The following is a 144,179-nucleotide window of genomic DNA, read 5'->3' as shown; positions in this document are numbered from 1 at the left end:
GGTCTTCATTTTTGATCTCCTCTCCGATCATACCTAAAAGGAACGCTTCAGGTTTTTTGGGGAAGGTGTATTTCAGTATTCTTTTTAATTCATCGTAAATTTGTCCCCAAAATCTTTTCACTTCGTCACAGGTCCACCACATGTGAAAGAAATTACCCTCTTTAGTTTTACATTTCCAGCATGTGCTGTCTCCGGTCTTATACATCTTCCCCAGTTTTGCCGGGGTGATGTACCAACGATACATCATTTTCTCCATGTTTTCTCGGAGAGCAGCACATGCTGTGAACTTCATACCTTTCTTCCAAAGTTTTACCCATCTGTCAAACTCCAGATTATATCCAAGGTCTCTGGCCCATTTGACCATGACTCCTTTCACCTCTTCATCTTTAGTATCCCAGTCTAACAGTTGGTTATACATTTTGGATAAAAGTTTAGTATTACTTTCTAAGATTTCCACCTGGTACCTGGACTTTTTTTCACTCATTCCTATTTTTTTATGATCGTACCATAACGCATTAATTTGGTGAAATTGTATCCATCCAGTTAATTTATCCTTTAGCTCTTCGTACGGTCTAATTTTCCACCCTCTTTCTGATTTAACTAGGAGATCTTCGTATGTCCATCTTTCACATTCCAGATTTAACTTTTTTATTGTTAAGATATCAATTGGTGAAAGCCACCAAGGGGTGTCTCTTTCAATCAGCTTTTTGTTCCTGTTCCAAACTTCTAATAACGAGCCTCTAGTGATATGATTAGAGAAGCCTCTATGGATCTTTCCTTTATCATGCCACAAATAAGCATGCCAGCCGAATCTAATGTCAAATCCCTCTAGATCCAACAAATCCGTGTTTTTTAAAATGGCCCATTCTTTTATCCAACAAAGACAAGCGGCCTCATAATAAAGTTTTAAGTTCGGAACTGCAAAACCCCCTCTTTCTCTTAGATCCGTGAGGAGTTTGAATTTAATTCTTGCCCTTTTCCCTTGCCATATAAATTTAGCTAAAGTTCTTTGCCAATTCTTAAAACATGCCGTACCTCTAATTACCGGGATATTCTGGAATAAAAACAGTAGTCTCGGAAGAATGCTCATCTTAATCGCGGCCATCCTTCCTGTCCAGGACAATTTTAACCTATTCCAAGTATCTAAGTCTTTCTTAATTTCTCTCCAGACCTTAGTGTAGTTATCCTCCACTAAATTTATATTTTTCGGGGAGATCCATATTCCCAGGTATTTTACCTTTTTCACCACTTTAATACCTGTTTTTAGTTCTAGCTGGTTTTTTACATCTTCGGCCAAATTTTTTGTTAAGATCTTAGTTTTTATTTTATTTAACTTAAACCCAGACAATTTACCGAATTCCTCTAATAACTCCAGGGCATTACTGGCACTTTCTATTGGGTCCTCTAAAGACAATACCAAATCATCGGCGTAAGCCTTTAATTTATATTCTTTTTCTCCAATTCTTATACCTCTTATTTTTGGTGTTTTCCTTATTTTATTTGCGATTATTTCCAAAACCATAATAAATAGAAGGGGAGACAACGGGCACCCCTGTCTCGTGCCCTTTGCAATTGTAAAAGAATTAGTGAGATTATTGTTAATTATCAGTTTGGCCCTTTGGCTTGAGTATATTGCTTTAATACCTTCCAAAAATGGTCCTTCTATTCCTACTGTTTTCATACATTGTATTAAAAACCTCCAAGAAACATTATCGAAAGCCTTTTCGGCATCGATAAAAATCATCGCCGCAGGAATGTCGGTCCTAAGATCCAAATACTCAATAATGTCCAGTATATGCCGAACATTATCTTTTAATTGCCTGTTAGGGAGGAATCCCGCTTGATCTTTATGAATAGATTTTGTTAAGTATTTCCTGAGTCTGTTCGCCAAAATATCTGCGAAGATTTTGTAATCGCAGTTAAGTAACGATATCGGCCTATAGTTACTTACGTCCATCTTTTCAGCATCCGCTTTTGGTATTAATGTGATGTGTGCCTCCCTCCATGAATCTGGAATCTTCCCTCCTTGTAGAACATCATTAATCACTTCACTAAGCACCGGAGCAAGATATTCCCTTAAAACCTTATAATACTTTGCTGACAGTCCATCCGGTCCGGGTGCTTTTCCGGGTTTCATCTTCTTAATAGCCTCGTTAATCTCTTCCATTGTAATCTTCTTGTTTAATTGAGCTCTTTCTTCATCAGTTAAATATTCCCCTCTATACTCTTCCAAGTATTTTCCTATTTCTACATTATCTTCCTCTCCTTTTTCATACAACTTTTCATAGAATTGGAGAAACTTTTTTTTTATTTCATCTGGATCTTCTATTATCATATCTCCCGATTTTATTCTATTAATCACATTTTGCTTTTTGCTTTTTCTTAATTGCCACGCCAGTAATCTCCCCGTTTTATTTGCTGATTCAAAATATTTTTGCTTCATGGATTTAATTCTCCATTCTACTTCTTGGTTTAGTAATGCTGAATATTGTGATTGTAGCACTTTAACTATTTGTTTAGTCCTTTCATCTCCCGAGTTTATTGTTAATTTTTTCTCACAGTCTCTCAGTTGGGTAATAATTTCTTCTTTCTTTTGTTCTCTAAGTTTCCTTCTGTAATTGTTTTGTTGTATTAAAAAACCCCTTAACACTGCCTTACTCGCATCCCAAACTATATTAATTGGGGTTTCTTTATTCAGATTTAAGTCAAAATAATTTTTCAGAGTACTTTTAGCCTTTTCGTTCACCTCGTCAATTTCGAATAGATATTCATTCATTCTCCACCTGTACACTCCCGATATTTCACGTTTTATTTCCAAGACTATTGGACAATGATCAGAAAGGGTTCTAGGCTGGATCTCACATTTTGTTATTCTTGCCGATAATGCACGTGACACCCAAATCTGATCAATTCTACCCCAACTCTGGTGGGGTTCTGAAAAATGTGTGAACTGCTTCGTTATTGGGTTTTTATGCCTCCATATATCTATTAAATCTAAATTTTCCTCAAGATTACTAAATGATCTTGGGAGCTTCCCTTGATTCGATTTCCCCTTTTTTCCACTTCTGTCAAGTTCTGGTATTGGTACACCGTTCATGTCTCCAAGTAGAATTAATTTGTAATTTTCCAAATCTAGTAATATTTGTTCCAATTTTTCAAAAAACTCTGCTTTGTTTGTATTTGGGGCATAAACTGTTACCACATTGATTTTTTCCCCTTGATGATTAAGTTGTATTCCCAGTATTCTTCCCTCATCGTCTTTACAAGTTAATACGGGGTCCCATTTTTCCTTAACGTAAACAACTACTCCTCTTTTTTTATTTACGTCTGAGTTAATAAATTCCACCCCCAACCTTTTATTTATCAAAATATGTTTATGTTTTTTGGCTACACAGGTGGTCAATATGAAGACGCAGGTGGTCAATATGTTCTTGAAGCACCGTTTAACTCACATCGACGGTCGTTTAAGAAAGTTTTCGATTTGCAGAAAAGCAAGTGAAGAGGCGAAAGGATGGCTGACAGAGCAGATAATACTATGTTTTTTTAAAAGGCCCAATCACCCAGTGCATGGGAAAGATCTGGGTATCTGGACTGGATCCTAAACACACCGTAAAACTCCAAGCATTTGCTACAAAAAGGGTTTCGGTTTTCTTGGTTAAATAAAGCCTCTGGGGTTAGGGTTTCTTCTTAATCCCGTTTTTGTTTATCTTTGGCAATTGAGTTTTCTGGGAAGGCAACAGCCCAGGCAGCAATATGTCGACCAACTTTGACAAAAGCTTTGGGTTTGTTTAAGGATGGAGATAAAAAATCCCAAGAGACAGCAGTCCAGGGCTCACTTTCTTCCTCTTCTTTATAACAACCCGTCTAACCTACAATGATGTGCAGAAATGGCACTGTTGCAAGTTGCACATCTTCAAGCGCCAGGCAAAAACATTCCTCTTCTCCCTGGATTTTGGCTAATTAAACAATTGATGACCTTTTAAACGGGGGGGGGGGCAGTATTGTTATTACCTGTTACCAGGGTATGTATTTTTGCTATTTTCTATTGTAAACTGCCCTGTGCTCCTCAGCTGAAGCGCCGTATAGAAATTTAGTAAATAACAGCATAAAGAATAGAACTCGTTCCATATTTCTAGCACAGCAACAGCACCCGCACTGTGGAACTCCCTGCCTATTGACAGCAGGCACATGCCTTCACTGTACTCTTTTCGGCTAAAAGCATTTTTGTTCAGAGAAGCCTATCTGGGCATGCAAAATGTTGACATGTGTTTTTCTTTGGCTTTTTGCATATTGACACAGTAATGTGTCAACCTTACGTTGATTTAGTTTAATGCAAGGTTGACACATTACTGTCAAAAAGGCAGATCTCCCCCCCCCCCCAACACACACACCATGAAGCATTTATCCTGAGCTGTAATCTCCATCCCGCTTCTCCAGAGGGAGATTTGGGTCCCCCTCAAGGCAGATCTGGCACCTGCTAATGGTCTACGGGCGCAATTAGCTGCTAATCGGCACATTCACCCTAATTGTTTCCTTGGAGCTTAATTACATGATTCCTGAAAGAGCCCATTTGCTGCCTCTCTGGTTACAGTTAAGATGAAACTGTCCCTCCTGAGGAAGCCTCATAATGGGGCACAAAGGCAGCGCATTATGCCCAGGTGGGAGCGCACTGGCCCGCCCACCAGCACACCAGGACTGCAAACATTTGGGGGGAAACATGCATTCATGCTGTTCAGTAATTGCCAGCCCAATTCTAATAATTGGTGTGGTAGTTGTACGTGCAAACATCCCCAGGAGTGTTGTTAAATCAGTGACTGAGTATTCAAGGCCCATATCTGAACATGGTAACCTTAGTTCTGCTGGTGGGATTAGGGATTGCTAGAAAAGCCTTTTCCCGCCTTGCGGTACAATTCAGGAGAATCTAAACAATACATAGCATCCAATGCGCTCATTCCATTAATGCAAGGAGTCAGACTTGCCCTGCTCTGCTTCCCACATGCTCTCCCCAAATCTGCTCAGGATAAGTGGGGGAAAGCCCAGAACAGTTTGCGCAAGCATAAATCCTTGCATTGATGGAAGAATTTACCTAGTGCTACATTGGTTTCAGCAGTCACAAAATTAAAAGACACCGCTGACCAAGGTCCATATAGTTAAAGCTATGGTTTTCCCAGTAGTGATGTATGGAAGTGAGAGCCGGAACATCAAGAAGGCTGATCGCCGAAGAATGGATGCTTTTGAATTATGGTGCTGGAGGAGACTCTAGAGAGTCCCATGGACTGCAAGAAGATCCAACCTATCCATTCTGAAGGAAATCAGCCCTGAGTGCTCACTGGAAGGACAGATCCTGAAGCTGAGGTGCCAATACTTTGGCCACCTCATGAGAAGAGAAGACTCCCTGGAAAAGACCCTGATGTTGGGAAAGATGGAGGGCACAAGGAGAAGGGGACGACAGAGGACGAGATGGTTGGACAGTGTTCTCGAAGCTACAAACATGAGTCTGACCAAACTGCGGGAGGCAGTGGAAGACAGGAGTGCCTGGCGTGCTCTGGTCCAAGGGGTCACGAAGAGTCGGACACGACTAAACGAGTAAACAACATTGGTTTCAACCAAACAATAATAATTCATCTTTTATATAGAATAGTGCCATTGGTGTATTTAATAAGCTAGGCTTAATGCGTTATCCACACATATTCTGAAACATCAGTTTAAGCCACGTGTTCCAAATCCTAGCTTGGAAACAAATCAAGTTGTCAGCTTCTTTAGCATTTAATCCTTTGAGAGCATCCGATCCCTGCTCTTCCTGCCTCAGTTGTCCACTGTCCTCTTCACCCTTTCCCCTCTCTGATTCAGTGTAGCAAGCAGGGTTTGATTGAGAAAAATGTTGGGTTGCTGGATTAGATCAAAGGCGCTAGACATTTAGAGAGCAGTATTATACCACTTTAAACAGCTTCCCCTGAAGAATTCTGGGAAGTGCAGTTTGTTAAAGGTGCGGGGAGCTGTTAGGAGACCCCCCAACCCCTCTCACAGCTACAATTTCTAAAGTGGTTTAACAATAAATTCCACTTTACATGGCACTCTGAGAACTGTAACTCTGTGGAAGGAATAGGGGCGTGAATGTGTAAGAGATAAAAACACTGGTTCCTAAGACTTAAAGTCCCAGGATCCTTTTAAATAAGTTATGGGCAAAATTGGTGAAGTAGCAGAAGTTTATTGAAAGGAAAACAACATTGCAAGATGGGTGATTAATGCAGACACTCCTGGTTCAGGAAATCACAAGCAATTTACCCATTCTCCGAGCGCAAAAGTCCCTGCTCTACACGCCCACAAGGAAGGGGCCTGCAAAGTTTACAGCGTATCGCGTCCGCCTTATTAACATGCATAAAAAGTTTACAATACCAGCATAGATCTGCTCTTAAGGCAAAATAGTCACCTTTAGGATTTTGCCACAGTGACTCAGTTCTCCCAGATCTCTGGTATATTCCTCCCCTGCCTTTAGAGGCAGATACTGGAAGTACACTGGTACCTCGGGTTACATACGCTTCAGGTTACATACGCTTCAGGTTACAGACTCTGCTAACCCAGAAATTGTACCTCGGGTTAAGAACTTTGCTTCAGGACGAGAACAGAAATCATGCAGCGGCGGCGCAGTGGCAGCAGGAGGCCCCATTAGCTAAAGTCGTGTTTCAGGTGAAGAACAGTTTCAGGTTAAGAACGGACCTCTGGAACAAATTAAGTTCTTAACCCGAGGTACCACTGTACCATTCACTGTAGAGACCTCAGGTGCAAGCCTGATGTCCTTGCTCTGTAGAGCAGAGAACCATGGTGATAACTTTCCCCCCATGCAATCCTCCTTGGTATAATGTCATTATCCATCTCTTTTCTGAGCCTTCTCTGGTCCACCTGGCCAGTGGTGCATATATAACCATTGCTCTTGTTCAAACTCAGAGCCATACAGATGTGCTCTATGTTATGTATTAAGATTAAGTTGCAGTTCTCACTCAGGGCCACGGGTATGTAAATGAAGGATTGAAAACTGTCGCTCCTGATTGGTTAGCTAGTTGTGAGTAGATACTGTTTCAAGTTACTTAGTATTATATAAAGGCTGCAGTCAGTCTGATTCCAGGAGCAGTTCTAACTGCTGCAATAAAGAGCTGGGAATCCTACACAGCTCTGTCCTTCGTCCATTTCTTCCACTATTCAGCACTCTAAATGCATTGTCATGAGTTTGGGGTGTTAGGCTTTATGCTAAGACCCTTCCACTCCCTGGATCCAGCAACTGTTAAGGAAGGGGCTGTGTGAAAGAGCCCCTTGGTAAATGGGTTGGAGCCCCTCAACTCCAGCTAGCTGGAAGGACACAGCAAGAGCCGAGAGCAGAGCGTTTGCCGTGATCTGAGCTAAACGGGGAAAGCACCAAGCTGGACAGAGAGTCAGAGCAATGTTTGGTTTTCTTTTTGAATCCAAGGCTGCAGCTATGGGAGACACAAGACTCCTTTGGGGTGTTAATGCTGTGAACCCCTCCAATCGTAGGCTCAGGTTGCATATAGGTGTAAAGATAAAGGTCCAGTCATGGCTGACTCTGGGGTTGCGGCGCTCATCTCGCTTTATTGGCTGAAGGAGCCAATAAATGTCATGTGGCCAGCATGACTAAGCCACTTCTGGCGAACCAGAGCAGCGCACGGAAACACCATTTGCCTTCCCGCTGGAGTGGTACCTATTTATCTACTTGCATTTTGACGTGCTTTCGAACTGCTAGGTTGGCAGGAGCAGGGAATGAGCAATGGGAGCGCACCCCGTCGTGGGGATTCGAACCACCGATCTTCTGATCGGCAAGTCCTAGGCTCTGTGGTTTAACCCACAGCGCCACCCCCGTCCCTCTGCATATAGGTATGAGTAACCTTATATCTTAAAGCAGGCATAAACAAACTCCAGCCCTCCAGAGGTTTGTGACTATAATTCCCATCATCCCTGACCACTGGTCCTGTTAGCTAGGGATGACGGGAATTGTAGTCCCAAACATCTGGAGAGCCGGAGTTTGCCTATGACTGTCTTAAAGACACCACAGTCTCTGCTATGCCTCATTCAGAAAAGCAAAGGCGGACCTTAAATAAGCCTCAGGAACCCCTGGAATTTTGCTAATGCTTTCTAGGCATGGGACAAGCTCTTACGCTACCAGGAGCAGAGATCTGTGTTAGGAGCCTTGGCTGAGCAAAAGGGAGCAACCTCAACGTGACTTTCAGATCAGAACTCTTTAGAAATTTCTGCAGCCTCCTCCAATTCCTTTCTTCCTTAGGTTAAAGCGTTGCTCGAAGGCAGACCTAGACTTGGCTCGCTGGTAATTAAAAACACCTCCAGCCTCTCAAGCAGGCCTGGGATTGGACAGAATCAATATAGAAAGGGCCGGCCTGTCAACCCCAGATCAGGTTGTTTCCATTTAATTTCCTCTCCGCCCGCCGATCACGTGCGCCTGTCACGGAAGGCTGATGTATGTTTGGCAACAGGCCACATTAAGAAAACCTGACACCTGAGGCCCAGGGGATATAAAAGTATAATTAAACAATTATTTGTTCACATCAGAGCAGGTGGCTAGACGGCTCTCTGAGCAATGGGGTGTGCGACTGTGACAGACACTTAAAAGTAATTTTTTTTTTAAGACAGTAAGTAAAGGTGCCCAGATATAATGAGTCATCGCTTCATTTTAGAATTCTTGAGGGTTTCCAGGTTTCAACCCAGGTATTTGGCTTGCGCCTTTAAATCAGGACTCAAGATTTCCCATGTCTTAGAATCATAGGGCTGGAAGGGACCCCGAGGTTCATCTAGTCCAACCCCCTGCAATACAGCAATCTCAACACGCGGTCTCCCATCCAATCTGAAACCGTACCAGACCCTGCTTAGCTTTGCAAATGTGTTAGCAGTTTTCTGCACCACCACCCCAAAGAAAATTTAACCTGCTCCTTCCACTGTCTGTAGCAAACAGGATTTTTTTGGGGGGGTGTGTCCATACAAGTAAGTAGTAGATTTAAAGATAAAAGGGAAATCCCTGGTTGCAATATGGGAAGAGTATTCCCCCTGCAATCTATAGGGCTGAGGAACCTGTAGAATGCCAGACGTTCCTAAACTACAACTCCCATCATCCGTGAACATTGGCCCTGTTACCTGGGGCTGATGGGAGTTCAAGTCCAGCAATAGTCGGAGAGCCCTGCTCTAAACTTGGCTGGAATGGAGGCCTCTCTTTATTTTTTGCCTTCATTCTTGGCTGCTGCCTGTTTTAGGCAAAACCTATTCTTTCTCGAGACGTTTTCTTAGCAGCAAACCAAAGTGATAAATAGGGGAACAGATGAGGGCAGAACCTAAATAGGCCCCTGCATACAGTTCGAATGGCTCCTGGGGGAATATTCATTCTGACAACTTACTACTCTGACCGAAGCACCGGGCCTTGGGGGAAAACTAAAGTTTCATTTAATGCGACTCTGTGCAAGCTTTTTTTAAAAAAAGTTTTTAAATGATGCTCTTGGTCAGTTATTTGCCTCTCCACCCCCAGATGCTGGGTGCATTCGGCCCATGAGCAATCATGGGGTTGGCGGGTCTTGAGAAACCTCTGAGGGAAAATAGAGGTTATTCTGACTCCTTAAGCCAGACCGTTTTACCTCAGACCGAGTGCAGTTGTCTTGAGTGGCAGGGCTGGCCGTAGCATTAGACAGAGCGAGGCTGTCGCCTCAGGAAAATGTTTTGACGTGTCACGACAGGGCAGCAAATTGTTAGCTATTCAATTTATTTTTTATTGTGTTTTTACTGCCGGGGAGACAGAAAGGCCCATGAGGGATTCTCTGCCACAGGTGACAAAATAAACTCAACCAGCCTTGGGTGTTATATGCACCCTGACTGTGGAGAGGCTGTGAGGGATGGGAACATCTGTGGATCTGACTTAAGGGAGCAAAATGTCTTGGGCCAACCCTGGCCAAGAGATCTAGCTGGATCACTTTGGAAAGCCTCTCTACATCCACCTGTGTGTTGTGGATTCCACCGTGCCCATGTGTCAAAGTCACTGAAGTTTTACTGCGGTTTTCTAAATTGTTGGAAGCTGCCCAGAGTGGCTGGGGCAACCCAGAAATATCAACAGCAGCAGCACAATTCAAGCACCACTGTCAGGTCTTTCTTGCCATCCTTTTTTTCCTTTTTGCAGCCGTAGAAAGATGAGGTGCTGTTCTCGAGTAAGGCAGAGGTTCCCTCCCAGATCACAGTTAGCTTTTCGTATCTCCACGGAAGATCTGTTCTGTTCTTATAGCTTACAGAGTCTTTTCCTTGGGAAGAAAAATTCAGGATAGACTCAGTTTTGATCTCTACATTGCCTCTGATCAGACTCTTCCCGCTTTCAAATGCAAACAGTCTCTGTGTGTGTGTGTGTGCAGAGAGAGGTGTTTCTCCCGGGCTGCCTTTGCCGAACATGTCCAATTAAACCAACCGAACTCTTGCTAGGCAGGGTTAAGTTCTCCCAGATGGCAGAGCCATCATTAATTCAGGGCATGCTGAGATAAGACCGCTCGGCTGCTAGCGATCTCACCTATGAATCGTGCTAAGCTTTCTGTGCAAATACAGATTTTTCCTTTTTGAAAGAAAGAAATTTGCTCCCCGTCATCATTGCCGTTTGTTCTGTGGATGTTGATGCGGGCAGGAATTTTGCAATGATGCAACTGATTTCTTGCTCTCCTTTCCTTTCTCCCTTGACCCCTGGTGGAAGGAGGCATTGCAAACCCCTCTTAGAGCTAGAGTAGCAGGTAAAAATCATAGTCCGATTACCGGCACTTAGGGGCATATTTTATTTAAAATGTTTCTTGCCTTCTCTTCACAGCGCAGCAATTTCAGAGTGGGTTATAATTAAAAGAGCTGTAAACCCACAGTAAAGTTACTGGAAGCAAAGCAGCCAAGTCACCAACAGTGAAACCGACAACATCCATACTGGCATCAGATTCCACTCTAAGGCTGGGCAAGAGACACTGTCTTTAGCCGGTGCCTAAAACTTTAAAGAGCAGGTGCCATAGCTGTCAACTTACAGATTTGAAAATAAGGGACCAGCAGCCTTGAAAATAAGGGACCAGCAGCCAAAATAAGGGACCTGCAGCCTCACCTGTTCCAGGCACTCCAGTCTTCCTGTCCTCCTGCTGTCTGGTCAAACTCATGCTGGTAGCTTCGAGAACACTGTCCAACCAACTTTGTAACCAGAGGTTCAACTGACTAGAATCTGAATCACATGCACCACAAGGCCTATGCAGCCTCAACTTAAGATGGCTCCCCGGCCTGGCTTTGCACTGCAAAGTGTGCAGCACCACGTGCAACAAAATGGCGTCCAGCATTCAAAAACCCCCTCAGCTTGCATTAACTAGCCACACACAAGGCATGCAAGCTCCACCCCCCAGTCGTTCTTAGACTTCTTATTGGGTGAGCAACACAGCCAAGCAACAGTTGGAGCCTCCCTCCTCCCTGGCCGGCAGGGAGGGAGGGAGAGGAGCTGCTTCCTTTGAAATTTAAGGGACATCATTTAAGGGACATCCATCAATAAGGGACAGCAGCGGGACATGGCGCTGGAATAAGGGACTGTCCCTTCAAATAAGGGACACTTGACAGCTATGGCAGGTGCCAGCCATTGAGGGAGTTCCACAACTGGAGTGCCACCACCAAGGAGGCTTTTCCCAGCCCAAAAAAGGATAGTCAAATCTATCATAGAATCTTAGAGTTGGAAGGGACCCGAGGGTCATCTAGTCCAACCCCCTGCAATGCAGGGATCTCAGCTAAAGCATCCATGACAGGCAGCCATCCAACCTGTTTAAAAACCTCCAAGGAAGGAGAGTCCACCACCTCTTGTGGGAGTCTGTTCCACGGCTGAACACCTCTTACTGTCAGAAAGTTTTCTGAATGTTTAGTTGGAATCTCCTTTCTTGCAATTTGAAGCCATGGGTTCGAGTCCTGCCCTCCAGAGCAAGAGAACCCTTTAAGATTTTCCTAATGTAAATTCATTATCATTTTAACGTGAATTTCTCTGAATATAAACATCTTTGTGAGTCATTTTTCTGAACATACTGCATATTTGTGGGTTATTTTCACCAACAGATGCATTTTCAAATTTTGCCTAATATAATACATTTCATAAGCATTTTTTTTATATACTAGTATATGCGCTTTTTTTGGACACATTACTTGGGAGTTTGAATTTCAAAGGATAGCTGTGTCTCAGTTCACATATTGTTTTGGGAAGCACAGATTGTGGGGGATTCACCTTTGAATGCAAACTGAACAGAATTTATCCTCAACTGCCTACAGTCAAGAGCACCGCCCTGGCAGATATTGACGACTGGACAGGTCTATGGAGGAGGTCGAGTTCTGGGGTGGGGAGTCTGCCTCCAGATTGCATATGGCTTTGTAAATCACATGCAGCTTGAAGCAGCAGCAGCAAGATAGAATTTTATCTAGATTTATCTAGCTGCTGAAGATCACCAGTGGTCAAAAATCACCCACTCATTTCAGCCTTCAGACAGTGCATGGATTGATTTTATCCCATGTAACAATAGCAAATTTGTTCCCTGAGTGTGGGTCTTAATGTAAACCAGAATGGCACTAATAATAATAATAATAATAATAATAATAATAATAATAATAATAATTTCTACCCCGCCCTCCCCAGCCAAAGCTAACACCGATAAAATCACAGTAAAAACATAAGAGAGGGGAAAGGGTGGGGGGGAGAGGAAAAAAAACCAATTTAAAATACAGGTTAAAATGCAATTTAAAATGCAGCCTCATTTTAAAGTAGCTGATAAATCAAGACCATAAGGAGAGGGAAACATAAGGGTCAGACCGAGTCCAAACCAAAGGCCAGGCGGAACAGCCCTAGTCTCTTGTGATAGGGCGTTCTACCACGTCGGGGCCAGTGCTGGAAAGGCCCTGGCCGTAGTTGAAACCAATCTAACCTCCTTGAGGCTCGGGACATCCAAAGTGTTGTTGTTTGTGGACCTTAAGGTCCTCTGCGGGGCATACCAGGAGAGGCGGTCCTGTAGGTATGGGGTCCTAGGCCGCAAGAGCCTTGGCACCGGCCCACAACTCGCAGTTGGGGAGGGAATCTTCTATATACTCACTGAGCAGGCCTTGCAATGCAAGCAAGGCAGGGAGCTCAAAGCCTCTTTTTGTGCTGAGTCCTCTTGGCACACAAAAAAGCTCATCCTTGTTGTGTGTGGGGGGGGGGGTGTCGCATTCAGTGCACCAGCTCTGGAAAACTAGGGGCTAGTAGATCTCACTACTAGCCACAAGGTGTATGATCTCCCTCTGCAGTCAGTAGCATCAACGCTTCTGAGCATCAGTTGCTGGAAACCGCTGGGGGTTGTGTTCGAATCCTGCTTGCAGGCTTCCCACAGGCTTCTGGCTGGCCACTGTAAGAAGAGGATGCTGGGCTAGGTGGGCCATTGGCCTGATCCAACCCTGACGGCCCCTCAAGGGACACCTCTGCATTTGAGTCAAGGGCCCCTGCTTGCTCCTCAGGGTCCCTGACCTGTGGGGTGGCTGGTTCGTCTTCTATGAACTCCATCCCTGGTTCAAGGTCCTGACTAAGCACGATGTACGTCAGTTGGAACGCGTGCAAAAGAGGGCGACCAAGATGATCAAGGATCTGGAAACCAAGCCTTATGAGGAATGGTTGAAGGAGCTGGGTGTGTTTAGCCTGGAAAAGAGGAGATTTGGAGAAGATATGAGAGTCATAGAACCCTAGAATCGTAAAGTCGGAAGGGACCCTGAGGGCTACAGTGGTACCTCGGGTTACATACGCTTCAGGTTACAGACTCCGCTAACCCAGAAATAGTACCTCGGGTTAAGAACTTTGCTTCAGGATGAGAACAGAAATCATGCTCCGGCGGCGCAACGGCAGCAGGAGGCCCCATTAGCTAAAGTGGTGCTTCAGGTTAAGAACAGTTTCAGGTTAAGAACGGACCTCCAGAACGAATTAAGTACTTAACCCAAGGTACCATTGTAGTTAGCCCAAAGCCCTGCCCACAGCCATCCCTAGGTGGGCTCGAACCAACAAACTTCTGGTTAACAGCCAGACGCACTGACCCAATGTGCCACTGGAGGAAACAGCTATTAAATTAAAGAGGGATCCTATAGCCATCTTCAAATATCTCAAGGGCTGTCACATGGAAGAAGAAGAGTTTGGATTTGATATCCCCCTTTATCACTCTCCTAAGGAGTCTCAAAGCGGCTAACATTCTCCTTTCCCTTCCTCTCCCACAACAAACACTCTGTGAGGTGAGTGGGGCTGAGAGACTCCAGAGAAGTGTGGCTGGCCCAAGGTCACCCAGCAGCTGAAATGGAAACAACAGGAAATACCGACTGTGGAAGAATGGAGAATGAAGCTGTTAGACTATGCGGAGCTGGATAAATTGACAGGAAAGATCAGATACTTAAGAGACCAAAAGTTCATCGAGGACTGGGGGAAATTTGTGGAATATCTGGAATATATAAGTGAGGGACAGATAACGCTAATGGGACTTAAAGAAGCACTGTGAAAAATTAAGAAATATTGTCTAAAGGGAATAGAAAGAAAGATATAAATAATGTCAATATAAAACTAAGAAATGCACAATTTAAATAATAACTATGGATGATTTACGGAAAAGCTGAAGGAAGTCCTGAAAAGGAATAAGTTGTGAAAAATTTGATGTGAAACTAATATGTTTTTTCTTTTTTGATGTAAATTAATAAAAATTCATTTTTTAAAAAAAAGGTCACCCAGCAGCTGCATGTGGAGGAGCAGAGACGCGAACCCGGTTCCCCCAGATTACGAGTCTACCGCTCTTAACCACTACACCACACTGGCTCTCAACCACACTGGAGGAGGGAGCATGCTTGTTTTCTCTTGCTCTGGAGGGCAGGACTCGAACCCATGGCTTCAAGTTACAAGAAAGGAGATTCTGACTAAACATTCAGAAAAGCTTTCTGACGGCAAGAGCTGTTCAGCAGTGGAACGGTCTCCCTCGGAAGCTGGTGGACTCCCCTTCCTTGGAGGTTTTTAAGCAGAGGTTGGATGGACATCTTCCTGGGTGCTTAAGCTGAGATTCCTGCATTGCAGCGGGTTGGACTAGATGACCCCTGAGGTCCTTTGCAACTCTACAGTTTTATGATTTGTCATTAAGTTCCCAGCGTGGGGCAGGGGGCCTGCCATTGGCACTGCAGACTGGAAGGAGGGGAGATATAAGCTTTTCCTCCCCAGGCAGGACCAAGGGAGCTTAGTTTCTTTTTTTTCCTGATGCTAATTGCTGCACCAGCATCTTAAAAAGCAGAGACATCACCTTGCCAACAAAGGTTGATATAGTTAAAGCTATGGTTTTCCCAGTAGTGATGTATGGAAGTGAGAGCTGGACCATAAAGAAGGCTGATTGCCGAAGAATGGGTGCTTTTGAATTCTGGTGCTGGAGGAGACTCTTGAGAGTCCCATGGACTGCAAGAAGATCAAACCGATCCATTCTGAAGGAAATCAGCCCTGAGTGCTCACTGGAAGGACAGATCGTGAAGCTGAGGCTCCAATACTTTGGCCACCTCATGAGAAGAGAAGACTCCCTGGAAAAGACCCTGATGTTGGGAAAGATGGAGGGCACAAGGAGAGGGGGACGACAGAGGACGAGATGGTGGGACAGTGTTCTCGAAGCTATGAACATGAGTTTGACCAAACTGCGAGAGGCAGTGGAAGACAGGAGTGCCTGGCGTGCTCTGGTCCAGGGGGTCACGAAGAGTCGGACACGACTAAACGACTAAACAACAACAACAACAATTGCTTCACGGAATTCACTGGGCAGGCTCAAGATGATGGTGCTTGTGAAATCTCGGCTAGGGAGATATAGCTTTAACCTCCCCTCCCTGAACGCCAATTACAATTCCCCCGTCGGTTTTTAATTTTTAAAAACCCAGAACAGCATTGCTATTCATGCGTCGTTAGGCCCTGATTTGGCAGCGGGGGGAGAGATCTGGGAGGACGAGAGAGGGCATGGGAGCCGACCGTCCTCTGCATAGCCGAGGCCCAGGCAGAAAGATGCTCACAGCCGCGACTATGGCAGCCCCCCAGCCCCGCTGCCCCCAATTTTCCATAACTGCTGAGCACCTGCAGTTCCTCAGCAACTTAATCAGGCCCTTGGCTCCAGCACATCGCAAGCCACAGCTGGATCCAGCCACCGCCTGGAACTATTATGGGATTTCCAGAAGAGATAACTGTGTAGTGTTATTGCCGCTGGGAGGGGTGGAAATCACGTTTGCTGTAAAAACAATGCCTTGCCGGGGCTTCAGGAAAGATGAACCACATTGTGCTCCTCCCTCCCTCCCCCCCCCCCCCCCGTTTGCTATTTTCCCATCGGACAAAACGACAAAAACACCCACTTCCTTCCACCACCACATTTTTAAAAATCTGTATAAATGGATGGAAAACAAAACACATTCCTGACTGCTTGGGCTACTCTCATTAACCCTTTGCTTTGGCAGTAAATATTGGGATGTGGAGGGGGAGGGGCACATCATGAATGTGTAAGATTATGTTGTGTGGTATAGGGCAAGTGGATGGAAGGAGTTCTTCGCCCTCTTATATTCTAGGACTAGAGGACTAGATGACCCTAGTTGGACTAGGTGAGACCCTTGGGGTCCCTGCCAACTCTACAATTATAAGTTTCTATGATTCTTGGTCTGGGACACCAGTGGCGCTTTGGGTTAAACCACAGAGACTCTTGGGCTTGCCGATCAGAAGGTCGGCGGTTCGAATCCCCGCGATGGGGTGAGCTCCCGTTGCTCAGTCCCAGCTCCTGCCAACCTAGCAGTTCGAAAGCACGTCAAAGTGCAAGTAGATAAATAGGTACCGCTCCAGCGGGAAGGTTAGCGGTGTTTCCGTGTACTGCTCTGGTTCGCCAGAAGCGGCTTAGTCATTCTGGCCACATGACCCGGAAGCTGTACGTCGGCTCCCTCGGCCAATAAAGCGAGATGAGCACCGCAACCCCAGAGTCGGCCACGACTGGACCTAATGGTCAGGGGTCCCTTTACCTTTATGATTCTTGGTGGACCACAAGCTTAACGTGAGTCCACAGCGTGATGCAGCAGCAAAAAAGGCTTACGCAATTCTAGGCTTCATCAACAGAGGTATAATTCTGCCTTGGTCAGACCACACCTGGAATACTGTGTCCAATTCTGGGCACCACGATTTAAGAAAGATGTTGACAAGCTGGAAGGTGTGTGCAGAGGAGGGAAACCAAGATGATACCAGGGTCTGGAAACCAAGCCTTATGAGGAATGGTTGAAGGAGCTAGGTATGTTTAGCCTGGAAAAGAGGAGACTGAAAGGAGTCATGATAGCTATCTCCAAATATCTTAAGGGCTGTCACATAGAAGAGGGAACATGCTTGTTTTCTCCTGCTCTGGAGGGTAGGACTCAAACCCATGGCTTCAGGTTGCAAGAAAGGAGATTCCGCCTAAACATCAGGAAAAACTTTCTGACAATAAGAATTGGTGCCAAAGAAAGATAGAAATTTCTTTATGTACGCAACAACAGCAGCAAGAATTCTCATCGCAAAGTATTGGAAGACACAAGAGCTACCCACCCTGGAAGAATGGCAGATGAAGCTGATAGACTATATGGAATTGGCGGAAATGACTGACAGAATCCGAGACCTGGGAGAAGAGTTGGTGGAAGAAGACTGGAAGAAATTCAAAGACTATCTTCAGAAATATTATAAAATTAATGAGTGTTAAAAATGTGCTTGGATGGGTAATAAGTGGTAATTAGTGATAAAAGTTATTAAGATTATGCAAAAAAGGTATTGATAATTGGTTGAAAAATAGGGATATAGTATATGTTATGGTACAAAGTTTAAACATTTGATAAAGGGTAAGAATTTGCTGAATTAAATATCTGAATGGGAATACAAAAAGGGGAAGGTGCGAGGAGGTCAAGAACATAAGCATATGAAATTGAGGTTATTGGAAAAATGGAATGGTTTTATTTTTTCTTTGTTTAAATGTAATTTTTCTTAATTAGTTGTGTTTTTCTTTCTGTATTTTTTTTTCTCTTTTGTGTGTTTCTTTTTTCTGTAATTTATGGTTTTTTATTCTGTGAATTTCTATTTGTCTTTTTTGTAAAACTTTAATAAAAATCTTATTAAAAAAAAAAAAAGAACTGTTTGGCAGTGGAACAGACTCCCATGTGAGGTTGTGGGCTCTCCTTCCCTGGAGGTTTATAAGCAGAGGTTGGATGATCATCTGTCATGGATGCCTTAGCTGAGATTCCTGCATCGCAGGGGGTTGGACTAGATGACCCTTGGTGTCACTCTATGATTCTATGACTCAGGGAAATCCAACATGGGACTCTGGACAGACAAAACTAAGTATTTCTTCACAGAGTGCCTAGTTAAATTATGACATTCATTGCAGAGGAGAAAAACCATGGTGCATCTGCAGCAGCACAACCGGATGTCTTCCTCTGCCGCAGCTGCAACAAAACATGTCTCTCCTGTATCCGTCTCTACAGCCACAGCAGCTGCTGTGGTTTGACTTCACCCCCAAAGGAACACTCCTCCATTGTCTCCCGAGATAGACGGATGCCAACAACCACCAAGTAATCAGGGCCAGATTTAAGCATAGCTGTCAACTTTTCCCTTTTCTTGTGAGGAATCCTATTTGGAATAAGGGAATTACCCTTTAAAAAAAGGGAAACGTTAACAGCTATGGATTTAGGTTTGATGAAGCCCTCAGCTGCTGAAGGTCATGGGGCCCTTTATATGTCCAGCTGTCCTTTGTCAACAACAAATTGTCACTGTTTTTGGTGTTGAATATATGCTGTATGGTCATTTATGGACCTAACAGGTATCTAAAGCCATTTGCACATAACAAAATATGTATGTTATCAAAGTAATTGTTACAACCAGTCCATGCAGAATGTAAGCACCCTATATATATATAGAAATAAGCAAACCAGTGATATTTGAGGGAGCAGGCTAGCAGGAGGGGCCCATGACTTATATCATAGAAGCCTACACAACACTAAACACTGTTGCTGTATGTAGGTTTTATTTTATTGGTTTTTGTGTCTTATACAGTGGACGCTTGGGTTGTGAACACGATCCGTGCGGGATGCACGTTCGCAACCTGCAGCATTTGCAACCCGCCTCTGTGTGTCTGCGCGGGTTGCAATTTAGCGCTTCTGCACATGTGCAAAGCGCGATTTAGTGCTTCTGCGCATGCGTAACTGCCAAAACCCGGAAGTAACCTGTTCCGGTACTTCTGGGTTTCGGCAGTCCGCAACCCGAAAAAACGCAACCTGAAGCAGCTGTAACCTGAGGTATGACTGTATTTTGGAAGTGTACATCCAGTGGGGTTTTTTTCCTTTTGCCCCCCCCCCCAAGAGAGTGGGGCCCTAAGCTATAGCTTGTTTAGCTTATACGTAAATCTGGCACTGCAAGTAATCAAAAGAATATAAAATAGCAAATAACCAAATATACAGCAATGGGGATGGAGAAATCTGCCCATTTTGTTGCTTTTAATTCTTCCAATGGGGCAATATCAGGGGAAGGAAATGGCAAAGGTTTAAAATAAATAAAAGTGTCGGCTGGTAACACCAAAAGTCCTGCCTCCCCCCCCCCCCCCATGCAAGCCCCTCTTTTCATTTCCATGGCAATTGCACATGGCGGAGAGAAGGGAAAACTTCCTTGCGCCTCTGGCCAGCTGTAAGTAATGCGCAAGGCAAGTGTGGCGCTCTCTCAAACACCGGGAGGAGCATCCCCGGAGGAAGCCTTCGCAGCTGGGTGCAAAGTCAGGCTCATCTGGCAAAAAGAACAGTTCAGCCACAGAGAGCACATTAGCTCCGGAAAGTCGCGTCTCATTAATCCTCTTGCCTGGGAAAGAGCATTCCTGTTACGGTTTCGCTGGCCGGAGGCCCAGCGCCACCAACAGCCAGAGGCTAGTATTCTGCCACTCGTTTAGCAGCACAACCACATGCTGCCAAAAGGGGAACGGGAGGCCATCGCTGGTCCTACGAAACCTGGCAAGCTTTCACCTCGTAGGGACGACAAAACGAAAAGATCACATGGGGAACTTTGGAGAGACTTTGGAGAGAGTGAAATATGTTTGCTATGCTGTATGCGTTAAGGATCTTTTTGGAACTCACCGGGACTGTTTCCAAGATTGGTGGAACAACCAAGCTTCTTTGGCGATCACTCGTAGCTGAGTAAGATTGTCTTCCATAAACACGGTTTTAACAGTGAGTCTGTAAGTGACTGTGGAGGCCAGTTCTGGATCCATACCTCCTTCCACAGTGGGGACATGGGTTCCTGGGTGGGAGGTGATCATGGTGTGGATTTGCCAAGCGTGCCTTCCTCTTAGCACGTTTCTCCCTTATGTCCTGAGTTCAAGTGTCTTCAAAGCCCATGACACCTTTGGTAAAGGCTGTTCTCCAAATGGAACGCTCGCAGGCCAGTGTTTCCCAGTTGTCAGTGTTTATACTACATTTTTTTAGATTTTCCTTGAGACAGTCTTTAAACCTCTTTTGTTGACCACCAGCATTACGCTTTCCATTTTAAAGTTTGGAATAGAGTAGTTGCTTTGGAAGATGATGATCAGGCATCCGCACAACATGACCAGTCCAATGAAGTTGATGTTGAAGAATCATTGCTTCAACACTAAGGAACAACCAATAAAACGCATTGAACAAAATACAAATTATTCTTTTCTTTTAAAAAAATCTATGTATTTTTTTTAAATAGCAGCACTGCTACTGAGCTGGGAGCTGCACTGAAGGGAGTATTAACTTGCCCTTGATAAAAATGACACACGCACACCCAAATCCACACACTATAGACTTTATACATGTCATACATTTGAAGCACATCCACAGACACCCAAAAATAATCTTTGGAACTGTAGTTTAGCTCTCTAAGAGCTACAATTCCCAGCACCCTTAATAAACTACGGTTCCCAGGATTCTGGGAATAAAATGTGCTTTAAGTGTACGGGGTGCACACAGCTTTATGCTAAAACAGGTGGGATAATATGCAAGGGTAAGAATCGTGGAATGGTAAAGTTGGAAGGGACCCCAAGGGTCATCTAGACCAACCCCTTGCAATGCAGGAATCTCAGCTAAAGGATCCATGACAGATGGCCATCCAACCTCTGCATGAAAACCTCCAGGGAAGGAGGGAGACTGTTTCACTGTCAAACAGCTCTTACGGTTAGAAAGTTCTTCCTGATGTTCTGTCAGAATCTCCTCTTGACTTGAATCCACTGGTTTGGGCTGATTGTTGTGTAAGCCGCTTTGTAACTGTCTAGGGTGAAAAGCAGTCTATAAGTATTGGATATAAAATAAATAAATAGTGTTACAGTAAACCCTGAAGCAATTGCTGCTCTTGAATAATTGCTTTAAGTGCCTGGGTTCATCATCAAGCAGGAATGGAGGAATCTGCCAATTTTGGTTTCTCCCAGTTTCTCATCTCGCTGGTCTCAAGTTCAGTTTTGCATCAGTTTGTGGTGTGTGTGTGTGAGAGAGAGAGAGAGAGGGAGAGGGAGAGGGAGAGGGAGAGGGAGAGGGAGGGAGAGAGAGGAAGAGTCCTCATGAAAATTCATCACCATTTGAATGGTGCATTTCTCTTAAAAATACATTTTTGTACACAGTTTTCCTGGCCTATATACTTTTGCAAGCATTTTTCCTCTGTGCAATGCATTTAAAATGTTACTTTCAATGATATATGCATCGGTTGCATGCTTACCCCTAACATAAAACATTCTTGGAAACATGGTTGGGGTGGAGAACTATGCCACAAAATTCAGAGGCACGCAAAAGGATAGCTGTGTTTGCTTCTTGTTGTGGAAAGTATTGAAACCTGGGCTGAATTCTCTCCTCCGCCCCTCATCTCCATCATCAAATGAAGGCATGCTCAACATGAAATGCGGAAAACGATATAAATAGCATAAAGAGCCCGAAATTTTTGTCTCCCTCCATAAATCCAGCTGCAGCACAAAAACCAAATTACTGCTCTCTTTGGAGAAAAGGTGAGCTGGGAAATGAGAAGTAGGGTGTCCATGTGTCCTACTTTGCAGAGAAGATCTGAAAGCATCCTGTGTTTGAAGGCCTGCCAGGTCCAAATGTGCTTTAAAGATAAGGAGCCTGCGCTGTCTAAGCTGCTCACAATTAGCTTAGAATCCTACCATGGCGCTGAATGGTTACTCCAGCCCTAACAGCCGGAATTGTTCAGAGAGGTCACGAAAAGCATAGCACACATTCCACACCTATTTGAAAGGCTGTCAGATACCTGCTCACTGTTTGAAGGTGTCCTCTGTTTGCTGGGCGGCCTGATCCAAGTCCAGGTTAAAGGAAGAACTTTCTGGTGGTAAAACAGTGGAAAGCAATGGACTCCCTTAGAAAGCAATGGACTCTCCTTCCTTGGAAGCTTCCTCAACCTCGGCCCTCCAGATGTTTTGAGACTACAATTCCCATCATCCCTGACCACTGGTCCTGCTAGCTAGGGATCATGGAGGGCGGAGGTTGGGGAAGCCTGTTTAAAGCAGAGGTTGGGTGGCCACCTGTCCTGGGTGCTTTAGTTGAGATTCCTGCATTGCAGGGGGTTGGACTAGATTACCCTCAGGGTCCCTCCTAATGTGACAGTTCTATAATTCTATGCAACTCAATGTCATAGACTGGCTGGATGCAGAGGACTTGTGGGAGACATCAGTTGGGGAACCCCCAAGGGAAGAAGGCTCAGAGCCAGGGGGATTGGTGGTGGGATGATGTTGTGTGGTCACAGAGAAAAGAGGGAGGAGGCGTTGGAAGCTGAAGAGGCAACAGAGCTTAGTGAGCTGGGAGAGTCTGTGGCAGAGAGCAGTCCAGAATCAGAGGCAGAATCAGAGGCTGGTGAGGAGTGGGGCCAAGAGGCAGCTGCTGAAGAACCCAGGGAGTCTACCCCTCCTGCTGCAACTAGCTCCCTTCCGCCCTGATCTCCCAGAACAGGTAGAGAAATGAAGAAGTTGGAACAAAGAGAGATGAGACAAAGGAGCCTTAGGCTGCTGGGGAAGGAGAAGCCTTAGAGAGTGATGGAGAGGCAGGGAGGGACCTTCTCCCAACTGCCTCATGGGACAAAGCCTACTGGGAGGAGTTGCTCTGATCACTAGGACTGAGCTGCTTTGGTTCCTTTGAATAAAGACACTGGGGCCTTTTATAATAATAATAATAATAATTTTTATTATTTATACCCCGCCCTTCCCGGTTCAGAAAACCGGGCTCAGAGTGGCTAACAACAAATTTCAAACACTCAATTGATGCAACAAAAAGCAGCATAAAATACAGTATAAAACGTGAATAACAATAAATTCAGAATTCAAAAATCAATTTAGGGGGGAAATCCATCCAATAAACATTAGATGATCACCAGGGCTAGCTGGCTAAATTAGTCCTAATTGGGCTGAACAGCTTGGTAGGTTTCTGGAGGAAACATCAGCTTTAGATCCATTTTACTGCTGACCTGGGATGCGGGTGGCACTGTGGGTTAAACCACAGAGCCTAGGACTTGCCGATCAGAAGGTCGGCGGTTCAAATCCCCGCAACGGGGTGAGCTCCCGTTGCTTGGTCCCTGCTCCTGCCAACCTAGCAGTCGTCAAAGTGCAAGTAGAAAAATAGGTACCATTCCAGCGGGAAGGTAAATGGCGTTTCCGTGCGCTGCTCTGGTTCGCCAGAAGCGGCTTAGGCATGCTGGCCACATGACCCGGAAGCTGTACGCCGGCTCCCTCGGCCAATAAAGCGAGATGAGCGCCGCAACCCCAGAGTTGGTCATGACTGGACCTAACGGTCAGGGGTCCCTTTACCTTTACCTTACTGCTGACCTGCCACGACTCTGGCTCCTGACACCCAAGAACAGAGACCTTCAGAGGCCCATCAATGGTGAGCACCTTGACAGCAGATTGAGCAGGTGCACACACACCTGGTCACAGACTTCCTCACTACAGAGAGATGCCCTTTCCCATTTAAATTACAGTCCCTGTCTCTAACTTTGCATCAGTGCGGTATATTAGTATATGCAAATTTGCGCCCTCTTTTTTGGCAATGCGTAAGTGCCTATCCTAAGTGGGAAACTCTCTCCCGCAACCTGCTGTCTACACCTGGATCCTGACCGCTTCTCATTCCCCCTTGGAAATGTTCCTTTATTACCCACATTACTCTCCATCCGGAAACACAAACAGTAATGCTATATTCTGGGTACAATTTTTTTTGGGGGGGGGGAGGCTCTTGCTTGCCTAAATACTTTATTATTCACATTAGATAGCTTTTAGGGTGCTTTCCATCTCTTTGTCTTCCCTCCCTTGGAGGAAGAGAAATCTATAGCTGTTCCTCCACTCCGACGGGCTTGATTTCCATTCATGCTTGTATGAACAGGAAAAGCAAGGGATAAGTTACAGCTCTCAGCAGTTTGCTTCACGCAGAGCCAAAGAGGTGGCAATGACACCGCCACCTTCCGAGAGGAAAATTGCTGATTTACTGGATTGCATTAAAGGGGCTGCACGCTAGTTCACAGTTCCGAAAGGCAGAAGGTAAGAATTTATGGCAGTCCCATCTTGCACTTCCTCCAGGGAGCTCAGAGAAGAGCGAGTGTTCTGCGAGCCACCAGACTTCTTATCTTTGCAACTGCCTTGTGAGGTGAGCCGGGCATGAATCACCAGACCATGGGCTGGATGTGGCCCCCTAGGGACTCCCCCAGCAGACCCCAGTGTCTCTGCTAAAGACCCTCGTACCTACGGGACCGCCTCTCCCGGTATGCCCCACAGAGGACTTTAAGGTCCATAAACAGCAACACCCTAGAGGTCCCGGGCCCTAAGGAAGTCAGATTAGCCTCAACCAGGGCAGGGCCTTTTCAACACTGGCCCCGGCCTGGTGGAACGCTCTGTCTCATGAGACCAGGGCCCTGCGGGATCTGATTTCTTTCCGTAGGGCCTGTAAGACAGAGTTGTTCCGCCTGGCCTTTGGCTTGGAATCAATTTGATTCCCTCCCCCCCCCTTTCTTTATTTTTTCCTTTCTCCTTCTGTGATGGAACTCCTATTTGGGGACTTCCCTGGCTTTTTTCTGGCCCATGTAGGACCAGTCTGGATAGTTAGCCTTGGTGAAGACTTGCCGTTTTTATCCCCCCAAAAGTTTTTGATTGAGTTTCCACTGAAATGAGGCTGCATTTTAATGTTTTAATGTTGTATTTTAATCTTGTTTTTTAAGCTGTTTTTATATTTGGTGTTAGCCGCCCTGAGTCCAGTCTTGGCTGGCGAGGGTGGGGTATAAATAGAATTTATTATTATTATTATTATTATTATTATTATTATTATTATTAATTATTATTATTAATTATTAATATTATTATTATTATACATGGGAAAATAAGATGACTAGATGACCCCCTGGGTCCCTTTCAACTCTACAATTGTATGATTCTATGGATCTGCTGGGTGGCCCATCTAGGCCGGCATCCCATGGTCACAAGGGCTAACCAGATGCCCCAGTGGAAAGCCTGCAAGCTGGACCGTGGAGGCAGAGATAGCCATTGATAGCCCTCTGTGTAGTTGTCTAATCCATTTGACTTGGCCATCACTGCCTCTTGCACGAGGGAGTTCCACAGTTTAACTATGCGCTGTGTGAAGATGGCTGGCATCCATCGATAGCCCTCTCCCCCATGAATTTGCATTAACCTTCTTTTAAAGCCCTCTAGATCGGTGGCCATTACTGCCTGGTTGGGAACCAGTGTGGTGTAGTGGTTAAGAGCGGTAGTCTCGTAATCTGGTGAACCGGGTTCACTTCCCTGCTCTGCTCCTCCGCATGCAGCTGCTGGGTGACCTTGGGCTGGTCACACTTCTCTGAAGTCTCTCAGCCCCACTCACCTCACAGAGTGTTTGTTGTGGGGGAGGAAGGGAAAGGAGATTGTTAGCCGCTTTGAGACTCCTTTTTGTTGTTGTTGTTTAGTCGTTTAGTTGTGTCCGACTCTTCGTGACCCCATGGACCAGAGCACGCCAGGCACTTCTGTCTTCCACTGCCTCTCGCAGTTTGGTCAAACTCATGCTGGTAGCTTCGAGAACACTATCCAACCATCTCGTCCTCTGTCGTCCCCTTCTCCTTGTGCCCTCCATTTTTCCCAACATCAGGGTCTTTTCCAGGGAGTCTTCTCTTCTCATGAGGTGGCCAAAGTATTGGAGCCTCAGCTTCAGGATCTGTCCTTCCAATGAGCACTCAGGGCTGATTTCCTTCAGAATGAGACTCCTTAGGGAAGTGATAAAGCGGGATATCAAATCCAAACTCTTCTTCTTCTTCTTCCTATAAAAAGTGGCAGCCCTAAACAGATCTGCGGTCCAGTACCAAAACAATTATTTCATACATCACCGTTCCAAATTTCACACATGGATTTTGCTTCGCATGTGAGGAATTCCTCCTCCCCGTGGAAAATGTTAATTTACGTTCAGTTACTCCTTAACTGAACTCGGGAGCAAGCCACCGTTTGCCCTATAAATGGCTTCCCCTGCTGGTGAGACCCCAGCATTTTTGAAAAAGGAATAAATCATGGAGCCTCATTCTATTAACAGTGCTAATGGACATCAATTGAATGTGGACACATCATAGCAGGAGTAACTGCATGGCACCCATTGTCCCTGTTACATCTGAGGACTGATGCAAATTTAACCGTTCCTCATGAGAGATGTAGGTGCTCTGCGTTTTACGTTGCAATATTCACCTAGAGGCCCTGTGCACACCACGGATGTGTGTATTATCGTCTCGTCTACGGACAATCGTGTTATTTATTTTGGCACTGAATACTCCCTTCTCCTCCCCCCCCCCCCATGCGCACGCATTTACCCGATTGGCTGGCCCGGATCCCGCTTGGCATAATAATGAGTGTGCGGCTGCAATTCAGCCCTTCTGAAAGGAGGGCATGTGGTGGCCACAGGAATTGTAACTGAGTTTATCAATACCGGCACGCACACAATGGAAATCAAATTAACGCAGAACAATGGGGCAGCTCAAATGGAGCCAGCTGCCACCATCCCGTCGAACTGCATCGTAATTTGTCTGAGGGAAAATTGGACACACAGCCTCTTATGAGGCAGACGGCCTATTTTTAGGGAAAGGCCGGAAAGGACTTGGCCGGGCGGGATAGGGCAGTGTGTTCCTTTGTGCAATGTTTACGGCATGTTTCAGAGGCAGCCAAATTTCGTGTTCCGGGTTTTGGAAATGGGAGGTGCTGGGAATTTAGGAATCTCTCAATCTGAGGCCCCCTGCGCAGTATAGGGATAATATTGACCCATCTTACAGGGTTGTTTTAATATTTGTGATGAGTCAACGGACATCAAGGAGCTTGAACACAAAGTGCTCAGAGATAGAATGGGGTTGTGTGTCACGGACTGGTGGGAGGCACCAGCTGGGGAACCCCCAAGGGCACTGGTGACCAGTGGTCAAAGGGAGAAGAGGGAGCAGACCAGAAGGAGGTGTGTTGGAAGCCGAGGAGGTGACAGGGCTTAGTGAGCAGGAAGAGCCTGTGGCAGAGAGCAGTCCAGACTCAGAAGCAGAAGAAGAGAGGGGCCAGGAGACAGGGACAAGGCATGTGGTATACCTGAAGGAGCGTCTCCACCCCCATTGTTCAGCCCGGACACTGAGGTCCAGCTCCGAGGGCCTTCTGGTGGTTCCCTCACTAAGAGAAGGGAGGTTACAGGGAACCAATCAGAGGCCTTCTCGGTAGTGGCGCCCGCCCTGTGGAACGCCCTCCCATCAGATGTCAAGGAAATAAACAACTGACTTTTAGAAGACATCTGAAGGCAGCCCTGTTTAGGGAAGTTTTTAATGTCTGATGTTTTATTGTATTTTTAAATATTTTGTTGGAAGCTGACCAGAGTGGCTGGGGAAACTCAGCCAGATGGACAGGGTATGTATGTATGTATGTATGTATAAATAAATAAATAAATAAATAAAATTATTATTATTATTATTATTATTATTATTATTATTATTATTATTATTATTCTGCTGTTGCTGTTGTTGCTGAAGAAGCCAGGGAGTCTCCCCCTCCTGTTACAACCAGCTCCCCTCCACCCTGATCTCCCATAACACGGAGAGAAAGGAAGAGGGCACAGCATAGAGAAACAAGACAAAGGAGCCTTAGGTTGTTGGGGGAGGAGGAGCCTTAAAAGAGCGATGGGAAGGCAGGGACCTTCCTCCCTCACAACTGCCTCTTCCCCTCGGTCTCCCAGAACCAGAAAAGGCATGAAGAGGGTGGAGCAAAGACAGGCAAGACAGTTGAGCCTCAGATCACTTGGGAAGAAATTGGGGGAGAAGGAGGCTTAGGGAGCTGTGGGAGGCAGGGACCTTCAGGCCTTGCAACTGCCTCATTGGGGCAAGACCTTCTTGGAAGACTTGCTGTTCTCACATGGCCTGGCCTCCTGAGCTGAGTGTTTCTTCAAATAAAGAGTTAACTTCACGGTAACCGTGTGAGTTATTGCTGGCCTGCTCCTGGCACCCGCCCTGGAAATGTGAAGGGGTGAGGACCCTCAGACGCTGGAGCTGAATGCGGCCCTTCAAGCCTCTCCATCTGGCCCTTGGAAGTCTGCCCAGACCACACCTCTCACTTGGCCTTGTCTGGCTGGAATGTGTCCTTGACCTCTGATAATATCCTTGGCTTGCCTGCATGGAGGATACAGAATCATTGAATCTTAGAGCTGGCAGGGACCCAAGGGTTTTGTAGTCCAACTAGTCAACATTGCGGGGGGCGATGCAGGAATCTCGGCTAGAGCATTCATGACAGATGAAAGGTGTGTACAGAAAGCAGCCCACCATACAAAGCTAAAATGTACACGTTGCTGCACCCATTTTGCTTCTGGCCTCGTCCACTACTGCCAGGTGGCCCTCGGAAGATTGCCCAGAATTGAACGTGGCCCCTGGGAAGAAAGTCTGCCCACTACATTATTTGCCTCACTGTCCTGTGTGGCAAAATTATATAACTTACATGATGACATGGTCATTATGCTATTCTACCTCATTTCTTTCAAGGAAATGCAATGCGTTTGGGTTACCTAATGCAATTACCTAACGTTTTATGGGCTGAAAGGTACACCAGCGGCCAGCGCCAATCATGTTCGCAGGACCAGTTTGCATTGTGGAGATGTGACAATTAAGCAAACACTGGCAATTTCCACTCACTTCCACTTCCAGTGAAATTCTCTGGCATTCCCAGTTGTAGTCCAGGTGAACTTTGATAACCTTGGACTAAACACAATCGTTTTCTGCAGGCTCATATTTAGTTCCCTGCCGGCAGGGCTGGATTTAGGTTTGATGAGGCCCTAAGCTACTGAAGGTAATGGGGCCCTTTCTATGTGCAGCTGTTCTTTGTCAACAACAAATTGTCACTGTTAGAAATGAGCAAACCAGTGATATTTGAGGGAGCAGGCTAGCAGGCGGGGCCCATGACTTACATCATGGGAGCCTACACAACACAAAACACCGTTGCTGTATGTAGGTTTTATTATCTTATACAGTGGTACTTCGGGTTACATACGCTTCAGGTTACAGACTCCGCTAACCCAGAAATAGCACCTCGGGTTAAGAACTTTGCTTCAGGATGAGAATAGAAATTGTGCTCCTGCGGCGCAGCAGCAGTGGGAGGCCCCATTAGCTAAAGTGGTGCTTCAGGTTAAGAACAGTTTCAGGTTAAGAACGGACCTCCAGAACGCATTAAGTACTTAACCCGAGGTACCACTGTATTTTGGAAATGCACATCCAGTTTTTTCCTTTATTTTTTTGGGGTGGGGCCAAGAGAGTGGAGCCCTAAACTATAGCTTGTTTAACTTATACATAAATCCAGCACTGCCTGCCGGGGAGCTGTAAATAATCATAGAACTATAGAGTTAGAAGGGGTCCAGGGGTCATCTAGTCCAAACCTCTGCAATGCAGGAATCTCAACTACTAAATAATGCTACTACAGTCATACCTTGGGTTACAGATGCTTCAGGTTGTGTTTTTTCGGGTTGCGGACCACTGAAACCCAGAAGTACTGGAATGGGTTACTTCCAGGTTTCAGCGGTCATGCATGCGCAGATGTGCCAAATTGCAACCCGTGCGTGAGCAGATGCACTGCTACAGGTTGCGGATGCTGCGGGTTGCGGACGTGCATCATGCACAGATCACATTCGCAAACTGAGTGTCCACTGTAAATAACTTTATTAGCAACACCACTAAGAAATGAGTGGTCAGGGGTTCAGACAAACACACAGTGTGGAATCCATGGGGTAAAATGGACCACACAGACCCATTTGTGCTCCACTGGTACTCCAGTTAGTACATTAGATGTGGCACATGGACTCTGACTGTAAATAGTTTTTTCTTTCTCAAAAGCCAGGACGCACCAGATGCCTCTGAGCCTGAGGTTGCAAACCTGCCCATTAGGACCGTCCCAAAGGTAAGGGCATTACTTAAGCGGTTGGTCGGTTGGTTCCCAATTTGCCCAGAACCCTACACTTAGCAAAACGATTCTTCCAGCCCTACCAAACCACTATTATTGAGACAGGTCGCAGAAAGTGCAAAATAAACCCCCCGTTTACAGGCCCTCACAGAGAAGGGGGCAACCTCCTCCTGAGCAAAACCATCTGTGCACTTCTAATGAGACGACGAGGAACGGAACACATCTCTCTCTGCAGCGCCACCACCCTGCGGATACAGATGGTTTTGTGCAACAACCTGTGTGCCTGAAATGCAAACTTTGGTTTCCTCCGAAAAGGGCAGGACGGGCGAGATACGCTTTATGTCTCCCGGAGGAGGCAAAGGGCAGCATCTCCCACACGGTGCGGTTCTGCACCCGTGAATTTCACAGTTCAGGAGGAGGCAGAGAAATGCAAGCTGCCACAACCGCGCCGTTAATGATTACGTCGGTGTCGGGCGCATTAACAACCAGGCCTATTGAGGCAGGTTACGAGGGCTTTCGAACCAGGCCTTGTGCCTGGAAACGGTGCCAAGTCAACTGTTCTGAATTCAAATGCGCGTTGCTGTGGCAACGGGGATAACACCCCTCTGTATGCTCCGGGCCCCACACAAAAGCTGCCTCTTTGGCTCAGCAAAGCAGTTTAATCCAAAGCATACACATACTTTATAAAAAATACTAGAAACTCTTGGTGGGCCTGGAGGAGGAGGGTCCCTGCTGACCTCTCGCCATGGAGGACAAGAAATCAACGGGCGCAAAGGATGCACAGGGCTTTGAAGCTTACCCCCCCAAAAGTAGAAAGATCGGGGGCAAGTTTAAACTACAGGGCAGGCAAGAGAGATGAACCCCAATTCAGCCCCAGAACCTACTTGTTAAGGACATCTTTTGCTGGCCTGGCTGCATGACTACAAGTAACTAATTGTATGGCTCAAAGACGGCTCAGAGAGAAAGATCTCAAATTCCCCAAAGTACTATAGTGGATATAATTATAGGGGAATTATAGGGACAGAACGACCTACACTGTATAGAAACTTATTCACGTATGCTACTACAGCGGCAAGAATGTTACTTGCCCCAAAATGGAAAGAAGCAGAAGTCCCAGCAAAGGAAGCATGGATACCAAAACTTACCGGAAGAGTAAGAAATCAAGACAACAAACTGCTTATAAAAGAATGGAAATGGTTTGTTGAACATTTACAGATAAACTGTAAACAGATAAGAACATTGGCAGGATTATTTTAAGTAATAACCTGCAGTTTTATAAGAGTATATATTTAAAGTAGATGAATAAATGAGCAAATTAAGTTAATTTGGATATGCAGAAGATATTAAAAATAAATTCAAGGAACCGCAGAAAGAGGGAGGGGGAAGGAAGTCAAGCTTTGAAATGTTAAAATGAAGTTGGTGAAATGTATAAACCTGAAAAGTATAAGTAATTTTTCCCCCCCAGAGAGACAGATAGATCTTAGTAGAAGGGGGGGGGGGGCAGTAGGTGAGGCAAGTTTTCTTCTTGGCCGCACTGGGTGTTAGATCCCCCTTCCTTTCTAGGGAATCGGTATTTTCCCATTCCTCTTAAAAACTGTAGGCTTTTTCGCACCTTACACTGAGCACAGGTGCAAGGTGCCTTGTTGTTGTTTAGTCGTGTCCGACTCTTCGTGACCCCATGGACCAGAGCACGCCAGGCACTCCTGTCACGCCAGGCACTCCTGTTCTGGCCTGTGAATAAACAAGAGCTGTTTGAAGAATCGCTGTGTCGTCTGATGTGTTCACCCACAACTTAACAAGAAGGAACCCTGGAGAGCAATCCCTTTTTACCTGCTGCATTTCAGGACATATTTGGGAGAAGAAAAGACTAAGGAGTAAACCCTACATAAATCCAGAATGAAGTCCCAGCAACTCCTGCAGCCAAGATGGTGCCAAACACATTGCTCTGCTTTCTTTGGTCCACATCAGCAAGACTGAGAAGGGGGTCTTGTCATCTGGGCAGCCCAGGACCTCCAGACACACTGCCCAGGCTTGCGCTCTGGGAAGCTCACTTCGGTACTGCAAACACTGTGTTCAGAACAGTAGTGGACCTTGGGAATTTGAGCGGATCCCTGTGTAATGCCAAAATTCGGCAGCCCCGCCTCTCGCCTTCCATTCTACAGGGGCACCCTTTGCAGCACCCCCAAGGCTCTGCACCCAGTGCAACCAAACTGATTGTTGTTGTTTAGTCATTTAGTTGTGTTCGACTCTTTGTGACCCCATGGACCAGAGCACGCCAGGCACTCCTGTCTTCCACTGCCTCCCGCAGTTTGGTCAAACTCATGTTGGTAGCTTTGAGAACACTGTCCGACCATCTTGTCCTCTGTCGTCCCCTTCTCCTTGTGCCCTCCATCTTTCCCAACATCAGGGTCTTTTCCAGGGAGTCTTCTCTTCTCCTGAGGTGGCCAAAGTATTGGAGCCTCAGCTTCAGGATCTGTCCTTCCAGTGAGCACTCAGGGCTGATTTCCTTCAGAATGGATACGTTTGATCTTCTTGCAATCACAAGGTGCCTTAACTGTTCCCAAAACACGAGGAGTAAATTAAGATTCCTACACATATGTTGCAAGCATGATGTGGTGTGAGAGTATATGGGCTTGATTTGTGCAGCCCTGCTATTTACACCCACTGAACATTACACACGAGTAGCTGCACAGGAGCAGTGCTATCTGTGTAGACATATCCTACACTCGTTGAATGTATTGTGTGAGCACCCTCTTTGGGTTAAAGCAAGGCCTGACTAGTCCTGCTCCCACGCCTCCAGGTATTGAATACTACATGGGATAGCATGTGCACAGGACTGGGGGCAATCTGGGGGGCAGGAGGCCCGAGGTGGGGCAAGCTGGCACAGCCCCACACATGCATTAAATAAATGTAAATTATTGTTTTTGCCAAGCATTTATTATATTCTGCTTTTGCGGCAAAATATGTAATGCTCAGGGTATCCAACAATAAAATTTAATGACTATATTGTTATCCCAAGGATCTCAAGGCAGTGAAAGAGCATTTTCTGTAATAAGTAGAGGTTTTTCCCCCCCGAATGAGAGGAAGATGTATCCTCCCTCCCTTCAAGTTCAAACTTACCTCGCAGGGCTGTTGCAGGGATTAAATTAGGAAAACAGCATAGGTGAGGGGGAGAGAAAGGTGAGATTTGGCATGTTTCCTTTTTCTATCACACTGTTAGTCCTCTTCCCAATTCCTGATGTCACAACTTTACTGCAGCAATATGGGCAAAGGAAGTGGGGTGCCGTTTGCTATAACTGCTGTCCTGGACTTTTGGACATTGGAACCCTCAAGTGTATAGAGAGGAGGAGGAGGAGGAGGAGGAGGAGTTTGGATTTGATATCCCGCCTTTCACTCCCTTTAAGGAGTCTCAGAGCGGCTAACATTCTCCTTTCCCTTCCTCCCCCACAACAAACACTCTGTGAGGTGAGTGGGGCTGAGAGACTTCAGAGAAGTGTGACTGGCCCAAGGTCGCCCAGCAGCTGCATGTGGAGGAGCAGGGAATCGAACCCGGTTCACCAGATTACGAGTCTACCGCTCTTAACCACTACACCACACTGGGATGAGAGAAGAGGGTGCTGCAACGTCATATTGTCAAATTGCACCCTAGAAATTATTAGGAAACGGATTTAAAAAACGAAGCTGCCGATATCATGTCTCTGCCGCATGCCTATGGATTAGGGGTTGAAGATAGAAGACAACGCACCCATCGCATTTAATATCCATGGCGGTTTTCAATTGTATTTTAATTGCTTCTTTTATATCTTATGTTGTTATGCTACCCTGTAATAATTTGGAATGCATTATATAAGAACGTCTATCGGAAATAAAAGAAGCAATAAAAATGCAGTTAGAAATCATACAGTATCTAGCGCAGCCTATTTATTGCAGCCGCTACAACAGGCAGAAAACTCATTAAGTCGCTAAGACCCTCAGCCATTTTCAAGTGTGTGTTAAGTTTGGGAAGGACTGCTCTGCACAAATGTCACAACTTGTAATACTGTGTTCTGTTCTGGCTCCCTCACCTCAAAAGGGCTACCCTAGAGCCGGAAAAGGTCCAAGTGATCAGCAGGATGGAGAAACTGCCTTATGAGGAAAGGTTACAATATGTTTAAGTGGGATTAGTTTGTGGGGGAAATGTGGTCTGTGTTGTGTAGAGAAGAGAAAGTGGTGATAATTTTTTCTTCTCCCTCCCTCAAAAAAACTTAAGACCCACAGGAGAGGCAGAAGCAAGTCTTTTTCACGCAGCTGAACTACGGAATTTGCAATCGCAAGTCATGGTGCTTGCTGTTGGGTTAGATCAGGGTTTTCTAAACTTGGGTCTCCAGCTGTTTTTCGACTATTATTATTATAATTATTAATTAAATTTGTTTACCGCCCTATACCCGCAGGTCTCAGGGCAGTTCGCAGGATAAAATCACAATATAAAAACACAAAATACATAATCAAAATAAAAACAAGAACAACCTAATAACACACACACATTCTAAAAGGGCACTGAATGTCAGTCAGCCCAAAGCCTGGTTAAAGAGGAGCGTTTCCACCTGGCACCTAATGGTGTATAATGAAGGTGCCAGGTGAACCTCTCTGGGGAGAGCATTCCATGAATGGGGAGCCAATGCAGAGAAGGCCCCGTTCTCGTGTTGCCACCCTCTGGACCTCTTGTGAAGGAGAATACAGTTCCCATCAGCCTTGACCGCTGGTCCTGCGAGCTAGAGATGATGGGAGTTGTAGTCCAAAAACAGCTAGAGACCCAGGTTTGGGCAACCCTGGGTTAGATGGCTTTAGAAGAGGATTAAACACATGGAGGATAAAACTACATCCATCTGACTTCAAGTCATGAAGGCTGCAAATAGCCAGCACGACTCGGAACAGCAGCAGCTGAAGAAACACAGAGAGGGCTGTTGCATTCATGTCCTGTTTGGCCAGTCCAGATTTCGGCATCTGGCTGGCCACTGGGGAAAAGAAGATGCTGAACTAAATAGGCCCTTTGGCTGATCCAGCAGAGCTGCTCCCGACGTTGTCATGGCATCAGCTTAACCAAGGTTCACTGCAAGTTTATTTGTGTGTTGAATAAACAATCACTTGTGTCGAGGGCTGACTTTCCATAGATCGCCGCAAGGGAGCCGCTCTGCTACGTACGAAACCTTGACCCAGAATCAGGTCATCTACAAATGGGTTCCCCGCGAACCTGTGGTGCTCTCTGCACTCATCCATGGTTGAAGGCAGCAATGCTTCTGAATCGCAGCTGCTGGGAGCCACAAGAGGAGGGAGTTGTCTCGTGCTCAGATCCTGCTTGATGGATTCCCACAGGCATGTGGTTTGCTCTTCTAGATGGTCCACTGACCTGATCCAGAAGGGCTGTCTCCTGATGTTCTTATGCACACTGCGACTTAGCTGATGCCAACTTCCTCCAGGAAATCCCAGACTGGTTGAACGCAGAGGAAAGGTGGGAGGAACCAGCTGGGGAACCACCGAGGGAAGAAGGCCCAGAGCCAAGGGATTGGTGGTGGGACAGTGATGAGTGGTCAGAGGGAGAAGATTTGAGAAGAGGAGGTGTCAGAAGCCGAAGAGGTTTAATGGGCAGGGAGAGTCTGGCAGAGACTCCAGAATTGGATGCAGAAGCTAAAGCAGGAGAGGAGGGAGGCCAAGAGGCAGAGATGAGTCAGACTGGTGAAGAAGCAGAGGTGTCTTGCCTTCTAAGCTCCCCTCCCCCTAGTCTCCCAAGATCAGGAGAGGTATGAAGTGATAGGAGCAAAGGCAGGCACACTGGCAGAGTCTCAGGTGGCTTGGGAAAGTTCCAGGAGGTAACAGGGCTGAGTGAGCATGGGAAGTCTGTGGTTAAAAAGAGAAGTCCAGATTCAGGAGCAGAAGCAGAAGCTGGAGAGGAGGTCAAGTGTGTGGATGTTTCACCCCTCCCATTGCAAGAATCTCCCGACAATGTTTTCAGAAAGGAGGGGGCGGAATCTGCTCATCGCTTTTTCTGCTCCAGCCTGACTCTGTGGGAGTCTTGAGTGTTATCTGTGTAGAGATAAGATGATGGCTAAAGCAACTGTAACACTCATGCAGGCCGGTAGCTTCCGATAGTCTTTAGTTTCCAGTTTGCATTTTAGTTTTGCAGTAGCTGTAAAAGAATAAAGAAGTTGTGCTTCAGAGCCGTCGTTTGTGTAGTTCATACTCTGCTGTGCTCTGCTGACTTTGGCACTGAGTTTGGTGCTCACAGCTCAAAGTTGTGAGTCCATTACACTTAGACCTGCTTCCCTGCAGTGGAAGTGCTTTCCCAGTCGGGGCTGAAGAGGTTGAGCCCAGTCGTTGGTGCCGCCGGCTCAAAGGCGAAGCTGATAAAGTGACAGAGATGAGTCCAACTGGGGAAGAGGCCCAGGTGTCTCCCCCTCCTGCTAGAACAAGCTCCCCTCCCCCTGGTTTCCCAGAACCAGCAGAGGAGTGAACAAGGCAGAGGTGAAGTTAGCTTCACATAGGTGCAGTCTCAGATTGCTTGGGGAAACCCTGGAGAGGGGGGGACTTAGGCAGCTGTGGGGAGGTCCCAGCAACTGCTTCATGGGGGCAAGACCTGCCAGAAATGGGTTGTTGTGCTCATTAGGCCTGACACTCCTGTACAGATCGTGTTTTTGCCAATACAGGGTTAACTCCAACTTGGGCAGTGTGATTTATTGCTGGCTCACTCGAGTCACAAATCAAACATGCAACGCTACAGTGTGAGTAATAAGCATCCCTTTATTCGCCGACACCATTACAAAAACTGATTACATTAGCAACCAAAAAAAGGGGGGCAGGGGAGAGAAGGGGAGGGGAGGAGTGTTTAATTGAAGGTGGAAGTCAGAGGCCGCTACTCCCCGAAATGTATCTAAGTAAAACAGTGTAGACTGTCAGTATTAAAACGTTACTGTTTACTGCTGCTGTTACCACGTCAGGTGGGTGTGTCTGAACAAGTTTTACCGAGCGTAGTAAAGACAAGAGGTTATACGTTCACTGTAGGCTCCAGGAATGTAAAGCTCTAATTTATCCAAACTGTTTTGTTTATTTATTTATTTATTATAAAACTAAACTCTGGAGGTGTCTGCAGAGTCTTCTTCTTCATCATCTTGTTTAAATCAGTAGTCTAACAAGGAGTAGAAAAGACAAAACTCTGTTCAGTGTTTGACGAAGTAGAAAGGGTTGTGAACACATAAATAAGGCTTTAATTTGGCAAAATATAAAATACAGTGCCTTCTGCTACCCCCAAATTAACGGTCTCCCCATGATTTCATTCTGCAAAAGAAGAAGAAACAAAAGAAAAGAAAGGTAAGGTAAGGTAAGGTAAGCCTGGGGGGTTCATGAGAAAGTAGCTATTGCAAAATACTTTTTTAAAAATTGTTTTTATACACTGAAAAAGGAGTCCTACAACTTTAGGGTAAAGTAGGGTTACATCTAATTCCTCCAGATAGAAGAAAAATAAAGCAGGAAATGGCAGTCCAGGCTTTCACTGTGCCAGTTCCTAAACAGTGGAACTCCTTCCCCAAAGAGGGGCACCCAAACATCTTCACTGTACAGCTTTCGTCATATTATTTCATTTATTTATTAAATTTATATTCCCACCCTTTCGCCCAAAGGAACCCAGGGCAGCAAGCACACAAACCATAAAGTACCTAACAAACCAAAAAAAAATCTGCAATGCAGATGGGGACCTTGAAAAGGTCTCTACTTAAAAAGGCTTCACGGAAGAGGAAGGTCTTTAGTGGGCACTGAAAAGTCAACAGAGGCAACACTATATTCTAAAGGAACGACTCCTTATTGCAGCAGAGCTATTTAATTTTGTGGGCCCTACCGCTTTGGTTGAATATATACTGCTCTGTTCCATTTGGAATGGTTTTACTTGTTTCATATATTGTTAATGATTGTATCTGCCTATTATCATGGTATATGGTACCGTTGTAACCCGGCCTGGAATCTTATGGTGAAGGGCAAAAAACTCTTATTTATAAATAAATAAAGAAATATCCAGAAGCCATTGAAGTTTTAAAAAATAGGAATCAGGATTTTTTAAATAGGGGAGGGAAAAGGCACAATAAGCTCAAATTCAAAACCCGCTGAATATTCAGAGCTGACACATATTGAAAGTCAAAAGTGGCGTTTCAAAATTAAAACTTTTCTAAACACACTTTACTGTGTTTATAATATTTTGCTGGGAGCCACCCAGAGTGGCTGGGGAAACCCAGTCAGATGGGCTGCATATTATTATTATTATTTTATTCTGCTGCCTGGTCTCCCAAAGCTCTTCTTTTTACCAGGGCCAGCCTGTCCTGTTTTGCCGCCTGAGGCGAAGTCGAAGACGACTTCCGGCAAGATCTTGTTACCGTATTTTTCGCTCCATAAGACACACTTTTTCCCTCCTAAAAAGTAAGGGGAAATGCTGTGTGCGTCTTATGGAGCGAATGCAGGCGGGAGAAGTCCCCAAGAGCTGCACACACGCTCCGCGGGGCTTTTGCGGGAGGTGGGGGAAGGGACAGAGGGCAGCCCCTCAGTCCCTTCCCCCACCTCTCAGAAAAGCCCCGAAGAGCCGCACTTCCTTTCACGAGCCGCATGAAGCGTGTGTGCGGCTCTTGGGGGCTTTTCCCCCAAGGAGGGAGAATGGTCAGTGATGGGCTGCCCTTCTCCCTCCTGGGGAAAAGCCTGCAAGCGCCACACACACGCTCCACGCGGCTCATGAAAGGGAGCGCTGAGCAGAGCCTTTAAAAATATTTTTTTTCTTGCATTCCCCTTCTAAAAACTAGGTGCGTCTTATGGTCAGGTGTGTCTTATGGAGCGAAAAACATGGTATATCTCGCAAGAGTTCCATGAAATCTCGCATAATCTCGCTGGAAGCTACCACCGCCACAAAACCTCAGCAGCAACTGTGGCAGGCGGGGTACCTGTGTCAATACCACCCTGTTGTATTCCACCGCCCGAGGCAGCTGCTTCGCTCCGCCTCATGGGTGGGCCGGCCCTGCTTTTTGCCCACCCCCAGGAAGTGCAGCAGGTGACCCTCCCTGGAACTCTCCTACCTAGTAGCTGGTAGTGTTCTTTTCCTTTCGCAAGCAGTTGGCTGACTGACGCAAGCAGTTTCTTGAGATGGGCAACGTCCTGGCTCATGGCTACGTTGAGGCTTTTATCGGGCCCTGCCTAGAGGGGAAAGGAGGGGACAGAAAGAAGTTAGCAAAGAGGAGTTGCGGCGGAAGGAACAGCTTGAGAGTGGGCAGGTGGGGAGATTTAACTGAATTTTAGAGTGCAGGGTAGGCAATCAGCCAAAGGCCGAAGGGGCTTGCCATGCCCAAGGCTGCACCACTTAGACATCTCGAACGAAAGGGTAAAGCCCCTCCTTTGGAACAGAACGAAGAGCAAGGCAGGCTGCTGGTCTCCCTTCTGTTCCCCAAGTGATCCCCAGGACACAGCAGGGCAAGGACGCTCTTAGGTCTACTGCACAAAAAATAAAATGAAAATAAAAAATCCCTCTGCGCCGAGAACTAGCACGCCAGGGGAGAAGGATGGGATAGAACCGCTCTCCCCTGGCATGCTACTATTCTGTGTGCGTGGATTGGTTTATTTTTAATGGAGGGTCATTCGCTCCTGTAACCACCACCACCACCCCTGCAATCTGAAGTGGAACACCCCAGGCGCAGCAAGAAGTAGGCCTTGATGCAGAAGCCCCAGGGCAAAATGCCCCTAGGGTCCTTCATATTAGGTTCCAGCTTGGTATAATTTGCAACCGGGAGGGGAAAATAAATAATAGTAATAATAATAATAATAATAATAATAATAATAATAATAATACCTTTATTGCCATTGTACAACCTGTGTACAATGAAATTAAATGAGCCTCCCCCCCGCCAACACTCAATCTCTTATCAAACAACACACCACCTCGCAAGTCAATTTCGCTATGTTATTTTTCGTTCAACAGCCTAACAGCCCATGGATAGAAGCTATTTTTTAGCCTGTTGGTACGGCTGATTATACTACTGTATCTCCTGCCCGAGGGTAGAAGATTAAAGAGGTGATGGCCGGGGTGTGAGTGATCCCTGAGAATTTTTCTCGCTCTCCTAAGGCAACGATCCCTTGTGATTTCATCTAGTGGACTCAAGGGACAGCCCATGATATCATGTGCTGTATTCACTACCCTCTGTTGAGACTTTCTGTCCGTGGCTGTCAGGCCAGCATAGCACACTGTGATACAATATGAAAGGACACTTTATATTGTGGACTGGTAAAAGGAGTTCATCAGTTGCTGTTTAATATTTTTCTTTCGCAAGACCCTGAGGAAATGGAGTCTCTGTTGGGCCTTTCTGGCCACCTGAGTTATGATGATTTTCCAAGTTAGGTCCTCACTAAGGTGAACTCCCAGTAATTTAAAGGAGGAGACCCTCTCCACGCAGCCCCCCCCCCCCCCGATATACAACGGGGCAGGTTCCCCTCTCTTCCTTCAGAAGTCCAACACCATCTCCTTTGTCTTACTAACATTTAGGTGCAAATTATTCTCTAAGCACCATGTAGATACTTTTTGAACCCCTCCCCCTGCACGCTGCTTCATCTCTGGCTGCAATTAGGCCCATTATGGTAGTATCATCTGCAAACTTAATAATTACTGTGGATGGATCAGATGATTTGCAGTCGTATGTGTACAATGCGTACAGGTAGGGACTTAGCACACATCCCTGTGCTAAGCTTCAGGGAGGTAGATATAACAGTCCCAATCCTCACTGTTTGTGTCCGATCCCCTCAAAAAGTCTTTAATCCAGTCACAGATGGTAGAAGAAAGGTGCAGATCCGTCAGCTTTTTAATAAAAATGTCATTTCTACCTTTGGTTGGAAATGAGTTGGGCCTCCAATACACAGCCGCCCTGCCACCTGCTGGTGGGACAGAGCAGCACTGGGCCTTCACTCCATTCATCCAGGGTTGCAAACCACACACACACACAAATACAAGGGGGGTGGGGAACACAACAGTGCTGCGTGACATCTTCAGATGTATAAAAGTGGCCCTCCAACCACCACGGGCCTCAACAGCCTGACACAAACACACTGGGAGCCACCGTGGTGTAGTGGTTAAGCGCGGTGGACTCGTAATCTGGTGAACCGGGTTCACTTCCCCGCTCCTCCACATGCAGCTGCTGGGTGACCTTGGGCTAGTCACACTTCTCTGAAGTCTCTCAGCCCCACTCACCTCACAGAGTGTTTGTTGTGGGGGAGGGAGGGAAAAGAGATTGTTAGCCACTTTGAGACTCCTTAGGGTAGTGATAAAGCGGGATATCAAATCCAAACTCTTGTACTGTGCTGGGCCACCCAGTCGTAAAGTGATGTGGAAAACACGGGCGATGTCTAGGCTGAGAGGAGTGCGAAGAGGCGCTCTGAGCCCATGGGTAATTGGCTCTGCCCTTTTGCTTATCTGCTTAACGAATATTATGTCTTCCAGGATCTCTGCAAAAGTCCCATGCAAGCAGGACCATGCAGAGCCGGATTAAGCAACAATTCATTCCGGCTGGTAGCCAAATACAGCCATTTGGCCACAAACACATATATACACACACACATCAGCGAAGCTGCTGCTGAAGGATTCTGGTAATGCCTGCACATCATATGGCGTTTTATGTGCCCAAGGTAACACTCACCGTCTGTGAGGAGACGTCACTGTTCTCAATCACATTGGTGTCCCCTGCGGCTTTTCCTATTTCCCTTTCTAGAGTAACAAGCGATTCCTGGGCCTTAAGGGAGAAGCAGCAGAGGAAATACTTTGAGTATTATTGTGCGTTTCAATTAGGAATTGCTTCCTGTTGTTAGGCGCCCCAAAGTGATTAACAATATAATGAAAGCATCTAAAAAACAGATACACATATAAAAGCAGGCAAAACAATTGCATGTATAAACACTGTGTGTGTGTGTGTGTGTGTGTGTGTGTGTGTCTGTAGACAAGAACAGCACATACATAAAATCAACTCAATTCAACACGGACACCAACTGCGATAAAGACCTCCATGCGGAAGGCTTGTTGAAATAGTAAAAGGTAAAGGGACCCCAGACCGTTAGATCCAGTCGTGGTCGACTGTGGGGTTGTGGCACTCATCTCACTTTACTGGCTGAGGTACAGTTTCCGGATCATGTGGCCAGCATGACTAAGCTGCTTCTGGTGAACCAGAGCAGTGCACGGAAATGTCATTTACCTTCCCGCCAGAGTGGTACCTATTTATCTACTTGCACTTTGACGTGCTTTCGAACTGCAGGAGCAGGGACCGAGCAATGGGAGCTCACCCCGTCGTGGGGATTCGAACCGCCAACCTTCTGATCGGCAAGTCCTAGGCTCAGTGGTTTAGACCACAGCGCCACCCACATCCCTGTTGAAATAGTAAAACACCAGATATCACTGTGAGCTACTAAGGTTGGGAAACAGAGAATGTCCAGGTCAGGATAAAAAACCCAGAATGCTGAGGACTGTTTTTGTGGGGTGGGGCCTTGTAATGCAGTATTTGAAAATACGAAGCATGGATGCAACAGCTGTGCTTCCAGACACTGGCGTCACGTGGGCTCACTTAAATCAGGAATCCAGGAGTAGCTATGACTCCCTCTTGAGCATCCCTGGACAGGCACTTTCTGTGAGACACAATCTCACGAGCTGCAGAAATACAGGGCGATGCAAGTGTCCATCTGGGCATCTGAAAGTGATGTGCTGTAGGCGATGCTTTCACCCTTCTTCACAAATGCTCTCGAGGCAGCCAAAGAAGTAAGCAAAATGGCATCACAAGCAGCCTAAGATCACAGCAGCCAGATAAACCCATAAATAGCCAGAGATTAAAAAGTCTTTGCCTGGTGCTGGAAAGACAGAGGCGGTGGCTCCACAACACAGTCTTACAGTCACACCCTGCCTAATTTCTGAAAGGGGGACGTACACCAGATAAGCATTTCAAGACAGCATCCTAATGCACAGAAAGTTTGACATGGCAGAAGGGACAAAACAGGCTTTAAAAATAAGCACAATGGCTTTTAATTGCAATGGAATGGAATCATAAAGGGACCCCGAGGATCATCTAGTCCAACCCCCTGAAATGCAGGAATATGCAGCTGTCCATACGAGGATCGAACCTGCAACCTTGGCATTATCAGCACCATGCTCTAACCAACTGAGCTAATTTTCTCGGAGAAACAGACCTGGGGCTAGGGAAGCTGTTGGAGAACAGGTGAGCTATGTTCCCAACAGCCTGTCCCTTGTTCACAACCTTGAAGCAGCATTTTGGAAAGGCTTTTCTGAATAGTCTTAAAAAGGAAGCCCCACAGAAAACACACAGCAACAGCGCAGCCTAGAGGTTGGCAAAGGATAGATAACTGGGACTGGGACTTCTCTGTCAGCGAGGGCCATAACTGGCACAGTAACTTAAAACACTGTGTGACACTGCCTGCCTCAAGCAACAAAGCACTGTATCTTTGATTCCCCCTAGACCACTTAGACCAATTCCTTACCTTAGGCAAGTCAACTGCTAGTTTCTGCCTCTCGCTCTGATCAATTTTGAGTTTGGATAAAGTCTCGTTCAACTGGGTTTTCAGCTGCAACAGATAAGACAAAGCCAGTTGAGCACATCCCTCTTGGGTGAGAGCAAGGGAGTAAGAGGTGGCTACAAGTATAAACACACACACACATGAGAAGGAAGAGTGAAGATTAGTCATCAAACATATACTACAAGGAGAGTTGGGTAGCAAAGTGAGTCCAACTGCAAGACAGATGAAAAAGAACAACTACAGAAAGCTACAGGTAACTATAGAGGTTAGAATCAGTGAGAAAATTCTAAATGGATATGTTATCCAAGCCTCACTAGCCTTATCAGGGAATTTGCACGAAGCTTTTCACAAGTGAGTATCTGCTCCACAGATCAGTTCCAATCATCATCAGTGTTTTGTTTAAGGAAGCCTTAAACCAAAACATCTGGAAGCCACCAAAGAACTGAGGAACAGCAAGTTGACTAAAGCCATTGATACACAGCCTCTCTCCTATTTTCTTCCAGGGAACTCACAGGCTACCCCTCTGAGTTAGCCAGAACATCTGATATCTTCATAATTTTACTCACGTGCATCCAAAATAACTTGTTCTCACCAAAAAAGCAGTACCCGCAAAAGTTTGTAATAATTAAGGACCTGGTAATTTTAGAGTTTTTCAAATATGAGACCTAATACAGGTTTTTGCATGTGGAGAGACATAAAGGTCAAACCACCTTCACCCAAGAAGGACAGGGTGGGGGGAAGTCACTGGTTGTGATGACATTTTCCTATTCAACGTGACCCTCGATGATGCTCAAACTTTCGTTCTGGGTTCTGGAAAACTCACAGCGACCCAGCTGGAGGCAGTTCAGCTTGAGAGTTAGTTACCGTATTTTTCGCCCTATAGGGCGCACTGGCCCATAGGACGCACCTCATTTTTTGCGGGGGGGGGGGGGAAATGAATAAAAAAAATCCCCCCCAGCCGCGGGGCTGGGGCAGGGGAAGCCCGAGCTTCCCCTGACCCCAGCCCCCAGAACAGGCTGCTATCCGCAAGCCTTGCGAGCCCGGGGGGAGTTCCCCCAGGCGCGCAAGGCTTGCGGACACTTGCGCGAAGCACGGGGCGTCCTCCGGAGGGTGCCCCATGCTCCGGGCTGCAGGCTGCTATCCTCAAACCTAGGAAGCATGGCGGGAACTCCCGCCAGGCTCCCAGGGCTTGCGGATAGCTTCCTGAAGCCTGGAGAGCGAGAGGGGTCGGTGCGCACCGACGCCTCTTGCTCTCCAGGCTTCAGCGAAAGCCTGCATTCGCCCCATAGGACGCACACACATTTCCCCTTCATTTTTGGAGGGGGAAAAGTGCATCCTATAGGGCGAAAAATACGGTATATGAATCAATTCCATAATGCCAGAAGCTTCAGCAAAGCAAGGCTGGTCTGGTTTCTTTTCTATGCCCAACAGGCAGTGGCTCATACGACCAGTATGGGACTGACCAGTCTCTGTCTGGGGCACCTAGTGCTTCCCTCTCCTGCCTTTAAGAACGTACATTGCACTCGAAGGGCAGAATGACTACGCCTTCCTCAAGCCAGTAAGCTGCATTATGCCACATTCTGTGCCCCTTGCCTGCTTTAATCTCTTTGTATGCAAATACAGTGGTACCTCGGGTTACATACGCTTCAGGTTACATACGCTTCAGGTTACAGACCCTGCTAACCCAGAAATAGTGCTTCAGGTTAAGAACTTTGCTTCAGGATAAGAACAGAAATCGTGCTCCGGCGGTGCGGCGGCAGCAGGAGGCCCCATTAGCTAAAGTGGTGCTTCAGGTTAAGAACAGTTTCAGGTTAAGAACGGACCACCGGAACGAATTAAGTACTTAACCCGAGGTACCACTGTACAAAAACTGTCCAGTTTCACCTTCTAGAAACTGGGACTTCCTTCAAGGGAAAAGGTGCAGCCTAAAAGCAGACACTCCCGTTCTCGTCTCACAACTCCACCTAGCACCGAATTGAGGCAAAGCAGCACTTTCCACACCTGTAGCCAAGACCCCCTGCGTTCCGAGAAAGCAGGCTTCCGAATTCACAAACCATCCAAACCATTAAGGCTTTAAGCGAAAAGGGCCAGAGGGAGCAGCAAACACACTTAGTGTTGTTATTAAGAGGCAGAGAAAGGGCTGTAAAAGTGGTTGAAGCAGACAAAGTCTGAGCTGGAGGGGTTAGCAGACAAGACAGGATTCAGAAAGGTTCCCTCCGCTTTGGAGTAAGTTGTATTCAGCGGAGGGAGGAGGACAGGCCTCTTACCAAATTTAACTCTTCATTCTGTCTTACTGCTTCAGAATATGAGTCATCAAGTTTTTTCTGCAATTCAGTCAACAGATCTTTGAGCTGAAATGAAGTTTTCAGAGGCTTTAAGACGCATCTCCTTCTGCCACCCGCTTCCCCCCTGTTCTGGCTCCGTGGTTAGAAGTCACAAACAGCAAACGCCCCGGAGGGGAGCAAGCATTTTGTCCTTGGGCCAACAAGAGCCGTGCATTGAGTGCAACAGAGAGCAAAATTAACTGCTGCATTTGGACAGGCAGCTTACCTCCCGGACTTCTGAAACATACGTTGATCGCTCTATTTCTGCCTTCTCCAGCTCATGTTCCAGATGTTCTCGTTCCTTTTTAAGCTGCAAAAAAAGGCAAAGAAGTCATGAGAAGCTACGAAGGTGTCTGCTCTGCTTCCAGACATTTTCATCTGTTACCACCAAGCTGAAAGTCATTCTTCCAGTGCTAACCATAAACTACATTAATCACCAGCTTCACCAATTCCTGAAATGCTAGTCAGATTTCATACCCTGATCTGACCTATCTTTCAGTAATGTCCTTGGTGGTTCAGTGGGCATGTATTGAAAAACCCAGCCACGGCAACTTAAAACTAGGTGTTTAGCAACTAGCGTTTAAATAGTAACGGCTACGTTTGAAAGTTCTAGACAAAACGGCTGCAATTTAATCTGCAGCTGGGGGTGACTAACCCATGGCCAGTATGGAAAGATTTGGCTTCCCGCCCCCAAAACTTGTCATTTTAAAAATTAGCTTTTAAATAAAAATACGTTGACCACTCCTATGGGTCCTCTGTTGTGACAGCGCCCCTGCCCCGAGTCCAGATGCACAAGACAGGTGCATGAGGTGAGGGAGGGGTCAGGGCAAGGAGTGCCATGTGGGCACACTGCTTATTCCAAGCCCAGTTTCTCAAACTGGGATCATTATGTCTGAACTGGGCCAGTTTTACACAAGAAGGTTTGGGATGAAGTAACCCTTCATGTACAAATTAAACGAAACATACAGAATCAACTTCTTTGACTTCTTCCTTTAATCTTTCTACCGCCTGCTCCAAAGGAGCGACCGATGAGCGCATCTGCAATCAGACAAAATATAAACACTATTATTATTATTTAAATGACATAAACATCTTACTCTTCAAGACTGTGAAATGGACGATCAGGGGCTGCTGATTTTGCTAGACTCCGACTGGCATCAGGGTGCTGTGGCTGTTCACAAATACCATTATGAGAAAAGCTTCCTTTTGCCTGTTCTGAATCTCCTTCCAATCAATTTTGCCAAGCAACACAGAGTTCCTACGCTACAGGAGAGGAAGACGTTTCTCCCATCTACACTCTGCAAATTGCGAATAATTAGATGGCCTCCCAATCTTTTGCTGAAAGATTTGTTGCAAAGATTTGTCCGTGCAAAGATTTTCACTTGTGCGGTAGCACTCTCCCCCCTTTCCTAAATAGGTTCCAGGGACTCCCCCAACCCTTTGCAGCATACGGGGGAAGGAGGAGGAGGGAAGCCACAAGTGGAAATCCTTGCACTGACAATGCGTCCATTGGCTACTACCCATTGTTTTTCATTTCTTTGGCCTTTGTGACCCACAAAGGTCGCTACCAATGCTATGCGTAGCACTCTGAACACCAGAGAGGGCTAACAAACCTCCTTCATCTAGGTGGCAAAGACAGCTCCCATCCGTGAACCAGAGATTACTAAACCCAGATCATTTAACTCCGCGGAAGGTAGAGATGCAGCGGCAGATGGTCTTTCCCAGTTAACAATGAAATACTGCTGGTCTCCTGCTGCCAGAGGGTGGGGCTGCGCAGACATTCTCCCCATTTGCATCAAGTCTGCTTCAGTAAGCACTTGCTGGATGCATAATCCGAATCATCTTAGAGAGATTAATTTATTTTGATGAAAGCAAAGGAAAGCCACAGAAGTACAACACTGGTGGTGCGTTTTCCCTTTTTGCTTTTCAAAAACAGAATTAAGCCCCCTGATATTACTTCGAGAATGTGCTGCTATTTTTATACACGATCACAGATTTGCCAGCTAATGTACAAGAGGCTGATTACTTCAGTATGCTGTTTTCAGGAGACATGACTGACCCTTGCTTGCAACTAACTCACTCACTTGGGCCATAGACTAAATATATGAGGCTCCTCAAATCAGAACATTCAGCCCCTCCAGCCTGGAACTGGCTCCTCTAGCTGGGAACAGAAGCCCCACCACACAGTCCTGATAGACATGGGCTCTAGCATAGAACCCCTGACCATTAGGTCCAGTCGTGACCGACTCCGGGGTTCTGGTGCTCATCTCACTTTATTGGCCGAGGGAGCCGGCGTACAGCTTCCGGGTCCTGTGGCCAGCATGACTAAGCCACTTCTGGCGAACCAGAGCAGCGCACGGAAACGCCGTTTACCTTACCGTCAGAGCGGTACCTATTTATCTACTTGCACTTTGACGTACTTTCGAACTGCTAGGTTGGCAGGAGCAGGGACCGAGCAACGGGAGCTCACCCCGTTGCGGGGATTCGAACTACCGACCTTCTGATCAGGGTTTAACCCACAGCGCCACCCGTGTCCCCGGGCTCTAGCATAGGATCTTTGAAACTGAGATGACAGAGACTAAACCTTGAACTGTTCACATCCAAAGCATGTTCTCTGCATCTAAGGCAGCCGTGGGGAACCTTTGGGCTGCCAGATGTTGCTGAACTTCAATTCCCTCACCCCTGGCAAGCCTGGCCCATGGCCAGGGAAACTGGGAGTTGCAGTTCAGCAACATCTGGAGGGCCAAAGTTTCCCTCCACTGGTGGAAAGAACCACAAGCCATTGTTTTGATTCCAGTATAATGACATGCTGTGAGCATCCTCAGGGAACTTGCCTCAAGCTGCTGATCTGTTAGGGTATCCATATATAATAAAAACACACATAACAAAGGAAAACCAGAGACCCTCAGCTATCCATAACCATTATGGAAACAGGTATTCCTAATTGCTGGCATATGCCTTTTAGCATAGAAACATTTTCGGAAAGCTTTTAAAAGCTGAAACAGAAGGTCCCTGCTCAATCTCTGTTGGCAGAGCATCCACAGGACTGGGCTGATGACACTACAGTCTCTTATTTCGTGTCGATGACAAATGAGCCATCGCTACCTATCTCATCCTCTTCATATTGGGGGTTGCACTGATGTTTCAAACTGCATTTCTACTTTTGTTCCTCACTTTAAGGACCGTTATACTGAAAAGCAAGCTTTAGATTTTATACACAGGTAAAATTACATGAAGTGGAGCAGCCAGTCGAGCCATCTTCTAATCCTGAGCAGAGTTTTAGACAGTGTTCCCCCAAAATCTGCCCCTTGGTGCTGGAAATGGAGCGCCCCCAGAGGTTAGAGGGGCAGAAAGGAGAAACTCAAGAGTGAAGCTCTGGGAGCAGGATCTCCCCCACGATACCTGTTGAAGTTCCTTCTGCGATTCCTCGATTTTTATTTTCCATTTGCTCTCCTCCTCTTCCACGCTCCTCTGTAGTCTTTGCAAGATTCCCTCCTAGCAACACAGAATTTCAGTTACCAAACACCCATAGGAAAATTGTGGTGTGTGTGTGTGTGTGTAAATTTCACAGGACACACTCCTACCGTCTCTGCAAGGACCACTTTATACTTCTCGCACTCCTGCTGCAACATGACATGCATCTCCTCTGCCTCCTTCAACTTCTGCTCCATGGCCTGTGAAGGGAAAAAATAAATCTCATATAGATATCTTGCAGGTTGGTAAGAAAGAGCAACCAGTTTGCTCTTATTGGCCTGGGGTGAGGGGAGACCGATGGCTTGGATCCTAAGCTAAGTTAAACCTAACAGAATTCATGGATGGAACATTTGCCCTCCCCACCTCCCCTCTTCAGCCACCTACAACCTCCCTCCAATTTCTGTATTAGCCATATCCTTTCTGCTACGTAGAAGAGCTTCTCTTGCTTCTCGTGATCCCTTCAGGTCAGCAGCCAGGATTGAAGGTGCAGGAGTCTGAGGAGCTCTCCAGATTCAGCAGCTGCTGGTTGTGCAAAACCCTCATCATACAATCACAGTTTGGAAGGGACCCTGAGGATCATCTAGTCCAACCTGAATATGCAGCTGTCCCATATGGGGATTCGAACCTGCAACCTTGGTGTTATCAGCACCGCGCTCTAACCAACTGAGCTGCTTTTAAACAGCAACAGTATCACACTCCAAAGTAGGTTTTAATTTTGAGGAGACCTTCAGGAGGGAACCAGTTTCTCTATTTGTAACTAAATGGTCACTTTTGTAGAGATGCATCGTCCAGAATTCCTGAAGCATAGCCAGAGCTGAAGCTATTGTTAAATCAGCCAGGGAGTTTCCCATTACAGTCGTACCTCGGAAGTCGAACGGAATCTGTTTGACTTCCAAAATATTCAGAATCCAAGGCATGGCTTCCGACTGGCTGCAGGAAGCTCTTGCAGCCAATCGGAACCTGCGGGAGCTGCGTCGGACGTTTGGTTTCCAAAGAACGTTCGCAAACCGGAACACTCACTTCCGGGTTTTTGGCTCTCGGGAGCCGAAACATTCAACTCGCAAGGCGTTCGGGATCCAAGGTATAACTGTATACGGCAAATTTAAGATTAATTTTGGCTCACCTGAGCGGAGCTTCCTTTAAGGCTTTTTAAAACATACACCACTTATACCAACCTTAATTTCCTCTGGTCGAGATGTATCTTTTGTATGTTCTCTTACTGCCTTTTCAAACCCACACATCCAGTCGCTGTGGCTCTGTGCAAGAGAAGATAATCTTTTTGGGATCCCGAGAATGACAAAAACCAGCTAGCTAGAGCTGCCCTTCCATCTGGGTGTAAAATTTACCTCTGTAAGCTAGGCTGGTTTCTACTCACACTCCCTATCCTCCATCCAGACACAGTATCTGGAAGAGGCAGGTAACACTGATAACTGGGAAACACTGGCCTGTGAGAGCTCCAACTGGAGGGCAGCTTTTACCAAAGGTGTCATGGGCTTTGAAGAACCTTGAACTCATGACAAAAGGGATAAATGTGCTAAGAGGAAGGCACACTTGGCAAGCCCTCACCCTGATCAACTTCTGCCTGGAAGCCTATGTCCCCACTGTAGAAGGAGGTATGGATCCAGAACTGGCCTTCACGGTCACTTACAGACTCACTGTTAAAACTGTGTTCATGGAAGACAATCTTACTTGGCTACGAGTGATCACCAAAGAAGACTGTTCAGAGGCATCTCATGTTCAGTCTCTGCCTGGCTTTCCGGGAGAGCAGAAAACAGAAAGCTTCCTTATACTGAGTCAGACCACTAGGTCCATCTAGCTCAGTATTGTCCACACTGATTGGCAGTGGCTCTCCAAGACCAGCTCCATCGGGAGATGCCAAGGATTGAACCCAGACCTTCAGTTGCTCTACCACTGAACTACAGCTCAAGTTAGACCATCGACCAATGTCCAATTCAGCTCTTACGCTTGCATGGAAGAGATAAGGAAACGCCACCAATTTGCTTGGTAAAAGGTAAAGGTACCCCTGCCCATACGGGCCAGTCGTGTCCGACTCTAGGGTTGTGCGCCCATCTCACTTAAGAGGCCGGGGGCCAGCGCTGTCTGGAGACACTTCCGGGTCATGTGGCCAGTGTGACAAAGCTGCTCTGGCGAGCCGGCACCAGCGCAGCACACGGAAACGCCGTTTACCTTCCCGCTATAAAGCGGTACCTATTTATCTACTTGCACTTAGGGGTGCTTTCGAACTGCTAGGTGGGCAGGAGCTGGGACCGAAAGACGGGAGCTCACCCCGCCACGGGGATTCGAACCGCTGACCATGCGATCGGCAAGCCCTAGGCACTGAGGTTTTACCCACTGCGCCACCCGCGTCCCTAATTTGCTTGGAGTCTTACGCATAAAACAGGGATACACAACTAAGCAGCCTTTAAATGCACAATAAAAAGCAAGTAGTGCAAAACAGATCAATTAGCAGGAGCCTCTGGAGGTGCACACCAGCAGCTCTGAGCCAGGAAGCCCAGTCACTCCACTCTTCAGCAGCATCTACAAAGCAAACAGCTTTGCTTCCACTGTCGCCAGCTGGCAGCTGGAGAAGCACAGAACTGTGGCACATCTTACCAAGGTGGAAGGAAGAGACACTATGGGGAACAGCTTCTGCAATGTGCTTCTCGTCTCTGCTTCAAAAGCCTCCACATACTGCTGCCTCTCCTGGATTGACAGAGGGAAAGGAGGAAGGGCCAAGTCAATGCAAAATTTCCACCAGATGGCAAGATAAAAATTTCCTTCCTTGGCCTAAACGTTCCTTGCCTAATTGAGCGCTACTGTTTCCGAGGGGCCAGAAACAGTTTCACCCATCAACCCTTGCATTCACACCGCAGAAACAGCTTCAGGGCTCGGCATTCGCGTCGTTTTGTACTTTCAACAAGTTCTCAAAAGAAGCCTCCGCAGAGTCTGTTCATTTCTTTCCCTCCCTTAAGGGGTTTGGGGAGGCAGAATGCGGGCACAGCGGGGTGAGGGGCACGGGGGGTTGGCAGCTATGTCAACCCACACTCTTAAGAGGCCCAGATCACAGGTTCCTGCTCTTCACTTTTGAAGCATTCCTCAAAGAGGCGCCAGGAAGAAATATTATTACAAAGCCCAACACATTTATCAAGGGGCGATGGCTGTCAAGTTATTCTGTGGTATACGCCCCCCCTCCTCACACTATAACTGTTTTTTTCCTAGAAATTTTCTGAGGGTCACCACCTTCCTCCTCCCCCTTATATTGCTCGTCCTTTGTTGCCCTTGACTTTTAAATACATGGTACTTCCCCAAACCCAAGTGAATACACACTCAAAATAATACAGTCTGAAGTTCTGGCCTTGATCCTTGATTTCCATTTGAATTAGGCCATGAAAGTAATATGGACTGCAAATTCTGAAAGGTCCAAGTAATTATGGGATCAGATGCAAAGCATCTAATTTACCTGGCCATTAAGCCATCACAAGAAAACAATGCTCTGTACTGAAGTGGGCATCAAAGTGAGATTTCTTGTGGGTGTGCTTTTCCCATATCCCCATTTTATCCCCTTTCTGTCAACAGGGGGTGGAAACTCGGTTCAACATTGTACAGCAACTAAAACTGCCGTCTGGAAAGCTCACTTTGTAAGTGGAGAGGTTCAACTCCCATCTACATGTCAAATGAAAGGCATTAGGGCTAGTTCACACATGCATGCACTCCCCTTGATTTCCTATCACCTGAATCTCAGCTGAGCGTGTGAATCATCTCCACTAAGAGTTCCTTCCTTTGAGGTGACCCCAGGTAAGAACTATGAAAAAGTACTGATCTCTGTTAGGAGATGGTACCTTCAGGTGTCCCAAGTCATCAAATGATGGATATGCATGTATGTGCTGCCCATTATTCCCTCTGGCTCTTGCATCCTGGGAGAGAATGCAAGGCAGACATTCTACATCTCTATAACTAAATATTTTTACAGTGCACTAAGCATTCGCCTAGGGGCGTTGGGGCAGGTAGCTAGCTCACTCAAGCATCTCTTGTTGCAACGGACCCTTCACCATTTGCCGTATATGAAGCCCATCTCAGGACATGCTCTTGAGACTTATTTAGTCCAGGGTTCTCAAAGCTGACAGCAGATCCCAGGACACCCATCTGGCTGGGTGTGCTTTCTGCATGTCTGGGAGCACAATATAGTGCAAAACCCAATCACAAGTGTAGTGCATCATCGCCTGGAGATGATTTCAGTTCCCCTTTGCTGATCTAGCTGCTCACAATCAAACTCCTACCCCCACCCCCCCCAAGAATCAGACCAGGAAGAAATTTTGGCAAACCAGAGATGTCTCCCCCAATGAGGGGACTTTAGGAATGGCACAGCCTCTTAAATACAGGAGTTTTAACCCAGGTGTTGGGAACCTGTGGCGCTTCAGATGTTGCTGGACTCTAGCTCCTCTTAACCCTTGACCTTTTGCCATGCTAGCTGGGCAGGGGAGCTCAGAGCCTGGCAATGTCTGGGAAGACCACAGGTTTCCGAGCCCTGATTTAAAGACTTTGGAAAGGTTTGCCCCTTTCAAAAATGCTACGGAACATTCCTCAAGAGGCAGTCTCCACCCACACGATGCCTTTTCTCTCCCCAGAATACAGAGCAAAACGGAAACCAATTGATAGAGCTGGGCAGCGTATTCCTCTCACCATCATCGATCCAGCAAACGTGAACGCTCACGGCCTCAAGGCAACAAGGGAATCCCTTCCCTATGACTGCAGACTCCGATATGCCACAAGAGACAGGGCAGAAACCCCCTTTGCTTTATTGCCCTCCTAGTTTCAGCAGTAAGAATTTGACCTGCTGTGGAGGTTTAGGTCTGTGGATAAACTTAAGGGGGGGGGCAGCAAAAAATCCTCAGTCTTTGAGGCCAGAGTAGAGGAGTCTAAATATATAGGCTCTATAAAGCAATGAACTTAATTTTCCCCAAGATTTGCCAGATAAATTTTCTTTTATTTAAATTTGTTTGTTGGGGGAGGGGAAGTTGGGGCTCTTCACAAAAGTTGCTGAGCCAAAGCCTGAAGGAACTCCAATGGAGCAAGCAGCTCCTTCAAGTCCGTTGTTGTAGTTCAAACTCCTGGCCCTGCAGAGCGTTGCAGCAAACACCAGTGAAAAACCCTTTCTTGAAACACTTCCAGGAAGGAGATTCTACAGCCCCATGCCCCAAAGCAGCTTATTCTTCAGCTAAATGGCTTTCATATCCTATCCAAATTCTGTGTAATTTCAGTAAGTGGATGATACGATTATATCACGTTTTTTCAGTTAGTTTTTTAAAAATATAAGATATGATTTTTAAAATAAGCTTAAATAGTAGCGCTTCTGTCAGGGAAGTGAATTGTCAGTTTGGCTGGGGGGAAAGATTCCATGTGCATAAAGGGCTGCAAATGTAAAGGGGCAGGAAGACAGGGGCAGGAGACAGTGGCTATTTTTATTTGTGTAGTTTAAACTACATACCTGTTTCTCTTAAGCATTTTAAAAGATTTCACATTTCTCAGATTTATTATTTAAAAAATCAGGTATTTGTAAGTTACTGAACCCTGTGGAGATTTGACAGGGTAGATTTTAGGTTTTAACCCCCCCACACACACCTTAAATTGGGACTGAGCGAAGTTTTAATCATAGTGTGAATTAAGAAGCAGCAAGCTGAATCTGACGAGATTTAAACTGGGAGTCCTAAATCACAAAACAGCACTTAAAATGAAGAAAACATGCACGTTTGTGTATTTTGTTCATTTATATTAAACACTTAACTTTTCAAATGTAGAATTCTCCCTTAACTTGCCAGATCCGGGTTGCCACATCTAAATTCACACCATAGTCAAAACTTCACACCATAGTCCACATTTGAGGCTATTTTGAGATTTAGAATTTTGTTTAACCTATCTATACGTTTCATTTATGCTGTTTCCTTTCGTTTGCAAAAATTAAAGTGGGCCAATGACACTTCACTAGGAGATGCCGTGGCGGCAGCAGGTATCCCAATTTCGTTGCAATCCAGCCCGGCTTGAACACTTCCAAATCTTAGCCATTTCATGGACTGTGTGCATGAAAAGCAAAAGCAGCCCTCGCTGGCCCGTAAGGAAACACTCCAAAACGCATAGCTGGGCAATACCCTTTGCTGAGACCAATGAAGCGAGAGGGTGTGCAGCTTGTGCTTCATTCTTCTGTCAAAATAAATGGGGAAAGTTTTTAGGTTTTTTAAAATCGGCTTGAATCATGGCCTGCGTGTTTAATTTCAACCTTCTTTTAAGGGCACCGAGTGCGACAGGCCTTACATGATGGACAGGTTTCAATGGGCACAAAAGTGGGAGGATGTTTGGGTGGCCAACAAGATGCTGGCAGGTGTGATTCCCAACTCCAGGGGGGGGGGGCGCGGAGAGAGGAAGAACACAGCCCTATAGCTCTAGCAACTGTTCCAAGCAAAACCAGAGTCGACAGCATGCTCACAAATCAAAAGGGGAGGGCGACATAACATAAAGAGAAGGTTTAAGATGACATGCAGAAGCAGAGGTGGAAAGTGCAGTACGAGAGAGAGAGAGAGAAAGAGAGAGCATTCAGAACAGAGTGTATTTAAAATTGCAGTAAAAGCTAAATGCTTCCATTTGATTCTAAAAGGCGACTGCCGAATCACTTCTAGTTTCAACGCAGTTGTTTCTAGCAGTTAGTATTACAACCTTAGCAGTCTTGTTCACTTTGTCCTGCAGCAATTTTTCAGTTGAGGCCAATGCTTCCATGGCTTTCCAGTTTTTCTCTCGAAGGTCCTAATCGTTTTTAGAAAGATATGGTTTCAGTTCAGCCAATAATCAAACGGTGTCTTGCTTTCACTTCAGAGAGCGAGAGAGCGCTTGCATTTAAGCGCAGGTTACTGCAAAATGATTTGGGTGGTCAATTAAGATGAGGCACACTAGCAAAAAAAAAAACAAAAAAAAAAACCAAGTGTGATGTTAAAAAGGGAAAGAGAATTTGTCTGGGGTTTTTTTTTTCCCAAAGCAAAAAATAAAAATAAAAATAAGGCTAGTTCTTCCCCAATGTCCTGCCATTCTATTTCCTGGCTCTGCCTGCAGCACCACTACTAGGAACACACACACACCCTTTGACTGCATTTGTGAGGGAGGAGGAGGAGGAGGAGTATTCAAAAGTGAGCAATACACACACACACACACACCCTGGGACCAACCAAGCTTTAATTCACCTGCATAACCCAGAAATCAACAGCAATTCAGCGTCACCTGCAGCAGTCAGGGCCATCAGCCTAGGAAGGGTGCATAGCTCAGAAACAGAAGGGATCCTTTGCATACAGAAGGGACTCCGCTACACAGGTCAATTATTACGTTATAAATGCGTTATACAAATGTGACACCAGAGAGCGGTGTGGAGCTGCAATCCGAAGCCAATGGTAAATTGCATTGGGAGCTAATTTTTCCAATAAGGTTTTTATAGCGTTTTTTTATATCTGTGTAGATCCAGCCATGGTCTCAGGTTGAGTCCTTAGTAGCTTCACTTACAAAAGGACCCACTTGACTGAGAATCTGGAGAGCTCAGCCAGTTAAGGTAAACAGCACTGGGCTAGGAAGACCAACGATCTGACTCAATGGGAAGGTAGCGTCAGAAGTTCACCCTCCTACCAAATTGCAGGTGGCTTCCAAGAGAAGGTGAAAGTCCTGCTCCAATTCGTGCTGCATTGGCTGGACCACGAGGCAGGCTAGAGGACTAACTTTTTGTCGGCGTCAAAAATGTTGCATTTTAAAGAGAGCAAACAAAGCAGCATCTTAATGAAGTAAGTCAAATCGTATCATTTCTATGGTTTCCTCAGCCATTCTACTAGAAGGGCTTTACTCCCCCCGCCATGTTGACTCCTGAAATTAGCAGCTGTTGGGGGGAGAGGATCCCTTTTTCTCTGTTGCATTTCACCCACCTGCCCCTGAACCCAAGGCAAGGGCATTTCCTGCTACTCTACACCAGCTTCTTATAAGAACCTGAGAGCAGTTCCACTCAACCAGGCCACAGGTACATCGGGTCCAGAATCCTGCTCCCAGAGTGGCCAGCCAGGACCTGGGTCCAACAGAGTTCTCCCCATGTGAACCCCAGGATATTGCCTCTGAGAGTGGAGGCAGATCTCCACTAGCAACTGTGGTGGAATGAAGGATCTAGTACACCAAACCTATGAAACTTCTGCTCCACCAAGCTGACTTCAGAATAGGATGCCTCCCCCCCAAGGGCTTTATAAACCTCATTTTTTTACTGCCTGCCTAGGACTGCATGATTTTTTTGGGGGGGGTGGGGTTCCTATTGGCACAAGGCAGGCTTCAATGAGGGCCTGGTTTAGCCATGCCTCAACCCAACTGCACTACTCACAACTAGGAATGTGTGCTATGTGTGTATGTGTGTTTAAATTAGCTTGAAGAGGGTCACATTTAATATTTTTTAAAGTTATTTTTTATATTATTTATATTGCGGGGTGGTTGGGCTTAAAGGAAGCTTAGGGACATGAAAAGCATTTCAGGGGTGTGATACGTCAGCTTATTTATTCTCTTTTTTGCAACTGTGCTAATTCACTAGTTTACAATTCTATAAATGCCCACTGTTGAGTTGGAAGGGTCACCTGGTCCAACCCCCCTGCAATGTAGACAGGTAGCACTGTAACATGTTCAAAGGGCTTCAACACACAGGCTGGGGGGGCCTGAAGACACCGAGGCTCACAAGCTCAGCTCTTCGGGGAAATCTCAACTCTCACTGATATGAAATAACACAGAAAATTTGAGATCCTGGTTGTAGGAGGAAAAGTGCCGTCTGCAAACGTAACTGTTCAATTCATTTCAGGGTTTCCAAATGCTCCTGGGATAGAGGAAGCAACAGATGGAGCAGACTTCTGGAGACACATGCAGAATAAGCAGCACAAGCCAACACTGCTCTAAACAAATAATGAGTGGACTAGAGGGCTGAGGTGGCCTTTAGTCGCCCAGAGAATATTCATCCGTTTGTTTTGAGGGCTGTGTTCTGCTTCTCGTTTTCTAGCTAAGCCGGTGTCCGCTAGAAAACCTCCTAAGAAGTTCTAGCTACTGGAAAAAAGAGCCCAGGTATAATGTCCACCCCGAATTTAGAGTGGGGGATATTTTTTGCACAGGTACTGAAGGCTTGAAAGGATAACACAGCTCCCTGAGAAGTTTGGTTCCATGCATCAGTTCTGCTCCCAGTCATTCCCAACAAGGGTGGAAAGTGTCTGCAAACACTAATCAAAGACACCCTTCTGTTCCAGTGTGTTGCTGGACCCCATGAAGTTTAGGTAGGAGACCCAGAAAGTCTGTTTCTATTTCATTTAGTTATTTGTACTCCACTTGCCAAGGGGAAAAAAACTGGCTGAAAGGGAAGTTCAAAAGGACACAGACAGGCACCACACAATGCCCACCTTAGAAAAGAGTATTTGATTGCCCGGAACATTTCAGCCTTGGTTAAATGAAAACACAAGGATTTAAAGCAGTGGCGGAGAGCCTGTAGCCAAGCCAAATGACGATGGACTTTAGCTCCCATCAGCCCCAGCCACTAACGATCAGGGATGATGGAAGTGGCAGACCAACACCACGTGGAGAGGCACAGGCTCCCCTGCCCAAATTTAAGAAGGAAACCAAGCCAAGCCAAAGGATCTCTGGAACAGGTGAAATGAAGGCACACAACAAGGTGACAAGAGCTTGCTTTCTTGGACTGAGCAAGTACCACCCGAGCTTCTGTAGCTCAGGTCTGCCCACGTTTGGATATGGCCTCCCAAAATCCTTCCCCCTCCTCGTATTCATTAGACTCACACATCTAGGCATGCAAAGCTCAGTTCCGGCCTTCTGAGGTTTTGCCCGCAAACCAGAGCTCAACTTGCCCCCAACGGTGAGATCCAGTAGGCTGCATACAGCAGTCTCTTATCACGCAGAGCAGGATCCGTCTCTGGCTACTGGGAAAGCCAGGCTGCTCTGGCTGTTATAGGAAGGAGAGAGAGCGCTTCCTGTTCAGTAGCCACATGACGGGCAAGAAGCACCTTAAAGCAGAGTCAAGCTCCCCCAGGGAATTCCAGGCTACTTACGTTGTTCTTTTGCCTCTGTTGCTCCACCGCATGTTTCAAGGAGCCCAGCTCCTTCTGGAGGCTGGCAATCTCCCCCTCTTTCCCTGTGATGCTGAATCCATATGAAACAGAAAGCGTCAGAAACACACATTTCATTGAACCCTGAAAGAACATGGCTCCGTGACTCTGCTGGACTTCCCACCTCACCCCACCCCATTTGTTCCCTTCCATGGAAAATATGCCCAGAAAAATGTCAAGGTTCTCCCTTGGGCCATGAAGGCTAGAAGCTTGCAGAGTTTAGAAACGTGAGACTCAACTGCACATTACACTTGACGGTGTTTAATGGCAGCCTGGCAGCATATTTAGGAAGAGAAAAAGGCACTTCTGATGGGAGAGAAAACAGGAGCAGGGAGACAATTTAAGCGGGGAAGAGAACTAGGAACGCAGTATTATCCATTCCATCCAAAGGAAACAAATTTGCCTTCACCCGTGAAAAGGGAATATTACAGTTTAATTGGGGTAACAGTATTATTACAGATTGATTTACATTGCTGCTTACTTGCTAAAACTGGCTTTTAATTGACTACAAATACTTACAGCTGTAGAAGCTGTTCATTCCTGATGGCCAGAGATTCCTGAAAGAGATCAGGACACCTTATTTAAACAGAAGCAGGTAGGTGCTTGGCAGATGACTGGCTTTTATCAAGATTAATTATGCAGCAATATGTTGCTTTCGGCTGCAGCATCCAAAAGTTGGTTTGCCACATTGCAACCTGGTTTGCACAATCAGTTCATAGTCAATAGGCAAGGGATATGCACAAGCTGCAGAGCGGGTGCTTGAGCCCCTTTGTCAATATGTCTCTATTCCAAGCAGCTTCTCAAGGCTCAAACGCAGAGGCTGCAGTGGCAGATCACAGGTGGGGCCTGAAGAAGGATCAATGCAAAGGGAGAGGCAGCCAAAGCCTCTCCCTCCCCGAGAATCCACCAAGAAATCATGCAGGAAAATGTGTCCTCCCTCCCTCAACAGAACACAGGAAGCAGTTACTGCGAGTGATTTAGATCTTACTTCCCCGTAGATTTTGCCTCCTGAACGTTTTCAACCAAAATTATTTAAAATTCTGGCATGTACAAACACAACATAGCATCCCATCTCTCTCTATGCACACTGCAAATCAGCAATCAGGAGAAATACCTGTTCGCCATTTTCCTGCTTTATTTCCTGAATCTGTGCTCTTAGTAACCGATTCTCCTCCTGTACAACCTGCAAGAGAGGACGATGTGTTAGACATGGCTGCCCATTCATCTCTCTTGTCCCTCTTCTCCTCCTCCTAAGGCCCCTATGCTGTCACCTGCAATTCTTTTCTTTGGTGAGAGACTTCTTTCCCCCTCTCATCTAGTAAGATCTCCATCTTTTGCATTTCTTCTTGCTTCGTTTTCAGTCTGCGGACACAATTTAAAAGTTATTCACATTCCTTTCTTGCAGATCTGCAGTTTATTTACTCCATGTATTGAAGTTGCTTTTGTTATGTGCATCCTAATTCTCTTTACCGAAATGAGCCAAAAGTGGTTCACAGAGCAGGTAACATGCTGGTTTTATGTAAGTTAAGGAAGGATTTACAGAACCTCCCAGATTTCTCTGCGCAAGTGCTCAGATGATAATTCTTGCCAGTCTGTGTTGTGGCAGACATGTGAACTGGCAAGTGGATACTGAATTATTTGACACACTGCCCAAGATAGAATAGTTTTATTCTACATGACCCGGGAGCAAAGTTTGGGCTGAGTTGCATGGAAACAGTTTTGCATGGACATTTTTTTCCCAAGTGACTGCTGCTCTTGCTCATCTGCCTGGCAACAAATGATGTGCCCAACTTTCACTGCACATTTGAAGGAGATCAGAGAGAAGCAGCTCATTGACTAGCTCTACTCTAGTCAATGCCAAATGACAGTCATACCTCATGTTACGTTTGCTTCCTGATACATTTTTTCAGGTTGCGTCCCACAGCAACCCGGAAGTACTGGAAAGGGTTACTTCTGGGTTTCGCCGCTCGCGCATGCATGCAAAATGACATCATGCACTTGCGCAGATGTGGCGAATCACAACCTGCGCGTGCGCAGATGCGCCACTGCGGGTTACGTTCTGCTCATGTTGCAAACAGGCCTCCATTCGCAACCAGAGGTACCACTGTACTAATTGAAATGTGGTCATGAGTGCGCTCTCTCTCTCTCTCTCTCTCTCTCTCTCTCTCTCTCACACACACACACACCCCAAGAGTATAGCCATCACACACAGCTGGATGAAAGAGCAAAGTAACTGTGGTAGATGCTCCACTTGATTTACTTACAGAGCCTCAAGGTCCTTGATCGACGAAGAAGCAGAAACCTAACAGGGAAGAAAGGATTTGCTTTCATTGTGGCAGTTCAGCTAACAATGTCATGACCCCTGCCTGGTTATGACTACTTAGATAGGGCAAGGATAGGAATGCAAGAAGCTGCCTTAAACTGAGTCAGACCCTTGATTCACACAGCTCAGTATCATGAACACTGACTGCAAGAGGCTCTCCGGGGTTCCAGGTAGTGTCTCTTGTTCCCACCCGAAGATATTGGGGAGTAAAGATATTGGGACCTTTTGAACGCAGCACAGGTACCTCTGTCACTAAGGTGTTGCCTTTCCTGGCAAAAGCTTTAGGATGCATTAAACAAACTCTGAAAGGAGGGACAGGAAGCACAGCAAGTAGCCCCCACCTGCTGAGAGTTCAGCTGCTCGAGTTCCTTGACTTTGTTGTTCAAGTGCTGCAGTGTATCCTGTTGTCCCTGTGGGCATTTTTAAAAAGGGAGAAAGAACACCAGATCAGACGTGCAAGCTCTGCACTCTTGTAGGCTCCAAGAGCTTTCAGCACTGCGCAAGACTTTACCTGAAGCCACTCTCCTTTCTTGGCAATCTCACTCTCCTTTTCTCTCAACGACACCTCCATACTTGTCACCTGCTCCTCTTTCCTCTTCAATCTGCAAGAGGAAGCATAAGAGAAGTCAAGTCTCATTTTTTAAAAAATGCAGATTTAACACTGACAAACAATAGTCAAAAGATGTGGTTATAAAAATAAAAATAATAATTTATTACTTATACCCTGCCCATCTGGCTGGGTCTCCCCAGCCACCCTGGGCAGCTTCCAACAAAGTATTAAAATACAGTGGTCTGTTAAACATTAAAAACTTCCCTAAACAGGGCTGCGTTCAGATGTCTTCTAAAAGTCTGGTAGTTGTTCTTCTCTTTGACATCTGGTGGGAGGGCGTTCCACAGGGCGGGTGCCACTCCCGAGAAGGCCCTCTGCCTGGTTCCCTGTAACTTGGCTTCTCACAGTGAGGGAACCGCCAGAAGACCCTTGGCTCTGGACCTCAGTGTCCGGGCAGAATGATGGGGGTGGAGACGCTCCTTCAGGTATACTGGACCGAGGCCGATTAGAAGCTTTTGGTGTGCCGCCACTGTGTCACTGCGGTGTTGCCTTGAAACTGGCCAGCATTTATAAAGTGGGTCAACGTCTTTTGTTCTGTGTGCCCATAAGAACACAAGAGGCTGCTGGATCAGGCCAGTGGCCCAGCTAGACCAGCACCCTGTTCTTGGACTGGCCACCGAGATGCCTGCAGGAAACCTGCAAGAACATTTCCCCCTTCTGCAGTTTGTAGCAACTGACACCCAGATGCATTACTGCCTCCGACTGTGGAGGCACAGCATAGACATAAATCAGGCCCACAGCATGCAGGAATTCAATAGGTAGAAGCAGAAGTACGACAACAACAAAATTATGTGCCAAAACAGAACTCTTGTGGTTTTAAAGGCCTTGTTGTCTGGCTGGCACTCTCCACTTTCTTCTTTAGGAAAGGGCCAAAATATTCCTGTCCCTGGAAAGCATTTTGAGAGGTAAGCATTTCCTAAGTTCTAACACTAGAACTTGCAGACATCCGGCAAAATTGAACGTTGGACAATTACGGGCAGATAAAACCAAGCGCTTCATCACACAGCACTAAGTTGGAACTATGGAACTCGCTCCCACAGGAGGCAGTGAGGACCACCACCTTAAAGGTAAAGGGACCCCTGACCATTAGGTCCAGTCGTGGCCGACTCTGGAGTTGCGGCACTCATCTCGCTTTATTGGTCGATGGAGCCGGCATACAGCTTCCGGGTCATGTGGCCAGCATGACTAAGCCGCTTCTGGCGAACTAGAGCAGTGCACAGAAATGCCATTTACCTTCCCGCCGGAGTGGTACCTATTTATCTACTTGCACTCTGACGTGCTTTCAAACTGCTAGGTTGGCAGGAGCAGGGACCGAGCAACAGGAGCTCACCCCGTTGTGGGGATTCGAACTGCCGACCTTCTGATCTGCAAGTCCTAGGCTCTGTGGTTTAACCCACAGCACCACCCACGTCCCGGACCACCACCTTAGATGACTTTAAAGAAGATGAGAGAAATTTATGGAGGAGGGGGCTATTGACAGCTACCAGTCATGGCGGCTATGCTCTGCCTCGACAGCTAGAGGCAGAAATGCCCCTGAGTTCCAGTTACCGGAAACGGCAGGAGGAGGAGAGGTGCTGGTGCTCGAATCCTGCTTTGGGGCATCTGCTCAGCCACTGTGAGAACAGGATGCCGGATTAAATGAGCCATTGCCCTGATCCAGCAGGTTCTTCTTATGACCTTATGCAGTGACATGGCTTATTTTATTTGTGCTGCTGGGCATTTTGATTTTATTGGTTTATCCTGAATTGAATTTAGGAGGTTATGCTTTGGAATTTTTATGACTCTGTGGATTGTTAGCTAGAATTTGGTTTGGTTTTTTAAAAAAGTGGAAGGGGGTTGTGTTCTCCACCCACCCCCCACCCCCAGTTTTTTGCCATTGATATTTTTTTGCAGCAGCTATAAATTTACTTTTATTTTAAACAGCCCTTTTTGAATGGATTGTGGGGGCGGGGGGTGGAAATGGTATATCATGACAATTATCAAATTAACTTATTACAAGAAAATGCCGGCAGACCAACTCAATAAATCTATGAGGCACATGGGTGCTGTTTGTTGCTGTTCATGCTTTGGAACAATAACTGCAAGGAAAATGTATAGCCATATGTTGTTTTCGGTTTATTGTGATGCCACTACCAGGGACGCAGGTGGTGCTGTGGGTTAAACCACAGAGGCTAGGACTTGCTGATCAGAAGGTCGGCAGTTTGAATCCCCGCGACGGAGTGAGCTCCCGTTGCTCGGTCCCTGTTCCTGCCCACCTAGCAGTTCGAAAGCACATCAAAGTGCAAGTAGATAAATAGGTACCGCTCCGGCAGGAAAGTAAATGGCGTTCCTGTGCGCTGCTCTGGTTCACCAGAAGCAGCTTAGTCATGTGGCCTCATGACCCGGAAGCTGTACACCGGCTCCCTCGGCCAATAAAGTGAGATGAGCGCCGCAACCCCAGAGTCGGTCACGAATGGACCTAACGGTCAGGGGTCCCTTTACCTTTACTCACTACCCCTTGAAGCTCATACTAATGCACAAAGCTGCAGGATCTTTCGCCAGCTCAGCAACCCAAGATCCTTTTAACTGGAATCACCAAGGACTCAACAGGATGACTCTCTGCTTATGCAGCACCGACCGCAATCCACATTATCAGAAACCAACTGAAATAGTTAACGGTATTCTGAACCTCTTGATCCAACTCCCTAAGTTGGATGCAACATCTGCATGTACTGGTGCTCTTTGTTACAGAAAATGGCAATTTATCTAATGTTAAAATTATCTAAGTGCTTTCCCCTTGCTTTTAAAGTCTTAGCCTTAGATTAACATTGAAGTGCACAATCCAATTCAGAGACTTAAGGCAGGTTAAGGAGTTCTCAGATTCTAGAGCTGTTTGCTCATAAATCAAGATCAGTCACAAAAAGGCACCTGTAGAAAAAAACAACCATTATCATGTTAACAAGGACACCTGCAGTTTTATAAACCAGCAAGAACCACTTACAGATTCTGAAGATCTCTGACTTCTTGGGCGGCTGATATCTACAGAAAGAATACACAACACAGAGTTATTCTGAAAAGAAGCACTAAGTATACGTAAACAGTAATGCCCCTACCCCCCTCAAAAGTATCAGATTTGAGGATAACAAACCAATGGCCCATTTACCAAAAAAGATGCAAAAAGAGAAGCAGCCCCTGAAGAAGAAATGGGAATTTCTAGAAGTAGCTGAAAGGGGTTAACCTCTACGGTCCAATAATCTGCCTATATCTTTTCTTTCACATTTCAAATCATTTCCTATTAGGAAAAGCTCTTGTTTCTGTAAGCCATTTTGAATGCACAAATAGTTTAAACGCATTAAATCAACACATCTTTAACCTGCTATTCCTATTCCCCAATGCCAGGAGATTAGCCACTGTCCTTCCAGTCTCACAGTCTGGAGGATCTGCAGGTCAGAGAGATAACGGCTTGCTTTAAGGCCATCCAGAGGCTAAGACCAGCTTGAAGGAATTAAGGTTTGAAAGTTAAAAGCATCACACTCTAACCCATCCCTTCCCAGTCTTGGATATTGCAGAAGCTGTAGGACTACAACCCCCATCGTCCACAGCTAGTATGACCAGTGGTCAGAGATGAAGTGAGTTGTAGCTCAATAACACCTGGGGACCCAAGGTTGAGAAAGGCTGCTTTAACCACCGGCATGCATTGCCACCTCTGAAATCAAGGTTAAGTTTTATCTCGCTAACACAATTAAAAACTTTTAGTGAGATGACTATGCCAGACCCAGGTTTGGCTCAAAAGGGCCTTTATAGTAACAGAACAAAGTCCAACTTGGGGGTGATGGAAGAAAGGGACTGGGGCAAAGTCCCAAACCTGGGTCTCTGGCTGTCGTTGGACTACAACTCCCATCAACCCTACCTAGCAGGGCCAGTGGTCAGGAATGATGGGAACTGTAGTCCAAACACAGCTGGGGACCCAAGTTTGGGAAACCCAGGACTAGAGTATCTATTTCTCCCCCTTCTCTGGATTTTAATCCCAAGATGAAGAGCTAGAATGGCCAAGGGAGAAGATGCAGTATGTCAGGATTTCCCACAAAGCAATCTTAAGACCGCAAGTGCAACACTTGTGTTGGCTGCCCCATAAATGCCACCATGTGGCTTCTAGGCCCTTAGCTGCATCTGTTCAAATGCTGCAGAGAGAGCAACAGTTCACACTGCCTAAGATGGAAGAGTAAGTAATAGCAAAGACACCTCCTGGGATGACAAGGAATCCACACAGTTCAGGAGGAGGAGCAAGGGCGTTTTAATGCTACAGGCGCAGCAAGATGCCAGAGGCCCTTTGCTCATGCACCTGCCCCATTGAACTCTCCCGTGCTTTATGCCCTCATGCGCCACCACCCAAACTAAATGTGCCGCCTGTCATTTATTTTATTTTTTAAATTATTACATTTATTTACCCCTAAATCTATATAATGCCTCATATGGCATGCCTCCTATGTCCCTAAACCTGCGTGCTTATGAACACTTTCCAGGAGTAGACCTTACAGCACACAGTGAGGCAGGGGGGGGGGATCAAGCTTCATGGGTGCCTCCCCCAAGGAAAATGGGGCATTATCTGGAAGCTAAGCTCCATCCCCCCGACCCCGCTTTCAGAGAAGCCAAGCTCACCTCATGGTTGCCCTCTTCCATAACAAATTAAGAGAGCAACATTTAATGGCAAGACAAAATATGCTCCATGTAGCCCAATACATTCCCCCCCCCCCCAAATAGATAATAAAGTTGAGCTCCAGACAAAATGCATAGCAGCACACAGCTGTCTGCTAACCTCCTGTGCCAGGCACTCAGATTATTTAGGTAGACAAGCAATTCCTGCATTACAGGGGGTTGGACTAGATGACCCCTAGGGTCCCTTCCAATACTATGATTTTAAGAGGCTGCTATACTCTTGGACACGTAACTCCAGTGGTTTCGAACCACCCTGAGATCTACGGGTACAGGGCAGTGTACAAATTTAATATAGTCGTACCTTGGCTGTCAAACGGAATCCGTTCCGGAAGTCCGTTTGACTTCCAAAAATGTTCCGACAACCAAGGTGTAGCTTCCGATTGGCTGCAGGAAGTTCCTGCAGCCAATCAGAAGCCACAGAAGCCGTGTCAGACGTTTGGGTTCCAAAGAATGTTTGCAAACCGGAAAACTTGCTTCCGGGTTTGCGGTGTCCAGGAGCCAAAACGTTCGAGTCGCAAGGCGTTCGGGATCCAAGGTACGACTGTACATAATAAAAATAAATTTTTGAAAGCTTCTTCCTCCTGAAACTCTTTCCACATAGATGTGTATCCCTGCCACGAGGCTCTCTGCACATGGCAGGGAATTCTAGGCAATGTCCCAGGGTGCTTTGCTCAGCTCCTGACAGGTGCCAAGACAACTTTCCGACATGCTCAGTGTAAGGGTAAGAATACAGCAACTGCTTGGCTATGGATTGCAGGGCTGTGCATGAAGGGAAGGGGGTGCTGTGGCAATTCAGCTGTAGCCCATATGCTTCGCAGGTTGCGGGCGGGGACAGATTTGAACTCTGGTCTCTCCAGATAAATAATTAGGTAACAGGTGGAGATCCCAGAAAGTGAGTGGAGAATACTGAGGTAGATGACTTGTATGCTCTGAAGTCACTCCCAGGAACTTAAACAGGGCTGACTCCCCAAGGGTGTGCGTAAGACTGCAGTCCTTACTCTAAGCAGCGGAAACTCCTGGGACTGTTTCGGATGCAATGTGAAATCAGTTTCCCACTGCATGAAGACCCTCAGGCTTGTGCATTCCCTCCCCTTCTTCCTCTGGCATGCAACCAGGCGGAGGAGGCTGCTTAAACGTGGGTGAAGAGGCTTTCAAACCGCACTGTGAAACAAATCACTCGCAGTTTTATTATGTGCTCGTAAATTTTGATTTCCTTTTAACAAGTCGCCTGACGGATTGGTTGAGAATGCCTCTTTCGCCGAGTGACAGGCTTTTAATCGTTAATCTGAATGTTTAATTGATTAGACATATATCTCTCGGTTCAATCAGCGGCAGCTGGCGCCCACCAGGGACTAACGGGGCACAAGCCAGGGGGCACAAAAAGTAAGGGCAGCTAACAGCCAATGGCAGGCAGAGTAAGCAAATTCTGGTCTTGTCCCCATCCTTCCTGATGCTCAGTTCTACAAGGGCAACACTGAGGCTAAGATGACAGCCAATGCCACCTCCTGGACTGGATGTAAGTCGGAAGGCAGGCAGGCAGGCAGGGGCTGGCTGATGTTGGTGGAACAGCACCCCCTTCACCCAGTGGTCCAGCCTCCTCTGGGTTCAATGGCAATGAATTGCGCCAGGCCTCTCCCAGCAAGAGCCCCCCCCCCCGACAGATAGGAACGGAGGAGCCATGCTGCAGGAAGAGGAAGACTGCAAAGCAAAGGACTCCCTCCAGCTGCCGGCTCAATACCACTTTACCTGTGTGTCCTTTCCAAGCTGGGCCTTTCCTATTTCTTCTTTCAGAGCCTCTATTTCCTGTGCCAAACCCTTTTCAATGACAAAACAGACAAGGTTGTACAATGGAGACAACACATCCCACAAAAAATGAGAAAAAGAAGGGTGCGAAAAATTCGGCCACAAAAGGGGTGATGAAATGACAAACACACAAGAAAGGCAGCGCACGAAAGATCCAGCACCTACCTGGACAGTTTTTTCCTTGGTGGCAACTTTAAGGACCTCAGCCTGAAGCAGTTCTTCCACAGACTTGATTTTCCCATCCTTCTCACTAATTCTTTAGCAAAGAGAGATAGAAAAGAGTACAGAGGTTAAGAAACTCAGTGGTACAGCATGGGAAGGGGAGGCATTTGCGCAAGATGGGAAAGAAATGCTTCAGGAAGTTGCTGAGGAATATAATGCAATACTGCCCAAATGAATCAGAGCAAGCATCAAGAAGTTGGCATTTTTAGTTATAAAGTAAACTGATTCACAACTGAAAGAGTAGGGTGGCATCTGCTGGTAGAGAAGCTTCTGCTTAAAGAAAAGCAATTTCTTCAAGTAATCTTCTTCAAAGAATACAGCACTGCTACTATTACTGCAGGACATTCTTTCTGGTTTTAAAACAAGGTTGGGTTTTCACCCAATGCCAGTGCAGCTATTGGCACCCGACTTGAAAACTCCCTGGGACTTTAAAAAGGAAGCCCCAAAAGTTATAAATCTCCTGCAAGCAATCCAACTTTATTCTGTGTGCACTGGTGTGACCCAAGCAAGCATACAGGGGGGAAATTTTGTTTCAACACACAAGTAGATGATCTTTTTGTTTTATTTAGGTTGGGGAGGTGGGGCTGAGCAGGCCCAGAATCAGCTGGATCCCAGGTTGGCTCCATTAGGGTCACATGACAGCATTGGATCTGCTCTGGTTCTGACTACTGTACTAGCTCCAGAATGGTGAAGTAATCTACCTGTCTTCCTCCCTTCCACCCCCATTTTCAAGCTTAGCGGGACTATAGATGCAGTGATGGCCCCGCTGCTGTTAAGCCCTGCTGGGCAGCAGCCTGAATTTAGGCTGCACCCTGAAGCCTTTCATTTCACAATCATGGTTTCTTCTGAAGAGTCAAATGCAGCAACTTCGAACATCCCACTGCACAGATTACATTCTAAAGTCTGGGCGCTTCTGTAGTCAAAGCCTGCCCACACAGGCTTCGTGGATAACAGAAGCGTAAGGGTAAAGAGGGCTTTCAAACTGAAGAAAAGGAAATGTGCTTCTACTTACACTCTTTGTAATTCTTCCACCAACGTTGCAAAGGAAACCTTGGGGAACAAAAGCAAGGAGGACGGATGTTTAGAGAGAACGTCAGAATACTGGAGCTAGCAGATGGTACCAGCTCTCACCAACTTTGCTGGTGGAATTCGTTTTGGAAAACTAATCAGTCCTATTTTTTTTAATCGGACTAAACTGTAGCATTTTGCAGCACCTGTAATTAGTTCTTTGCAAAATTTAAGAGTGAGCTTGAGGAATACAGGTGTCCTCACCAAACAGAGGTAGGGCAGCTTTATGAAGGATACTTTGCAAGCTCCTGTTCTAATGGAATCTCACTGAGACCCACAATCTCCCTTCTTCTGCAATGCTAGAAACTACTGTGCCTTGGGAGGGCACTTGGAAAGTGTGGAACTTTGCTGCACGGCCAAAGGCTTTACCTTTGCATGGCTTGACCGACAAGTTCTGCTTAAACTCTGAAGATAGTCAACAACCCAGCCCAAGGTTGAATGCTGTTGACATTTCCATTCCACCTTAAGGAACAGGTGTGAGATTGTTGCATGTCACAGGTCTGTTTACATTCCAGCACAGTATGCTGGGAACTTCCGTTTCTGTATAGCTTTTGCTGTTCTCTCCGAGATGACATGAGAGAGACAAGATGTTTCTTTGTTCTGATTTATGTTCAATAACTCTATAGCTGTAGCATGACTTCATACGCCTCACGTCTACTTCTGTGTGCGCAGTACACTCTGCTAATTGCGTGCCCTGGCTTCTAAAGTCCGGGTCGCTGATTTACATCGGAGCACGGGCCGATGGAAGGAGACGTCCGAGCTGGGCTTGCCAGCTGGCCTCTTGACCCCTCTGCATGTCGACTGCATACACGGCCAAAGGTTTTACCTTCGCATGGCTTGACCGACAAGTTCTGCTTACACTCTGAAGACAGCCAACAACCCATCAAGGTTGAATGCAACCTTTCCACAAGCTCAACTGGGTAAATGACTTGGGAGGGCTGTCTATTTTCCCGCATGTGACTTGGCTCACTTGCTTGACTTCTCCAAAGATGTTGACAAGTTTTCAACATTAAAACCCTTCTCCCTTTGTCAACACGGGCAAACCCTGCAAGTAGAACGGCAGTGAAACTATGAAGAGTCGATGGCTGCTCCAGGGCCAGCAGATCTGGGGTAGTACTTGCAGAAAGTCACAGCAACTACTTTCAAGTTTAGAAAATCCTTCACCTTGCTTTGAATGGGCTTCAAAGGATCAAGGGCTGAACTCAGAACAGATGGCATCACCTCTCACTAGCTTTGCTGATGGAAAGGGTACCCACAGATCAGAATGTTGGTCAATTATATTTTTAGATTGGATTAAGCAGCAGCGGTATTTGCATTACGTGTCATACGAGGGCTAATGCAGACATAACTGCAACTGCCGTTTATGCATAAACAGCAGCTCACATGCAATCTTTCTAATCATGGAAGTAGGCCACGGAGATCTTCTGAGAGCGTCTCTTTACACTATTCCTCTGCTCATGTGGAGTAAGACATTTGTGCAGACATTTATTTACAGGGGTTAGCAGTCTGCGGGAATGTCAGAAGTTAACTCTTCAAGGACCCAATTCTTTGAAATCCAACTGAACGAAAAGCGCAAGGCAAAAGCAGTGAGGCACATTGCAAAATGGAAGCCGCAATTTCAGGCGAAATCCTCCGACAGGGATTGACTTAACAGCAACCAGTTTGAAAACCTTTCTTAACAAAACAAAACCGAGGCAACGTACCTGCTCTGTTTGTACCCTCTGCAGATTTTCAACTTCACTTTTCAAGGATGCGTTCTCTGTTCTCAGTGCCTTTTAAGAGGAAAACATTTTCCACACAGTACTGTTAATTGCAACCACAAAAGGGAAGATGATACATTTGCCAAGAACAACATTCTATTATCGCTGCTGACTTATCTGACAACATTTTTAACGTGTGGAAGTCATGGTTTACATGGCTGGATCCCTTTCCTGACATAATCTCCACCCCCATCGTTCTACCCGGACACTGAGATCCAGCGCCAAGGACCTTCTGGGCGGTTCCCTCACTGCGAGACGCCAAGTTACAGGGAACCAGGCAGAGGGCCTTCTCGGTGGTGGCACCCGCCCTGTGGAACGCCCTCCCACCAGATGTCAAAGAGAACAACAACTACCAGACTTTTAGAAGACATCTGAAGGCAGCCCTGTTTAGGGAAGCTTTTAATGTTTGATGTATTAGAGGATTTTAATATATTTTTTTGGAAGCCGCCCAGAGTGGCTGGGAAAGCCCAGCCAGATGGGCGGAGTACAAATAATAAATTATTATTATTATTATTACTATTATTATTATTATTATTATTATTATTATTATTATTATTATACCCTAGCATCTCTCCTCAAGAATAAAACCTTTAAAGTGGGGTGGTTCTCACCCTGTGAAACATCTCAGAAAAAGTCTGTCCTGGTCCTCCTATCCACTGATACGTGCCCTTGGGTTTTAGCCTGCAAGGAGCTCAGCAACATTTACCCAGACAGAATAAGCAGGTCAAAGGAAGAGCTTCACACCCAAGATCTAAGCATCACACGCTCCTTCAAGCTTACAAAGCTTGGTCAGTAGACAAGTACCAATGGGGCAGGTGGGAGAGTCCGAATGGATGGCTATTACCTTACGCTGAAGGCTTTCGCTTTTCTCAAGTGTAGAAAGAAGAAAGTCAAAGGAAAAAAGCTTGCCCTGTAAGATTCAAGTCCATAACTACATTCTTAAAGAGACTGCAACTGGAAAAAGCTTGTGCTGCTTTTCAGACAGGGAATACAGTCGTACCTTGGATCCCGAACGCTTTGGTACTAGGACGTTTTGGCTCCCAAACGCTGCAAACCCGGAAGTGAGTGTTCCAGTTTGTGAACGTTCTTTGGAACCTGAACATCCAACGGGCCTTCCGATGGCTGCAGGAGCTGTGCTTTGGTTTCCGAACGTTTTGGAAGTCAAACGGACTTCCGGAACGGATTCCATTCAACTTCCAAGGTACAACTGTATCTGGAATTTGGTGCAGCTGGGGTACTCCATCATGGTTCCCTCCCTTTATAGACTACAAAACATGGGTGTGCCATTGTCGCATTCAGTAAGATCTTCAGTTGCTGACTTCATCTCCTGCCACTAACTGCTGTATAAGATACAGTGGTACCTCGGGTTAAGTACTTAATTTGTTCTGGAAGTCCGTTCTTAACCTGAAACTGTTCTTAACCTGAAGCACCACTTTAGCTAATGGGGCCTCCTGCTGCCACCGCGCCGCCAGAGCACGATTTCTGTTCTCATCCTGAAGCAAAGTTCTTAACTCGAGGTACTATTTCTGGGTTAGCGGAGTCTGTAATCTGAAGCGTATGTAACCTGAAGCCTATGTAACTCAAGGTACCACTGTATTTAACTAGTTCTGTGACTGGACTCAGGATGGGGCTGAGGAAGTCCTCTTCCTTTGCCAGTCTTTCACTGTCCCTCGACCTAAGCCGAGTTGCTGGATTACCCCATTATTTTTCCAGAGAGTGTGGAAGAGAACAGAGCAACTGAGGCAGGACAGCTATGTAGAGACACAACAGAGGAAAAGGGGAGAAAAGTGAAGCAGCAGCTGCTGTTGATATAATCTGGGCATGTAACTAACTACCCTGTGGTGGAGCAAGACACACTGTATTAGCACCCAATGCCACACTGTTCATGCACTGGGGATGCCCGACTCTTAAGAAGAGAGTTTACCTTCAGCTCGTCTTCTTTATTTGCCATCTCTATAAGTCCAGCTTCAAGGAGTTCCTCAACCGTCTTGATTTTGTCATCCTTGTCTGTCATGCTGAGGAGGAGTTGAAAAAGATGTGATGAACTTCAACTCAAAACCAACTGGTGCTACCAGGACAACAATCCTATGTCCATCTGTTTGGGCTTATTTCCTGCTGAAGCCAGTGGGCATTGGTGGCGAGCAAGCAAGAACATACGAAGCAGCCTTAAAATGAGAGCCAGACCGCTAGTTCGTTTAGGCCAGGACTGTCTCATTTCGCAGATGATGGTTCTCAGGGTGTCTTCAGCAAAGGAGTTGTTCCCAGTCCAGGTACTGAAAATCTTTTAACTGGAAATGTTAGGGATGGAACCTGGGACCCTCTCCATGTCAAGCACGCACCTTAGCACAGAGGTATGGGGTCCTCCCCGTTAGAATTCCTGCTCTGTGATTGCAGTCATGGGATTGTTGTCTATCACATGACGGTATATGTTAGAGAGAGAGGGAGCCATGTTGCAGTGCTCCGTGTGTGTTTATATGTAAATAAAGTAGATTAGCCAAAATGCTGAATTGCTGAGGTCTGTTACGCCTGCGCAGACTCTGCGGATCCCTAAGTGTGCTGGTGTCTGTTGGCATCGGTCGCTGTGATGTTCGGGCAGAAGAAAGCTTTTGAAGCTCCCGAACAAAAGACCAGGAGGGAGGGAACATCCCAGTAAGGCATGTGTCTCTGCCAGGGTCCTACTCGAGTGTAGGCTGAGCTCCTGACACCCCTTGCTAGGCTGCAGGTACTTAGCACAAAACACCTACAGATTTATTATTCTTAATAAGATTAGCTGTTCTTTTTGCTTGGGGGGGGGGGAGTTTGCTAGTGAAATAAACGGGAGGCTACCTACTGCCCCAGCTCTTACCTTCTTTCCATTTGCTCCAACAAATCCTTATTCGTCTGAAAGCAGGAGAGAAAGAGAGAAAAGTCATGCTTAATGCTGGTTTGCAGCTCTAGTGAGCAAGACAGCTGCTCAGAATCCGGCTGTTTGCATTTGTGCTGATTATCTGAAGCGCCGATGCAGAAAAGCCGTCAAACGTTAGAAAGTCTGAAGCTGAAAATCCCCCTCCCCAGCCATGATAATAATCATGTTAAAAGGTGATTAGATTTCTTTCAAAGATGCTCCAAAACTGCCATGTGTTGCCTAGCAGTACAAATGGCCCAGATATCCCGACTCCTATTAAGCAGGAATTCTGGAACAGCCGCTTTTATCCAAGCCAAATAGTACATGTTCTCAGCTCTCACCGTTACAGTTAATATTTCAAAGCAAAGTGACCCATTATGCTAAAGATAACTTTAGAACGAGAGGACAGAAAAGGGCTTCCTGGAGACAAGGAGAAGCTTTCATACTTCCTAACATACCTCACCCCAGTCTCTGTACCCTTAGATCAGGCATAGGCAAACTCGGCCCTCCAGATGTTTTGGGACTACAACTCCCATCATCCCTAGCTAACAGGACATCAGGGATGATGGGAGTTGTAGTCCCAAAACATCTGGAGGGCCGAGTTTGCCTATGCCTGCCTTAGATACTAGCCACCAAAATCCTCTGAACGACATTTCTCTTCACCTTGTAATTATTACACTATTTTGTCATTTTGACAGAATAAGCTTTGATTCATTCAATGAGCTAGTCTCCAGTTTAAAAAAAGATTACTTGTAAGCAACATCACCTACTTTCCTTTGTTAAGACGTAAAAGCCCCCCTTTTCTGTAATAAATGTAAGGTTATTGCCTCCACATAAGAGCCACTAGCCAAATAAAAATGAATTTTTAAAGTAACCTTTACTACTTAAATAAATTTATTTCGTGTTTAAACAATTCTGATTTGGTCCCTTGCACTCCTGGCTAAACTAAACCAATACAGCCTGAATGCAAGATGTTGCAACCTTTCTCCTCTTTCCCCCATTCCCAGAATCCTGCCCTTCCTTCAGCCAGAACTCTGTATGCTTTGCACTAAGACAAACTAGAAAATTAATTGAAATCTAACCAATTAGCAGATCTTTGCATGATTTATTCTGCTTCTGCTGGACATATGAAGAGCTAAGGCATGGGTCAGCAAACTTTTTCAGCAGGGGGCCGGCCTACTGTCCCTCAGACCTTGTGGGGGGCCGGACTAATTTTTTTTTGGGGGGGGGGATGAATAAATTCCTATGCCCCACAAATAACCAGAGATGCATTTTAAATAAAAGGACACATTCTACTCATATAAAAACACGCTGAATCCCGGAACGCCTGCGGGCTGGATTTAGAAGGTGATCGGGCTGGATCCGGCTCCTGGGCCTTAGTTTGCCTACCCATGGGCTTGAGGAGATTTCACCCCTCCCATATCCAAGAATCTGCTGATGAGTCTGGTGATTTTCCAGAGAGGAGGGGGCGGTGTTCTGCTCTCTACTTATTCCGCTCCAGCACCACATCAAAGAGTCAGTCAGTCAGTGTGTCAGAGAGAGAGACACTGAGTGTTAGAGAGAGATCGTGTGTATAGATAAGGTTGCTGCTAAGAGCAGCTGCAGACACTCAGTGCAGTTCAGCTTTTTCGTTTAGACCTCATTTAGCTCTGTATATAGTTGTGTATTATAGTTGTAGATAGAATAAAGAAGATATTCTACAGAGCTGCTCTCCGAGTCGTTTATGCTCTGCTATACTCTGCTGTGCGACGACTGTCTTCTTGTTGAAGTGAATCTGGTGCTCACATCTCTAAGCTGTGGGTCCACAGCACTTTGACCTGTTCCTGTGCAGAAGGTGGTCTCTGGAAGTGCTACGCAGCTCGCTAAGCCCAGTCGGGGCTGAAGTGTGTGAGTCCAGTTCGTGGCACTGGCTCAAGGCGATGCTGACAGGGCTAAGAAGTTATACAGTGCAGTGAAACTCCCTCCCGGGCTATCTCTTAAGTGCTGGAGATCCTGTTCTGCAATCCCCCTTTTCAGTTCTCAAGATTTCACATTCTCAAGCAGTACCAGTTTCTGTTTCAGCAATTTCTGCACAATCCTAGGAAACACATATAAACCCTCCCTTCTGTCTGTTACTTCTTCCAAGCTGAGGTATTATCTTTATGCAACTGATGTTCTGCTACTCTTCCCATCCACAGGAGCTTCAATTAGAGGAATTATCTCAGCCTCTTGCAGTCCCAACTTCCTAGAAAATTGTCCCTAGTGCCAAGTTTTTTGGTCAGATTCCATTTTTTCCACATTATTCTTCAATTTTCTTGCAGAACTACTGAAGTATTCCTTCATCATCTCTGTAGCTCCCGGAGCTTTTAGCAATCTTGCCAAAAAAATGCTAGGTGTCCATCTGCCATGTTTGGTGATCTGTAAGAGACTCTTTCCCCTCCCACTTTTCTGTTGACACAGGAGGTTGCAGATTTGATCCTCGCCATGTCCAGTTCAAGCTATGGTTTTCCCAGTAGTGATGTATGGAAGTGAGAGCTGGACCATAAAGAAGGCTGATCGCCGAAGAATTGACGCTTTTGAATTATGGTGCTGGAGGAGACTCTTGAGAGTCCCATGGACTGCAAGAAGATCAAACCGATCCATTCTGAAGGAAATCAGCCCTGAGTGCTCACTGGAAGAACAGATCCTGAAGCTGAGGCTCCAATACTTTGGCCACCTCATGAGAAGAGAAGACTCCCTGTAAAAGACCCTGATATTGGGAAAGATGGAGGGCACAAGGAGAAGAGGACGACAGAGGACGAGATGGTTGGACAGTGTTCTTGAACACGTTTGACCTAACTGTGGGAGACAGTGGAAGACAGGAGTGCCTGGCGTGCTCTGGTCCATGGGGTCACAAAGAGTCGGACACGACTGAACAACAACAAATGTCCAGTTAAACCAAGGGTAGGCAACGTGGTACCCTACGGATGTTGGACTGCAGCTCCCGTAATTCCTGAATAGGGAGATGAGATGTAGCCGAAAACATCTGAAGGCACCTTGCTGGCTTCCTCTGGGTCAAAACACCTCAGAGAGGGGGGCTGAGAATGACCTCTGCCTGCAACTAACTGACTTGCTGCACAGCAGCTCCTTATAACCCCAAAATTACATCCCCCCCCCCCGGCATAACTTCCTCAGTGCAAGTTCTATTAGTTAAACCAGGGGTTGGCAACCTAAGGCCCATGGGCCACAAGCAGCCCATGGGGGTTGTTTAACAAGCCCATGGACCCCCGCCGCCCGCTCGGCCAGCTCCCATGTGCTGCGCTAAACTGGCGCAGAGCAGAGCGGGGACCGTATTCCGCGACCGGCTGGCCGGCTTCCCATTGGCTGCAGGAAGCTGCACACGCCTCCTCCGCGCTGGAAATAGCATTTGAGCATGCACCTGCACTCCAGCCCACCGCGGCGTCTGCGGGACCGTGAACCGGCCCAAGCCACAAAAACTTTGCCGACTCCCGAGTTAAACTATTGTAGCAAATAAAACGATGAGCTCTGTGGCAGATCAAGGAAGACCCATTGGAATTGACGGACACGGGCAACTTAGGTCAAGTAACTTGAATGGGTCTACTCTGAGTAAGACTATGTTGGAGACACCTCCAAGTTACTTACAGTGAGATATTGTTCCATAGACGTTGGCAAGAGCCAACTTGGTCGGCTGCATTTGCAGGACCTGTGCGCCCAAATGTGGCTGCACCTTTGTGGCAAGAAGTAAAAGGCAAAGACATCAAAGAAGCCGAAGGAGCTAAGCAAACTGTTGCTCCCAAAATGCTCCCTTTCAAGCTAGCCAATGGTGGCGGCAGCCCTTCTAGTCCTTTGTGGATTCCCTTTTTCCAGGAGCTGCACCAAAACAACCATTTCTAGGTCACGTAGCCTGAGATCAGAGGGGCTTATGCTCTGCCATCTGGAGCAGGGAAGGCAAACGGTGACCCCAACATTTCAGCCCCTGAGCCTCAAACGTAAACCAAACCCTCTCGTTATCCAAGCAAAGAGCAAAGCTAAGGTTTGTACCAAAGGCCCACCACTGATGTCTGGTCTACTCAGCAAGATCTAGTAGATAACACAAGCAGCTGGTGCTCTCCACCCTGGCCAAGGGAACAGCAACCCTGATTATCACAGCATTGTTCACCCATCTGAATATTGTAATACTGTACTGCCGTAGGCATAAGCAACTAAAGGCATCCGTTACTGAAAACGTCACCTAGAGCACCGCTGGCATTCGCGAAGCAGGAAAAGCCTATTAAGTGTGTTCCAAAGAGTTGTTCCAAAGAGCCTGCATGTTCTCAACGTGCCTGTGTCGTTTTTGTATACCGTATTTTTTGCTCTATAAGACTCACTTTTTCCCTCTTAAAAAGTAAGGGGAAATGTGTGTGCGTCTTATGGAGCGAATGCAGGCTGCGCGGCTATCCCAGAAGCCAGAACAGCAAGAGGGATCACTGCTTTCGCTGCGCAGCGATCCCTCTTGCTGTTCTGGCTTCTGATATTCAGAATGTTTTTTTCCTTGTTTTCCTCCTCCAAAAACTAGGTGCGTCTTATGGTCTGGTGCGTCTTATGGAGCGAAAAATGTGGTGCTTCGGATTGTCTACTCCAACTCCGCCCCCCCCTCCACAAGACATAATGGTATTGTGAGAGGATAAGAATCATAGAATCGTAGAGTTGGAAGACACCTCAAATCATCTAGTCCAACCCCTTCCAATGCAGGAATTAGTGGCCAATTGAAGAAATAGTGTCCAAATGAAGTGGGGGATCCATTTGGCTGCTTCCTACCCTGAAGTTGTATGATTAAGAGAAAGAGACTGGATATTATAAGGGGATGCTTTTTGCTGCATGCATTCTAACCCATGGTCTCCCATGGAGGACCAGAAACTTATTTTCCAATTAATATCTCATATAATTAACATTAATATACAGTATTACATAAAAGGCTTATGAATCGTGCATATTAAGGAGCATAAAGGTAAAGGTAAAGGGACCCCTGACCATAGGTCCAGTTGTGACCGACTCTGGGGTTGCGGCGCTCATCTCGCTTTATTGGCCGAGGGAGCCAGCGTACAGCTTCAGGGTCATGTGGTCTGCATGACTAAGCTGCTTCTGGTGAACCAGAGCAGCACACAGAAACGCCGTTTACCTTCCCGCTGGAGCGGTACCTATTTATCTACTTGCACTCTGAAGTGCTTTCGAACTGCTAGGTTGGCAGGAGATGGGACCGAACAATGGGAGCTCACCCCGTCGTGGGGATTCAAACCACCGACCTTCTGATCGGCAAGTCCTAGGCTTTGTGGTTTAACCCACAGCGCCACCCGCATAAAATAGCGTTAATAAATGGTGAAATCGTCAAGATCTTGCACCTGTTACCAGTCTATTCCAAACACCATGCATAAACATGCAGCAAATAATACCAATCTAGATACAAAAGCAAAGGACAAGAGCAGACACAAACGTTTATGCCCCACTTTAAAAAAAATAAATAAATGATTTTTGAAGCTTAATTATCTGGCAGATCTGCACCATGCATTTAAAGCACAAGACTTCCCCCAAGGAATCCTGGGAACTACAGCTTTACCCAGAGCTACAATTCCCAGCACCCTTGGCAAACTACTGTTTCCCGGGATTCTTTGGAGGAAGTCATGCGTTTTGAATGTGAGTTGGGTGTGGATCTGCATCCTGTCCTCCTGAAATACTGAAGAAGTTAACTGGGGCGTGGAGCTCACTTAACCAAGCATTGTCCACCACCAAGGACAGCTCCGGAATTCGAATTAGATACTAGATTCCTGAGCATATAACCTCCCTTCTCAGGTGTGATGTTGCTCATGTGTGTGGGGGGGTGCGAGCAGCGCATCCTACCTAGAAATAGTTCCAAAACCAGCTATATAAGCAACTAGAAGATACAGGATATAAACATCCTTTAGCCCTCTGCTGGCTCCCACATCCAACCCTCAAATCAGCTGCATCTACATCAACAGCCGTTTCTGAACAAAGATAGTATTATTAGCAGCAATTTGTCTGCCATACCTGCTCAGACAAGAGAGCCTGCAGCTTCTGAACTTCCAATTGCAGTGCTTTGTTCTGATCCTTTAGAACCTGAAATGAAATCACCAGACGGCGCTGTCAGTTCGGAATTCTGTACCCAGACATTGCTCCTGCAATTTTCTTTGTGTTATTGGAAGAGAAACGGTGGTTCTGATGAACAGCAATTGGCAGAAATGTTAAGAGAGCCCTGATCCCTGTTCGGGTTGGCTATCTATCCGTTGAATTGCAAAGGGTGGATCGCCACCATGATTATAATGATAGCACTTCTGGGAAGGGTCTTCGCTTTAACCCACTTATGGCGATACCAGCTTGCTCCAGGCAATCCCAAGGGGCACAGATTTACTGGAACAGCCTATGTGAAGTGCTTTGAACACAGGGGAAAGTGCTTTGCTGGAGCAGAAGGAATAAGGGGGGGGGGAGTACAAATTTGATCTTGGGGGGTGGGGTGGGAAGAGACACTGGACATATGAAGCTGCCTTATGACAAATCAGACCACTGGGTCCGTCTAGCTCAGTACTGCCTGCACTTCTGAACTCCTGGAGCGCTGCTTCCGAAGGGGAAGGAAGGTCCTGGACCTGGAGATGCCAGGAATTGAAGCAAAGACCTTCTGAATGCCAAACAGTTGATCCACCACTGAGCTCTGGCCCTTCTTCCTGAATGCAGGAGATCACATTTCAACAGCATCGAGCTGGAAGGGAAGGCTGCTCAAAGGAAGAACTAGAATAAACTAGGGAACCAGGGAAGGGGGTAGACTAGGACTCCCAAAAAACACCCTAAAGGTCTAGCAAGTGGAAGCAAATCTAGCATTTGGGAGAAAACCTTGCCTCTATTAGCAGCACTGCTGTGAGCAGCACCTCTGGCTATGATCATTCTCCATCAGGGAACCCTGCAAGCTTGATCTGGATCAGAGCATAGTCTAGATCACATTTCCTGCAGCTACTTTCTCCTCGAAATAAAAGAGTTCAGTTTAAGCACACTTTTAAAAATACTGAATATCGTAACATGCGGTTTAGACCTCAAGTCCCCTGATTAAAAATAAGAATAAGGAAAAACAGCTGATCTGGAGTAAAAGCATGGGGGGGAGATGCTAAGTATGAGTGAATACTTTTGTTCATATTGAAATCCCCACTCGTTTCAGAAGCTCCTTAGCACTGGGGTCTGCATAGGCACTGCAGTGCCCCTCTGCTCGCTTCATGCCGAGCCACAATTTTGTGATGAGACACCTCACTTTTCTTCCCTGCATCACTGACAGCAATTTTTTTCAAGCCGCATCTCCATTTGTTTTGGGGACGCTGTGCTGCTACACTACCATGCAGCACCTTTTCCTGTGCCCTTCCTAGTCCTGCTGCCAAGTTGTCAGCTGTCCTGTTGTGAGTAAGGCTGCTCTAGGCAATGCAAACACACACACACACACACACACACACACACACACACACACAGACAGACACACACACACTCACTACCTGAAGTTCCTCTTTTGCACTTGAAGCTTTGGCATGGTGTCCCTGAAGCTGCTCCTCCAGTGCTCTGATTTTTTCATCTCTGGCCTGAGTACTGAAAAACAGGGCAAAAGGTTAAAAAGAAAACACACCCACACACCCACCCCGCTTACAAGGCCCAGCCCACTCCAAAGCAAGCACATAACAACCAAAGAACAATGGCTTATCAGATGGCACTCTTTGTTTTTTTACCTTTTCTGCATCCTTTCCAGCTCATGCGCAGCAGCAGCCTAGATAGAAAGAGGATTAGCACTATTTAGTGTGTTGCATCCCAGCAAGAGTCAGCAAACACGGCTGCATCCAACATTAAAAAGCCAAGATTGAGCCCATGAAATTTAGCTTCTTGCTGCGCCTCTCATTTTCTGCCACAAGCAAAAAAGAAAAAAGGGGTGGGGAGACACATGTTTTGCACATCTCCGAAAAAGGCACCGCCACATGCTCAGTAATCTGCTCATCAGACTGTGCTCTGCAGCGATACTTTCAAATCTAGGAAGGAAAGCACTTTATATTAGGTAACAGGCTAGGAAGTGAAAATGCTCGGGGCACCGTTGCTCTGGATAATGATGTATATGACTGCATTAAAGGAAATGCCACAGAGCTGCGGGGGGGGGGGGGGAGAAGATATCTGCCCACGAACGGGCAGAGAGTCATTCCAGTGTGGGGGCACCAACTCCATTACTCTGATATTATGAAAATGCCTTCAAGCCGCAATCTAGAAAAAGGAGGATTTCCCCCTTAAGCTGGAGGAGCTTCAAAGCAGGCTGAAGCCACGAACACAGTGAAACTTCCGCCTGCAATGAAACAATCTACAAGCAGGTGCTTAATTCCCCATGGCGGCTCAACGCTTTGTACGGCACTTGCATTTGCTGCAGTTAACGCAGATTCTGTCTGCAAAGATGTGAAAGCATGAATGGTAAGACACATGCCCTTTAGCATCGGGAAGACATGTGCTTGGAACCCGACTGGGCTGCAGCTCTCCGGCACGTGCAGATAGGTGAATGAAGAGCACATTTGTCTCTCCTACTCTGTGCACCTGTTGGAGTAGTAGTGATGTTCCCAGTAGTGATGTATGCTGGACCATAAAGAAGGCTGATCGCCAAAGAATTGATGCTTTTGAATTATGGTGCTGGAGGAGACTCTTGAGAGCCCCATGGACTGCAAGAAGATCAAACCTCTCCATTCTGAAGGAAATCATCCCCGAGTGCTCACTGGAAGGACAGATCCTGAAGCTGAGACTCCAATACTTTGGCCACCTCATGAGAAGAGAAGACTCCCTGGGAAAGACCCTGATGTTGGGAAAGATGGAGGGCACAAGAAGAAGGGGACGACAGAGGACGAGATGGTGGGACAGTGTTCTTGAAGCTACCAGCATGAGTTTGACCAAACTGCGGGAGGCAGTGGAAGACAGGAGTGCCTGGCGTGCTCTGGTCCATGGGGTCACGAAGAGTCGGACACAACTAAAAAACTAAACAACAACTCTGTGCACCAGCTGCAGCAAGCACAACTGTGATGAAAAGTATGTGTAACCTTGCGAGTTATTTTTGGCTGAGAAACAGGGAGAGGTGCGCCATCGCTTAGCGTGCTCCAGGGCAGAGAGATGATCTGGACCTGGGTCTCCTTAGTCTGCTATACGTGGCCTTAGCATGAACCATCCTCCACTCAGTTCAAGCCCACAAGAACAGAGAACAAGAGTCTCCCATTGTGCAACACTTTATTTCAGGGGTGGGGAAAGAGATGCCCTCCAAATGTCGCCAAACTACAACTCCCATCATTCCTGACTACTGGCCATTCTGGCTGAGACTGATGGGAACTGAAGTCTAGCAACATATGGAGGGCTAGATTTTCTCCACTCCTGCTTTTTGTTTTCTTGACTAAATAGTCAACTGTTGCCTTCACGTTTCCCTCGAAAGTCCTAGATCTCAAATTGTCTCATCTGTTTAGGCAGGGCAAGCACGATTTCTTATCACAACTTGTTAGCAGTAGTAGTGGATTAATTGCAAAACAAAAAATTGTGCAGATGTTTGGAATTGAGGAAGAGGAGGGTCCAGGGCAAAGGTGGATCATCCTAAGGAACAAAAATCACTAGATTTTTCCAGGGAGTCAAAAACCAGTAGCTCTTGTTTAAGAAGTTTAGGTAAGCAGAATGTAGGCCTAGGCTAGATAAAGAATTGTTGCATTTATATACTATGCTTAGGTACACATTTGGGCTGAATGTGCAGCACAAAATCTGAGCTACAGCTCTAGAGCATGTGCAAAATGCCCCTATCACTAACGATCAACTCTAACCAGCCTCTAAGTTTCTGACTGCAGGGGAAAAGGGGCTTCTATGTGTGAGGTCAGGTGTGAGCTAAATCTTTTCTTTTCAAGATTTTGTGCAAAGAACAGCAGATAAGAGATGAAACTCACCCCCTTGAGGTGTGCTTCTAACTGAGCACACCTTAAGTACTTTTGAGTTTAGATCATTCCCAAGTGGCACTGAATGATCCCACCTTTTACATTTGGAGCCAGTTTTCCTTAATTTATGATAAGCACAAATATTACTCAGCACAAATAATACTCAAGTGTTGTCCGTGGAATGGCAGAACACAGTACTTGTCAAGATATGAATATGGGTTTGTTAACCTGCTCATTGGTGAGCGCCTGCAACTTCTGCACTTCTGCTTTGAGGGACATGTTCATGTTCTGTACAACCTGGAGAGGGGAGAAACAGGTTTCACATTACAAGGTGCGGCCAGAAAGTCCCAGCCATGAAGACCAATTCTACATTTTCAACTGCACCAATCTCAGTTTGAGCTCCTCATCTGCAGCAATCAAAACATATATTCCATGTACCTGCTAAGAAACAGCCTCATCTCATCTCCTTCCACAGGCAGGTTAAAAATCACATCTTCTCCCCTACTTTCCCAACATTGGGCAGATTTCTGCAGTTGTGCTGCTACTTGTTTATTTCACACAGTTTAAAAACAGCGAACTCGATGCAACTTTTAGTGCATCCCTCAAATATGTATATATTTTTAAGAAAGACCACTTTAGTTATTTATTTCTTCTGTAGACAGATGACCAATAAATCCTAACGACAAAATATATTCCCAGTTCTTAGATTTCAAAATCTAGAAAAGATGGAGGGCAAGCAATTCTGCTTGTATACCTATTTCTCAATTTTTCCATGCTAGCTTGAAGACCACCTGCTGTCTTAACATTCAAAGCTTGCCCAAGAGAGCTAACAAGTGAGAAAATGAGACAGTAGAATGCTCTGTACTGCTTCAGATCATAGACCAAATATATCTGAATGCTCCCTTGCATGTCAAAAAACAAATAGGACACCCTCCGGAAAACTAGCCCAGAAGGGAACAAGATGGGCTTGCTCCAATGTGCAAGATTGTTTGTTCATTTACACATGCAGGGAGTTAATGATGATGATGATGATGATGAAAATATTATTTATACCCCGCCCATCTGGCTGTGTTTCCCCAGCCACTCTGGGCAGCGTCCAACAAAATATTAAAAATACAATAACTTAACACCACGAGAAAGCATTCAAAAACAACATATCCCTCTGCAGGGGCACAGATCATCTCCCCAGGCTTCAACCACCTCATTCTGCTACTCCCCTTTGCAGGGGAGGGCAAAGAGGGATTTCTGGAGTTTGGAAGGGCTTGCTGAGTTCCCAAGAGATCTTTGCAGAGTTTGAGCTTGCAGGGTTGCTGCTGCCACAGATCTTAGTTCTCCCTGCATGCGTTTCCTTTGGTGCCCTTGCAATACCCATTCCACCTGTGCACTTGCAAACGGCAATTTCCCACCCTGCCCTACTTCACACCACAGGTATGATCTGACTTTTGAGGCTGAGGACTAGGAGGTACTACAACCTCAGAGGAAACAGGTCAAACTGGGACAGTTTAGGAGAGGTTTGCTCCAGCCATCTTAGATCTGCTGCAACTCGTTCCTCTTCATCACTTCAGCTGCACTTGCTTGGGCAAATCTCTGCCCTCGGAAGCAAAGGAGTAGGAAATGTTGGGAGTCTCGGAACCAAAGCAGAACCAGCAGCAGGTGCAGGCAATTGCCTCTGGCCACTTCTTGCCTTGCTGAAAACCGCAAGACTGAGATGTGCAAGCACAGGAGGGAAAGGAGAAAAGCCATACTCCACCACGACTCAGTCACAATGTCTGTGGTGTTTGGCAAAGGGAGAGGAAGGAGCAAGGTGGTCTCCTTTTTGCATGGAAGGCAAATAGCTTATTCAGATAAATATATAACATCTGTGCAGCCACTATTTTAATCTACCGTGCCAGGATTAAAACACACATGCTACATCAGGTTCAATAACAACTATTTTTTTGGGTGGGTGGGTGTTATTGTGGTATGTGGTTTTGTGTTTTTATACTGCAAACTATCCTGTGATCTTCGGACGAAGGGCAGTATAGAAATGAAATCATCGCCATCATCAAAGCCTCCACTTTTCACACGCAACACTTGAGCTTTTGCTATACCATGAGATCCTCCTCCTTGCTGGTTAGCTTGATGCGTTCGTTGGCTAACGAGTCCTCAGCCTGGTTTATCTGTTTATCCTTTTCTGCAATCCTGCAATAAAAAAACCCAAACAAAATGAAAGGGCACCGCTCCATTAGCAATGTATCATCACAACAAGCAGAGCCGACAAAGAGGTAATGAGAATCTGCTCAACTGCAGTTGACGATCAGTAAGTTCTTGGTTTTAGAAATGCAAGCAGCAGGGCCTCCGTAAATGAAAAGAAAATGCACAGAGCTTGCAGCTGCACACCCAGCATGACTTGTCCAAAATTCTGCACTTCGGCTTCTGATGACCAGGGTGATGATACCGCAAGATCCAGTCCTTTAAGGACTGCTACAGAACCTAATACTGTTGTATGTTGGGGCGGGAAGAGATATTAGCAATCCGCAATGCAGAATACTTTAGTGAGAGGTCAAGACAGTTCCCAGGAAAACAAACAGCTCACCAAAACCAGCAGAGCCAGAGAGCAGAGAGTCAATCCATGGCGATGGTTTCCTATCAGCACATGCCCTATTTCCACTGTCAAGAGCAGAAGCTCAAGGCCGCTGTGGAAGCAGGGCAGCTCATAGGACAGTGTCCTTCCATTGCCACTCCCATGGTGACTTTAGTGGAGCCTCTGATGTCATTGTGACCCCATTTCTCTTAGTCTCTGCTTCTGACCTTCCTTCTAACAGGGCAGAGGGCAAAAAGCAAGGCAGGTCTCACTAACCTGCCCCAGAAAAGCTTGAGCTTCCCCTCTGAACCACTGGCCTCTGCGCAGGACCGAACCTCACCTACCATGTTGCATAACTGAAGTGGTGTCAGGTTAACATATTGCAACAGGGAAGTTAATCATACAGATGTGAGGAAAGAAAGAAGATCAATGCAAACGGAGAACCAGAGCTGGAGTATTTTTGTAAAAAAGAAATCAGCACATCGATAACTAGGTATCAGCATCCAGGACTCTCTATTTAGTCCTCATGATTCTCCCCAGGATTCTCTTCTTACTGGACTCATCAGCCCTGCTCCACAATCTCTTCAAGCGCTTCTGCCAGATACCCAATTAAAAATCTAAACTCCCATAAAAGACCTCCCTCTGCCAGAATACTAGGATAGCTGATGCTCATCAGAGCACTGCAGCCAGCAGAGATGGACCCAAAATCTGAATCTCATATACGGCAGTTTCATGCATGGTTTGGGGTTTTGTGCATCAGGCTACAAAAAGCTTTCATACACAAGAACTATTCTAACCACACCCACAGCCTGCCTCACCCACCACCACACTCAGAAATCTCATGGTCACTCAACTGAATCTTACAACAAGAGGGTATTTTGTTTTATTATTTTTTTAAATGAGGGGGCTGAGTTAATTTCTCCTGCTAAAACAACACACAATACAATGTACTGCAAATGTTAAGCACGGAGGGGAAATCCTTAGGAAGATGGTTATGGCTTCTTAGGGGAATCTGTAACAATGGCGGGTACGGTTTTTGGAAATGACAACATTTCCTCCAAGAAAAATCTCTTCTATATAACTGAAGTGCCTACACACCAAAGCAAATAACAAACCCAGGAATGAAATAATACTTACACCTTGTGCAATTCTTCTGCAAGGGCTGATGCCGAACTCTGAAAGACAGGAAGATGCAGATGAAATTGGTATTCTGAATTGAACACTTGATCAGGCATCACCACGTTTAAGGGCATTTAGGGTCTTTGAAAGCTTCATATTTCAAAGCTAGAAATCAGATCGAAAAGGAGGCTTCGATCCATTGTAAATGGATCTCTTTAGGTAAAAATGGAGCCACCCTGCTCAACACCAGTCTTACTCCAAGCAAGCCCAACCAGGACTTGACTGTGCAATCGTGATACAGTTGTTCCAGGTCTCCAAGAACAGAGGGGCTCTTCATATCTCCCTGCCTTTAAACCCCGCCTTTTCCCATGGCCTTTGTCTCATCACCTTACCCAAAATTCCCAACTGTAGCCTTGGGGCACCATCGATTTGTACCTATGAAACTCTGCCAGGCACCATGCACAGCCTTTACCTAGCAAGTTCTGCAAGGACACCCAGCAGCGAGAGAGGGTGTCAGGAGGCTGCGAGAGGTGGAGAGAGGGGGTTGTTCTGTCAAGTGGAAACGCTTGTGCAGATGGAGCATTTGTCATACCGCGATGCTGAATTCCACCCCACATGAATGCACGAACGTGCCGTGTGTCATCGTAGCGTAGACTATGGCACTGAGCTGCTCTTGGCATTCCTTGCCATACCAGTTCAGTTCCAAGGTACTTGGCATTAGCTCTGAATGCAAAGGAGAAGGAAGAGGCGGCAATGACAGCTACGAGCCATTCCGATGCTTCCATACCTGGACTGCCATCTGGGAATGGTACTTCTGAAGCTGAGCTTTTAAAGCCTCGTTCTGTTCCATCAGCTCCTTTTGGAAAAAGAGATGCAAAAAGTCAAGGTAGCACCTTTAGGAACATTTTGTTCTGAAATGGCTTTGTACAGGAAAAAGGGTAACACAGGACTGTTCCCCCCAGCCCCACTAGGATTATTCTGCTTAAATGGTTAAACCGGGATGTATCGTGAAGTTGCCCCAGTTTGCATCGTGGTTACAGAAAAAGAAAGGGAGAGATTGAAAACAAAATCCAAGCTGCTGAAGCTATCATAAGCCATTTGAAGGATGCTTACTGGATTCTGAATAATTGGCTTTGTACCCGATATTGCATTGTTTAATGTTGCCTTAGGAGTAGTTTCCACCCAAGCCCTTTTCAAAACGTGTCACCTACACACCTCCAGGTCATACAGAGTCAATAGAGGACACAGGCAGCAACCAGGTGGCACCTGGTGTTTTTGAGAACACCTTGCCCAGGAAGGCCAGCCTGCCCCTGCCCCTCAACTGGCCTCACTCAGGCAGAGAACATGTATTTATTTAGAAAATATATTTAGAAAAAATGTATTTTGAGCCAGCAGCTGGGTGGCTGGAACATTACGCTGTGCTGCCACTGCCACTTAAGTTCACCTATGTTGAATTCATTTCTCTTGTTGTCTGTAAGCCACTGCAACGATGTCTTCACACTAGATTAGCAAGATATAGGAATGTTAGAAGCAGATGGTGTTGTGTCATCTTGCACTTCATGATAAAACAGGGGTGGGCGGGAAAGAGCACCTAGCTAAGGTTTGCTGCAAACAGCTTTTGTTGGAGGGGGTGGCACACAGCTTGACCAGTGAAACGGTCACTAAAATGGTCTCTAGAAGGTGGAAATAGAACGCATGCTAAAGCGCAGAATCTGTCACAAGCTCAGAACCTCTGGTGTTCTGATCCTGCAGGAGGCATCTTGCTGAGCTTGGAAGGAAGCGGCCATGGGTATCCCCAAAGCCAGGAGGTGCACTTGGATTTCTGCACTGCTATGGGTTAACCATAGTAAACCATAGTAAACGCTATGGATTTCCCAGTAGTGATGTATGGAAGTGAGAGCTGGACCATAAAGAAGGCTGGTCGCTGAAGAATTGATGCTTTTGAATTATGGTGCTGGAGGAGACTCTTGAGAGTCCCATGGACTGCAAGAAGATCAAACCTATCCATTCTGAAGGAAATCAGCCCTGAGTGCTCACTGGAAGGACAGATCCTGAAGCTGAGGCTCCAGTACTTTGGCCACCTCATGAGAAGAGAAGACTCCCTGGAAAAGACTCTGATGCTGGGAAAGATTGAGGGCACAAGGAGAAGGGGACGACAGAGGACGAGGTGGTGGGACAAAGTTCTCGAAGCTACCAACATGAGTTTGACCAAACTGCGGGAGGCAGTGGAAGACAGGAGTGCCTGGCGTGCTCTGGTCCATGGGGTCACGAAGAGTTGGACACGACTAAGCAACTGAACAGCAACATGGGTTAACCATGGAAACACAAGCTATCTGCCTGTAAAGCAGAAAGGAGTTCCACCGCTTTGATGTAGTAAAGAAAAACCTGAGAAACTAGAAGGCACATCGAGTGGATGAGATAGAGCCATACCTGAAGCTGCCTCTGTATTGAATCCTCCGCCGTCACCCTCTTTTGTTCTGCGTCCATTAACTGCATCATCCTTTGCTCCAGCTGTTGCTTTGATACCATCGTATCAGTGAGCTTGCTGTGCAGACTCTGGATCTCATTGTCCTTAGCCACAATCTTGTTCTGCACATCTGCCATGAGAAGAAAAATATGGGGACTGATAGGCAACTGGAGACTTAGCAAAAGTTACGTTTACTTTTTTCTCCCTCTGGACTGAAGGGCATCTGATGGTGACAAACCCAGGCTGGCTACCGAGTGTAAGTAAGATAAAATGTTGGCCTTGCAGGATTGGACTAAGGTTCCGACTCTTCCAGTATTCTGCTTCCTGCAGTGGTTAGCCAGATCTCTCTGGGAAGCCCCTAAGTAGGGGATCAATGGGGCAAGGGCCCTTCCTCTTGCCCTGTCCTTCACCACTTTTGCCATTTTAAAGCAAGTTCATCCACCTCCGGGCTACAGCCACAGCCCTTTACTCCAAAGAAGTGTGGCCCTCTTCAGAAATGAGGTTGCCCACCCTTGTTTTAAACAAGTACAGACAGATAAAAGTGAGTCTGGTGGACCAAGTATAAGGTATATACACTTATAGTTTACAAAAATTCATTAACAATAACGGACGACACTTCAACAATTTCTAATACATGAAGTTTTAATAATAAAAACGTGCGCAACTCAACACCTCAAAGCCAAACAGCCCCAAGTATTTCTGAAATACGTCCATGAGAACAACAACAAAGGCCTTTTCAAAAAAGAGCAGAGTGCCATTTTAAGGTTGGAGCAGACTTATTTAATGGAGAACTGAATTGCCATTGTAGTGTTCCCTTTCAGGCCGACCAGAAGAAACAGAGATTGAAATCCGGGTATCTCATTGTTGAGAGTTCTGTTGGGATCGCACCAGAACAAGTACACATAGCGAGCGTTGTTCTCATGGACTTATTTCAGAAATATTTGGAGTGTTTGGCTTTGAGATATTGAGTTGCACATGTTATATATTAAGTAAGACTTTGTGTTTTGGGAATTCTTGAAATCTAAGTTAGCCAAAATGCATACATCAAAAAGGTGCTGGAAATGTAAGGAGAAAGAAGGTTTATAAGATAAGAAAAGGCTGCCTCCCAGTCCTACGTCTCTCAGGTACTCCTAGGTGTGTATCCAATAAGGTAGCTGCCCGACCCTGACCCCAGCTTATGTATCTCCCCCACCCAATCAGGCAGACTATGCCTGAGTATAACCTGCTTCTGCTCCTCCCTCTTCAGTCCTCTCCTGGTCCTGGGAGACGAGAGAACAGGAGAGGCAGGAGGAAGAGGTGTGGAAGCCTCTGATTCTACAACAGCCTGACCTCTCTCTCCCTCCTCCCGTTCTTCAATCCTGCAGCTTCTCCTGCCTCTGCCTCTTGTCTTCTGGACATTACAGGCTCTCCCAGATCCCTGACTACTTCTTCCAAGTCAGTCTCCAAATTCCGCTTCTCCCGGTCCCCCCTCCTCAGTATCCAGCCACCACTCCTCCGAGTCCAGCCAGTCCCTGACACTAGCACAAAGCCACCACCGGATGCAACCCAACGTCTTTAAAGAGGCTTCTACGGGATCCCGTGGAGGGATTTCTTCCCACTGATGGGAAAAGGATAAAAGGGGAAACTGAATAATGCACCTTGCTGGGCTGCCTCATGTTCTGCCGTTCGTTTCCTGAGGTAGCTCTGCATTTCCTCCCATCTTCGCTCAGCTTCCTGTAGTTGCGCCTGGATGTTAAGAGAACAGAGAACAATATACATCTCTGATCATGTTATTGCATCACCTCTCAAACACACACACACACACACGATAAAGAGAGAGCCTCACATGTCTCTTGTTGCTTTTGTCATTTCTGAGCAGCTCTCAAGTCCAACATTTGCTAAGGGAAGAGCACTCAACCCTAACATTTTTATTTCATCCTCCTAATACGTGATTCAGGGTAATGAAAGTGGAACAGATAGCCCAAGATGGATGTGCAAGAAGGGGGGGAGAGACCGAGAATGAAACATCCCACCTGATGCCTTTTTGCATGAACTGGCTTCATCTGCCCTAGGTACCCAGATCACATCATTTGGAGTGCCAAAGAATTCAGAAACCAAGAGCAGATAGCAGTGGCATTCACCTTCCATAGCAGTAAACTACTGGCTTGGATTCACCAGCAACCCCCCAGTGCTGAACCTTGCTCTACCTTGCTGTGAACCTTGCACTTCACAGCACGTCTACCAGCATCCCTCTGTGGCTATTGTACTCAGCACAAGGGTGTGCGAAGGAAAACAATAATTAACAGCCCCCCAACAGTCCATACTGCTAGACTACTTTAGCAAGTGCATCCAGATTCTACATTTAATGTAACCTCGAGTTTACATTGTCAGCCAAGGACCCCTTCTAAATATTACTAATGGATTCTCATCGTTTCTTCCAATCACCCTTTGACACCTGCTCCCTAGGTGGTCCTGACATTGAGCATAACATTTACATAATTTTATAATGAGTTAGGCAAGTTTATTATTGTTGTTAATTGCGAAATTGTTAACTGTAGAGGGATTGGCTAGTCCCAGCAACATTACAACACAGTGGACACTCGGGTTGCGAACGTGATCCGTGTGGGATGCATGTTCGCAACCCGCAGCATCGCGTCTGTGAACGTGCGGGTTGCGATTCGGCGCATGCACAAAGCGCGATTTAGCGCTTCTGTGCATGCGTGACCGCTGAAACCTGGAAGTAACCTGTTCCTGTACTTCTGGGTTTCGGCGGTCTGTAACCCGAAAAAACGCAACCTGAAGCGGCTGTAACCTGAGGTATGACTGTAGTATTTTCCGGGTGCTTTCCCTAAGACATTGGGATGTTCTTCCTAGGAAAGCTTACCTGGCACCTGCTTTTGATTGCTACACAAAGTCAAGACCTTTTTATTCCATTTTTTATTTTAAAAAAGCTTTTAAGTTCCTGTGTAAAAGTATTTTCTATTGTCTTATAATCCACTGCATCTGCTGTTTCATCCTGTGGTCCTGCAGATTTGTGAGGGTTCTTCCACCCACCCCATTGTTCATATTTTTATATTTATGCCACCTCAAGAGAAACCAGAGTATATTATTATTTTGTTGTGAATTGGTTGGGGAACACTTACGTTCTGAAAGCACAGGTGAAAAATTATACATACCAATCAGTCCCTTACCTGCATACAACCAATCAGAAAAATAGATTTGGGACACTTACATAATTTATAGTTTGATCTTATTATTAGATTTAGAAGTGTCCTTGGTGTGCTGGCTCCACATCCAGTTAAGACACTGTACTGGGTGGCTGGGTCTACTACTTGGATACAAAATGCTTTTTAAAAATCTATTGCTGGAACTCATCAAATGTACAGGTCACAAAGTTTCTGTAGCTAGTAACTTATTAAAAGAAAAGTCTATAGCACTTGTATATTCTGTCTGTCTGGACAAATAGCACATTGCTTGCCCATGAGTCCCTTTGGGGTCAAACTGCCCTTTGTGGACCTCTTAACATGGAGATTCCATAGGAAAGGATGGGAAACCTTTCTGGCCCAGTGAGCCAGATCTTTTTATCTGTCCCCACCTCCATGGGACAATGCACAGGGCAAGACTTCTAAAGTGGCAAGCATAGGACTGGAAAAGCTGCTTTCTGCAAGGATCAGCTGCTTTCTGGGAGTTCCCCACATGATGATGATCCAGGGGCACCTCACAAACGATGTCTTGGGTAGGGTAGATCAGCACAGTTTTGGGGGAAATAGCTTAATAGGAGAAAGTGGGAGCTGTATCAGGCCTAACCTGGCCCATGGGCTGGAGGTTTGCCAGCCCCGAAATAGAGAAGTAAGGTAAAAGATTCAGTTAAGGTAACATATCCTCCATGGAACAGCTACAGCCTCTCACAGACTCTGAAAAGCCCTTCCAGGGGATCCCCCAAACTTTAGGAGAAACCTTTCAGGGACACCTTGCACAAGCAAAGCCAACAGCCTCGTGCTGTCTGGAACGTAGCCAAGTGATTGGCCAAGGAAGGAAGGGGTCACAGAACTTCAATTTTCCTAATGTCCACACAGATTTCTCAGCATTTAGGACATATTTGCTATGTCCACATTTTGCCTCTGCCAATAAATGAGGGTTGTACGATAAGAATGTAGCACCCTGTTGCTAACTATCCAGCTAGAGGGTTTGCGAAACCACAGTTCTGTGTGCAGCTTTGATCATGTCTGACAGGCATGTTTGGGGACAGATGGTGTTACCTCAACCACAGAAGGCAAGATGGAGCTCACCTTTAGTTGATTGACAGCTTGTTCTGTATTCTTCTTAAGGAGTTCCTCCTGCTGCAATTTGTTGTTCTTTTCTGTCAACTCATTCACAAGCCTAGCACAATCTTGGCGCAATTTGTTGAGCTCTGACGACTGTCTAGATACAAAGAAAGAAGGTTGTTTTTCACATTACAAGGCAGTATTTGGCAGTGGGAATGTGCATCTGCAGAAAGCCAGACGGTTGCCATTGGCAGTTGAGCATAAGGTAGTATTTTGAGTGCTTAAAAAAAAACCTACTTTGAAATATGCTTTCATAAAATTATTGGAACTGGTCAATTCTTCTGCTGTGAAAATTCCACATTCACTGATAAGATTGAGGTCCCAGTTATGAACTACAGAATCTAGTGAAGCAATCTTTTGTTGAAGTGAGTTTTGCTGTTCTATGCGTTCATGCTTTCAAGTATTAAAAGCAGCTGAGAAAAATTTGTACCTCTCTCTCTCTCTCTCTCTCTCTCTCACACACACACAGTTGCCCCATGAGCATGAATTTCTACATGTGTTGCAACTACAGATTTCACCAAAAGGTAAGAAACAGGATGTATGGAGCACACATGCCAAGTTTTCAAGGAAGACACCCTCCTCCACTGCTCCTGAAGAACAACCCCGCCCCCAGGTGACTTTGAGAGAACAGAAAGGATCACACATGCCCAACTATAGGGCATGGCCAATGGTAAAAAGTGTACATTAACTCAGCAGAAGGAAACACACAAACACCTGAAGATATAACTCTAGTCCTGGGCAGCCATTATGTTAGATCAATACAGTGGTACCTCGGTTTTCGAATGTAATCCATTCCCAAAGTCCGTTCGAGTTCTGAAACGTTCGAAAACCGAAACACAAAACGGAAGCCTCAAAATGGAAGCCGCATTTCCTGTTCAACTACAGAGGCGTGTTTGAAACCTGAGGCATTTAACTTCCGGGTTTTCGGCATTCGAGTTCCAAAACGTTCAACTACAGAGGTGTTCGAAAACCGAGGTACCACTGTATGAGCAACAGATGACCAAGAGACAAAAGACTGGCACTCTGTTCCAGGTTTTCATATGCTCTCCTGATGGCATTAACAGTGCCACTGCTTGAATTAAGGGGGATGCATACCCCTAACATTTGTGAAGACCCTTGTCCTCCAAGCTACTGTTTCTTGAAAGCTAACAGGGGTGGGTGGGTGAAAGAGTTGGCTAAAGTTGGTCAAACTCCACACCCACCCACTCCCCAGCCCCATTCTGGCATCCCAGCTTTCCACTGCCATAGTCATCAGCACTACGTGAGCATAGTCCATCTGCTTAGGAGAGCGAGTTCTCATGCCAAACCTTTCCTATTTGGCACTAAATTACAAAACAAACCAACGCTGACCCTGTGCCGATATAACAGCTGAAGAAGACTTAAAACAATAGAAAATTAACACTGAGCCTTTAATGAATGATGAGTACCAGCAGACTTCACACCAGACTGATCCTCTGTACATTTTGGAAAAGCAAAGAAGAAGAGGAGGCCAGATCTATAGGGACAGTGAAGTAAAAACTACACCATCATCCTATGAGCCACCACGGCCCGATACACAAAATGATGTGGCTGGTACCTTTTCCTCAATAACCTGAGTTCCTTGATACATTGCAATAGGTCTAATGGAGGTATCCTTAGCTAGCACTAGATCAGGCATAACTAAAGTCCACAGCCTTCAAGAACACGTTGCGCCAGGCACTTCATAATCATAATTTTAGGGCAAAAGCTACAAAACTTATGTTTTAGTGGAATCACCAGTAGCGTACTTGCTTTCCATTTGGTTGGTGGAAGTACTGACAGCGTCTCTCAAGATACCATTCTCTTGCTTCAGGCGATTAATCTCCGCCTCCATCTGCTCACGAACTTGCTGAAACTACACAGGGAGAAGAAAAAGCAACAGCCAACTTCCTTAAACCAGACTACCTGCTCAGAAAGAGGCAGGACTGCATTTCATGCAAGACAGATTTTTAAAAGGAATATATCGTTTAGCATCCCAAGAATTGCAGATTCTAGTTGTTAAAGCTGTGTAGATCACTTGTGGGTAGACTTCAGGCTGGTATGATCTACTTTTAAAACACCAAAAAAAACACCCTAGAACCCCAAGATGTATGAACCAGAGCCATGTGCAACAGACTAACAGACAGAATGAAAGAACAAGGTGCCTCTGAGCAGGTTTCTGAGCCTAGTGATTGGTTTGCAGTCCCAGAACTGCACTGAGCTGAACTCCTAATCCTTTGACAAAGTCCACCCCTGTTAGCTTTATTTCAGCAGCCTAAGTGGTATGAAAAGGTGTGCTGCTGCAACTGCTATTAAACAACTGGAAATCAGAAAAGTGCTTGATGATCATCTGCAAATCAGCCAGAGATCTACCAGCAAACTCTAATCTACTTTCGCCCCACCCCTGGCATAGGCAGACTTTTAAGCGTGAGGGCAAAGTCTGATGTAATCTCAGAAGCTGAGAGGCAGGGAGAAGAAAAGAGCCTGGGAACTTCCAGTGATGTGGAATTCCAGCAGCCCACATGCCTCATAGAATCATAGAATCACAGAGTTGGAAGAGACCACAAGGGCCATCGAGTCCAACCCCCTGCCAAGCAGGAAACACCATCAGAGCACTCCTGACATATGGTTGTCAAGCCTCTGCTTAAAGACCTCCAAAGAAGGAGACTCCACCACACTCCTTGGCAGCAAATTCCACTGTCGAACAGCTCTTACTGTCAGGAAGTTCTTCCTAATGTTTAGGTGGAATCTTCTTTCTTGTAGTTTGGAACCATTGCTCCGTGTCCGCTTCTCTGGAGCAGCAGAAAACAACCTTTCTCCCTCCTCACTGCCCTTCTTCTTCCACGACTTTTAGAGGCACGGTTATACAAAATCACCTCCATCTATTAAAATCTGCTTTAAAATATATACCTAATAAAATCTATGTACTATCTTGGCCCAGAAGACAAACCACAAGATTATGCAGTGCAGGGACTGGCCAAATGTCCTGCAGAGCCCTGTTAGCCCACCTCCAGAGGTGCTTTTACATATGAGACGGAAAGTCAGCCCAAAATCACCTCGTGCGCTTTCTGCTCTGTGCTAATGTCAAGGAAAGGCTTTTGCATTGTGAAGGCGCACCTGCAACATTTCTGCATCAGTACTGCAAAGCAGCAGGAACCATTTTAAGCCTCAAGAGTGAAAATGCCCCTGAGAGGCTCCACAGAAGAGATATAAATCCTACACTGAATTTCACTCGCTGGCACTTCGACAAGCAAAACGCAATGTCCTCTGCGAAAGGAATTGTCACCACCCAAAGCATCTGCTCAGCCAAGCAGAAGTGGGAAGTTTTTACCTTCATCTTCATCTGCTGGTTTTCTTGGTAGCCTACATGGATCTTGTTTTGAAAGACTCCATGGTCCTTTTCCAGGGTGCCAATTTTTTCTCTCAGCTTTGCTGCCACTAAGCTGCTTCTTTCCTTCTCTGAAACTAGCTCCTAGGAGGGAAAAAATGATGCCTCACTTCTACAAGCAAACTTCAACAAATGCAACGGATGGACAAAGACAGAATGACAGCAAGAGCAGGTATCTGTACATCATTTTCTCTTAATATTAGGAACAGGAGTAAGGTTTTTAACCCAAAACCTTCAAGTTTTGGGAATGAGATTTGGAGGAAGAGGGGGGATGCATGGGAAGCAATGGGGTCATTTAAAAGAGCACTAAATGGTTGGGCAACTCAGAGGAGGAGAGCTGGAGAAGGAAAAATCATGATAGAGCTAAATATGGAAGCTGAGAGCAGAAAGATGACAATCTTGAAACTTAGTTTGTTGATTATAAGCAGAAAGGAATGGGGGTTAGGAGTATGTCGAGACCGTTATGCACGTTTCCCTGATGCCTTCTTCTTACCCCATTGTAGCATTTTATTTACATTCCCTTCTCCCCTGCTGAAAAGATGGCAAAGGAAGCCAAACATCACAGACCCAAAGTGGCCCACCTACGTGCCCTGTGAGCCACCATACCTGTGAGAGCTGTTTGCACTGCTCCTTTGCAGTGGCAGCTTCTTCTTTCACAGCAGCAAGCAGTTTGTCCTTTTCTTGAAGCTGATGCAGGGCTGCTGCCGAGTCACCCTTACTGGCCTGCAACAACCAAGAGCAAAACAATGAAAGGCAGGAAGAGCCAGGCTGGACTACAGTGGTACCTCTGGTTGCGAACGGGATCCGTTCCGGAGCCCTGTTCGCAACATGAGCAGAATGCAACCCGTGTCTGCGTGTGCGCGGGTTGCGATTCGCCGCTTCCGCGCATGACGTCATTTTGAGTGTCTGTGCATGCAGCGAAACCCAGAAGTAACCCTTTCTGGTACTTCCGGGTCACCGCGGGACGCAACCTGAAAAGACGTAACCTGAACCAAATGTAACAAGAGCTATGACTGTATAGCTTATCATGACAGGAATGAGCCTTGAGCCTCAAGCTGACGTATGTCCCCTCTCCCCTTCTAGCACAGCCACAGATAGTTTTTTTTTTTTAATCAACTACAGTTTAGCATTACATACAAACCCAAAAAAGTGACTAATCATAACTATGGTCTGACCCTGTTTAGGGAGGTTTTTTATGTCTGTTTTTAATGTTCTGATGAAAGCCGCCCAGAGTGGCTGGGGAAACCCAGCCAGATGGGCAGGGTAGAAATAATAAATTATTATTATTATTATAAACAAACCAGCTTCATAACCTATGGTTTGAAGCTCGGCTGTTTCAACAAACTGTGGTTAATCTTTATTATGTTTGTCAGTTTTCTGACAAGCTGCCATTAGTCAAAGATGGAAGAGAAAGCTTCCTTTGCAGCCGTGCCACAGGAGGGAACCTTCAGAAAATAACTTCTGAGGATCAATATTTATGACACCAGTGTCAGAAAAGGCACGAAGCACATAGTGTGAGAACGACTGTCTCTGTTCTAGTGTTTATTTTGTATGCAAGGCTCCTAGGCCACCTTTCAGTAACTCTATCAGGATGGCATAAGAGAAGACAGTAAAAGCATCAGTATAAAATCATGATTAAAACTAGAAATACTGATAGGTCGCAGAAGCAGTCCTTGCCTAGAAGTGTTAGCCTCAAGTGCTCTAGCAAACCCAACACCCTCCTTTCCAGTCAAGTGCAGTGACCCAAAGCAGCACTTACTTTCTGCAGAACATCCTGAATCACATTTGATTTCTCCTTCAGCAGCTCCACCACACTCAAGGCCTCCTCTTCTGTGAAGATCATATTCTTCATAGCCAAGAGAAAGTCCTTAAATTTTACCTCGGCGTTTTCTGCAATAAAACCCAACAGCAACATTTAACATACAGGGGCATGTTTGTTACGGGAGGAATTCAACGTTGTGCTGGCCAGGATGATGGGAGTTGTAGTCCACAGCTTCTGGAGGACACCAGGTTGAGGGAGCCTGATTTGTGGTCCATTATCAGAGAACATGCTCTCCATACCCAACAAGCCATTTAGGACCAGGGAAGTGCGTTCTTTTATGGTACAGAATGCGACCCAACAACTCCCCTCCTCACACATACAAACAAATCACACTGCAACCAGCCAAAAAACCCTGCACAAACACCATGCAATAGAACGAAGTATCATTTAACTCCCCAAATCTCCCTCCCCTCTCTTTTCCCTCTACTGCACAATGTCTATTACAATAGTGTCTCATACTGAATTGTAAACGAACTGTGAAAAGACTATGAATTGCCAGTGGAGATGCTATTCATACTTTTCCTTGTTTAACTGTTTAACTGTAATACAGGAAAATATTTACTAAAAACTAATTTTAAAAAATCCATGCAGGATTGTGTCAGTCCCAGATTACTGCTGGAGCAACGCAATAATGCCCTCTCTGGAACAACCACAGGCCTCTGCCCTAAAGCAAGGCAGTATCCAACCTTAAGCAAAGAGGCTAGCCCAATGGAAACATCACCAGGCCCTGACAAGGGGAAAGCATGGCTCAAAGCAAGTGTCCTCAGAGCTCCCAGTAAAGACACGAAAAGCCTTTTCTGATGCCCCCCCAAGAAGCAGCTTACTGATATGCAGAGGGGAGTGTTTCTAATTTGGGTCGGCAAATCCCAGGCCTCGCAGGAAAAGAATGAGCTACATTTGGATAAGGCTACAGAATGTCTAAAACTACAACCATCGGCCGCTATTTATCTTTCTTTTCTATGCAGCCACTAAGCTCCGTTTTCCTTGCGTATTTGAAATTAAACGTCAATAATAATAGTAAGGTTGCAAATTATGGTACCAACAGCGTAAGGAAGCCGGACTAGAGGAATGGGGAGTGGGACAGGGGAAGGGAGAGCAGAGGCAACACCAAAAAAACTGTGGCCTGATTACCAATGTGCCCGTTTGCCAGGTCTAGGCTTCAGAGCCAGCCACATGTTATGACTGCTGCAGGACACATCGATTTGTTACCGTTCACACAAGGGTCTTTTGCAAGAGATGTGTGTGTGTACACAAGCTTTGCTTCATTCGCATTGCTTGCTAAAAGGATCCTGTGCCAAAAAGATTGGCCAGTATGTCCTGCTGCAATTGTAACATGCAGGACTGCACACAGTCCACATTATGTGCCACCCGCACCAATGCTCACGTAGTCACATTGTGCTTCTGGTACCATTTAACCCAGTGTTTCCCAAACTGGGGTCTCCAGGACCATCATCCCTGACCACTGGTTTTGCTAGCTAGGGATGATGGGAGTTGTAGTCCAAAAACAGCTGGAGACCCAAGTTTGGGGGAAACTGATTTAACCAGTAGTAAAAACCTTCAGCGAAACCTGCTTTGTCTCTCATAGCTACGGCATTCAGCTAACTCAGAAGCGGGGAGAACCATTTTCATGCTGAGAGTCACGTTCTCTTCTGGGCGACCTTCCAGGGTAGGGGCATGCGAAGGTGGGCGTGGCCAGAGGCGAAAGTGGGTGGGGCAATGGATGCAAATTTCACCTTTCTGAAGTAGGCTAGTTCCTAGGTACATGCACTCCCTCTACCCTCCCATCCAGGCAAGCAAGTTCAAGGGCATATTCCAGCAAGGCAAACACACACAAGGAGAGGGCAAAGCAGGACTAGCGGTGAGTGCAGGCTGGTGAGAGCTCCTGGGGCCAGACAGATAGGCTGGGAGGGCCATACTGCCATCCAAGCTTCAGGTTTGCAACTCTACAGCTAACGAGATTCAAATGTCATTTAAAGAGGCACATCTGGTGGGGAAGGGGAAGGAGGAGACTGAGCGGAGCTAATTATATTGCAAGACTAAAACTCCGAAAGATTCCCTCTACTTCCTGCCCATTTACAGGAAATTGCACATCTGCCCACATCTCTCCTCAACCGTGAAGGAGAGAAACATGATGGAAAGGAAACCTCAGCTCTCGCCGCACTGACCGCATTTCCACGCTCTGCAGCACAACCCCACAGGCCTCCCTTGGCCCTGCCACGTCCTCGACCGCAGTACCTTTGTCGGTTTCATTCTTCAGCTTCTTGGAGTTGCTCTTCTGCAGCACTTCAATCCCATCTTGTTTCACCAAGTCAGCCGCTTCTCTCTTTTCCGCTGCCAAGTTCTGGTCAGCATTATCCATCAAAGGGATGTAAGTCGTTGCATGAATCAAAGGCTCGTCTACCAATGTCATGACTGGAGTTTTAGGGAACAAAGGGAACACAGGCAAAAGGTGCTTTAATTATTCAGAAATGTATCAGCTTCATAATTTTTGACCTGGCAACGTATCGCGAATCATGGCGTGTGTGTGTGTGTGTGTGTGTGTGTGTGTGTGTGTGCGAGCTCTTACGCACACAAGCTCTGTGCAAAAACCACAATGTGGGGAAAGCCATGAAGGCAGCCAATGCCTTATTCCATCCTTATTTCAGACTTCGTCATATATTGCGATGTTGAAAACCAGATCTCAACCAGCCCCAACACACACTGTGTCAGGGTAAGAAACCCCTAAAGGATTCCAGGTTATTTTAACTTCAATTAAGAATGGAGTAAGAACTTTGGCTCTCACTTTGTCATCAGAAGTCATTATGCAACACTACTAAAGATCACAGCTCACAATTTATTATGCAACACCACTGGAGTTCATAGGTGGCATAGACCTGGGTGTAACCAAACACACACACACACACACACACACACACACACACAAATATGCACGGAAGAGAACAACTGAAAAGCTTTAATTGTAGAGTATGGCTGGGCAACCACATGGTTATCAGATGTGGCACCATCAACGGAGACTGTGGAGCTGCAAGCTTGGCTCCTTGCATTGCAAGTCCCACAACTCTCTACACCCTGGTTCAGTACACCAAGGCATGAGAAGCTGCGCATGTACCAGTGAATGCATTGTTGCATACCTGACATGCACACAAACACAAAAAGCTTAGGCCATCGGTTGCTGAATCCTTGCCACAGTTCCAGCAGATGGTGCTGCAACCACCTTAAATATTCACCTTGCATCTTTCACCCACATAAGCAAGTCTAATAATCCAAGCAACAATTATTGCTTATGTGGCCAACATTAGCTGTGCTTCCTCTTTGACCCCTTTGGGCTGCAGGGGTGGGAACAGAGCATGCCTGAACACTCCTTCCACCAACCCCATTCCTTGGGTCTTGGACAACCTACAGACACACAGAACAGTTCTTCTGACTGCACCAACAGGCCTTGATACAGGAACTGCCATCCACATCCACACCTAGGCACCAAGAGAACTAGTCATCAGATTTCCCTTCCCCATTGCATAACCCTTCCATGTCTAGGCTTGCCATTCAGCACAGACGTCTCTTTCTCACCCACCCCTCAACCATTTGATGAAACTTTCTGAGTTTTTTCTAATCACATGATGTAGTATAGTTTCAAGGGTATAGGGTACAAGCTTTAGGGAAGTGGAAGATACGCCCAATGACACTACTCTTAATTTTTTAAAAAATGATTTGAAAGCATTAATTGAACCATTAATTTATCCTGAGAGCTAGAGTTTTTCGGGGGCGGGGTGTCCCTAATGTAGGGTTCAAGCTCCTGCTCAGTGCAGGTCACAGATGCTGCCTGTGTTCTCCCTGGCCTGTTTTTGGATGCAGCCAAGTCATGAGGTTGCAAGTCATTAGCAATTTGCAGGCTCATGGACTGCAGACTACTCTCAATGCAAAGTGCTGGCCATTACCATTAAAGGCTTATTGATTTGGAACCAGCACATTCACAAAAACCATCTCTCCCCATACGAATCTGTCACTCCACCAAGATTAACTGGGAAAACCCCTGTGCATATCCTGCCATCTTCCAGGATGCTGTTGGGTGGAACATGTGCAGCACCCAGGCTGTGAAACTCCTTGCCCAGGAGACTTAGCTGCCCTGCACAATGAGGTTAATTCTGATGCCACTGGAAAACATTTTTTCATTCTTACAGACTTTCAACCTGATCAGAGTTTGATTGCACTTAGTTGTTCTTGCTTGTTTTGTTTCAAAACTTCTTACTGTTTCAAATTATAAATGTTGGACACACTGGGCATTTTTTAAAACAACAACAACCCGTAAAGCAGATCAGAAATTCTCTCACAGAAATAACAATTTGAAACCATGAAATGGACTTAAGAGCCCATGGTTTGAAGTTCCTTGTTAGTGGCAGGCAGCTATGGTTTGCCCAATTTGGATGTCACAGCAAACCATGGTCAGTCAGGGCAGGGGAGGAAAGGGAGAAGGAACTCTATGTGAGAGAAAGGGGCGAACCACAAGGCAGTCACAAACCATGGTCTGGCCAATAACATCTGAACTAGGCTCCTCTGCACCCATGAGAACAAGTAACCTCACAGAGTAGCTGTTCCACATGGACTTGTTTCAGCCCCTTCAAGAGAATCATTTGAGCACCTCCATGCCGCTCACCTTGACCAAGAGGACAACAAGAAGCAAAGATTGTGCAGTGCTTGCTATTAAATCAGACATAGAGTTACTGCCTGGATTCTTGACATACCATTGCTTGACCCGTGTGTCAAACCCTACTGCCTTGAGCGGTTTACAGGAAGACAGAATAAAGATTTTAGAGACAGATAAATACTGATGGACCAGAATCTGATGTTCATTTTTGTTACAAAAGTGACCTAGGCACATTCCTGAAAGGGAAAACAGTAACAGCAAAAGAAGAAAACATGGCCTGTCCTGAGCTTTAAAGCACTAAGAGCAGATATAGAGCAGATGGAAAGTTCTGCTTGCTAAGAAGTTTTTTGTGAATAAAGCTTCATAGGGAAGCAGTGCCTGCTTCATCAGGTTGCATGAAATGATCAACTGGGTCAGTGTGGAATTGTGGTTGAGTAGAGAGTCCAGGGTTCTAAACCCCACTCAGTTGTGAGCAGGGGTCAAAATTCGCTAGGCACATTTTGCATCTGGCTATTGGCCACTTGCGGCACATTGAAGATGCCCAGCCCCAGGGTGGCGCCTGATGTCTCCAACCTCTGGAGGCGCATGCCTGGGGATCCTTGGATCTTGCCTGTTTTCGCACACTCACAACACACCCTGTAGAATTCTATCTGTGATATTTTATCTGCACAACCAGAATGAATTTCAGGAACCAAAAGGTTTTCTCGAAAAATACGACTTTTGAGCCTTCTGGCTCCCAAATGCTAACTAGACATTCCGTTTGGCATCTAGCTTATATATCTGAGTTTCTAACACTAGTTGTGAAGCTCACTAGGACCTGTCACCTTCTATCAGTCTAACTTAACACTACAGGGGTAATAGGAGTATAAAATTGGAAGCAGCGGATAGAGAAGAGAGAGAATTATACAAGCTGCCTTGAGGTCCTTAGAGAAAGGGAAGAATAGAAACTTAAATAAATAAAACAATCACACTACACAGATACATTTTTAAAAGTGTCATTCTGTAAATGTGCTTACATGCATGTATATGCACACACAATCAATGCAGGGAGGAGCTGTTTTGTAATGCGACATCAAAAATGAGCACACACAGGGAAAGGAGAGAGAAAAATGAAATGAGAACAGCAATAGCATATGTAAGTCTATCAATCAAAGTTAACAAGATCCTGTATAGGTCAAAACGTCATTAGATTTAGATAGATCCAATAGAAACTTGGAAAGTTACGTTCTGAATCAGCCCTGACAAAATCACATCAAATATGTCAATGAACTCCTGTTCTGCAGCCTCAAGCTTTATCTGCCCCTAAAGACATTTTGCTTGAGTAGAGCAACCTTGAGGTCAAAAGCAAAATGCCCTGGGAGACTGTACTGTTCACACATGCAGCGAGGGGTTACAACAGGCTCTCTATTCCTTCCCCCTTCTGAACTGGCCTTGAACAGTGTCTCAGAATTCAGAGGACAAATCCTGAAAATTAAACTCATGGCAGTTACTCCATCCCCACTGATGATGAAAGGATCTTAAAAGAAGAGTGAGAAAGAGAAATCTGTATATTACCATTATCTGTCTTTTGTTTCTTTGCAGAAACTTTCTTCTTGCCTGATACACTTTCTTGTTTTATCTCATGATGCAACAGGAGAGGATCCTGCTTTTTAGTTGGGGACAAAAATGAATCAGTCTTGGCATCCTGGTCATCTATAAAAGACAAGACACATCAGGCTTTAGAGTGATCTAACATGGTATGTGTGCATGCATGTATTTAGACACTGTCAAGATAGACCTCAACATTCTGCCACACTCTTAACATGACCAAGAAACGGAACACAGGTTGAGGCTATGCAAGGAAGAACAGCCTCAATTGTTAATGGTTGCGACCTCAAGATACAGGGGAATGGTATAAATGCTGAGCTCCATCGGTTTCCAAGTCTTCACCTTTACTTAATTATGAAATTGAATTCACCCCTGTAGGGAAGCCAGAAGGTACACACTGCACTTGGGAACAATGCAGAGGAAAATTTGCCCAACACCCCAAAATGAGTGACTCCATTCAAAAGGAAGCCTACAAACAATTTTGTATGTTTTAAAATTCAATTGTAAATAATCTAGAGACTGTCCTGTGTTAGGTGCCATAGATTATATATACATATATACACCCACACCAAGGATGCTGTGTCACTGTGCCAAAGTGAGACACACTTACACACAAACATCAATAGAATCATAGAATCATAGAATCATAGAGTTGGAAGAGACCACAAGGGCCATCGAGTCCAACCCCCTGCCAAGCAGGAAACACCATCAGAGCACTCCTGACATATGGTTGTCAAGCCTCTGCTTAAAGACCTCCAAAGAAGGAGACTCCACCACACTCCTTGGCAGCAAATTCCACTGTCGAACAGCTCTTACTGTCAGGAAGTTCTTCCTAATGTTTAGGTGGAATCTTCTTTCTTGTAGTTTGGATCCATTGCTCCGTGTCCACTTCTCTGGAGCAGCAGAAAACAACCTTTCTCCCTCCTCTATGTGACATCCTTTTATATATTTGAACATGGCTATCATATCACCCCTTAACCTCCTCTTCTCCAGGCTAAACATGCCCAGCTCCCTTAGCCGTTCCTCATAAGGCATCGTTTCCAGGGCTTTGACCATTTTGGTTGCCCTCCTCTGGACACGTTCCAGTTTGTCAGTGTCCATCTTGAACTGTGGTGCCCAGAACTGGGCACAGTACTCCAGGTGAGGTCTGACCAGAGCAGAATACAGTGGCACTATTACTTCCCTTGATCTAGATGCTATACTCCTATTGATGCAGCCCAGATAATAATACCATTATTATCTTTATTATCTTTTATGATAAAGATTATTATCTTTATCATTATTAATACCATCAATAATACCATGATCCTTACAATATACAAGCACCTGTGTGGAAGGCTTTAAATATAGGCCAGCAGAAGAGTTAACACGGAACTGCAACCAAGAATGAATAGTGGATTAGTAATACCAAAACTGTTTTTTTGGTTTTTTTACTCTGAACATCTGGGTCTGGGGACAAGTTCTGAATAGCCCAAAAGCTTGCTTGGACCAACAGAATATGCCTGTTTTTGAAGCTGCATTCCACAGGTACGAGGCAAAACTCTGCTCTAAGAACACCAGGAGGTGCAAAACTATCAGGGGTTCCAGCCTCCCAATACTAGAGGTAGCAGGCAAACTTTTACATGCCAATACGAAACTTTACATAGCAAAGCATTTACTGAAATACTAAAGAGCCACTTCCTCATGGAAGTCATGGGGTTGTTAAGCAGCAAGGTCCACATCCTTATTCCACATCTGATTTTGAAACTAAGTTTTGCAAAACATTGCCTCACTTGTATTGTGCTCAGACCACAGAGCTGGCAAGACTCAGGTCTAGGGAGATTAGCCGTGAGAGCAGTTACCTAAACTTCAGAATATTGAATCACTGCAGTATTTTTCTAAAAAAAGAAAGAAAGCCTAAAAACTGCAGCATATAGAGCATCTTGCAGCAGCACCTCAGTAGCAATCATCAAATGTGCACATAAAAAAGCAGCACATTTTTATTGTAAAAATAAAGAGAAGAGAGAACAGGGTGGAAGGGGACTGGTAGAGAGATAACAATCTGGTATAATGCAAGAACATCAAGCAATTGCAACAGAGGATGCTGGTGCAGAAGTAATCTGGAAATGAGGAAAGACTGCATGCTTTGGCGAGAACTTTTATGCTGAACCTGTGACACCAGCTAGCCTTCAAGCATACTGGAAAGTCTTTTACTATATCTTAACAGTAGCGATCAAATGCAGGGTGAAGAAAGTGCCTCATGCTGAAAATATTATCCACTCCTTTTATATTTCCATCTTTGCTATCCTTAGATAAGACGGTGGCTTACCACAATACAGCACCAAAAAGTGTGGGATTTATTGGGTGGGGAGCAGAAATAAATGAGTCCAATTCTATGGAGGCAGCAGGAGTTAGCTAGCAGTTCCACAGGGGCTGAAAATAACCCCAAACCTCTTTTGGAAGCATTCTGCAACAGGACACTTAAGCTGCTTTCAGACAACCTGCCTATTGAGCCCAAAGTCTGCAGGAAGACTATATGACACCACATCACGGAATTAGTGTTGCCACACTTTCCAGAGCATTTCCAGATTAGTTTTCCTTATGGCAAAAGTGTCTAAATTTTTTTTTTGGGGGGGGGGGAATGTGGGTTTGCTGTGCAAGAGCGCCAAATCCACTCTGCTTGCACAGCCTGAATTTATCATCAATCAAGGTCTATCTGTAAAACACTGTATTTTAAACCGGGAGCAAAGCTTTACTTAGGGCAATGCTTGTGGAGGTGAGAGAAAGCAGTAAAGATATACTGTGCCATTTTGTATTTTAATCCATCTCAACAGCTTAGGAACCCGAGATGGCTAAACCAAACCCCCCACCCCCCAACCCCAAATTCTAGCATGAAGATACCTATTCCATTCTTCTGCTTCTTTTGTCCCGCCTTCTTCTTTGACCCAGCTCCATCGGACGGTGGGGTGGGCTGTTTCGTAACAGGTACTGGCTCCACCTTCTTCCCTCCAGACTTGGTGCTGTCCGGGTCTTTGGGTGCCTGCTCCTCCGGGCTACCTTTACGTTTCTTCTCCTTCTTCTTCCTCTCTCGGAGGCCACTGGGGGCCTCTGTCACACCCAAAGGGGCAGTAGGAATAGGCTCCTCTTCTGCCCCCAAAGCATCAGATAGCTTGAAGTCTCGAGGGGCGCTCTCTGAGTCAGACTCATGGAGGTTCCCATTCTGAGCCTCCTTCTTCTTGCTCTTCTTCTTCTCTGCCTTCTTTTTATCAGCCTTAGCAGGCGGAAACTTTTGGTCCCTCTTTTGTTTCGCGAGGGCTTCATCGTACAGAGTCTCCTTCATAAAAAGCCAGAAGAAGAGGAAGATAACGGCAATCACGACAGAGGGGACGAGGACAATGAAATAGGTCGACTCGTAGAATTCCATTGTGCTTTTCTTCACTACTGCCTATAAGAACAAATCTGCAAAGAAATAGAGAAAGATGTTAATAAGCAAACTACTTAAGAATACATTTTTAAAAGTCCATTTTTAAAGAAGCAATACAGGAAGAAGAGGGATTCCTTAAAACATTAAAGGGAATCATGACATGAAAACTATCAGTAGTGGACAAGGTTTTCTGACTAGAAGCTGCTCCTTGCTAGTGGTGCTTGGTTGGAAAATGCTGGGCATCTTTCTGAATTTTTGCAGGTTATTTCCTAGGAGCACTTCTATGATGTTGTACACCATTTTCATTTTTTACAATCCCTTCCATAAATCAATGCCCACAAAATGCAAGGGAGGGAAGCAAATCCCTTTTGATTCTTCCCCTACATCCAAGAACTTAGCACAAAAACCCCTGGACCAATTTGTTTGTAATTACGTTTCTTTAACCTAGGGAAATCTCTCTCTCACACACACCTGAATGCTATTTTCAAACAAACTGGCAATGAGAGTCTTATCGTGAAATTTACAGCCCATTGTTTGCAAAGTTGGTTTGGAATGGGCGCTGCCCTCCTTTTTCCTCCTGTGGGCCAAAAGTAGAGGCCCCGCAGGCTGTGACGCTGCTCACATCTGACACACACCCAAGCTCAGAATGCACAGGCTTCCTTGTCCCCCATTCAAGTTCACACAGTTCAGGGCCTTCTGGTGCCAAGACCAGCTACCCCCCAGGGCACAGCTCCAGAGAGATTAAAGAGCAACTCTACTCAACAAGTCGGAAATGCAAAGTGCGGAAAAGTATCGGAATCCACAGCAAAGTTATGGGGGCAACTTTAAATTGGTAAGCTTTCACGGCAGCTCAACCACACTCTCCAATGTTTAGAGATCAGGTGTGTCCCTTAACACACACAGCAAACACGCCTCTGGGAATCTATAACCGGACAAGGCTTCCGGAAGCGCAGTCATCTCATGCTTTCAAGAAATGTGGGTGGTCTGCAGAATTTGCATGTCAATAATCATCAGAGTTTGACTCTGCTTCAAAGTGTTTAGCAAAACGAAACTTTTTACAGTCATTCCCTTCTTTTTATTTGTCTACAAAGCATAACATCTCCACTCATAGGCATCTGCCCAACCCTAAAGATAGTCCAAGGTCCTTCTATGTATTTACAACCAACACATTCACACCCCTACATATCACACAGCCCAGAATATTCGAAGGGCTGCTTTCTTTCACGTGAATGCATCCTATTTACAGTGTTCATCTGTGGCCTGGCTCTGCACTGGCAGATGTGCCTTTTGCTGGAATAAGGGACAGGGCCTTCTCGGTTGCAACACCCCAGAGGTTGGCTCTCTCATTTATGCAGGTTTCTTTAGGCGAGTTGTTAAAACTTTTAATGTTCTGGCATGCTTTGAGGGGCCGCTTTAAATTCCTCCCTGCTATTTGTTCTCAGTTTTAATGCTCTGTTTTAAGACTTCAAATTGGAGAATTTGAATGCTGTGCACTCTCTTTGTGGATCCTTTCTCCAATAAAATAATGTATAAATAAGCCATGACAACTATTTATTTGCTTGCTGCTTTGAATCCAAAGGTACAATTAAAAAAAGAGGATGTTTCCTTGTTGTCTGTACTTCCTGCAATCAACATTTGGCTTTAGGGTCAAAGCAGCAAATTGTAATTAGAGCAGCCACTCTAATTTTTTTTTTTTAGGGGGGTATACAACTGAGAAAGTACACAATAGAAGTTTATATAATTATATAATATTGGGGAAGAGTAAACACTCCTCTCTCCCATAATACTAAAACTCAGTAATGAGTTGATGTTCAGGGCAGAACTGATGGGTAATGAAGCACTTCTAACGAAGCGTAATGGAATTCACTTCAAGGTGCGGCTGCTGTGGCAACTAGCGTCTTCGCTAACTTTTCAAAAAAGGATCAGACAGATTCACTGGAAACAACAGTTGATGAATCTATCAGCCAGAATCGCTAAATGGAACCTCGGTGTTGAAAGGAAGTACACCCCCCCCAAAAAAAAATTAGCGTTGGGGACAAAAACTATTGCCTTCATGCTCAGCTTGTGAGGTCTGCTGGAAGAGCCAGCTGGTCGCTGCTGGGAAAGAAAGGGTGCTGGACTAGCTGAATATCTGCTCTGAAGATCCAACAAACCTCTTCTTAGGTTTCAAAGCTGCCGGAACAGACATGGTTATTAGTAGTCCAACCACCAGTCCATTGGGCCCAGCAGCAGTTTTGTCTCCAGTATGGTGGCAAGTCATGGAAGAGCTACTCTCTCCCAGCCACTCCTAGCTACTTGCAATGTAGGGTGTGGCCCCAGAATTTTTGCATGCCAACATATATCGCCCCAGATCTCTTGGGAAACCTATCTGTTGAAATTCTGGTTTTTCACCAGGAAGCAGAGGGGAGAGGAAGGCCTAGGCACAATTTCAGTTATTTGGTTAGCCACCCACAAGAGTTCTTCTTAAAATACATTTTTTTTTGTAATAAATGTTATCAGGAATCTTATTTTGCTAGCCTCACTGACTCAGGTTTAAAACTGCCCACCCTTACAATATGTGGGCTCACTTCGCCACTATTTCTACCATGGTTTTTCCAGAACAGGCCAACCTTTTTCCTGTAATTTACAAAAAAGCAAGCGGGCAATATGGGCAGAATACCTTGTGTGATAAGAGCACAAGGGGGTTATGGAGCCTATGCAATGCAACTGCATCAGACAGGCCCATGATCTGCCATTGAGCAGCAAAGCCTCACCTGCAATTCAGCAGGCCTTGCTCTGCAAAGCACTGCAGGGGTTTACAACTCCAAGACCTGGGACCGATACATAAAACAGTTGCTGAAGTCACATAATGAGCAGAGGCCCTGAAGAGGCTCGGCCTTCTGCTGCAGCTTAGGGCAAAGGCAGGCAGCAAGCTTCACCCCCCTAGTTGCGCTGATATTTGGAGGGCACAACTACATCTGGAGAGAGAGGCTACAGCTGACTACAGTGGTACCTCAGGTTAAGTACTTAATTCGTTCCGGGGGTCCGTTCTTAACCTGAAACTGTTCTTAACCTGAAGCACCACTTTAGCTAATGGGGCCTCCTGCTGCCGCCGGAGCCCGATTTCTGTTCTTAACCTGAAGCAAAGTTCTTAACCTGAAGCACTATTTCTGGGTTAGCGGAGTGTGTAACCTGAAGCGTATGTAACCCAAGGTACCACTGTATCTGGGCAGAGGGTGGATGGAGTGCTTCAAGCACATTGGCTTCCCGGTACCAAAACAAGTCCCAGCTCAGGGTTTTAGAGTGGGAGGAGGAAAGGAGAGAGAAGGGAAGCGAAAGACCATCTTTGGATCTGCAGTCAATGTGCTTTTAAGGCCCCCCTGGAAGGCGGAGCCACAGTGCCTACTGGTTAGGCTTGACAATATGCCCAAATCACTGAGAATTTATTTTAATATTTTTTATACCTCACTTACCACTTTCTCTACGAAGCTAAAGACAGTTGGCTCCCCCGCCTCGCCCAACAGATATGGGAAATCAGCTGCTCTTGCAAAACAATACCCACTGCTGATCACATATTTGGTTTGTGAAAACTGCTCCCAAGCCCTGATGTGAAAGCTAAATGAACAGAGATTACAGTGGTACTCGGGTTACATACGCTTCAGGTTACATATGCTTCAGGTTACAGACGCTTTGGGTTACAGACTCCATTAACCCAGAAATAGTGCTTCAGGTTAAGAATTTTGCTTCAGGATGAGAACAGAAATCGTGCTCCGGTGGCGCGGCAGCAGCAGGAGGCCCCATTAGCTAAAGTGGTGCTTCAGGTTAAGAACAGTTTCAGGTTAAGAACGGACCTCCAGAACGAATTAAGTACTTAACCCGAGGTACCACTGTATTGGTTCTTTGGTTGGGCCCTAACAGAGCTTCGTTTCCAACCCTGCAGCTATGGGATTTGGAGGCCTGCATTACAAGAAGGAAGAGCTCCTTCACTGGAGGTTTTTAAACAGTGGTTCGATGGCCGTCTGTCATGGATGCTTTAGTTGAGATTTCTGCATTGCAGGGGGTTGGACTAGATGACCCTTGGGGTCCTCTACAATTCTATGATTACAACCTGGGAGGTCTGAAACAGTTGTTTACATTTAGACAAACCTGAAAACTCAAGTTTTATACTATGGCAGGGGTCAGCAAATGTTTACAGCAGGGGGCCGGTCCACTGTCCCTCAGACCTTGTGGGGGGCTGGACTATATTTTTTTGAAGGGGGGATGAACGAATTCCTATGCCCCACAAATAATCCAGAGATGCATTTTAAATAAAAGCGCACGTTCTACCCATGTAAAAACACCAGGCAGGCCCCACAAATAACCCAGAGATGCATTTTAAATAAAAGTGCACATTCTACACATGTAAAAACACGCTGATTCCCGGACCCTCCGTGGGCTGGATTTAGAAGGCGATTGGGCCGCATCCGGCCCCCGGGCCTTAGTATGCCTACCCATGTCTTTCTGATTTTTTTATTATTTGTTGAGCAGTACAATAGTATGATGAAGTTGGCTCTCTGTATAAAGAAAGTAGCGATAATTGCTGCTTATATTTACAGATGTGCATTCCCCGTACTATCTTTATTTTTTTTTATATGAATATTTATTAGATTTTCCAATTTTATATAAACACAAAAAGAAAAAGAAAAATATTAAAAACAAGTCAATTTCAATAACAGTTTTTCAATAACATGATTCTTTGACTTCCTCATACCTCCCCTTCTTGTTTTCTAATTCAACTTGTTAATCCAGCAAATCCTAATCTCTTAACATTCCTTTTAAAATAACGCCTTATTTTCCACTCAACTTTTTTTAAAGTTAATGACTTAAACAATTTAATCCCTATTATCTTTGTCATAACAGCTAGAGACCACAAAAGTTCAATCCAACATCTTTTCAGAGTTCATTAATTTTGTAGTATTTCTGTAAATAGTCCTTAAATTTCTTCCAATCTTCTTCTGCTGACTCTTCTCCCTGGTCGCGGATTCTGCCAGTATGCCTACCCATGTACTATGGCAACTCTGGGGAAAATTAATGGATGTTCATTATGGGCATCTAGAAAAGATATATTTTCATCCAGGCTTTTACATGTAATTGAGTGTGCAAGGTTTAGGTAAATATGAAGAGTATTGTTGTTGCTATAATGATAGTTTGTTATTTATTTATTTATATAAGTGATGTAAGTGATGAAGGGTTTAAAAACAGAAGATGAAAATAAAGAATGGCACTAAGTTGAATCCTTTCTGTTCTCTGTGTAGGTCCCCACTTCCACACAGTTTATATTCCATGACACCAGAGGCTCCAGAACCTGAGAAGTACAGCTTTAAAGTACAAAACTATGTCTGCACAGACAACGCCCTGCTTTGCCCACAATCATCTCAAGCTTAAGGAAATTGACAAAGGGGAGGCAACATACAGTGGCATGTTCCCAGGCAAGCTCAGCTTGCATTAGGCACAGATTAAATTTGGCACCAAATGCAAGCCTCTCTGCCATGGTGAGATCCAATGCCTATCAAATGCACTAGATGGTCAATTTTAAGATTTATTGGTGCTGAAATTGTTCCATGATTAGAAGAGAGACACACACAAAAGCCCTCGCTGCAAATCCCCCAAATAAACTAAGGTAATTTTACTTTCGACAGAAAGAGCCTGCTGAATTTCTGCTAGTATCTGTTTGGTCCTTAACATCTCAGAGAGAAGCTTTAATGGAATACAGTTTTTAAGGGTTCTTCCTTCGGTTTGCTTTTAAACATAGAAAAAGACGGCGGCAGACAGACAAGAGACTCACTCAAATCTTCTTGTTCTTCTCTCAATTAAACTGATCCAATGAAGCCATTTGCTGAACACAATAATCTCAGCCCTCCAAATATCCTCTAGGTAAATGCCTCCCATTCCAACCATACCAGGGAATCTGTACCATCTGGTGAGCTACCCTCAGATGTCATCAAGCTGTTATACTGACCTCGGTGCTCTGGTTCTGACTTGCAGTCTAGGCTCTGCAGCATAACCTGCAAGTCTTGGGCAAGAACACATATAGCTGCTTTCCAGTGAAAGTGAGAAGCTCTAGTAGAAGGTCCACATCAGTGTTCGAAACTCCCATTGTTCTAGGTGCATTTTGCAACAGGGAATTTCTTTAGCGTGAGCGGTTTCTGAGCTCTCGGCGCTACTACTGTGGCTAAGATTTCAGATTAAAGCTTCAGAGTGGAAGGAAAGGGGGACCTTTTTCTGCCTTCCCACTTCCAGCTACTAACTGAAGAATGGAGAAAAAGATCCTCTTAAGAATATTAGGGGGGTGGGCAGCGGAAGGACTAGGCCATGTAAAAAATGAACATAATATTTTAGCTGCAGTTCATTCGTTTTCAGTTTTGTATTCTTGTTACAAGAAAAGCACGCCTAGACATTCTGTTGTTGGGCCCCACAACCTAGGTTTAAGGTGCCATTTAGCTCCTAGCTTTCATATCTCAGTTTCTAACGCTGGTCCACATGGAGCTGCTGTGCCAACTTATGCTCATCTCTGCATGCCTGAATTCCTTTCCCAACATTTTCACTTCCAATCCTATGCTAAGGGCTGTTTCCAGATGCATGGCTCCTAGTACTAATAATCATGCTTCTTCCAATGTCACCTGATTAAGAACTGCAAATGGCTTTCAACATGGCGGAGGATAAGGCACTTATTCTGTGCCTTCACCCTCCTATATTCCATCCACACCTGTGGAAGGGACACAGTTGCTATATAAGTGGAGAAGTCAAATTCACTTGAACAGTCATTTAAGGGAGAAAAATTCCAAGAGATCCTTAAAAAATAAAAACAATTTATTTAGTGCAAAGTAGATATTCATTTATGCATGGCCACCCATTATTATCCATGAAAGGCAAAAAATAATACCCGCAACCCCCCCCCAAAAAAAGTGCTTTAATGTTTCTTTCAGGCTGGAAGCGTCGATTGGAAGCGTTTAAAAGCACTACTTAAGAGCACAATTAAACAAAAATAAACAGGGTACCCTGCACAAAGGTTATAGTGAACATGTAGTGAGCTGTGAGCCTACCCTGTCCAACAGATCACTGCACACACCAAAACAACACCTCTTTAAAAAGATGTTGGTGCCCTTAGCATTACTCTTCTATCTGTGGAGATATTGTGCAGCACAACCATTCTTCGCAAACATAATAAAGTAAATCACACCATGGGCAGCAAGGAAAAAAAATACAGAAGTTGCACTGGGAAAGACACAAATGGACAACATTGTGAGGAGCCCCCATACAAGGGGAGTGAGACATGGAGATCCCAGTCTAAGAAGACTGAAGCAATGACTGTTAATTGCATAAAATGCACTGGCAGATAACTCGGAGGAGGAGGGGGCAGCAACAGTATTCTCTTATATCATTTGGTGAGAGGGCTCTGCACAGAATGAATGAATAAGCTTCTCTAAGAAGCAGAACATAGGGAACTCCAGGTAGCCTGGTCATCATCTCCACCAACGGTAGCCAGAGTGGTGCGCTCTCTCCAGAAGTTGTTGGACTCTCATTTGCATTATCCCTGACCACACAGGCTGGGGCTGGTGGGAGCTGGACGCCAACAACATCTTGAGAACATCACATTGTCTACCTCTGACCTACAACGACTTGTTGTGGCTCTCCAGGGTTTTAAACAGGAGGAATCCCCAGCCCAAGTCAGAGATGCCAGGCAATGAAACAGACTTTTTGCATGCAAGCCCTACCACCAAGTCACAACCCTACCTCATTTCCTCCGTTTTTGTCACTCCCAAAGGCTTTCCAACTGCACTTCTTCCCCCTACCTCACACTGTTAAAGTGGTTTAAAGAAGGCAAACATAGACTTGCAGACTGGTGGGCTGTTATTATGGAAGAGTTGCAGGCGCCAGAATCAGGGGTTTGGGAATCCCCCCCCCTTCCCCTCTTTTTTCCAGTTCCATGCAGGGAGAGTAGAAAGGAGACATTCTTAGGCATCAGCACCAGCTTTTCGATGTCTAGGATTTTTCCAAGCCTGGGAAGGAGTGGAATTACACAGTTTCTTACAAAGATGGAATTCTGCTCAATTCTGCTGCTTTACCGTCATCATACTGTAGGTGCAATTTATTCTGGCTGCAATGTTTTGGCAAAGGGAGGAAAGGATTGCCAACTAGGTCCAGGCACCATGCAAGCTTTGCAAGACAGCTAACAGGAAGCTCATTCTATGGTACTTCTAGGTTTCCAAGCCTACAAACATTATCAATGCACGCCTGAACTAAGAGCTCCAAAGAGCTCAAGGAAAAAGAAAAAGACTTCTGCACGGACAAGGGTCCTGGTCTCATTTATGTTCTTAAGCATTTCTTGACTGATATTCTTCCCTTTCGTGTTTCGTCCCATCCTAAACTTGACTATTCTTCAGCAAGGGCTGACCTCAGCCACTGTAAGCTTAGTAATACTTCATAGAATCACAGAGTTGAAAGGGATCTATTCCAACCTCCTGCAATGCAGGAATCTCAGCTAAAGCACCCATGACAGACAACCATCCAACCTCTGCTTTAAAACCTCCAAGGAATGAGAGTCCACAACCTCCCAAGGGAGACTGTTCCACTTCAAGCCAGCTTGGCAATAACACAGAGGAGATGATTCTATGGAGGGAGGAACTTCGAAGGTTTTTGCGAATACTGACCCAGTACATGTGGAGTAGTAAACCATGATGGAATGAGCATGAACTAAGCGTCAGGCTAAGGCCTCCCCATTCCCCTTGAATTCAGTTTCAAAGAATCTCAGCTTCATGTTAGGTAATAACCAAGGATCTTGGTAAACAATGAACCATGGTTAACTGCTAAATAAACTAATTGGCTTGTTTGGCATCTAACCATTCCTGAAAGGGCGGGCCATGGCTCAGTAGTACAGCATCCGCTTTGCATGACGAATGCCCCACTTTCAATCCCTGGCATCCCCAGGTAGAGCTGGGAAATATTCCAGCCTGAAATCCTGGAGAGCCACAGCCAATCAACATTGACATGACTGGGTCAGGTCGACCAATGGTCTGATTCATTATAAGGCAAGTTCAGCTGGTATAATCGCACCATCCTGGCTTATTTTATAAGTACCCCTTGTGAGGTTCTAGACCTAGGCAGCATGACAAAGGTAACTTGCAGGATAGCAGAGCATTCCGTTTTGAGTGATGATGAATTTAGACATGTTTATATTTAATTCAAGATCCATTTTGAAGTTGGATTTATTTCAAAAGCCAGTTGGTTTAAATAAGATTATATTCTTCTATCCACCCAGGAGAAAGGACACGTAGTTTTACAGAATCCATTTTAATGGCAAAACTACACTTCAAAAATTAGCTTTGTAGCAGTTTAAAAGCAAATGGATAAGAACTTTGTTCTTAGCAGTAGTAATCTCCTCTCCAGTATACTAATCCACAGCTTTGGTAACTTGCTCACAATTTGTGTCCCCCCCCCCCCCAGCTTGTTATAACTTGTTGCGGTGATAAGACAGGTTCCAGTCATATATAGGAGGAATATAGGAGGGCGAAGGCACTGAGGAAGTGATGTGGCTGTTTTTAGAGAGAGCTGGCAACATAATTTAGTTGCCAGCTCTCTCTAAAAACAGCCACATCACTTCCTCAGTCATAACAAACCTACAAGGTGTTTTACATGTACAGAGGCTTTTCTCCATAAATACTCAAATCCACCACCAGCATTACATATGTATCTACTTAAATCAGGCAACTGCTTCTGCCATTTCCTATCTTATTCAGGAAGGAAGTTCCAATGCTTGTGGGGTCATAACTGGGGAGCTCTTGCTTCTAGCCATTACTATACAGTAACGATCCACTGTAATGAGAGGACGGTAAATTGTGCCTTCTGACTTGTCTTCAACTGGTAGGTTGGCTCAAACAGGGAAAGGTGAACTTGAAGGTATGTGTCCAAGGCTGAAAAGCTTAGAACCAGCACTCTGTATTTGCCCAGAAACAAATTAGCAACCTGTGTAACTGGCCAGAGCAGGGGGGGAAATGTGAATGTACCCCAGCAATTGATAATGTGTTTCAGAGTCTCCAGTGGTAGCCCCCAGAAGAGCGTATTGCAGTAATCAACCCTTGAATGTCTTGTCCAACTACTCTTCAGATCCTGGCGTGCTATTTTCACATAAGTTATGTTTCAGGGATTGTGTCTAAAACCAAAATCATGTATAGTCAAAATACACTGGGTCCAATGGGATTCCCAAAGTCGCTTCTCCCAGAACCCTCATGTGTGTAAAGCTGGTAACTGTACAAGTTAAATGCACCTAAGTTGTGGGTTTACAGTACCCTTGCTCACGCAAGCCTTGGGTTACCCTAGCAAATGATATAGACAGAAGGTGTTTGATTTGACCGGATGTGCAGCACCAGGATAAATCTGAGGGTTCCAAGGGTTATGCTGGAAGATTATGAGAAGACTGAGCTGCCCATAACATATGTCTGAGAACAGAGCAGGGTCAACGTCCTTCATGCGAAACAATGACCAAATTTTAACCAGTGGGCAAGTAGGATGCACTGCATTCCTATCTTCCACATACATGCACAGAAAAATGCTGTTTGGCAAAGCTCCAAGGCCTTGGGATCAGGGGAGGGAGGGAAGAGAGGGAATAGCTGCAATTCTTACACTTACTAGCCAACACCACAGTACAATAATACCCTGGACAATTGTGAGTTCAGCTATTCTTCAGAGACAAGCCAGAGGGCTGGCTCAATTCTATGCACCACTAAAAAGAACATTCACCCTCTATTAACACCATTTCTTTAGATGAACAAGAGAAAGGATGGAGGAATCAGTGTCCTCACTACTCCCGGATAAAAAGCACATGAATTTTAAAATCCACCTTGGGTCAGAACAGGATTCCAGCTCTATAAAACCAATCTCACCTCTATACTGGGGTGAGGGGGGGGGAGCTTGAAAAGAGCAGTGTATGTGTGAGATCTCTGTGCTTTTTTTGGTAGAACATAAGCTACTAAGAGTTATTAGCAGGAATACGGCAGAGGAAGTTATGAGTAGTGAACATATTTCTCCAAGTGCCAGACGAGAACAGAAATTTCAGTGAGAACAGATGCCCACGTAGGTGGAGGGTTTCCCCCAACCTGAAGCGTATAAACATCCTATCCACTCTATGGGCTGCCTGAACAAGAGTTTCCTGTGCTTTTTTTCTGGCATTTTAACACTAAACTGGCAGGTTCCTGTATTCGTCCCAAAGCTCCCCTAAGCAGCCTGACCAGGAAAATGCTGCATGCCGATTCAGCACACCTCCAGATCTCTCACTACTATCCCAAGTGCCTCCTCCCCACCCAAAAAAAACACCCTGTTATTCAGAGGCATATTGCTCTTGGACCTGAAGGTTCTATATAGATGCTATAACTATACATCAATCTGATCTAGAAGGGCTGCTCTTATATTTTTGAGTCTTCATTTCCTGCCCCCCCCCAAAAGTATACTTTAAATCAAAGACATGTTTGCATACAGTTGTACGGGTGGGTTCATTGGTGTATTTTTTTTAATAGCAGCAGCAGGGGCTCCCTGATTCATGCTTCGTTCCCAACAAAAATCAAGCACAGCATGGCCCTGATCCAAATGTTTCTTCCCCCTCCCCAGCTGCAGCTCCTATTTAAAAACCACACGCACATACGCAAAGATGCATGTAGTCTGGTCCCAAGCATGCAGAGATGGGAGAGACATCACACCGCCCTAGACTTGTAGCTGACGCAGAATGATATTGAGCTCCATCCTGAAGGACTGCCATAATCTGAGGCTGGGGGGAAAAGGAGGAAGTGATTAAGAAGAATTCTAAACTGGAAACTGAAGTCTGCCTGGTGAAGCATACTCCTATGTTTTGACATAACAAAACAAAATGGAAAAAAGATGTTATGAAGTACTTCAGGTTCCTGAAACAAAACCTCAAGGGAGCTAGCAATCTGGAAACCCAAACAGGCCTTCAACTTAAAGCCGCACATCACAGCGACCCGGTAACATTTTGTCTGTTATTTCTATTCAGTCTTCTGTTCACACATACAAAGAGACTGTGCAGCTGACGAAGAAAAACGCTTCGTTAACCTTCCGCAGATTCAATAGCCCTATTGTTAAGTAGGAGGAATGAAAGGAGTTACTGATAGTGTGGAACTGAAGGAGGAACGACCCATTCCAACCTAGCAAATTAGTCTGAAGAGGGTATTTCTACACACATGCCAAAGTATGTTCATCAAAAGCTGTAGGCATCAGTAATCAGACACATACCAAGCAGAGACAGAGCACACTAACATTTATATCTTGCTTACCCTGCTTTTCCAAACCTGTGCAATTATTATAATTATTGAGCAGAGGTTAGAGAAAGAACTGGGAGGAGTGTCTTTCTAGCCTTTCCTTGGGACCCCGTGGAAAATGCTTCCAATCTGCTATACCTGGGTTAAGGTGCAGAGAATGAATGAGCCACAGCTGGGGGCAGCCTGAGGATGCCCCATCTACCTTGGGTCTGCCCATGAAAAGCAAGCCTAGAGTGAGAGACTACAGTCGTACCTCTACTTACGTATCCCTCTGGATATGGAATCTTCGGGTTATGGCCACGGCAATGCACATGCGCAGAAGCGCGCCTCTATTTATGTAAAATTTTTTAATATAATTTTTTTTAAAAAAATTCCATTTTAACAATCCAATCAAATCACATTAAGTACTCCAAATTATACAAATACATACTGTCAGGGAATCAGGAGCAGGAGCACTGGGGAGAGAGGATTGGGAGAGCGAAGGGGAAGAATCCGAGGGCAGCGTAGGGGAGTATGACAGTGACCCGAGAGATTCCATGAGCTTCTCCAGCGAATCAGAAGATTCCCAGAAGGGGGCGCCGATGGTCAGGGCAAGGGGGGTCCCAGGGGGGACGCACCAGAAACAAGGAGCCAGAGGGGAACCCCAAAGCAGCAGTGGAGGATCGGGACCAGCTTCCCCACCAGAGCGTAGTGGGGGGGAAGAGTCACATGTGTCAGGGGCAGTGTCTCCTCCAGAGAGGGAGTCAGGGCTGACCACGCCTCCAACGGAGGGGAGGTCAGTTGCAGCTAGCCCCCCCGAAGGGGGAAGCAGTGACAGCAGCAGTGGAACGGTCAGGAGGAAAGCTGCTGGCTGGCCGCGCGCGCCAAGTTCAAATGTGCAGGCACGCGGAACAGCAGGAGACCCGGATGGGGAACCAGCTCCTAAAGCCCGCCGGAGGGAGGGAGAAGGCTCAGGGGAATCAGCAGGAGAAGAGGCTAGAAAGGGCGGAACCCCGGCGGGCAGGCGGACCCAGAGGAGGAAGGAGCAGCGGAGAAGGTGGAGCAAGGCTAGAATCTTAAATTGGTGTCAAGGGGGAGGAGACTCAGACGGAGCATCAGCGGTCTGACACGTGAGACGTAGAGCTGCGCGCTGCGGCTCTGGAAGTGAAAATGAACTTCAATAAAGACTTTTATACTTAACAACGAAGCAGCGTTGGTCCTTTGTGAGCTGGGACCTAGGGTAGCTCTGACACATACCATATAGTCCAAATATTCTGCCAAATTATAAATTTTTGTTGGGGCTTCCCATGCTTCAAGTTCAGTGGGGCTCTAATCATCTTATGTTTCTACTGCCTTGAGTTTCCAATAGTTCCTTCTTTAAATCTTCCTGTTGCTATCCTTCCTCTATTTATGTAATTTTTGGGGTGCAAACAGACCCCAGGAATGAATTAAGTTTGTATCCGGAGGGTCCACTGTACTAAGCTGATGCCAGCAGGTTCCAGGAATTCTCCTCTTTGGGAGATTTTTATGGGTGAGGCTGTGAGCTTGTCTTGGCCCTAAGTAAGAGCCAGGATGGATGGGTGGAGTACTGGGTGAAAGCCAGGAGCATGAAAGAGGAGGTGTCTTGGAATTGATAACTGCTTTGTGATTGCTAGTAGTTTTGCATTAAAGCAACATTTTACATGCAGATGTGTTTTTGTAATATTTATTGTTTTTGTATATTTTGTAATATTCATTGTTGGTCTGTTTGTCACTGCTGCTTTCATTGTCTTTACACCATTTTATATATATATATATATATATATATATATATATATATATATATACATACACACACACACACACACACACACACACACACACACACACACAGCAGCAGCAGGAGGAGGCCCCATTAGCTAAAGTGGTGCTTCAGGTTAAGAACAGTTTCAGGTTAAGTAGGGACCTCCGGAACGAATTAAGTACTTAACCAGAGGTACCACTGTGTGTGTGTGTGTGTGTGTGTGTGTGTGTGTGTGTATAAAACATGTATATGCAGTTCTGGTAATACACGTGGACTGCATGGAAGAATTTTCCAAAAGAGGAAAAGGGTTACACTTGAGCCAGCACACAAGATTCTAAATTGAGTTAGGGTAGCTTTGAGACAGTGACAATCTACCAGGGGCATTTCAACTAGCCCAGCTCAATACTTAACATGCCACTCTCTGGCCCAGCTTTTCCCCAGAGGAGTTTTAAGCAGCTTCCGTGTGATTTCTCAGGCATTCTTCCACCAATGCAGTGCTCGTGGATAGACCTGCGTGACTTTAGACAAAACAACTATCAGCATAGCAGGAGCTGAGCTCTGCTCTAGCAAATCTTCTGCCTGCTTCAGTGAGACTTGGAAGATTACTCTAGAAAGGATTTTGCCCTCAGCTATTTGAAGTACTGTATGGTTAAATTTGCCTTTCTGAGTGGCTCAGTTCAAGCATCACACAAGATCAGGACATGAAAATGAGAAAAGGCTTCTCATCAAGACACATAAGGATGAAGAAAGTTCTATCAAGGGAACAGTGTTTTAATGCACTGAACGAGTCTCTCTCACCCACCTGCACACATTTGTTCCATAGGCAGTATGACTTTTAAAAAAATGCTGCTCAGTTAATACACTTGCTCTACAGTTAATATATTTGCTCTAACCAAATCACATAAAACTTAACCAACACCCCCCCTCAAATATCATTCTTTATCCCACCAATTCTCCGTATGTGTTTTAAGAGTTTCTGTTTAAATGTGGGGTTTTTTAAGACAGTAATATTCAAGGTCAGAGAACAGCACCCATACAAGCTTCAGTTTAGGAAACAAATTCTATGCATATTCACCCAGTGCTTTTCAAGCTGCACTGGCTCCCGGTGGAGTACAGGGTCAGATTTAAGGTGCTGCTTTTGACCTTTAAAGCCCTTCATGGCCTAGGACCCTCGTACCTACGGGACCGCCTCTCCTGGTATGCCCCACAGAGAGCCTCAAGGTCCATAAACAGCAACACCCTAGAGGTCCCGGGCCCTAAGGAAGTTAGATTGGCTTCAACCAGAGCCAGGGCCTTTTCAACTCTGGCTCCGGCCTGGTGGAACGCTCTGCCTCATGAGACCAGGGCCCTGCAGGATCTGATTTCTTTCCGCAGGGCCTGTAAGACAGAGTTGTTCCACCTGGCCTTTGGCCTGGAGCCAATTTGATTCCCTCCCTCCCTCTCTTTCTTTTTTCTTTTCCTTCTCCTCCTGCGATGAGGCTACATTTTAATGTTCCATTATTTCAATGTTGTATTTTATTTTTGTTTTTAAGTTGTAATCATTCATCTTGTTTTTATTATTGCTTGTAAGCCGCTCTGAGCCCAGCCTTGGCTGGGGAGGGCGGGGTATAAATAAATTATTATTATTATTATTATTATTATTATTATTATTATTATTATTATTAGATGATTCCGTATTGTGAAGACTAGCTCATTGAAAAGATAAGGACTGCTACTGCACTTGTGTACTTGCCATGCCAAAAGCAGGGTACTAAGTTTAGCATGTAACCTTACACCAGTAATGCATCATAAGGGTTTTATCTATGAAAATTACCTAGTCCCATGAGAATTCAGAACTACACACATTACTTTAATTTCCCTAACAAATTTACTAGCATTAGAACATTTAGAGGAAACTTACAAGTATTTTGCTTTTACATACCCTTCAAAGGAAGCCCACTTGTGGCACCAGATATAGTGGAGGTGCAAGGATGGGCTAAACAGAAGCAAAACTTGCATCTTTCGTGTTCAATGCTCTATTACCAGTAAGAACTACAGGAATGTTTTTGGTTTCTAGACACAAACAAGAGTCGGTATACGCATTGGCTTCAGAAGACCAATTCAGCATCTTGCATGCTGTCCTTATCTTTACAATGGTGCAACCAGAATTGTTGGTAAATAACGGCCAATACACCAGTACAATTTGGCTCTAGAAACCAATCTTTGAGTTTTCCATTTAGAATTAAAGCTTCAGAAAGCTGAGAACCTTCATGAACATGTTGCTAAGTACTGCTTGGCTCCAAGGGACATTTCTTACATAGACCATAGCAATTCCAAAGCAAATAGGAGTGCTAGCAGTTTTACAGTACAATCCTAACCATGTCTACTCGGAAATACATCCCAGTGAATTAAATGAGACTTACTCTGAAATTAGTGAGGTTAGGATTGCAACTTTAGTCACAATTTTGTACCAGAGCTCCAAAATAAATCTTAAGAGACATTTTCTTGGATCATCAAGTGTTGCACCAATAATTGCTTAAATTTAGTTTTGATATAATAGGAAGTAGGGCAAACCTGCCCTTTCAGTTTAAGTCATACCACATGTGCAATGAAAAAAGGAGATTTTAAGCCTAGTTCTACTTTCATGACAAAGTCATGAAATTCTGCTGCTTGGGGGTGGGATGGAGGATGTGTTCAACCTTCCCAGGTCTGCCCAATTTAGAAACACACACAGAGGATTGTATTTTCTCAAGACTTCTGCATGCAGAAAGCGATTATGCTGAAAGCTAGCGGGTCACAGGAGACTCTAGCCCAGCCTTTTGCCTAATGTGCCAGCTTTCTACTTTGAAAGGACTTCTCATGCAAAGTCAGTGACAACACCATAGAGAGGTAGGATATCTTACACAGAGTGTCACTGGGATCAGACTGAGCCGCAGCACTTCCCACATGAAGGTAATATTTGAATGGCGGGGGTGGGGGGCACAGCTCCATGGCAGAGCACATGTTTTGTAAAGCCAAACATCCCTGTCTGTCTCTAGACAGAAAAGAGAATGCACATAACTTTGCCTGAGATTCTGGAGAGTCACTGTCAGCAAGAGTCAACAATACTGGGATAAACAGACCTATGGTCTGGCCCAGTAGAAAACAGCTTCTTATGCTCACTGAGCTGTCGCATTCAAGGTGAGGAACCCAAAACTATACACTGCATTCTACTCATGGCCATGCAAACAATTATACAGCACCACTGTTATTAGCGTCAACCCTTTCCTTATTCATTTCTGCCTTTTTTTCACTGCTATATCACTGCGCTTGAGATTGCAGAGACCTTTCCAATACAGTGGTACCTCGGGTTAAGTACTTAATTCGTTCCAGAGGTCCGTTCTTAACCTTAAACTGTTCTTAACCTGAAGCACCACTTTAGCTAATGGGGCCTCCTGCTGATGCCGCGCTGCCGGAGCATGATTTCTGTTCTCATCCTGAAGCAAAGTTCTTAATCCGAGGTAATATTTCTGGGTTAGCGGAGTCTGTAACCTGAAGCGTATGTAACCCGAGGTACCACTGTATAACCAAGATCACTTTCACAAGTAATCACAAAAGCACACACAGAATTGGGATGAGTCATCACACAATATGTACTGTTCTGCCCATTTACAGTTAGATCTCCTTTGCCGTTCTGCTGGCTGGCCAACCAGTTAAGACAGTGCCCATTCTGAATAACTCAATTCCACTTGCAAATTTGGTTCCTTCACTGTTCATCCTTCAACTCCAAATCCCTCATCAAATGTAAATGCCACCAGTACTTGCACTTTTTACACATTGCATGAAATTCTGGAGTTTGTCACCTGCCGTTTCCATTTTAAAACTTTTCTTTAAAGTCATTTGGGGTGGTGGTGAAGAAGGTCTTCAGTTGGGATCAAAGATGAATCCAAGCTTTTAAGGACATTTTGCCATCCCCATCAGTCACCAGCAAGTCCAAGTCCTGCCTACAGCCATGTCAGAAGGATTTATATTGGCACACAACTGCTTAGTCATCTTCCCAGGGTCAAAACTATCAGAAATAAGCTGTGACTAGGCTCAAATCATTCTGCAAGCAACCCAGTGCTGCTGATAAAACTCCCAGGCATCTGGTAGAACGATTGTGAAAGGAAGGGGGGCTGGAAATCAAGCACCACAAATCTAAGGAGAGACATATTTCTCTACTAGTGACGCATGACCAGTTATAAAAGCTTCCTTCCTATATCCTGAGGTTAGGCTACAGCTAGGGGGAGAAAAAGAAATCAGCAATAGGTCTGAAGGGTCATCCCAATCCAGGGCACTGGAGACTCTTTATCAATATAAATGAGGCAGCTATGAAAAGCCCACTCAGTTGTTTGCTTGAAGAGACAGAGAGGAAACTTCTGTAGGAGAGTTTGTTCTCCCCTGCTTTCAGCACACATACGCCAATGAGCCCAATTATTTGCTTTCTGTCAAATGCTAGTAAAAATGTTTCAGCTTCTAATTTTTGTGGATTTGTTTGCAAAAATGGACTGACTTATGAATCACTTCCTTCCCACTGCAAAATGCCAAATCCTTCTTAAAATCCAGCTCCACCCTGCTGTTTCCCTGCTTTTTTGAGCCTCCCCTTTCCATTGCTTCCCTGCTTCTGCTCCATCTCAGTTCTAGCCAGGACACACCAAATTCCTTAATGTAATGGCTGCAGCTGGTTTTCAACAGCTGCATGCAATTTTGTTATACTGGGGCAATTTCCAGCGGCTCTGTTGCTGCAAACAAACAAACAAACAAACAAACAATAAATCACACACACCCAAAAAACCACCACTTCAAAGCTAACAAATTTATTATGACATAACTTTTGAGGACCACAGTCCACTTCATTGGATGCATGCCTGGAATGGATCCTAAATTACACTCATCTGTCTGTTCATGAAACTACAGTTATTTCACTTTAGAGCCTATGTATTATTGAAACAGCCTATCATGTCACATTCTGCCTTCTCTACCCCTGTGATGTGCACTGCTACAGAACATCATCTCACTGTATGCTTGGAGTGAGGAAGTGAATGATGGGATGATAGACGGAAGTGACCTGATGTAAATTTAGCCCATCTCACTGCTCAGAGGAAGACCCCTCCTCATCCAAGCTCAGCCTGTGCAGTCTAGACCATGGTAAGTCAGAGAAACTGGTCCACAAAAGAAAACAGCTCTAACAATGGAAGCTGAGCATGGGTGGAGGAAAGTCATAATGGTACAACTATGGAAAGTAGATAAATATGTATAGTATGTGTTGCAAAGAATGATTAATGTTATTGAATGAAATACCGCAAAATAAAACAGAAAGAAAAACGGAAGAAAAAAAGAGTCAGGAAAGACAACCAAACTACACTGAAGAGAAAGTATGACACACAAACAACAAATGCCAGCCAAGCTGAAACAAGCAACACCTTCCAGGAAAGGTTTATGTATCAAGTACATTTCCTTAAAACCAGGGCTGGATCAGTAACCCACAATCCCTTCTGATACTAAGGCTGCAATACTATCCCCACTTACCTAAGAGTAAGCCTCAGAGAATTCAAAAGGACTAACTTCTGAGTAGACATTGATTCGGCAACTTCAGCCTGCAATCCTAAACGTTATTATCTGGGAATAAGTCCCTCTGAATTCGATAGGGCTTACTTCTGAATATAGCACATTCTTTTGCATGCATATGTATAGAGGTAGCTAAGTTTGCTGAAGATACCAAATTATTCAGGATGGGAAAGACAAAAGAAGTAATTCCAAAAGCATCTTTCCAAACTGGGTGAATGGGCACCAGAATGGCAAGTGCCATTCAGTGTAACGAAGTGTTAACTGATTCCATTTGGGAGAAGAATCCCTAACTTCACATATACACTACTGAGGTCTGAACCTGTGGTGACTAACTAGAAAAAAGAAAGTTATTGGGGCTGCGGTGGATAGCTTGCTAATACCCAATGCAAGGCAGCTATGAAAAAGGTGAATTGCCTGTTAGTGATTAGTAGAAAAGGGACTGAAAATATTACTTGGGATACTGTGTACAAAATGGTGTTTGCTACACCTTGAAAAGTATATTGTAGAGCTGGGGGAAAGTGCAGAAAAGTACAACCAAAATGATCAATGGCTACAGCAACTCCCCTGTAAGGAAAGGTTAAAGGTTTGGGGCTGCTTAGCTTAGCAAAAAAAGATGTGTAAAGCGGGGAGATAAAGGTAAAGGGACCCCTGACCATTAGGTCCAGTCGTGACCGACTCTGGGGTTGTGGCGCTCATCTCGCTTTATTGACCGAGGGAGCTGGCATACAGCTTCCGGGTCATGTGGCCAGCATGACTAAGCCGCTTCTGGCAAACCAGAGCAGAGCACGGAAAAGCCGTTTACCTTCCCGATGGAGCGGTACCTATTTATCTACTTGCACTTTGATGTGCTTTCAAACTGCTAGGTTGGCAGGAGCAGGGACCGAGCAATGGGAGCTCACCCCGTCGCAGGGATTCGAACCACCGACCTTCTGATCGGCAAGTCCTAGGCTCTGTGGTTTAACCCACAGTGCCACTTGCGTCCCTAAAGTGGGGAGATAACAGAGGTGTATAAAAATAAACATGGTATAGAAAAAGTGGATGGGGAGAAGCTTATCTCTCCCTCTCTCTCTCTCAATACTAGAACCCTAGGACATCCAGTAAAGTTAAATGGTAGGTGATTCAGGAATCAGGACAGCCAAAAGAAAGGACTTCTTCGCACAGTGCGTAGGCAAACTACTGAGTATGCTACCACAAGATGTAGTGATGGTCATAAACTTGGACAGCTTTTAAAAGGGAATTAGACAAATTCATGAAGGGTAAGTATCAATGGCCATTAATCAAGTAGTCTGCTTCCAGTATCAGAGATGGTGTGCCTCTGAACACCAGTTACTGGGGGTTTTCATGGGCAGGAGAGGGATGCTGCTCTCATTTTCCGCTTATGGGTTTCAAGTAGACAACTGTCTACAACTCCACCAGAGGGGTCCATAAAAGGGCACCAGAGCCTCCTTAAACCTGGAGGTGGTCCTGTATGGCTGTTGGGTTGCATAAAGCCCAATACCATGAGTCATGAAGGCCTAGGATAGTCGCTGCCCCACAATGGTTTTCATTGAAGGCTTCCACCGAGGAAAATTTGAAATCTCTCCATCTTTATTTGATGTACAAATATCTCTTCAAGCTCATTTTGAAGAATTTATGTATTCATTCAAATATAATCTAATTAAGCTACAGTACTCATTAAGTCCAGCTAGTTGCAGCAGAGCAATTATGAATTGTGTGCTGAAGTGTTTACTTTCAGCTCTTGCAAAACAAACTCATAATGGGACAGAGATGGGCACCGAGTGTTACACAAACTTTTTTCACGTGGACTGTGGCACACAGTTCCACGTTTCAAATGTTGAGCAATCACCCAGCACAACGGAGAAAGAAATACTTTAAAAAGAAGGAATGCAAACGTTTCCTAGTCAGCTTTTTATATTCCTCCATTAAAATAAAAAGAGTTAGGAAAAAGGAGTGCAGAGACTACTTCCAACTTCATGAAAACTGGGGCAGGGAAAGACAGACACTGGTTTAATCTGGTTTAAAGACTTCCACAGACCGCCTGCAGTTTCAACAGGAAAACATACTGTTCGTAACATCACTTGATATGGGAGCAAAGCACATATCAAAACAACTCCTAAGGTTTATTAAAACCTGAACAGGAAAAAGCAGATCCTAAACACCGAGTACTTTGGCTCATCCCGTTAATCATAATCCTCAACAGTAACAAACTCTAAAGATGCATAATTGCATTTGCTTACAATCATCCCTTTTTATCCTTACATCTCTTTCCCCACCTCTCAGTGCACCACAGTATATATTTAGATTGTAAGCTCTTCAGGGCAGGGGCCTGGCTTTTGCTCATGTTACCCTGTAAACACCATGTGCTTTCAAGGCGCTGAGTGACCTTTCGGTGGGTTCTAAAGTACCATCAACTGACAGCTACGAAACTTCAGTGCTATTCCATCAAATTATTTAGCAACACTGGGTGGTATTCAACTAAGTTTTCCTCAGAGCAGGCTCACTGAAATTAATGGACCTAACTTAGTCACTTTCATTAATTTCAGTGGGTTAAACTCACACTGAATACCACCCACCTGGAACGCTATTTAAGAGAAAATTATGTTACTTGCAAGAAAGTGATTAATTTAACTTTCAAAGGGCTGTCAAATATGCATGTCAGAGTAACACGGTGTCAAAAACCCTGGGTGCCTGGTTCCCTAGGCTTCTAAAAATGTTGAGCTGGCATTCTAATATTTAATTGGGTCTCTCTTTTCAACGTTCTACAAGCCAAGCCCTAAATATTTGCTTTTGACTCTTAGGAATTTGAAGTATTTTGTCTAAATCTGAGCATACGTGAAAGAGGGCAAAGGGGGGGAAATGAGTTAGTTCCACTTCGTGAAACAGCAGTGAGCAGTAGGACTTCAATCTGTTCACTGCAAGGGGACTTTTTAAAATCTTTCCAGAACCAAAACCACAATTTCATTATCTTCACTGTGATGTGTTTATGACTTCCATGGGGAAGACGCTTCAGCAACCCCTTATCTACTACCCCAGGCACAGAAAAGCTTCCCCACCTTTTCCCCAAGTCATTTTGCCCGAATGGAGGAATGAAAACTTTACTGCTTTTACTAAAGTTCCCCAACACAAACTGCTCAGTTTTCCCAGCGCCCATACTGTAATCTGGTTCAAACAGCGACTAGAAGTACTTTGACCTACAATAATCTAATCTCCGAAGTAGAAAAAGGTGGAGCACAGGAAGAGTGTAAAGGGGGCAGGGGAGAGAGCTGCTACACAGCTATAGCTGCATAATCACGCCGCCCTCTGCAAGCTGGAGCAAGTCTAGCTCTTCCTTTTACATGGTATGAAACGTGGCACAGCTCCCAATATTACTCTCTGAAGAGGAAGAGAGAATACCAGATGCACTCTTAAAGAAGCCTGAGCGTTGCGATCTTTGAAGCAAGAGCTCTCCAAGGCTTCGGCCTTCAGACACATGAAGTAGAATTGTTAACAGACAAGCATTAAGGAAGTTCCGCAAATGCTATTAAAACATCTTAAGAGACTAATTGAGAACCCAGAGTGCTTACTGCGAGAACAGCGATACCGTTTACACACATTTACATAAATGTAGATTTACTATCGTCTCCAAAAACCAGTTTTCCCGCCTTTTTATGCAGAAAAGGGGGAAATATTTTAATTATGAAGGTAAGAGCATAGTGTAAGAAGAGCCTACTGGATCCATTCACTGGTCCCTCTAGTCTAGCACTCTGCTCACATAGAATCATGGAATCTTAAGAGCTGGAAGGGATCCCGAGGGTCATCTAGTCCAACCCCCAGCAATGCAGGAATTCTGCCCACAGCCATCCCTGGGTGGCCTCAAACCACCAACCTCCCGTTTTAACAGCCAGATGCACTGACTCCTTGTGCCACCTGAGGGAACAGTGGCCAACCAGATGCCCGTGGGAAACCCGTGAGCAGGATCTGGGCACAACTGGACTCTGCCCTCTTAGAATTTCCAGTATCTGGTGTTTGGATGCATACGTACTGCCTTTAACCATGGAGACAGAGCACAGCATCCAAACAGTACAGTCTGTTCAGACTGTTAAACCTGAGTGCAGGGACCGTCTGGCTGCTGTTCTTGTAAGTTGCTGGGGGAGCCTTTTTGACCAAACAAATGCTATAAACAAAAGAACAGGCCTCCTATGGGCCCCGGCACTCCAAGGTGCAGCTGTTTCCTGATCATTCCAGCTGGTTGCCCAAGGACTCAGAATGCTGGAATATCTTCAACTCACAAGGACAGCCTACTGGATCAGGCCAATAGCCTGTCTAGTCCAGCATCCTGTTCTCCCAGTAGCCAGTAAGATGCCTCTGGGAAGCCTAACAGCCACACAGAGAATTGAGAGGTTCTAGTTGAGAACCCCAAAACAGAGCCAACCTTGATCCAAACAAACTTCTTATGCTTTTATAATTCCTTCCAAAGGAAGCAGCAAAGGTTTTTCAAGAGGAAAGTTGTGCTTTCTTTTCCTCTGTTGAAACTATTTGGAACAATTATGGCTGCAACACAGATTCAGTGGGGCTTACTCTTAGGTAAGTGGGTTCACGATTGCAGCCTGCATGCTAAACTCTTTTGTTTGCAGTCTTCAATAGAAATAATTCATGACCAAAGGCATGCTATTTGCTGCACCACTTAACAGAGGGAAGGGCCACGGTGGCTCATGTTTTTATAGAACGGAGTTACTACTGTCTTTCTTCACAGTTATTAAGGTTATTTAAATTGGCATTCTACCTTCTCCTTAAGGCTCAGAGCTAGCAGCAACATTTCCCACTTATTTATCTTGATGACAACCCTATAAAGTTTTCATTATCACTGCCATATATTGGTCAGGTATACACTACTTCTGATCTGTCAAGTCGGATGCAGCCTACCGGCTACATTCTGCACCCTTCACAGCTGCTTGACAATCCCTGTGTTACGCTTAGTGGATCACCAAGCTGCCAAACCCGATAGAGGAGGAGGAGCCATTTTCTGATTGCACTGGCTTTCCAGTAACTTGGTTTAGGAAGCTAGCTAGTGTAGCCTACAAGAACCATATTAGTCACAGACTGACTGATTGACCTCCAGTAAGCTGCTCTTGCAGTTCAACTGGAGCACACAGCAAATGGAAAAACAAAACAAAAAGCCACTTGCGTCGTGCACAGCTTGAATGACAGCATTTACAACAAGCAAGCATTTTATCTTATATTTAAACAGTGGCCTTTCCAATGTGTTGTAGGTGCAACAGCTTACAAGAAGCTGAAGGACCAATAAATTTGAATTATTATATTTAGAGTGTGTGTCTGTGTGTGTAAAAATCCCCATCTAGTAATTGATTTCACTGTTAAACAGTTCACACAATCCTGCTTCCTGCTTCCTGTTCTTACCAACTGTTACTAACCAATAATCCCATTAAAATACACATTCTTTAGATGGCAAGATATTGCAATCAATGTATTATCCCGTTACTAGGAGTTAGTACCATACTTCAACATACTTGTCCTGTAGGCACTATTTATGTATATGCTATTCTGAGTGCTTCACTTTATTCCTTTAAATAACCAATCTTCAGCATGATTTTCAGTTAAGTACTGCTGGCAGCCTGTTCCTTTGCAATGTCAGGCATTCCCAAGCCTGTTGATCCCAACTAAATCTGCATAGGACAAGAAGCGTTACCAATATTTTCACTGCTTTAAGCATCTACTCCTGGCCCTTGTAAGAGTCTTCTTCCGAGCCACCCGCTGCTAAACACCTTACGTTGAGAAAATCCTGCGTATAGAAAAAGGATCAGCTAGTTAGATTAAAAGGTTACCATGCCAAAGTTGTTTCCAGTGTCACCAGTTCTGTAGCCTGTTTACAGTATCTGGCGTATTCATCTGATTCCTCAAGAACACCTTCACATTTTAGGTCTTATCCTTGATTACATTTTAAAAGAGACAGGAATCTCAACTTTTTTTGTAGGTGGGGATTTTATCTGGCTTTTACAATTCTTCGGGATGTATTCAACATAGAGCTAAGGGGAATGTTCTGTCAGCACAAAGATTTCTCCTTGTGCAACAGAATGCTCTCCCCTTTTCCTGCCCCCACATACTCTCTTAATTTGTTCTGCAGATTCCCCCAATCCGCCAGAGCAGATTTGGGGGGGGTGCAAGGGCAGAAGGGGGAGAGCCTGCTGCACAAGCAGAACATGTTCTACTCATACAATTATTTAGCTCCAGAATACAAACTAAAAATTGCACTCCTGTACACATGTAAGAGTGAGGTTTATTCCCATAAACACTCAAACTTGTAGACATCTGGTGGACATGAATGTTGGAGGACTCGAAAGAATCTGCTTCTTCACATAGCAAATAGCTGAACTATATAATTCACTCCCATAAAAGGCACTGATGGCCACTCACCTGGATAGCTTCAAAAGCAGGTTAGACTAATCAATGGATGATAGCCATCATCGTTAGTAGCCACTGACAGACCATGTTCTACCTCCACCGTTGCAGGCAGTATGCTGCTTCTGAATGAATACCAGTTGCTGGAGATAGCAGGAGTCAGGAGCTGCTGTGCTCAGGGCTTGCCAGTTTCCCACAGCCATCTGGTTGCCCACTGTGAAAACCAGGGTGCTGGACTACATGGGCCCTTGGCCTGATTTAGCAGAACTCTTATGTTCTTATGCTGTGAGTAAACATGCATAAGTTCGGACTCCACATCTAACAGGTTAGGGGGAGAATTCCATTATTACTAGGACATCACCTTAGAAATCCTAACAGCTCATTTTTAAAGTCTATAAATTTAAGGACCATTTAATTATTATTATAGCACACACAGGCAAGAAGTAAACTACTAGAGCAGGCTTCCTCAGCCTCGGCCCTCCAGATGTTTTCAGACTACAATTCCCTCCATCCCTGACCACTGGTCCTGCTGGCTAGGGATCATGGGAGTTGTAGGCCAAAAACATCTGGAGTGCCGAGGTTGAGGAAGCCTGTACTGGAGTTTGAATTGCAAGGTTGTTATTATTATTATTATTAATTAATTATTAAATTTTTATACAGCCCTATACCCGCAGGTCTCAGGGCAGTTCACAGGATAAAATCACACTATAGAAACACAAAATACATAATCAAAATAAAAACAATCCAAGGTTGGTGAACAGAAAAGAAAAGCAATGGAAGCTCATTGCTCATTTCTTCACACATTTGCCCACATATATACCGGGGGGGGGGGAGGGGCAGCTTCAGAATCATATCCCTGAGGCTTTATTATAGCCTGAAAGGGAGGCTGTAGGCCGAGTAGTAATTAGAGCTACCCGCAGTTTCCACACAAATGCCTTAACTTCATATTCACCTTTTCCATTACTTTAAGATGAAGATGACTATTGTAATTTTAACATACAAGGGAAACAGAACTACACGATCCATTGGTTTTAGGCTGTAGTCTAAGCACATACATATTTGGAAGTTGACTGAAATCAATGGGACAGGGTCCAAGAGAAGTATATTTAGGACTGGAGGGTTAAGACTTCATTTGCTGCTCTATTAACAGCTACTGCTTCCCTAAAGTCAGTGACGTCTGAAGCAAAGTACGCCGCATCTTTTGAAGAAATGCAAGATGACAAGTGCCTACAACATTCCCAGGAAGCAGTAAAGGGAACCCAGAGAATCTATTACTGAAACTGTTTTATCAAGCTAAACCTGATGATTAAGCCATGATGCATACTGTATAAAGCAGACTCATGCAGCTGTCAGGCAAGAGTGAAGGGGGTACCCTTATAGAAATAGTTATGCCTAGAACCTATTACCGTAGTACACTTCTACTTTCTCCAACATAAGCTTTTCAAGTACTGCTCCAGAATTTATAAAGAGCAAAACGATTTTCACTTTTCACTGCAATTAATGGACTGGCCTCACTTACACATTGTGGTGCAGTACTAAATGCTTGTAATAAAGTAAAATGGGGTGGGGGGGAGGAGAAAAATGTCTTAGAATAAGTGACGAAATTGATCTGTGTCAGATTTCTTTTATTATACGAACTATTTCATTTAGTTCACTTGCTTGAATGCCTCTCCTCCCTCAAATGTTTTAATTGGTGGCAATGTGCTTTCACAATTCACTTGGTCAACTACGGCATTAACTGGAAGTAAATTTCAGCCAAGTCATCGCTAGAAAAACTCTAAAGCATGACGAATTTAGAGGAAGACTGACAGCCAGGTTTAGACAAAGCTATGTGCACGTCCCCTCCCTTCCTTTCCCTACCGCACAAGAGCCAATAGAAAGTTTCTGTTCTGGATCTGAACACAGTTCCTTGTGCTCTGGCATCATGAGAAACTGTAATTAGCTCTGAAGTGGACGTTTTTTAACATGGAGAAAGGGGAGAAAGGGAATGCAAGCGCAAAGCTTGTGCCAGTTCGTTCCTGTACTGCTAGACATTAGCCTGCCTGAACCAAGTCTTTGTCTCCCCCACCCATGTTCAGCCAAGCACAGATGAACAGCCTTCCAAGAAGAATTCACACCAAGGCTTGAGCCAACACACCTAAGAAACCACCTAAAGTCTACCTTAGGTATAGCACAAGAACATTTCCTTAATCTTCCAGGAACCATATTTGAAACAGCACAGGCACAATGAGAACTATTTTCTAAAGTAGGCCCACCAACATAGAATTTCTTATTTCCTGTGAAGGGCAAAATCCACAGCCGATTTTTCTTTTGAACGCTGACATTTCATTTCTTCAACTTAAACCAGCACTCTGAGAACTTGATCCAAATGTAAATAAGTTAAAGCAAGGCAGAGAAAAGTCTGCTTCGAGTCTTGGACGCTAAGTCTACATCTCACTCTATCATCAAGATCCTTCAAGTCCACAATGAGAATGTCACGAGGGAGCACTGATAATTAGACGAACCTGCAATGAACTCCTGGAGAAATTCCAACACTCCAGGAGTGAACCAGAAATGGATTCAGGACCAACGAAGAAACCATAGCACTGGGAGCATAGAGCCCCAAGCACTGGATCATCTTCCCCTTGCGAGGCATGAATTCCATTCCCTTGAGCTCTTCAAAAATTAGGAGTCCACACCTCAGCCTATCCCTCCTCATAAATACTACACATCTCCCCAAGATATTGCACTCTAATCAGATTCTCGTTAATTACACCACGTCACTCAGAATTCACCCTCCATATTCCCACGGGACTTTCTTCCAAAGACTGCCATCTTCTTCACCCGGTCATTCCTAGGAAGTCTATCCCTAAAGAATCTTTTAGATAAAATGAACTTTGGTGTGCAACAATAGTTAAGAGCATTGGACGATGACAGGAGATCAGGGTTCAAATCAGGAGGATTGCTAGGTGACACTGGGCAGCTCAAAAGCGCTCAGTCTAACCAGAGTGTTGTTGTGAGGGTAAAATGGGGTGTGTGGACAGCTATGTTTTCTACCTTGAGCTCCTTGGGAGAAAAGCAGGACATCAATGAAATAAAATATAAATTTTAAAACACACAGCTCCATAGGTAAGAGCATATCCTTTAGTCTTGAATTAGCCTCAGCCTCCCACTGTTGGCTAACAGAAGGTCTTCTTACAACTTTAACACCCTTCCTTCTATGAAACAGAAGACCCCACCCCAAACTATTTTATCAGCAGGGATTTGAAGGCACAGTTAGGGACCCCTAGCTTTTATGAACGGAGGGGCAGCGGGGTAACAGTGAGAGGATCCAGCACATTAATGCATACCCTTGGGGACCACAGGTTTAGCACCCAAGATTTCTTATCATGGGGCTGGAGGAGAGACATTTCCTGGAAGAGACACACCTTCAGGTACACCCACAGACAAGCTGGCATTTCCCTGCCAGTGTGCAAGAGGTTTCTTGTCCCGCTCCCAGCGCAAAGCAATGCCTACTCAGAAGCAAGTCCCGCTGAGCTCAACAGGACACACTCCCAGGTGTGAGAGCTCAAGCCCAGGTGTGCCCCAATTGTCAGGGGTTTTTTTTATCAGGACTAAAAAGGCCAAACAATTTTAAAAAGAGGGGATTCCCTATATTCCTTCAGCACAGGTTAGAAAAAGGGAAGCAACCCTTCCTTACATCTCCGCAGGATTTCCTAAGCAGAAGTGTGGGGTCTTCTGGGGGTGCATTTGTGGGTGGGGGGATATTTCTCCTATTAAAAAGGGGGGAGACAGTCTGAGAACAGGATTCCCCGACTCTGGAGGAAACTACTTCCCACTTAATTATTTTGGGGGTCCCCCTTCTCCTTCACCCCCCACAAAGCCCCCATTCCTTGTTCCTGAGCGGCAGAAGCAGCAGACGCCCGAGAGCGCCGCCCGTCTCCCCCTCTCCGCCCTTATGAGCCCCCCCAAATAACCCCGCGAGGCCTGCACAGGAGCGGGTGGGTGGGGGGCTTCTTCCGAGCCCCCCCTTCCTCTTCCACGAGGCGACCCCTGATCCGCGCGGCCGGGAGACCCCGCCAAGCCGCCGCTCTTTCCCCTCACGGAGCCCCGCAGGGCCCGCCGGCCTAGCGGGCCGAGGCCGAGGCACCCGGGCGGGCCCGGCTGCTGACTAAGGCGCCGGCCTCGCGGGCCGAGGAAGAGGAGAGGCGGCGGCGGCGGAGGAGGAGGAGGAGGAAGAAGCCGGAGCGCGACGTACCTGAGGGGGAAGCAGGAGCCCGGCCGGCGGCTTGTCAGGAAAGGGGAAGCGAGGGAAGGAGGAAGGGCAGCGGCGGCGGCGGCAGCAGGAGGCGGAGCAGCGGCGGCGGCGGCAGCCGTGAGCAGGCGGCGACGGCTCCTCCTCACACGGCGACGGGCCTTCGGGGCGGAGAGGGAGGGAGAGGCGGCACCGGCACGTCCGCGGCGTCGGCCCGGCCTTTCATCCAGGCAGGCAGACGCCCACCGCCTCCCCGCCCGTTAAAGGGGCGGCGGCGGCGGCACTTTGGCCCCCGTAGTCCCTCATGGTTTCGGCTTGCCGCCGCCCCGCGCCTCACGGCGCTCTGCACATCCTCAGGGGCGCCTGTTTCGCAGCGTAAGGGAAAGAGTGCCTCTGAGGACGTGCAGAGCGCGCCGCTTCCTCGCTCCCCCTCCCCAGCTGCTCGCCTCGCCACCGCCTCTTTTCGCTGGATCCAACCTCGCCCGCGTTTCTCTGGGAGGTGGATGGAGGCGGCGCTTTGACCCCCGTAGTCCCTCATGGTTTCGGGTTGGCCTCACGGCGCTCTGCACATCCTCAGGAGCGCCTGTTTCGCAGCGCCGCGCGTGAGGGAAAGAGTGCCTCTGAGGACGTGCAGAGCGCGCCGCCTCCCCCCCCCCCAGCTGCCCGCCTCTTTCTGCTGGATCCAGCCTCCGTGGATGAGGTCGGGTCGCCCGGGGCTGGTTCCCACGTGCATCTTCCGTCGCTGGGTGGCTGGAGCCCTGAAGAGATGCTGCTGTCCGTCCGTGTAGGCAGCACTGAGGTACACGGGCTAAATGATTTGGCCAACCGCCCCCCCCAGCCCCCAGGGCAAGCCACAAAATGGTGCCCCGCCTTCCCACCAGGGAAGAAGGGCTGAGTGAGGGGGATAGAGGTCCGCATCGGGGATCTGCTGCCCCTGTGGAACCTGCTGCCTGAGACGGTGGCCTTATCTGGCCTCCTTTGCCCTGAGTCTGTTTCAGGATAAGGCAGCATCCTATGACTGGAGGTTGGAACTACCTGTCGTAGAACTGTAGAGTTGGAAGGGGGCCTGAGGACCATCTAGTCCAACCCCCTGCAATGCAGGAATATGTCATTGTCCCATATGGGGAATCGAACCTGCAACCTTGGTGCCACACTAGATGACCCTTGGGATCCCTTCCAACTGTACAATTCGATGATTCTATGAGGTGACTGGCACATGTACTCCTATGCCTTTATTGTTGGCATCCATCTGTCCCTGAGAGACAGTGGGGTGCGTCTCTGGGGATGAAGTCAAACTGCAGAGTGGCCTCCCCAGGGTGCAACCCTGAGAAAAAGAAGAAGAAGAAGAAGAAGAAGAAGAAGAAGAAGAGGAGGAGTTTGGATTGGATATCCCGCTTTATCACTACGCGAAGGAGTCTCAAGGCGGCTAACATTCTCCTTTCCCTTCCTCCCCCACAACAAACACTCTGTGAGGTGACAGATAGGTAGCCGTGTTGGTCTGCCATAGTCAAAACAAAAAAAATTTTTTTCCTTCCAGTAGCACCTTAAAGACCAACTAAGTTAGTTCTTGGTATGAGCTTTCGTGTGCATGCACACTTCTTCAGATACACTGAAACAGAAGTTGCCAGATCCTTCTATATAGTGAGAAGGTGGGGAGGGGTATTACTCAGAAGGGTGGTGGGAATGGGTGATTGGCAGATAGCTGTGATGAGCCTGTTGACGACTCTTAACGTGAGGTGAGTGAGGCTGAGAGACTTCAGAGAAGTGTGACTGGCCCAAGGTCACCCAGCAGCTGCATATGGAGGTCTTGGGCTACCCAGATGACAAGACCCTCCCTGCCTCCACTTGGCTTCGTTGATGTGGTCCAGAGAATAGATAGAACACTTTTGTGTTGCCTCCTCAAATGCTATGTTTCCCAGAAAATGAGTTCCAGTGATGTGGGGCCAAGAGATGGCTCAGGTATCAGAACATGAGAGTCTTAATCTCAGAGTTGTTGGGCCAAAGATTCCTGCATTGCAGAGGATTGGACTAGATGACTCTTGAGGTCCATTCCAACTCTACAGTTCGATGATTCTGTGTACAACAGCTACCCCCTCCCACCCCACAATTTTTTTAATATAAAATTTCTATCCTAACCTATTTCTCCAACGAGGTTTGAGGCAGCTGGCAAACAGTAATGAAAACTGAATGAAACAAACGTAATTCTTAAAAGCACACACACACACACACACACACACACACACACACACACCACACACCAGTATGCTTTAAGATTGATAAATGAATTACGTACAATGGTAAGAACATGAGAGCACTGATGGATCAGACCAAATGCCTACCTGGTCCAGCACCCTGTTCCACAGTAGGCAACTGCTGTAGTTGCCTCTGGGAAGCTACTGGTATTCAGAGTCATGCTGATTCTGATAACTTAATCCTCTGTGGCTGCAAATGCCATAGTTTTAACTGCACCCTTGTCAGATAATTTATTTCCTTTTTGTCTGTCCTGAACCTCCCACCCTTCAGCTCCATCGGATATTGATTTATTTAATTTCTATATTGCCTGTTATCCAAAGTTCGCAGGGAAGTTTAAAATATAAAAACACAAAAAATACACAATGTAGTATCCAACAAAAACAATAAGCCCCACCTCGTCACTCCCAGGATGGATGACCCTGAGCTCTAACATATGAAGCAGGAAGAAAATCTTTCTTATCCACTTTCTCCGTACCACACATGGTTTTATAAAGTTCTGTCATCTACTTCAATAGGGTAGGACACGAACCAATGGCTTCAAGTTACAAGAAAGGAGATTCCAGCTAAACATGGGAAAACTTTCTGACAATAAGAGCTGTTTGACAGTGGAAGGGACTCCCTCGGGAGGTTGTAGACTCTCTTGGAGGTTTTTAAGCAGAGATTGGATGGGCACCTGTCATGTATGATTCCTGCATTGCAGTGGGTTGGAGTAGATGGCCCTTGTCATCCCTTCCAACTCTACAAATTATGAAAATAATGTAGGTGAAATGAGTGAAAATGTATAGTTAACACCTTTCTATCCTGGCTTTCCTGCAAGGGTCTCAGGACCAGTGGCTCACAGTGGTCTTTTTCTCCACATTTTATCTTCACAAGAATCCTGTGAGGTAGGTTAGGCCGAGAAAAAATGAATGGCTGAAGGTTACCCATTGAGCTTTGTGGTTGAGAGAGAAATTTGAACCTGGTTCTCCCCAGTCTTCCAGGTATACGGAGCTCATCACAGCATGTTTTGGGTGTAATAGGTGACTATTGCATTTTCCCACTGCAGTGGTCACACTTTTCGTTGGATGATTAATAAGAAAGCACATGTCCAAAGGCTGCTCCTTTGGTTTACTCACCAATCCCT

At 45.7% G+C, this 144,179-nt stretch overlaps 1 protein-coding gene across 10 annotated transcripts; it reads right to left on the bottom strand.

Moving 5' to 3' along the window:
- Positions 1-37,220: 37,220 nt before the first annotated feature.
- Positions 37,221-141,599, bottom strand: KTN1 (kinectin 1). Of its 10 annotated transcripts, XM_083610569.1 has the most exons (44): positions 140,807-141,263; positions 110,040-110,597; positions 107,127-107,264; positions 103,166-103,342; positions 100,868-100,998; positions 99,715-99,831; positions 99,052-99,192; positions 97,490-97,596; positions 95,688-95,820; positions 93,057-93,144; positions 91,383-91,549; positions 89,740-89,808; positions 88,971-89,008; positions 87,361-87,451; positions 85,499-85,567; positions 83,069-83,106; positions 82,841-82,931; positions 81,360-81,428; positions 75,300-75,334; positions 74,379-74,469; positions 72,398-72,466; positions 70,639-70,676; positions 69,570-69,660; positions 69,348-69,416; positions 65,887-65,924; positions 62,808-62,898; positions 62,638-62,706; positions 62,238-62,275; positions 61,245-61,335; positions 61,088-61,156; positions 60,493-60,530; positions 59,917-60,007; positions 56,525-56,611; positions 52,433-52,522; positions 50,995-51,075; positions 49,930-50,019; positions 49,748-49,840; positions 47,312-47,383; positions 46,572-46,655; positions 46,289-46,372; positions 43,986-44,069; positions 42,146-42,238; positions 39,545-39,662; positions 37,221-37,772 (listed from the first exon to the last, which is right to left on the bottom strand). In XM_083610569.1, exons 2-44 carry the CDS (start codon positions 110,560-110,562, stop codon positions 37,768-37,770), a joined length of 4,086 nt encoding a protein of 1,361 aa, XP_083466695.1. In that variant the 5' UTR covers positions 110,563-110,597; positions 140,807-141,263; the 3' UTR covers positions 37,221-37,767. The 10 variants fall into 10 exon arrangements, 8 of the variants coding, with proteins under 8 accessions (XP_083466695.1, XP_083466696.1, XP_083466697.1 ...); XR_014547217.1 differs by lacking the exon at positions 56,525-56,611 and having other exon boundaries at positions 50,995-51,819; positions 52,198-52,522; XM_083610570.1 differs by lacking the exon at positions 69,348-69,416 and having other exon boundaries at positions 140,807-141,282.
- Between the last annotated feature and the right edge of the window lie 2,580 nt (positions 141,600-144,179).

This window comes from Podarcis filfolensis (genome assembly GCF_964270895.1).
Source record: "Podarcis filfolensis genome assembly, chromosome: 1".
In the NCBI taxonomy this organism is placed as follows: Eukaryota; Metazoa; Chordata; class Lepidosauria; order Squamata; family Lacertidae; genus Podarcis; species Podarcis filfolensis.
This window is presented reverse-complemented; position numbering and strand designations above follow the sequence as displayed.

Excerpts from the sequence above, each read along its gene's own strand:
- KTN1 (XM_083610569.1), bottom strand. The coding sequence starts at position 110,562 with ATGGAATTCTACGAGTCGACCTATTTCATTGTCCTCGTCCCCTCTGTC. Across the intron at positions 107,265-110,039 it reads GAAGCAGAAGAATGGAATAG|ATGACCAGGATGCCAAGACT; the intron begins GTATCTTCATGC and ends TGTCTTTTATAG. Across the intron at positions 46,656-47,311 it reads AAGTCAAAGAAGTTGATTCT|CTTAAAAAGGAACGAGAACA; the intron begins GTATGTTTCGTT and ends CTTTTTTTGCAG.